Raw genomic sequence first — 144,179 nt, forward strand, 5'->3', positions numbered from 1 at the left:
CTGTTGAGTATTATAAATCAGCGACAATGAGAAATGTTGAAATTGCTGTCTATTTTGTGTAACTGGGGAATCAAAGACGGGAACATGAAAAGTTGCCATTTTTTTCAGTATTTGTCGAGTATTTATTTTTTTAACATTAGTATTAGTTTTGTTTACGTTTGACCCATACGCAACTTTATAAAATTACTCAAAACCTATCATAAAGTCAAAGTGAATCTTCATCGAAAATATTAAAAGTTGAACATCAACCATTAGTCACATAAAACCCCACAAAAAATAGGTGCATAATCATTTGAAAATCCATTAACTCAACCTAGTTAGTACTCATGTAAGTTCGAATACATCCGCTAGCAGTCTGAAATACTACTTACCCAAACTCACACTTCCGACATTCACAGAGAACATCTAAAGTGGCAAACTTTCTGGGATTCGTATGAATGTGTCATACATTTGAACCCTGCATTGACCGATGTCCAGACATTTAATTACCTTTAAGCACAATTAAAGAATGAAGCATTACAAACCATAGCCGGTTTCGCACTTACTAAAGCAATCTACGCAGACATCATTATTTTGTTGAAGGTGAGATTCGGACAAACAAAAATAATCATACAAGCAAGAAATCCTCTTGTCAGTTTAAAACAATTTCACGATCAAACGGAAAGTTAGTAAAGAGGGCTTGAATCTTTTTATCAATCACAAAATTCTTATGGAACATTACTGTATCTTAAAGTGTACTCGTATCCAAATGTTACTGTTTGAACATAATATATCTATTATATTATATTTTTCATACTGTACTGAAATATTTAAAACATTGTTGTGACGTCATTCTATTGTTTTACGTGTTCTTTATGTCAGTGATTGGACTATCATTTACCTATAAGAAACCATTATGTTACCTTTAGCTGTCCAATATTTTTCAGAATAGCCCTATTCTTTCTTAAAAATATTGGACAGCTAAAGGTAGCATAACTGATTCTAACAGGTGAATGATAGTTCAATCACTGAAATAGAAAAACTATTAATGACCCTAATTGTTTTCATCATGTAAAGAAAAATACAACCAAAGAACAAATGACAATTAAAAACAACATTTTATTAAAGTCAACTTCCAATACAATAATTTTGTCACTCATCAAAACAGTTTCTTGAGGAAAAAAATCACTTTCAAATTGTTTTTTAACACTACCAATACTTATATCACAATCATTTTTCTCATGTTTTTGGGTTGACTCTTTTTGCACTAATTCAATAAGTTGATTATGCTCGTTGTAAGTCTTGTTTTGGTTGCAAGTCTTGTTTTTGTTGCCTTTATGAATTTCTTTTTTCAAAAGATTTATTCTCGTCCTTCTGTAGGTAATCAAAATTGACCTCTGGTGTTGTTCTTATTCTTCCTAACATCATTTTCAACTACAATTAAAATGAAAAAGCAATAAAGTCATGCTTCTTAAATTTAATAGATCATGCCGCAATACAAGGGCCACCAACAACTTTAACCTTATCCTGTGTACAATATGCGAATTTGAACTTCATTCATGAACTAGGGAGCTATAATACTTTTTAGAATTTTCAGTTTTCGGCGTTGATTTACAAGTTGTTGATTTTTTAAGTGATTGTTTAAATATGAATATAATGCAACACTTCGCTTATGAATGACGATGAATATGGGAAGCAGAATAAAGGATGACATTACCGCATTTTATATGTCAACTAAACAATCGTGTGTCCGATTCGCACGTTGTTCGCAGTGACCATTTTATTAAAGGTTTTTTTCAAAAAAAAATCGAGACAAAACTACGTTTCGGTAACATTTAAAAACACAAGGGACTCAATACACAAATAAACGAAAAAAAGAGCGAAACGACCTTGCAGAAAGAAAAAAACCCAGAAAAACGAGGGGGTGGTATTCAGGTGGTACCGTTTGGGTAATTAATAACAGTCTCTTAAAAATTCCATCAAAAGAATATAACTGATTGCATGTTGTTAGCTCTTCGTTTGTTCATACTTATTATGTATTTGAAATAAAATCGAATGCGGTGCACTCGATATGGATTAACAAGAACCTGTCTTCATATTCTATTCTTTTTTTCCCTCATTAACCCTGTAAGGAATAAAACCCGAGACGAAACAAGAAACTTATAGGAGAGGACTACATTTTGAAATATAATATATTTATAAAACTTGCCATTATTAGCTGCTTTTTACTATATCCTCTTTGTAATCCACACTGAAATAATGTATCTGAATAGATTCTGAATACACATTCGATATTAATCCAAAGCTTGAAACAACACAATAACTAATAACGACATCTCTTTCTTCGTTTTTGAATTAAGAATATGATTTCATCACTATCCATTTTGAAACGCAAAACGCAGGCCATGTAAATGTATTCACGGAAACTATGAGCGGAAACTATGAGCTGTCTTTGCGCACGCAAAAATCATTATACGTATACTCTGTGTCTTATTCTTCATGTAGCAATACATGTTGTCTACCTTTAGCTGTACTTTCTTTATGTCTATTTTTTTAAGTTGAGCTACTGTTTATAGGGGCCAACATGTAGGATATATTTTAATGTAAAGTTTATTCACAAAACAATTTTCATACTTAATGAAAAGAAATCTTTGCTTGCTTTTCCTTTTGTTTTACCTGTTTGACGTGTTAAACAATGTTTGAAGTAAGATATAAGCCTCTCACAGTCCATTCTGTAAAATATTGAACAGGTCTTCGGCCTGCGGCCTCAGACCTGTCCAATATTTTACAGAATGGACTGTTATCGGCTTATATCCCTTACATAATTGCTGTCATCTTGAAATTTTGTATATTGTACTTATATGGAGAGGATTATCTTAAGTTGTTATAACTTGTATCCAATCCTATTGTATATTTAGACAATAAAATATGTTTAAACTAAACTTGTGTAAACTAACTTTATGTAAATTACCGGGAGAAATTGAATAACACTTCCCGTGAACATGGAACAGGATGCTGGTTGTAACGGGACCTTCGAAGGAGTATCTTTTATGAAATAAAAACATAATCGACGCAGGACAAGACATTTAAACTTCTAACAATATACCGAGTACGTCACAAGGACAAACTTGATAAAAACCCTACCAAATCAAGCTCGAGATACGAGACATACACACCAGAATTTGGGAACTAAACCTTGTGTATTCTGCTACGATATTCACACACCAGCACTTTGCACATAGGTATCTGATATAGAAACACGCATGAATATTGTAAAACGCGAATAGGTATGTTTCAACTGCTGGGGCAACCACTGCATACACAAATTTAGTTCAAAACATTTTTGTCGTATTTGCAACAAAATACACCACACAAGTCTGTGTACTGAACGCCCTCTTATCAAGAGCAATGAACATGATAATCTGCTATTATACAGTAAAGTAATTGGAACTGTTTTTTTTTTCTAAATTCTAAGATGCCCTTACTGCAGTGACGTCATTTAGAACTGTTCTACAATCCTGACTGATTTAGACAGTTCATCCGACAGTTCTACGGTTAGAACTGATTTGGACAATTCTACCTAGAACAGTTTTAGACAGTTCTACGCTAGAACTGATCCTGACAGTTCTACCTAGAAATGATTTTAGTCAGTTCTACCTAGAACAGATTCTGACAGTTCTACTTAGAACAGTTCTAGAACTGTTCTAGGTAGAACTGTTCTAGGTAGAACTGTTCTAGGACAGTTTAGAACAGTTCTAGGACAGTTTAAAACAGTTCTATGACAGATTATTCTGACAGTTCTAATGAAAGGTTAGAAGTGATCTCCACTGTATAATTGAGCGTTTATTGAAATACTTGAAAAATCAACATTGATCATTAATATGACGATAATTTTGGATATCATCTATAAACGATCAAAAATGGAAGATTACAACTAAATAAATATATACATTTGTAGTTGAATAAGTGTTTTTAATTTATTTTTCAGCAGTAACGGCACAAAATGGTCTTGAATGGGATGAATCGAGCAAAATACAAATGACAGCACACATACTATGAATTTTCATAAAAGGGATGAATTCACCATCTTTCAATCAGACTTCTGTACTACTACATCTTGTAAAGGAAATGAAGAAGAAAGAAGAAAGAAGAGGTCACTCTACTCTCATCGTCAGTTGAGGTACATGCAAATGTACTTTTAAAAAACTACCGTAGCACCCAAATGGTCAGATCACTTATGTAAAGATACACATAGGCTTTATGACGAGGGAATATAGTTATCAAAGGTACCAGGATTATATTTTAAAACGCTAGACGCGCGTTTCGTCTACATAAGACTCATCAGTGACGCCCAGATCAAAATAATTATAAAGCCAAACAAGTACACAGTTGAAGAGCGTTAGAGGACCCAAAATTCCAAAAAGTTGTGACAAATACGGTTGAAGTAATCTAGTCCTGGGATAAGAAAATCCGTAATTTTTCGAAAAATTTAAAGTTTTGTCAATAAGAAAATTTATTTAAATGACTATATAATTGATATTCATGTCAACACCGAAGTGTTGATCACTGGGCTGGTGATACCATCGGGGACGAAACGGCACAGATATCATATGTAACAGAGGATATAGCATTTCACAATCATCGTCATTTGGAAATAATGACAAAAACGTACAACATTTGAAAAAAAATCAACAGTTCAATTAAAAACAGACGCAGGACCAAGATTACCTGTAAAAGTTCTGATCGTACCTATGATTGCCGTACCATAACATAACAAGACCCGTCATGTTAACACAGGACTGAACTATTTACAGGGACTATAGCTAGCACATCCTGTCCTTCGAAAATCGTAGTAGACTTCTATAGGGATATAGTCGAGGATGAAGTAGAACGAGAAAATTGTCAAACCGGTGTGAAGTCAGAATTAGGCTACTTAATTTTCGATCAAATGAGAGACAAAAGAGAAAAATCATTGATAAGTACCAACATATTTAACATTCTTGTTTCGCACAAAAAAGAGGAGCATAATCTAGAAACGTCTCTAGACACAATGCACAAGATTACTCAACCTATACGAAAGATCGCGGGTCCGGAAGAAGATACAGAAGCGGACAGCTGATGAAGATGAATATGTTGAAGGAGACTGTTAACTGTTCGAAGACATTCATGGTTAATTTAAAATATTTGTTAGGGTGTACAAGAACTTCATAAATTAATTCAATTTAATTCATTTATCGAAAAAGAGACTTTTCAATATAATTTTCAACAGTTGGCGCTAATGAGTTGTTATTAAATGTTATGGCTGAAAAGACGTGTTTGTTTATATTAGCATAACTTGCCACTGTTTACAACCTCTACAACACCAACACATGTCTATACAATATATGACGCTCTCTATCTGTCATAGTTCAAAACAGGTGTTATCAAATTTATTAGAATCTGTAAATTTATTTGTAACAATACCAAATTCCCTAAATGACATAACATTAAACTCTTAATATAAGCAGCATTTTATTCAAAAATACATAAATAACATAGAAAACAAAATAATAACTAACATCAGACTCGGACTTCTCTTGGACTGAATTTTAATGTGCGTATTGTTATGCGTTTACTTTTCTACATTGGCTAGAGGTATAGGGGGAGGGTTGAGATCTCACAAACATGTTTAACCCCGCCGCATTTTTGCGCCTGTCCCAAGTCAGGAGCCTCTGGCCTTTGTTAGTCTTGTATTATTTTAATTTTAGTTTCGTGTGTACCATTTGGAAATTAGTATGGCGTTCATTATCACTGAACTAGTATATATTTGTTTAGGGGCCAGCTGAAGGACGCCTCCAGGTGCGGGAATTTCTCGCTACATTGAAGACCTGTTGGTGACCTTCTGCTGTTGTTTTTTTTTTTTTGTGGTCGGGTTGTTGTCTCTTTGGCACATTCCCCATTTCCATTCTCAATTTTAATAAGTTCAAGCAGAGAAAGGGGGAAATGAATGCATCCAGATACCATGGCTACCAACATTAAACCAAGCTCGACTACTTATATTGTGCGGTCATACACTTTAATGTCCATCGCTGTACATCACATCAGTTTCCTATTCCATTTTTTTCGTTTATATGAAAACTATAAATATTAATTTTGTTTTGTATTAAGGAATGACTGTAATATTTTTTCTGTCTATAGAGAAATAACATAACAAATTTGGTGCAAACTGAATAACGCGCGTAGCGGGTTATTTAACAGTGTGCACCACATTTTTTATGTTATTTCGAATAGACAGAAAAATATTACAGTCATTTCTTATAATTGAGTTCTAAATTCCATTTTGAACCGTAGAAAACCATGAAAAAACGTTGATGACGTCACGGTCACAAGACTAACTTATGTCTATGGGCTCATAACAAAATAACGTCAGCCAATCAGAAGACGCGTTACATCCAAAATTAAATTATAAAAGCATACGAAATATTGTTGTTAAATATTATCACTTTCACGGTACTACAATCTGCTGATACCTACAATTTGGCATTAAACAAGAATCTTGTTTTTCACTGACTGCTTAATGTATTTTTATATTTAATCGAATGGAAGGGTAAGGGATGTGTAATGATTGACATCTAAAGTCTTAGATATACTATGTTTTATAACATAGTTGTTATTGGCTTTAAACTAGCTACCAGTAACTTCAAGTGCTCTAAAACATGTGCTTTCTCTCATGTTTGTTGTTTAGGGTGTAATAATATTACTCTGACACATTCAGTCTGTGTTTATATAAGTTGTTTTCTTTTTTATTTGTATCGATCGGATGAGATGAGCATTTTTTTTTCAACCAACGTAATTTTATAGGTTGTTTTAATGATATTGTGTTACATCATTGTCCCAACTAAGAAGAGGTTTGGCGCCTCCAAACATGTTTAGCCCGCCATATTCTGTATTTCCCTGCCGTAAATCAAGAGCCTTTGGTTTAGTGGTTGTCGTTGGTTCATGTCGGTCTTATTAATTTTGGACATTGTTATAGAATATGCCGTTACTTTTCTCAACTGAATTTTCTTATTTTTCAAGTCGGGACATTTTGTCGTAATGTTGAAGGCCGTACAGTTGCATATAGATTCACTTCATTTGAATTGTGGTAATCAAATCTGAAGACCTTATAAGATGTAGGATTGATTGCTTAAAACTTGCACGGGAAAAAACCGTACACAGTCTCAAGTCAAAATTAAAAGGCAAACATATTGCACAGGATATTTACTAAAGGTGAATATATAAATTTATGGAAATATAGTACAGATTCGGTTCATGATTCAAAAGATTTTCTTTGAAGACTAAAATGTAAAACATGAAATTGAGAATTGAAATGGGGAATAGTCAAAGAGACAATAACTCGACCAAAGAGAGGAAAACAGCCGGTGGCCACCGATGGGTCTTCCGTACCCGGAGACATTCTTCAGCTGACACCTATAACGTCTATTATTTAAAGTTAATGGACCCTTATTTAGCATATTATTAACACAATATATGGTTTGAAACAAAATTTGAACACATTAGTTTTAGTTTAGCTCTATAAAAAATGTTTATCATTATGCAGCAATCTTCAAAAAATATTTGAGTTATGCAGTTTGTAGTCGGTATGAACAGTTGAGATGATACCTAGGACTGTTGTTGACAGTAAAGTAATATTTTTTTCAGATTAAGTTAGTTATACAATTTGAATCCAATCGAATTCATTGTAATTTTACATCATAATAAAACTAAATGGTTTGTGCTACATTGTTCAATGATCGAAGTTAAAATAAATGTACAGATTTAAAATTTACTTTGCAAAATGTAATTCTTAATTGTTGCTATTTTATTAATGAATCAAAGTTATAAGGAAATAGTGATTACAAAGAAGTTACCACTCCAGCTGTTTTGACTACTTTGACATCTGAACAATAACACTAAGTTCATAGTTATATATACAAACATACTATGTCATTAAACTTGATAACGAAATATGAAGATTGGTATCTGTAAAACGTAAAATTCGGAGATTATAGATCTATATTTTTACAATTAGTGCTTGTCAAAGAAGAAAACTTTCTTTATCTTATATAACTATACAGATTTATATATCATCTATGTCAATTGCGCGCCATGCCTTCTTTCCTTTCCCTTTTTGTTTCCGTTTTCTTTTTTCAGTATGAGGTCTGTATTCCAATTCTTCTAGTATATCTTCTTCAAAATTTTCAGTCTAAAAATGAAATTGATTGTGCAAATGAGAAATGAATAAATTTTTTTGATAATTAAAAGAAGAACGATAAAATAATCTACATGCTCCACAGAACCGGTATAAATTACAAATATATATGTTCATATTTTACAAGTCCAGTCAACCTATAATAACTTATTTAAACTATAATAACTGTTTCAATATCAATTGCATTGTATATGAATTCGGAAACGATGCATTAAATCACCAAAGATGTGTTCTAAATTGGTACATACTTAATTATTAAAATCAGTAATAATGACGACCCTGTACCATGGTGCCTGAAACATAACCATTTATTGGAATCAACTGTTTTTAAATTGCTACGAATGATCATTCTAACGGACCGAAGAATAATCTTTATTTGTCCCACAATTTATTCAAATAGAGGTATTGAATTATTTGCCTTTTCATCTAACTTTTTATTTGATCTGAATTTTGTTATTAAATTTACATGCATCAGATAAAAAAAGTGAAAAACAACCACCTTAAAATCCTGATAAAAGTAATAATTCCGTTTAGTGAATTGTTCAATTATTTTCTGCAGTATCCTGGTGAAATCTTAAAGTCCAAGCACAAGTTGTAGACTGTTGTTGTGAGTTTATTTCATCGAAGTATAGGAGCAGTATTTTAAAAATGAAACATTGATATAAAGGCATTATCTATATGCCTTTTCCAAGTTAGGGGCCTATAATTCAATGGTTGTCATTTATAACTGTATAGCATATTTGTTTTTCTTACATTATTTTGTACATAAATTTTGCCATTTGGTTTCTCGTTTAAATTGTATTGCATTTTAGACGACTTCCATTCAAGTAAGAGGTTAAGCTAGCTTTACAACCAGGTTTAATACACCATTTTCTACATATGAAAATGCCTGACCAAGTCAGGAAGATAACAGTTTTTGTCTTCGTTTGATGTTTTAGAGCTGTTGATTTTGCCATTTGATTAGGGACTTTCCGTTTTGAACTTTCCTCGGAATTCAGTAATTTTTTTCATTTTACTTTTCTGTATTTTGATTTTATACGACATGTTCTTAGTTTATATTATATCATGCATCATTATTGTTGTTCATTATTTAATCATTTACTTAGGAAATTAAGTATACATAATTACAAGCCGCTTTTCATATACAAATACATTTTCCCCCTATTAATATGAGTCTTTGTTCAATTTACACTTTTCAATTCATTTTGCAGAATTTATCTTATTTTCAAATTAAGAAATATTTGGCATGAGTAACGTTACATAGTTTCATTTCATTTACGAAAAAAAACACATTACTGCAAGTTCACCAATCAAATTTTCACCGCATTTCTTCTTGTTTACAAGCTTAAGTAACCATGTATCCTCACGTTTCCAAAATATTCTATATAGAAACACTGAATAAAAAAAAAATATGGTGTTTTGAAGCACCTAAGATATATGTTCATGACTCTGCAATGAAATTCAAGCTTCTATTTCTACATTAATATTTTACATTGGTAAAATCGAAGGGAATATTTGTTCGACACTTTTGTGTGTGAGGTTCTATGATTTAGTGGTATTACACCTATAATTGACATTTCTCTCTCATAGTTAAGGGTACTAAGTTTCTATTTTGTATTGATACTCATTTCATTGATGTTTGATTTTGTATAATTAGATATTTAGATAAAAACTTCTCTCAAACCTTTTTTTTTTATCAAAACTTTGTAGAATTATTACAAAACTATATCTGCTTAATCATGATATGCATAAGAACTACATGAACTAACGGAATGCAAAAACATGTTTTGTAATGAAAAAGTAATTTCAAATCAGCATATGAGTAATCTCAATATTTTAAAAACAAATTTGTAAGCAAAGGAACATGTGAAACTGCATGAGTATCGAAAAAGTGAATTTCACAACTTCACAATTTTGTGTATAAAGCAAATTTTCCGTAGAAAGGAGTACAATTATATAGAAAAAAGTAAAATAACATAGATATAGAACTTCAAGGAAAATTCAAAAATCAAAGCACACTAAACGAATGAAAAACAACTATCATATTCTTGACTTAATAAAGCCATATGCATATAATTAGAAAATGGTATACAATGCCCGTGAATATCGAAAAAAAAAGGAAAAAACTTGACTTTAAATTCCTCAAAAATGTGTTCTTTTTTTCCATTTAATTAGTATATTTTTGCCACTAACATTTCTGATTTATTGATATCAAAATTATAGTGATTCACTGAATTTCTTCGCTTTATTTGACTATTCTTACACCTAAAAGAAAAACAAAATCAAAAGAAAATACAAAAGAAAACCAGTTAGGCAACCCCTAAAAAGTTTAACATCAATGAAATGGAAATTGCAGTGGCAATAGCATATAATTTCTACTGTCACTGATGGTGGACGTTTCGTCCCCGAGAGTATCACCAGCCCAGGAGTCAATACTTCAGTGTTGACATGAATATCAATAATGTGGTAATTTTTATAAATTTCCTGTTTACAAAACTTTGAATTTTTCGAAAAACTAAGGATTTTCTCATCCCAGGCACAGATTACCTTAGCCGTATTTGGCACAACTTTTTTGGAATTTTGGATCCTAAATGCTCTTCAACTATGTACTTGTTTGGCTTATAAAATTTTTTAATATGAGCATCACTGATGAGTTTTATGTAGACGAAACGCGCGTCTTGCGTACTGAATTATAATCCTGGTACCTTTGATAACTATTTAAACCACTGGGTCGATGCCACTGCTGGTGGACGTTTCGTCCCCGAGGGTATCGCCAGTCCAGTAGTCAACACCGAAATGAATATCAATAATGTGGTCATTTTTATAAATTTCCTGTTTACAAAACTTTGAATTTTTCGATAAACTAAGGATTTTCTTATCCCAGGCACAAATTACCTTAGCCGTATTTGGCACAACTTTTGAGAATTTTGGATCCTCAATGCTCTTTAACTATGTACTTGTTTGGCATCATAAATATTTTGATATGAGCGTCACTGATGAGTCTTATGTAGACAAAACGCGCGTCTGGCGTACTTAATTATAATCCTTGTACCGTTGATAACTATTTTAAAAGAATATTGCTAGGACAGGATTTTGAAAAATTATAATCTTCAGGTGAAATTTTTGTACTTTTTGCAAATTTATGTGTATTCTATACATTTGTGCTACTAGTTTTCAGATATTTTATTTGCTATAACTCTGAAAGTATAAAAGTTTTTTTCCCCAGTGTTTATGTGAAGTTCCCCATGCTTTAGTTGCTTAACTTTAAAAAGTTCGTGATATCATCAATTTACGTACTTTTCACCTTAAAGATTGTCAAAAAATCATTGTTTGTGAAACAAATTGTGTATCCATGGAAACATTCTGCATTTATTTACCATAAAATATTGCAAAAAGGAGGGTAATAATATCAGATTATCATATACTTAGACTAAATAACATATGATTTTTTACTGGATGATAATAGCATTAATTTAACGTAAATTCCATATTTTTCGAATTGGTGCTTAGCGGGCTGATATGAAAAGTTTATCACATGCTTCAAGTGTTATCACATGCCATTCTGTAACGTTATCGCATGTGATTCCGGTGATACTCGGCAAATTCCCGAACATACACCTTAATGCTACGTTTTCACTGAAAGTAGTGTACAACACAAATATTTTGATACTGGAAAGTATATTTTGTAAAATAATAATAAAAAAAAAAACCCAACAATTAAATAATTAAATAAATGCATTTTTTCAAAAGTTTCAAACATAATTAAGAAAGTTACTTTGAAAAAAAGTTGACTTTTCCAAACAGTGTTGATTATGTATATTTTTGTCGTTCCGTCCTTATTAAAATGTTTTTCTTTCCTGTGAGGCATATGCTAGAAAGATTTCATATTGAATATACAACTGAAATTTGAAACTCGAGCCATGCGGCTCTTTGGCTGATATTGAACCTAGGGGTGATAATACATGCGATATGAAAAATGCCATGTAATAATCTGATATTATTGCATGGCATTTTTCATATCGCTGGTATTATCAGCACTAGGTTCAATATCGGCCCAAGAGCCGCAAGGCTCGAGGGCTGATATCGACCGAGGGATGATAAAACATGACATGCTATGATCCTTTTATCATATGCTTCAACATTGGAGAAAAATAACGGATTAATATGTTAATAGAAATAGAAAAATAGAAGTTCAAAGAGTAAAAGTTAACAGACGTCGGACCCAAAAGGTAGTACATCCAAAATGAAATCTTCCTATCAAATGCCTCAACAGAGAAGAAAAAACAAGAGTATGGTCTATTCTTATAATAATGATTTAAAAAAATAGTTCAATAATATACATCATTTTAAAGTAACTTTCTAAAATATGTTGGATATTTTTTTTTAAATGCGTTTATTTCATCATTTGTTAATCCGTTTGTTTGTTTGTTTGTTTGTTAGTTCTTATTGAATTTTACACGATACACTTTCCTGTATCCAAGTATTTTTTGGAAGCCTACTTTTTGCACCCTACTTTGTAATGTTTTTTCACTGAAAAGTACCATTGATATGTTTCTTCCGGAATTTGCCGGGTATCACCGGAATGCCATGCGATAACGTTACGGAAAGGCATGTGATAATATTTGAAGCATGTGATAAATATTTCATATCAGCTCGCTAAGCACCAATTTGAAAAATAGGAAATTTTCGTTAATTTTATGGTATTATCTTATGGGTAAAAATCATATGTTATTTAGTCTTAGTATTTGATATTGTCACATATTCCCCCTAAATTTGGTTCAAAACTAGAACTTCAATGCCTATGAGTGATATCTTTTCTGAAACTGTTAATCTAGCAGATGATCAATTTAAAATGGGTGTCCTTAACGTCATTTTTCGTAAAATGTAAACACTAAGTTCATGCGACAAAAAGTTGGGAAAAAACATAGCAATAGTTCCCGGACCAATGTTTGGTATTGATATGAAAATACGGTCTGTTATAAGGTAAACAGCTAATATTACATACATAACACAATCTTGATGTTTCTATAAATGCACTATCAAAGCTATTTAAATCTTCAGCTATCCAAAATGATTTTTATTTCACACTAGCTCTCATATTTGATAAATCCACAGGGGCCAAAATGCGAAAATACATACTTAACTGTTGAGTCCTCCCTAACATCGACAAAACTTAATGGTCAACAAACGTAGATGTAAATGAAAAAGTAGTAAGGCAAGCGTTTAAACGACACAAGAAAACAAATAATCTAGTAGTCCTTATTGTATTAACCGTTACTTTGTGAGTCTTTATTTGAATAACTTACAAATATTGTTATGCGATAGAATAAGCAAGACACGTTGAAATGCCTCTACTTCTCATTCGTTAGATGTGTCTGAGATTTTGTTTTGCCATTTGATAAGGGACTTTCTGTTGGAAAGTTTCTTGGAGTTCGGTATTTTTATTATTTCACTCTTTTTTATGTAATGGAATGTCACTAATTATTTCAACACGCAATTAGGGAGCAACAATTTAATTTCAAGGGGTGTATGTTTTTTTGTATGAATATGTTAATATCTTTTTTCAATAAGGTATAGACGATATACAAGTATTATTTCTTCCCATCGAAAGATGTGCCGACAAATAAAGATATATACCAAATAATATGCTACTTACTTTAAGCTTGATACTGGATAATTCTTTCACACTGTCTTCCAGTTCAGATTGAAGCCTTACCAGTTGTTGTGTGTTTTGCTTCACATGGGATATTTTCTCCCATTGTTTTGATCTTATCATATCGGCCATATCTTTGTCGCATTCTTCAAAACTTCTAAGCAGTTTGCTGATTCTGATTTCATCCTCCCCATACCTTTCACTTATATCGCTTGAAGATAAGTTGTATTTTGATATGAAATCACGAACTTTCTCTAAATCGGGTTTTATCATTTGCTTATAGTAAATATAAAAGTGCTGTATCTGTAGCATCTTTGTCATATGAGAAGGAGATTTAATGTGAACTTCGAATGATTGAGATGTTAATGGAGGTTGATCATCAGAGTTTGATGACAATGATCTAACAAATTCTTTATTTACCTCCGATTGAGATGAAACTGATCTATTTAACAAATAGTGAGTGGAACGACTTGGTTCGTCATCGGAAAACTGTTCATTCGGAATCCAGTATTGGGTTTTTGCTGGTTTTTCGTCTTGCATCCTTTCCTCTGACGTGGAAGACAACGACCTTGCTATGGATTTCAAATTTGTCGAATCCGATGTTAAATCTGTTGAAGGGCGTTTAGCAGCACTCTCAGTACTAATGTTTTCGACATCGTTTTCAACATCTTCGTCACCGACAACGTCATATCTTAAAGTAACGTCACAAACGTCACAGCTTGTTTCATTAACAGTAATTATACGACCAAAGACGGCATCCTCTAAAAATTCGATGTGCCCAACTTGTCTTTCAGAATGTTGATTTTCTAGAATCCTTACTTTAAGCAATAATGTTTCCTCATTTTGTTTCTTTCGACTCGATTCATGATCATCACACATTTTTCTTATCTCTTCCTCGTCAATTTTAATTACCTGATCTGTTTCAATTTCTTCTTTTATCTGTTCAGCAGGTAAAGTTGGATCTAATAAGATTCTGATTGTGAGTGGAAGAAAAAAGTTCTCTCTTTTATTGAATATATTCTCAATTTCTGCTTTTGTTATACATTTCTTTTGGTGATTCCATACACATTTTATCAAGGACTCTCCTCGTTTTTGTAACAGGTTGTTTAAACACTTGCATATATCTGCAATGCCAGTGGAACGCTGGATACCCTGTAAAACGTCTGAAATGTTTTGGGGGTATTTGTCGTATTGTCTTAAAACTGAAATTCCCTTTAGAAGAACTGATTCAAACTTGTAAGGCATGCTTTCGCCCATATTAATGATATAAATCATACATAAAGCGATCACGTCTTCTGCCATGTCAATAACTGGTAACAAAGATTTATCATCATCTTTCAGTATTGACTTGTGATTTGTTTTCAATTTTATACAATCATCTAGGCGTTTAAACACTATGCTAATAAGATTAATATTTCCTCTTCTTCCGATCATTATCTCAATAAATTTTTCTAAAAGATCCGATATATCATCACCTGTTGACTCAAAACTGAATTCACGAATCATGATTTCAGTTGTTTTACGGTTGGAATTAGGAATGCTTTTTTCTATGAAATCTAAAACAGTAAAATATGATGACGGAACTACAAAATAACAATGTTTCCCACTATTTCTCACATCAAACACTTTTGAATGTATACTGAAACCAACAAATATGAAATATTTGATCCATATCAAAAGCAATGATAGTTCTGGTATTGTCTCATCTGTTTGTGGTATTTTCATTCTGTCAATAAATTTACAGAACTTTAAGAAAGCCATATAAGGGTTATGAAAGATATTGAGACTATCAAGACTCTGACTGAATGAACGAACAACAGATATTACATATGGCGTTTTAATGCTGACATTTGGTATAAAACCACAACTAAATGCACCATGCCGATTTAAAATACCCTTTTTTAGCTCATCTAAAACCTTTTCTTCGAGGTTTGTATGATAGTTATTTACATTATGTTTCATACCGAACATTTTGTGAAAGGTCAATACTTCAAAACATCTAGCAACACTGTTCCCTCTCATTCTAGAAGATTTTCTAAATTTATGGAACTCCGAGTCAAAGTACATTTTCATTTGTTGACTTACATTCAAAAATTTGAGCAAATCTATTATTGGAGTTACTATACCTCTACGTTGTACTGCATAAACCAAGTCGTCTATTAATGTTCTGCATTTCGTAAATGCAGAATAACTGCGTTCAAACTCATCTAAAATAAGTTTTTGCTTTTCGTTAAGATCCAGGTCGGTATTACATTTATTCAAAACGTTTTCAAGTTTCACATTCTGAATGTCTAAACGAATGAGTTGCAAAAATGCATCATTGCTACTAGACAAATTTCCTCTCCTGAATAATGTAGACCTGCCTTCAGTATTTTGTGATTTTTCTATAAGTGTAATGGACGCCCACACTTTTTGCAATTGTTCATCAATAGCTTTTGTTACTTCAGAAAACCATTTTTTGCTTTTTACCAAAAGGTCTTTTACAATTATTTCTTTTGTAACATTGATGTCTTCAATAACAGTTTTAACAGTTTGATGTACCATTAAGCCTCTTTCGTTTTTAAAAACGTCAATAATTCGAGGTTTGTGGATACAGTTGTAATAATGAGTATTGATTTCAGTTTCTATTCCATAATCCCTCAAAAACTGGTCTCTTTCTGGTTGTTCCCTTTCTGTTGATAACTTAGTTAATGGGACTAAAATTGAAAAAATAGAATACAAATTCTCAACTCCTTTCACGATTTTCGATAGCTCTGAAGAATTTGATAGGTTGGAATGGTTGATCATCCAATTGAGACATTCTAATTTGCCTACTTCATTTGGATGCGGTTTTCTTTTTATAAAGCTATTGAATGCAAATCCTATAAATTCTTGTCGGCCGGTTAGCTTTCCAAGAAGAAGGTTTGATTGACCAAGCTCGTCTGCTATTTTTCCGTTATTACATTTTTTATCTTTATTTCTGTATCGGCATTTATTGAAGAAACCAATTGCTTGCTCTAACCGAACTCTGACTTCATCTACACTAGTACTTGGCGTACATATGGCACTACCGTCAGCTTTTAAAGTAATGTCCATTATAGATTGTAAAAGTAAACATTTACCAATCATATATGTTTCTTTGTCTTTCTTAAACAGCAGTATGGCTTCCTTTGTATAACCGTATTCAAAATATAGACTGCCTGCGTTTCGACTCTGTCCTAGAAGTAATGGAATGAAATTCTATTTGAACAACACACATATCCTAGCTATATATCAAATTAGAAACATTTGTGACTGTGATATAAATAATTGATAGGATGTTAATGTATTTATGATTTTGAGGGTACCTTAGTCATGCCTTAGTTTACATAATAGATACATTTATGAATATCTTAAAATCTGATTGATTTTTTTATTATAGAAGTAGATCAGACTGGAAAATGAATATATTTAAAGACATGTTTAAAAGAGAGTGTAATAGTTCATGATGCACTGTTACTCGAATCGTCAATAAGAGAATCTATGTGTTTTGATGACAAAAAGGTTTTCCGAAGGGAGTTTGCACATGTGTATCATTTGAGATAGCAAGTTCAATGAAAAGTTGTGACTACCCAACTCAATAAATGCCGACCGAAGATTTGATTATTTTTTATAAGTTTTCCAGTTTTTAATCGAATTAGAAAAATATCTATGTAAATAATATTTTTTTTATATAATTGTAAAGATAATTACAAAAACATATATACATGCATATTTTTATGAGTAAAAGTATGCTGTGTCAATAATAATCTATTCCATTAATATCAATCAAATTATATATGAATGTAAGTTAATGTTTTTTAGTTTATATTCGTGTGATTATATAATACAAGCGACGACACTAAAAGCTCATAATAATTAAACATGTATTATATTCTTCTTTGACGTGGAAAATGCATAAGATGATGAAATACAAAATAAATAAATATTTAAAAAAAAAACACATCTCCTTATTTTTGTCTTAAAAAGTGGAATTAGTTGCTAATAAAACTGTTCAAATGCAACCATAGTTTGTGTCTGCTCCAAGTCGGGCTATTTGAAGTTTGTGTACATTATTGTTTGTCTTCATTTGTGTATCTACTGTTTACCAGAAGTAGGTTGTTGCAATTGGTATATTATGTGGCACTGCCCATTAATTTTAGTAAATAAAGGCAACAGTAGTATACCGCTGTTCAAAAGTCATAAATCGATTGAACTCTTTTTATTCTTTTATGTAATACAATGACATTTGTTGTTGTCGACTTTTTAAAGATACTGTGCTCATATACAGACTACATTAAGACCAAAATATATAACCATACTAGCATGATGTTAAAAAAAAAGTCTGATGTAGAGAGTTATTTAGATATTTACCATTTTCTAAATAAATAGATGCCGCAAGCTTTATGTAATCATTGTTACCATCGAATCTTTCTTTCAAGAACTTCACTCTGAAATGGATATCATGAATTCTATTCAAGGCTTTCTTCATTTCGTCACGGTCTTTCTGTTTGTGATAATACACAGCAGCGTTTCTATTTATTTGGTCCACTGTTTGGTTATCACGTAATTTATGTAGCTTTGGTCGTTCTGGATGTGGATCATCCTGGAATATACGACAAAAGGTTGTTAGTGTGAATATATGAACAGATGACGAACTTTTAAAATTTATGGATTTATCATTAATTAAGCTAATAGTAGTCAACTAATGTAAAATCTAATTAGATAGAAATACTAGGTAACATATTAAAAACTGAGGGAATCACAACATTTTCAAAAGTTGCAAGACGAGGACGTGTCGGCTGAGTAAGCGTCTTGACCTATTCACATATCAATTACCATGGGTATTCACAATCAGTCAAAATGTAACAATCGGGTAAAGGAGAAGTAGATAAAATAAGATAATTGTGAATTTATCTTTAAACACAATTATGGACGGCTTGATGAAAAAAAATTTGTTATTTTATGCAATCAGGAGTTAAAGTAAATATTTCTTTTTATCAATTTTTTTATTTTTATTTTCACATTACTTTAGCGGTGTGAGAAAAATATTTCACCTCACTAGTGAAATATCTGTTCTCTGAAATTTTATTATGACGTAAATGATTTTGGTTTCTTCTGGATTTTCCTATGTGGCGTCAAATAAAAGGCGACAAAGCCTGGTGACGTCACATATAAAGAACACAACTTGTATGCAAATCTTTAAAAAGAAAGGATGAATAAGAGAAACAGTTTCAACCACTTTAACTCTTATATTACGATATTTTCCCACTCTCAACAGTTGATTTTTAATTATTTAAATAGGTCGGCAAACCTTGCGCTTTAAATATTAAAATTTAACTGCCTCGAGTGGAGAAATATCGTAACAGACTTGTTGCAGTGGTGATTTCTATATAAGTCTAAAATTTTGCACAACGGATCTACTATAAGATGGTATTATGCGAAAAGTTTTTCGGCTTAGCAAATAGCCTTCGTCAGTGTCAATCATTTTAACAATACTGATCATAGTTTGTGTTAAAAAAAAGCTCAGTAATACAGGTAAGTTTTGTTCTATTCATTTTAATCCATAATCTTGAACATCATAATATAAACAAAACTCATACTCAAATATACGTGACTGTATCTATTTACATCCCAAAATTAGTGAAAATCAAAACTGTTAGTATTTCTTATTGATGCCGTTTGGATGCTAAACATTTAGTTCATTTATACAAAAGCTTTCCAGAACCTGTCGCTGAGCATCACTCTAGTCAATGTTCTGCTGAATCACTAGGATTTTCATGCGGTTAGAGTCACTAAGTGTGTGACCCGACTGTCTGAAATGCTGAGAAACTGGGAGAAGTGGTTTCTTATAGATATCACTCCTATGGTCATTGAGGTGTTTGTGGAAAGTCTGCTTTGACTCACCAACATATTGAAGGCTACAAACCGAACATTCTAGAATGAAATAACATTCATACTTTTTCAGGTAACATTGGAAATTATCATATAGTTTTTTCGGTTGTCTTACTGTGAAAAGTTGACGAATGATGCATCTGTAGGCAGGATTTTCAGCGTTTTTCCTCACACTAACCACATTCATCCAGAAGTACCTATATTGTCAGACTACTGGGTTTCCTAAAAGCTACCAAAAGAGGCTCGGGAAAAATCTTAGATAGTTTGGAATTCTTTTCAACTGTTTTCCAATGCTCATGAATAACACAAAAACTGTTTTTTAAGGATGGGTGGTAAGTTAGAACACACGGTGTACCTTTGTTTTTGTTTTTATTCTAAAACAGTTTACTCCTTGGAATTGTTTCCGCTTACTGAAAACTTTTTTGATATTTTTGTGTTTGTAGCTCCTGTTCTTCAAGCGGGTTTCAAGTTGACGTAGTAAATTTTTAGTTGTGTCTGTTTTGGACCAAATTCGCTTGACTCTTAGTGCCTGACTGTACGGGATGATCTAAGTAAGATGAGCAGGATGGCAACTTTTAGAGGACAGATATTGGTGAGTGTCTGTAAGTTGTGAATATAGATCTGTGGATATGATGCCATCAGTGAGCGAGCTGGAAGTATCGAGAAAGGTGGTTAAGGATTTAGATTTCTCATTAGTAAATTTGATACTTGGATGTATGTTGTTGGCCTGAGTGATGCATGTATCTAAATCCTCGTCACTTTTATTCCATTTCATATCCACATCATCTATCAATCTAAACCAGGAATCGATGGAAGATTCAAGGAGTTGTTTTATATATATTATAATATATATATATACCAACTGTTGCAATGATATGAGGTCCACTTAAGATTCCACGGCAACACTGAACGACATAAGCTATTCAACTAAAGAATGCTGTTGAGTATGTGGCTAAAGGTTAACAAATTTATTATGCATAAGTTATATAACATATATTGATATTTTCCTCAATATCATGCAATCTTCTGATTTAAAATTTAAATAAGGACATACAAGTTTTTTTTCCATTATAGCGAAACCATACAAGCTCCTGCATAATGTCTCATTTGAACGTGATGCTGTTTGCATGCAAAGTGATTCCACATCATGCTACCTGTTTGATGTGTTCACATATGGCTTTAATTCACCACGTTTAATAGAGAAACTGGTGGCATGTGGTTTATTGAGGGATCCGTCCTTTGATCTAGAGTCCATGTTATTCGAATTACTAACTGGTGTATACAAAGAAATTAAACTTAACGTAATCATAGAAATCCGGGTCAAATTCGTGTTCGCCAGACGCGTGTTCCGTCTACAAAGATGCTTCAGTGACGTTCAATTAAAAAAATGTTAAAACCCCAAAACAAAAGAGGTGTCGATTTATTTTTTATAAACACTTAAATCAGTTGAACATTGCGATTGGTTCATATTGTCGAGACTGCATACTAGAAATCGTAATCAACTCATAAGAATGTTTAACGCAGGAATACATCAACGTGGCTTCTGGGGGGGGGGGGGTCTTTCAGTTATTACAACAACGGTACAGTTAGCCGGGATTTGAAAATGAACATAAACATGCAAGTCTATAGTTACATTACTACCTCAATGAAATTTCATTTAGAAACGAAATTTGTAAATGAGATTAACTACTGCAATTGAAACTCATTACCAAGTCGTAAAAGTAATGGCTGACAAATTCATACCAAAATGTTTCCAATATATAAAAAAATAGTGTTTAATCGATTTCAATAAAACAAATCTTTCCATATTTCTAAGAACACATTTTCGTTCATTCTTCAATCCACATATAATGATACTTTTTTACAGCCATTGACTTCTTTCTGTGGGACTTTCCTGATATAGATAAAATTGTAGATCTTTTAAATAAATTCTTTGGATATGAATATGGTAACAAATGCCTCTTAAAGAGCAGTTTGTTTACAAGGGATGGAAGTTTGAAATGGTCAACACAGCTACAAATACACATTGATTCAATGATTTTAAATAATATGTGATAACTATATATACCTTTTTCAATCTTTCATATCTGTTTAGTGCATGAATAGCGTTTTCAAATTGTTTGTGTTCAAGAAGTACATCGATGGCTTTCTCGAAATGACCAGCACGTTCGTAATATTGGCAACTTTCAAGTGGTTTCTTTGTTCTTCGATACATCTCAGCTGCTTTTTGGAACTTTTGAAATAATCAAACATACATACATTAACTTTATAACTGTTAGACATTATACTTCTGAGTCATTTATATATCAAATTAACAATTCTAGTTATTTCTTTTAATAATTTAATTTCTTTCTTTTTGTTTCGATACATTAAATTTTTGTCCGTTAGAGCCCGAATATCTAATTTGGAATCATATATTGCAGTGATGATTATGAACGATATATTAATATTTGTTATGGAACGCCACAGCTGTATTAAGTGGAACTCTGATATTACTTTATGTTGCTTTATTCTTACTTAATGATATTTTGTCTTTACTTAATATGGTTTTGACATTACATAATGATTTTTTAATATAACTCAATAAGGAATAGTCATTACTTAAAGATATTTCGATATTAAACTATATGGTTTTGTCATTACTCAATATGGTTTTGTCATTACTCGATGTGGTTTCACCATTATTTAATATGGTTGTGTCATAAGTCAATGTGGTTTTAACATTAATTGATGTGTATGTGACTTTACGTAATGTAGCTGTTTCATTACATGATGTGTTTTTTTAATTTCGTAATGATGATTTGTCTATTCTTTAACATTACGTAATAATGTTTCAAAATTTGACGATTTTACACTACTTGATGTGTTTGTTTCATTAATTGATGTGGTCTTGTGATTCTTTGATGTGGTCTTGTCATTCTTTGATGTGGTCCTGTCATTCTTTGATGTGGTTATAGTTATTAAAGGTACCAGGATGATAATTTAGTACGCCAGACGCGCGTTTCGTCTACATAAGACTCATCAGTGACGCTCATATCAAAATATTTATAAAGCCAAACAAGTACAAAGTTAAAGAGCATTGAGGATCCAAAATTCCAAAAGGTTGTGCCAAATACGGCTAAGGTAATCTATGCCTGGGATAAGAAAATTCTTAGTTTTTCGAAAATTCAAATTTTTGTAAACAGGAAATTTATAAAAATGACCACATTATTGATATTCATGTCAACACTGAAATGTTGACTACTGGGCTAGTGATACCCTCGGGGACGAAACGTCCACCAGCAGAGGCATCGACCCAGTGGTGTAAATAGTTATCAAAGGTACCAGGATTATAATTTAGTACGCCAGACGCGCGTTTCGTCTACATAAGACTCATCAGTGACGCTCATATCAAAATATTTTTAAAGCCAAACAAGTACAAAGTTAAAGAGCATGGAGGATCCAAAATTCCAAAAGGTTGTGCCAAATACGGCTAAGGTAATCTATGCCTGGGATAAGAAAATCCTTAGTTTTTCGAAAATTCAAAGTTTTGTAAACAGGAAATTTATGAAAATGACCACATTATGAGGTAAAACCACGTGACCAATTTGGAAAAACCTGTTCTATTTTTAGATAGATTTCCATGTTGTATGTGCCTTGAATGTGTGTGGCCATCCATCTAATTATTGTTCAAACTAAAGTTCGGGTTTATGTTTGAGTTAAACTTTGAGTAAGTTTTCGAATTCAAGTCATGCTTAAATTAAAGTTCTAGTTAGCATTGAGTTTCGAGTTGGACTTCGAGTTTGAGTCACATTTAAAGGCAGAGTTCTAGTTACAACTTTAAATTTGAGTCATTTCTTGAGATAGAGTTTGAGTAGGATTCGAATTTAAATCTCATTTAGATTATTAAGATTTCGAGTTGATATTCGAGCTATTTTATAAGTCTTTTTGAGTTCGTAATTAAATTTTCTATCGCGGAACAAGGGCTTTTGGTCGGGCTTCCGAAAAGAGGGTCCCAGGAGATGCATACTAAATAAACAATGTTGCAGTATACAAAAACGCAACATAGGAGTTGAAATAAAGTTAGATGTGGTGTGATGGCCAATGAGACAACTATCCACCAAAGTTTAAATGCAGTGGTTCTTATATAGGCAATCATACAGCCTTCAACACTCGTATAGTCAGCTACAAAAGGCCACCATGCACTATGTGAAAAAAAAATCAAACGAAAAAACTAACAGTCTATTTTACTAAAAACAAAAATATGACACATATGTATACAACGACAACAATTGAACTTCATGCTCCTGACTTGGAGCAGGTGCATAAAGAAAGTGCACGTGGCGGAGTTTAACATGTATGTGAACGATCATCGGACTGTAACAGTAGTGTAACAGCACAACACGAGAAAAAAATGTAAACTAGACAAAGTGATGCCCCTGCACGCTTATACCCCAAAAAGGACAAAGTTCAATTTTTCTCCCAAAAGAGGAAAAATAATAAAAAGAAAAAAACCTGACCACATGCACACCTTCAATACATGTACAAACAGCTAGCAGAGTGATAAATTCCTAGCATTCAAACTGTAGGAGGAGTTATCTGGAAACGCCCTACTTATGCAAGTAAATTTCCCAAAAATGACAAAGTTTCAACTTTCTCCCAAAAGAGCACATATTGATAAAAATTAAATCCTGACCACATGCAGCACACCTTCAATATATGTACAAACAGACAGTAAAGATAAAACTTCCTAGGATTCAAACTGTTGGAGGAGTTATGCGGAATAACTATATACCAATAATGAAAGACGGACGGACGGACAGACAGAGGTTAAACATTATGCCCCCAACTTTCAGTTTCGGTAAAGTTGCAGTGGCTTAAAAAAACAGTTTCAATTGGCTGACTCAACAGATCGGTATGACTGGGTAATTTAAATCCATCGGGGTGATCTCGGGTTCCCCAGAAAGGTAAGGAGATTCTGCTCAACGTGTTGCACCCGTCGAGTTATTCGCGAAATTACAAACCGAGTGATTTGGTTTTATTTGGAAGTTCAAATTCGAGTAAAAGATGAAAGTATTATGGTTACGACAACTGGAACATGTTCGTCGTCACATATGAAACAGATATTCCAAAAAGTGTATTTTTCAATTAGTGCGAGGTAGATCAGAGAATTCAATTGATTAAAAGTAAAAGATTGATATTCGTATATATGTTCAAATGATCATTAACGCTAAAAAAAAATCTGAGAATTCTTATTTTATAGTATTGATGCTTTGTCGCTTAGTCCGAGCCCCCCTCCCCGATTTTCCTGTGACTTAAGTGTGGGTTGATTTGAAATGTCTCATTTGTTAACAAAAAAGTATTAGTCTTTTGATCTGTGTCGAGCCTGCGACATCAATGTAGCGGCAGTGAGACACAACAAAAGTGGCGTCATTTCGGGACCTTTTATAGCTTACTATGGGGTATGGGTTTTGCTCATTGTTGAAAACCATACAGTTTTGTTTTAGTTAAATAAAACCGAATTAAACTGTTTTGACATGATCAATTTATTACCTCCATGAAGTGTTTTAAAACTTGGATAAGAGTTTTTCCTCAATATAAGGAAAAAGCATCTACAGAAAAACATTTTTTTAATTTTTTTTTACCAATGAATGTACAGCCGATCAAAATTACGCTTTTACACTGAAAGCAGCAATATCAGGCGAGACACAGCGTTCCGTGGACTATTTTACAAATTTATTATAATACTGCTTCTATTTGTGAACTTCGGATCAAATAACAGGACCAAGTGGTTTGGGGATATCCCAATTATGTCCGAAATACCGGAAATTGTTTGGGTTTTATTTTTTTATTATTGTCTGCCGTCCCCCTTTTTCTTATAAATAACTCTGAACAACCACTTGAACTTTAATTTGAACTTTACTTTTGGCGATACCCATCCAAAGCACATTAAACAAACGACATATTGAAATCTGAAAAAAAAACAGATTTTGTCACATAGTGCATGGTGGCCTTTTGAAGCTGACTATACGGAGTGTTGAAGGCTGTATGGTTGTCTATATATGATTTCTTACATCCACTGCATTAAAACTCTGGTGAATAGTTGTCTCATTGGCAATCACACCACATAAAACTTTATATCAACTCCTATGTTGCGTTTTGTATACTGCAACATTGTTTATTTAGTACGCATATCCCGGAGCCCTCTTTTCGGAAGCCCGAGCAAAAGCCCTTGTTCCGCGATACAAAATTTAATTACAAACTCAAAAAGACATAAAATAGCTCGAATTTCAACTCGAAATCTTAATTATCTAAATGAGACTTAAATTCGAATCTTACTCAAACTCTGTCTCAAGAAGTGACTCAAATTCAAAGTTGTAACTAGAACTTTAATTATAAGCATGAATTGAATTCGAAAACTAACTCAAAGTTTAACTCAAACAGTAACTCGAACTTTAATTTGAACACTAATTAGATGGATGGCCACACGCATTCAAGGCACATACAACATGGAAATCTATCTTAAAATAGAACAGGTTTTTCCGAATAGGTCACGTGGTTTTACCTCATAAAGTAATGGGATAACCACATCAAAGAATGACAAGACCCCATTAAATAATGAAAAAAACACATCAAGTAGTGTAAAATCGTCAAATTTTTAAACATCATTACGTAATGTTAAATTTATATAAAGAATAGACAAATCATCATTACGAAATAACAAAACCACATCATGTAATGAAACAACTACATTACGTTAAGTCACATACACATAAAGTAAAATTAAAACCACATTGACTAATGACATAACCATATTAAATAATGGTGAAACCACATCGAGTAATGACAAAACCATATTGAGTAATGACTAAACTATATCAAGTCAATACGAAACCATATAATGTAATATAGAAATGTAATTAAGTAATGACTATTACCTATTGTGTTATATTAAAACATCATTACGTAATGTCAAAACCATATTAAGTAAAGAAAAATATCATTAAGTAATAATAAAACAAAATAAAGTAATATCAGAGTTCCACGTAAGACAGCTGTGGCGTTCCATAATTTGTCATATTTCTCCTCTTGATTTGTACATGAAAAAAGGTACATTAGACTGAAACCTGTATATGCTAAATGGTTCTCGAAAAAAAAAAACGCTGAGAAAACGTTAGTTATTTGGAAGAAAGATTAGTTAAATGCCATGAAACTAAGTGAACTTCAGTTCAGAATAAAAAACAGAGAGTGTATATGATATATAGTGCCTGTTGGGGTTTGTGTTGTTTATTCTTTAGTTTTCTATGTTGTGTCATGTGTACTATTGTTTTTCTGTTTGTCTTTTTCATTTTTAGCCATGGCGTTGTCAGTTTGTTTTAGATTTATGAGTTTGACTGTCCCTTTGGTATCTTTCGTCCCCCCTTTTTTTGGCCATTCTCCTTATTTAACATAAACGAGAAATAAAACCATGTGACGTAAGGTAATAAAAAATAGCTTCAGAAATACAACAGAATTTACAATTAAAGCCTTTTCGTAACTCCGTAACTCCATATTTATTAGTGAGCCTATAAAAGACCTATATCTATTCTATGATTTATTAGGAAAACGCCATTTAAGTCATATGTCATAAATGATATAAAATTTAAAATATTTTAAATTAATATATGTAGCTCGCTAACCAATATATGAAGCTACCGAAATAATACAACATCATTGTAATGATAGTTGAATGCAGTGAGCAGCAGAAGTTTGGGACGCCACTGTCTGTTTCGTGTCAGAAAAACCAATGAGCAAATTAAACACGAACAAAGTGCACCATTTTGATATTTAAAAACAGAACTATGTGAAAACTAGTATACAGATATGTGAAAAACTTATTTTACTTCATAATGTGTGAACAAATTCGTTTATGAAACAAAAGGCTCTAAAGAGCCTGTATCTCTACCGGAAGTTTGGTTTATATGCATATCAAACAACGGACACTCTCCAACATTGGAGACGAGAATAATCTAAATCATATAAGTCATCACGGGGAAGAAAATTCTCTTTAAATATTAAAGGCTTTCATGATAATAGGCAAAAATGAAAAGAAAATGGTAAAATTTGTCATTTATTGGCAATAACTACTATACAAATTTGTCTAACAGTTTTGACGTATATGGACAATTGGTAGAGCTCATTATGCTGAACATTGTGCTCCTGTCAGAATTTCACAATTTGTTAAAAAAAATTAATAGACAAAACTTGCATTTGACCCCTATGTTCTATTTAAAGCCATGACATCCATGTGGGTTGGTAGGCGTGTTGATCATACACATTTTTAAAACTAGATACTCCCATGATGATTGTAGCCAAGTTTGGTTAAATTTGTAATATTATTTCAGGGGGAAAGATTTTGTAAAAGACTACAAACAATGACAAAAAATTGACAAGAAAGGGCAAAAACTCCTTAAGGGATCAATTGACCATTTTGGTCATATTCACTTATTTGTACATCATTTCTGATAACAGTTTATCTCAATCTATAATGATATTGAAGATAATTACCCAAAACTGGAAAATCTTATTAAAATTACCAATTCAGGGGCAGCATCCAAATAACGGGCTGTCTGATTTGTCTGCAATATAACCGCTTGTCATATTTGATCTTTATGCTTTGGTTTCAGAGATATACGCCAAAATCTACATTTTACCCCTATGTTCTATTTTTTGCAATGGCGGCCATCTTGGTTGGCGGACGGGATCAACGGACTCATTATCTTTTTGCAAATCCCAATGATGATTGTGGTAAAGTTTGGTTAAAATTTGCTCTGTGATTTCAGAGAAGAAGATTTTTGTAAAAGTTAACGACTAGGCTTTTAAGGTCAGGTGAGCCAAAAAAGAATAAATCCAAATACAATCATCTAGTTTGTATTCTTGTAAGTTACTTATTCAAGTATAATATGTCCTTTTCAAAATCTGCCCTGGTGTCACACTGAGACTCCTATATCAAACTAATTCGCAAGCTTCAAGTCGATTGCTCATATAGATTAAGAGTTTTACAAAGGTCGATATGGAAACAAGATAATAGTTATCAAAGGTACCAGGATTATAATTAAGTACGCCAGACGCGCAGTTATTATCTGTTTTCAAATGTAAAGGTGGAAAAATTGAACAATTATCAGACAAGTTGTAGGTATGTCCATTTCCTCCAGTGAAATATGTTTCATTATTACAAAACTCTACTTACATCTTTAAAAACCTAGTATGACAGATTGACAGCGCTATTGTTTTTTGATTCTTTAACAAATTCGTTGTCATTTTGACTTTGACAAAGTGAACATCGTCCTCGTCCGTCGATGTTTTAGAAAAAAAAAGACTATGATAATACTTTACTTTAACAACATCTGATAAATGATTAAGATATATTGTATGTTGTCATTTTTTCAAGGAGAATAACCCATCTTTTCCCGCGGCATATATCGCGTAAGCAAAATAACAGTTTGGGATTCTGCGCGTGAGTAAACTATCCGTGTGAAATTATGCGCTTAGTCAAAATAACTGTTCGAGAATAACTGCGTGGCAAAAATAACTGTTATGGAGCACATTTGCACGTCAAGATAATAAAAAGCGAGAGGCGTAATATCGCTTGTTTACATATAGAAAATATGGTGGCCGCCCTATCAGTAAATGATCATTCTCGGATCTATACATTGGAAGCATTTTGAGACACAAACACTAAAAACGCTACAAAACTACCAAGGTTACGTAAATGTGCTTACATGTGTATGCAATACGTACAAATCTATGAGAATATAAAAAAGAAGATGTGGTATGATTGCCAATGAGACAACTATCCACAAAAGACCAAAATGACACAGACATTAACAACTATAGGTCACCGTACGGCCTTCAACAATGAGCAAAGCCCATACCGCATAGTCAGCTATAAAAGGCCCCGATAAGACAATGTAAAACAATTCAAACGAGAAAACTAACGGCCTTATTTATGTAAAAAAAATGAACGAAAAACAACTATGTAACACATACACAAACGACAACCACTGAATTACAGGCTCCTGACTTGGGACAGGCACATACATTAATAATGTGGCGGGGCTAAACATGTTAGCGGGATCCCAAACCTCCCCCTAACCTGGGACAGTGGTATAACAGTACAACATAAGAACGAACTATAAAAATCAGTTGAAAAAGGCTCAACTCATCAGATGGACAAAAATACAAGTGAAGCCTTTATTTTTCTAGTTACAGCCGAGATATACTTTTACCTCAAAGTTTTATGTTCATTCAAGTGAAAATTACATTTTTGTGTTCAGTTTAGTATAATTTATAACCTTTACTTGATTTACCAATTTTGGGTATTAACCTACCATGAAAGCCAAAATTGTATATTACGTCATTTAATCGAAACAAAATAACTGGACCGGAATAGAAATTACCTGTTATTCCTCCCCCCCCCACTCCATCCCCACCCGCATCTCCCGGGCAAAAGTATTACTTAGTATACAGAACAATTTGTAGTTTTTTGGCTTTGAGCGTTCCTGATGAAGGTAAATCCAGAAAAATTATTAAACGTGTTGTTTTCAGTAATATATTATATACTATGTTTTTGTTACAAAACATATGATAAAATTCCATATACTAATGTTTTACTTACCTGTTGTCTTTTTTCGTATACGTTTGCAGCAAGATCAAAGTGTTTGGCTGTTTCAAGACATCTTGCGGCCTCCTTAGTTTTTCTTGCCTTCAAAAATTTTATAGTTGCGAGATAAAGTTCGTCTTTCTTTTTTGAACTATTTTGAGATTTGAGGGTGGCATTTCGGTAATATTCATATGCATGTGCGATGTCTTCTTTTCTTGTGTCACCTGCAGTATTGAAGCATTGTGCAGCCAGGATATATTTTTTCTTTTGCATGTATTTTTCTCCTTCAGCAATCCATTCTCTTGGTGTAGATTCACATAGGAAAGCTGAAATACAAATATTTGAATATTTTCCCCCATTGTAATTCATATCTATGAACTATATTTCTGAGCTTCTTTTTCGTAATTCTTTACATAGTAATAGTTCATTGTATTTCGATGATATGATTGCGAATCTCAAAACTACAAATCATCATAAAAAGTGTATGTCTAGAATTTCATACCTCAGGAATAAAGAGTAAACCCGTAACGAGAATCTGTGACTCTTGACTAAACCGGTGATTGTTGAAAACTGTTAGTTTAGTTAAAGTTTAATCAATTCTCAGCTGAGCAAATTTGTTCAAGACTGCATGTTAACCTTACACAGGAGTTCACTTGTTTTCGGCTCTGATTGCTAGTTAAGGTATACAAATAAAGGCAACAGTAGTATACCGCTGTTCAAAACTCATAAATCCATGGACAAAAAACAAAATCGGGATAACAAACTAAAACCGAGGGAAACGCATTAAATATAAGAGGAGAACAACGACATAACACTAAAATGTAACACATATAGACAAAATCCCACGAGAATAACAAATATAACATATATATATAACATCAAAACCAAATACATGAATTTGGGATAGACAAGTACCGTGACACGTCTTATCGCAATGTGAATTTACACTCAAAAATAAGAGAAAACAAACGACACAACGTTATAATGTAATACACACAGAAACGAACTATAATATAACAATGACCATATTCCTGACTTGGTACAGGGCATTTTTAAAGGAAAAAATGGTGGGTTGAACCTGGTTTTGTGGCATGCCAAACCTCGCACTTTTATGGCCATGTGAAATATAACATCAAAATGACAACACAGGACTACAATATAAATAAATTGGAGAACACAATTGACAAAGAATCACACGAACAACAGCCAACAAAAGGCAACAAGTTCAAAATTTTAATACGCCAGAAGTGTATTTTGTCCACACAAGACCTATGTGTGACGCACAGATACAAAAGTTTGAAAGCCGAAACGAGTACAAAGTTGAACAGCATCGAGGACCAAAAGATCAAAAAGGTTGTGCCAAAAACGGCAAGGGTTTTCTGTTAAGTTACCAGAAAATCCCTATAATTTAGAGTAATTTATACTTTTGCAAACAGTAAATTTAATAAAATGAATATTCAAAAGATGTACATGATAAAGCTGAAGTATTAACTAATTACAGGAAACAACTGAAATACATTTACATAACCAGACATTTGAAACACAAAAGTAGACACATCCGAATACGTTTAAACCTCTACGCCAAGTGACGTCCTATTTGAAACTGAAAAATGACGAAAAAATGACGTCATTTGAATTAGTAAAACAGAGCATCAAAAAATGAAAAATGACGTCACATAAGAATGAATAAGATAGAATTAGGATTACATGTACAACACATTTCCCTATATTTGAATACAACATGTATAACGCATTTTCCTATATTTGAAGCAGAAATAAGCTTTAATAATTCTAAAATACACAATTCTCCCCAAAAATATAGAAGAACAGTGTTCTAATGTCACACACCGATGCACATATTTGTCTTTCTGATGGCAATGGAATATGACTATTTGTTCCGTTTGTTGATAACGTCTCATGATGGATTTTGTCAGTTTTTATCGACTTCCCCTTTGTAAATTTACTTGGTAGATCGGTATTTTTATTACAACAGCGTTCGCCAATCAAAATGAGAAAAAAAACGCTGAATAGTCAGATATATAATGCCACGAAATGAAATAATGCAAACAATTCAAACGTTAAAAACTTGCTGTCTGATAAATGTACAAAAAATGAACGTAAAATCAATACGACAAACAGCAACAAATATGAACATCACTGAATTACAGTTTCCTGATTTGGAACAGGCACATGCAGAATGTTGATGAGTTTAATTAGTTTGTTTGCGTCATTATCGTGTATTATCGAACCCGTCCAAGACCTTAGTAATTAAAACTTTTGATGTAAATTTTTTAAATAATCTGACAAGAAAAGGAGGCTAGAGAGTGCTTACAATGCAATTTCCAATACATTATATTTTAAAGTGATTAAAACATAGGTAATTGAAACTGATGTTCAAACTCGTCCATTACATAACTGATATAAACTCTTGATATAAGTAGTATCAACATCGGGGAAAAAAATAGAAACAGGAGCCCTTACAAGGCAATTTGTAACAGGCGGCTATCAGTACTGGTTTTTTTTAACACTTTCGAGTAATGGGTAAAATTAATCTTCAATACAAATGCAAAGAAATGTTGCAAGAACTCTACAAAATAAATTGTTAAATACATAATTACACTTCACATCATCGCCTTCTGGAACAACATCAACAAGTTGAAGAGCCTTGAAATATTCAAACATCGGTCTTCTTTTCACCTTATCTTCATCAAATATCCAAACGTTTTGCCTGGCTCTTGTGATTGCCGTGTATAGCTGCTTTAGTTCTGAATTTAATACTTTATGTTGTTTTGGATCAAATGTCAAAGGTCGTGAACCTGAAATATTTTAAAACAGGATTCAGAAACACTAAAAGTACAAGAAACTTATATATATTTTTTTTATAATTCTTTAATAACACAATGTAATGGATATGCTCTCGATGACCATGATACAATACTGCGTAGGAATATTTAGAACTAAACAATCAAACAGCTTAACTATCGCAGTATATTTTTAACTTAAATGGTATGATAAGAACTGCTTGGTTTTTTTTGTAGTTTATGGGGCAAAGCTTTTTAATCGTTGAACTAATGTGATTTCATAGAATGAAATGCGGAAACAAATCATACTTTATGTGCTTTTGGCAACGATAAAACTTTTTAAAAGTCTTTTGATTCTAAATAAAGAGAAGAAGAGAGTTAATCACAACTCTTGTCGAAAAGACTAAAAAACATCATGACAATAACGAAAGACAACTAAAAAAAAAACTGTCCACAAAAAACTATCCAGACAACTAAAGACTACTTTCCACAAATATTAAATAGATATATAGCCTATAAATATTAATTTAAAAAAAAACGACACAAAATCCAAAAATTTCGAATTGCATCGGCTGATAATCATTTAAGTTCATGTGGTTCAAGTGTTACCTGCTGAAATTTGTAAAGCTCTTCTTGATTCTTTATTCGAGTCGTTCTTTGAAAGGTTTTCCAGAAACGATAAAACAACCCTCCATTCCTTTGTAGCCTATAAAATATTTAATGAGTTCAATTAAAAAAAGAAGAAAAAAAACTTTCAAATGTAAAGTTTGTAAATGAAATATATTGAAAAGTTAACGTCACAATTTTGTAAAATCAATAAAATAATTTGCTTATTTATGGCTTTGGATTTCCTAAAATTCTTTTTTTTTAATGAAAATATTAATACTGTAATAAATTCCGTATAGTAAAAGGAAATACGTGTTTAACGTAAAGCAGTGGTGATTTGATCAAATATGTTCGCTACCGCAGTCAGAAAAGTTAGGAACGAGTAGTGTGCTGTTGCGTATGATATTTATTTTCAATAAAGTTTATAGGTTGGTCGTTTGCAAACATGGTAAAAAATGTTTTCATTTTTAGAAAACAGCTTTAAACAGTTTATCTATAAGTTTTCAATATACACGTAAACATGATGTTGAACGGTATTATGTAAACGCCTATATATATTGGCTACTATGCATTCTCCCGTATTTACTTTTGTATACAAACTGATTAAAACAGATTATATATAACAAGATTTAATGAATAACTGTTAAAAACGACATTATATACCTCTGAATCGGTAAATAAGTTATATAACAGAACATCATCGAATTCCAATCCCTTTGCCTCGTATAATGTAAGCACTAAACCACTTTTCATTTCCTCTGGAATATTGTCACGTGACTTGTCATTTACCACTAAGATCACTTGATGTGCACCAAATTCAATTTTTGAAGTTTCTCGTTTGTTGTTACACAAAATGAGACTAAGCTGATCAGAAGAAACTGTCTCAAGGAGAACTGGATTTGGTCCTTCAAATAAACATTGATCACTTGGAAGACTGTCGAAGGAATCAGGAAACAAGTCTTTTAGAATATCAAGTACGCTTGTTGCCAGCGCTGTAATTCCTGAATGTGATCTATAGTTGTGCGGAAGTTCGTATATACGATGTGGTAGAACAGAAACGCCGACAGTGTTAAACTGAAAATATGAAAGCTCATATTAAAACGTTTATATTTGGTATAAATCCTAGAAAACTTCTGATGTTTGAAAAACAATCAATACTAGCAATAATTTGTTTGGTGTTACACAAAATATATAAATATTATCAATAAGGAAATTTATAAAGTTATACAATTCAATTCTTTTTCTTAAATTCAACAATAGCCTTCATTTCAATTTAGATATAGAAAATAATGCATTAGTATAACGCATCACGAATGAGAATAGAAAATAGCACGAGATAGAATCATAAGTAATGTATTCCATACTTTTACTTTATAATGCACGAACAGATCTTTCTGCAGACAATTACTAGTAGCATTTGCTGCTATTGAATTCGTTCTAATCAGGGCTGTTTATGAATTGAAAAAGATATATAATAAGTCAACACTTTCATCTCGATTCTGTAGAATATATATTATATATTATTTGCTGTCTAAAATTAAAAAAACAGATATAGGTTGTTGCATTTCAAAACTGAAAGTCACTGCAAAATGGCAAAATTTAAACGGAAAGTCGCTAATCAAATCAACAGCTCAAACAACTCAAAAGAATTGATAACAGCTGTAATTTTACTAAGTTGGTACAGGCATTTTCTTAAGTAGAAAATGATGGTTTTAACATAGTTTTATAGCTAGCTAAATCTCTCACTTGTCGCAGCAAAGAACAGACATCGGTAGTAGACATACATGATACAATAAATCGAATTAACATTTAAAATTATTCGACATACTAATGTTTTCAAAAGCTGAAATCATAGATGCCCTTTATCAGATTTGAAAGAATGTTTTTTACTTTTTTTATTATCAGCTGTTTGTTTATCGAGTGTCAATGCTGTGTCTTTTGAATAACAGTAGTAAGTCGTGCGTGCTTAATCTTTGGCATGAGATATATTATAGATGCATTTTATAAAATTGTGAATAAATGCAACAGAAACTATTCAAATGTGTGATCCTATTACATGATTAGAATACTACTGGCGTTCCCAATGTACCAATAAAGCAATATGGCCATGAAAGTAGGGAATGATTGGTTTATCGGAGCATCTTACATTATTTGATCATGTATTTAGTGTTGACTGATATTAACAGATGCGAAATTATCTCAACATCTACATTGATTTAAGTGCTGGTTCTTGTATGACTCATTTCATACCTTGTGCCGATGAATTTTCCTCGTCTTCTTTTCTATGATGTTAACTTATCCTATTCATAAATTTGCGTTTTTCTAAAAAGTATTTGGTACACTTAAACAGCACTGTTATATAAAAATATAATAGACTTCATACATGAGACGAATGATAATTTGATTTGTTCTTTTTCTATATGTATTGAAATTAAAAACTTACCGGTAAGTCCTTGCTGGCGTAACGAAAAAGACTGACTAAATCTTTAAAACGGAAGGATATTCCTTTCATTATACTTTGTGCTGTGTCACCAGTCACAAACATACCATGCGGACTTTCACAAAGTTTAATAAGTAGAAACAGTTCAGCCTGGGCAAAGTCTTGTGCTTCATCGACATATATTTCATGTACTTTCCATTTTGGAATGTTTTCTTTGCAAAATCTCTGAAACAAGTTTCGAACTAGATCTGTTTGATCGAACATATGTCTGTTTTGACGAATACTTTCATACTCGAGAAAAATATGATACAGTATTTCTCTGTCATCGACAAAAGCAGGTGCTTGCTTCTTTCCTATTTCAAAATATTTGATTTTATTCAAATACTTTCCGTCCGAGATTGCTTCATAAGACCCTTTGATAATAGACATTATTTCTGTCCAAACTAATGACGGATGATACTTTCTTTGATGTTTCTTAAATTTCCAAATAAGGCGAGGCCATATTATAGCTTCAAATACTTCATAGGTTACTTCTCGTCTAGGATCAATTTTGATCGTACGAGTTCTCTTGTTTTCATGGAGTGTAATATGTTGGTCCAATTCCTCTTCATCTTCGTCACTTTCGCTTTCATCACTATACTCGCTATCAAATTCATCATCTAGAATTGTTTGCATATCATCGATGTCCGTCCATCCTTGTATTTCAGACTTTAGACTCCCGTCAATATGTCTATCGAAATAGTATGGAGGTCCCAAGGTAGCATCAAGCATTAACCAAAAATGTTTAGCAGTAATAAACAATGGGTACTCATGTTCCGTAATATCCTGCAAACGATTTGGAAAATCTTCATCTCTCAGTTTGAACACCTTTGACGTCTTCTCATCACCATCGATAAAACTTTTGAAATTTTTCTGCACTTCCCTGCAAAGCATTCCATTTTTCGATATGAACATCTGGCGTAATTCCTCTGTATGTTCATCAAAGCTTCTTGATTTGTTTTCCTCTTCTTCAATTGACAGTAAAGTTAGTTTATCATTTTCTTGTGTTAAATATGCACTTTCATTGAAATTGGCTTCAATGCTATCTTCAGTGCTGTCATTTGTACTTGCTTCAACTTTGGTAGTAAGAGATTTTGCATCAAAGCAAGCTCCCCTTTCATTTAAATTATTCTCAGAGTTGATTTCGTTGTTATCCGAATTTAACTTTTCTGTTATGGCGCAGTCATTTATTGAAACTTGTTCTTTAGGATTACACGTTTCTGTTATTTCACCCTTCCCCTCTGGAAAAAAGAGCAACTTTTATCAAAGTCTTCCTCGATATAACGTTGCGACAAAGTTGAAGTCCAAATTATATTCATGCAAAATCGAAATTTGTGAAAAAAAAGTAAGGCAAGGATACAAAATGTCTTTTTTTTGTTAATCCATTGAAATACAGGCAGACATTTCTATATCAAACAAAAGAATGCAAAAAATAAATTAAGAGTATTATAACGCACTGTATAAACTTAAAATCTCGGATTTTTAGACTCTATATGAAAATTATTTATGATTTCTTTGGACGTTTTTTCTACAAAAAATAATTAGTGACACTAGAATAAAAAAAAGTTACAAAGGCCATATAAGGTACCAAGTTAAAAAGCATTGGAAGCCAAGATTCCAAGAGGTATTACAAATACAGATAATATGATCAATTCCTGGTGTAGAAAATCTTCAGTATTTCTAAAAATTAAAAGTGTCGTTAATTGTTAATTAACAATTATGACCTTACCAAGGATAGTTCATGTCAAAACTGAAGAACTGACTATTGGGATGATGATGGTCTCCGAGAGGGAACATCCACAAGCAGTTTCATTGACCAATAAAATTGATTTTAATAAACGCATCATAAATGCAAGGATTCAAATTTTGAACGTCAGACGCGCGTTTTGTCAATAAAAGACACATCAGTTACATTCGAATAAAAAAAGTGTAAAAAAAAACCAAATTAAAGATAAAGTTAATGTTTATTCAGAAACCAAAATATTCTACCAAATAAAACTAAAAAATGCTCTCCTTTCTGAATAGAGTTAGTTGGCTATTTGTATATTTTGGCAATAAGAATGTTACTATGTTACATTTGATAAATTTGTCAAGAAGACAATTAACATGATTAAAGAAACCATAAAGGAAACTGGTATTAATTCCAAAAAGAGCGAGACTGGATGCATCAACAGAGTAAGGATTTTTTGTAATGAGTGCATATCCCGCCATACGAATCCATTCTCAGTTAAAAATGTCACAATCGCAGTATCAACGACTGAGATAACAAGATGAATATAAACTTATTTTTAAAACCAACCAATACAACACGGTCATAAGAATATTGTTTTTATTGATGTAAATATTTGTTTTGTCAGCAGCCAATTAAAATCCTACTCAATATTATTTCATACACAACTGCACATTCACGGATCTACAATCTGTCGATACCTGTATATAAGCATTGCACAATATCATGTTTTTCTCTAAATGTAAATAATATATTTACACTGAATCCATAGAATGTTCGATGTATACTGATTAATATTTTAGTTTTAGACACATGATTTTTTATCAGTTGTGATTGGTGCTGAACGAGCTGTTGGTTTAACAATTTTAATCGTTTGCTCTTATGTTGACCTGTTACACTACTGTCCCAGATTGGGGGATGGTTCGGAAAACTATTAAACATTGCCACGTTCTGTATGTGCATGACCCAAGTCCAGTGCCTGTAGTTAAGTGGTTGTTGTTGGTTCGTGTTTGTCATATTTGTCATTCATTCAATTGTTCTCTTACAAATTCGACCGTTACCTTTCTCATTTGAATTGTTTCAAAATATTCAAGTCGGGCCGACTATATATTTTTTTTAATTGCCGAAAACTGCCTATACTTGCTTACAGCCAATTCATTTGAAATCTGGTGGATACTTCTCACATTGGCAACCGTACCACATCTCCTTATTTTTACACGCAACCGTTGATTCTTAAATACACAGTACAAGGAATCCTGTATGTGGTCAAAATCTTTTGTACCAATATAAATATATTGAATGATTTATTTTTTAACATATCTGGTATCGTATATTGAAATAACCATTAATTCAACAGATTGAGAAAAAAATAAAGGATTGAATACCTGTTGTCTTTAGACTCAATAAATCTCCAATATGAAAACCATGTTTATGCGAGTTAATCTGGCCAATATTTGTGACATAGGAATTTCAAACACTCATTAAAGGCTTTTTATATGAAATTGTGATCATTTGGTCAATTGTCAATGTGTGTCCGGAGAATTCTGCTAACGCGTGATGCCTAATTACTTGTTATGCAGTATAAACAACTGAAAAGGAGTAAGACAATGGGTGTTCGATGTAGTGCTGTAACTGCATCCGAGATAGCCCTGGTATATTGGTTGGGTGTGTTGCTCATTCTTTTAGTTTTCTATGTTATGTTTTATTAACTGCTGTATGTCTTGCCCTTTTTTCTTTTTTGCCATGGCGCTGTCAGTTTATTTTCGAACTATGGGCCCCATTTTATATCATTTGCCTCTCTATCGAACAAAAGTACAACTTGTTAGCCTTATAAGTCTAACTCAGAGGATAGAGTACACCTGTGTGTCCTCGATGTCATAGAATCCTGCTGACAGAAACAAAACATTATGTCAAAATAAAACTATATCATTTAAATTCGTATTACCATGTACTGATAAACAGCTAGAGTCATCTGTATTTTCGCTTTGTATTTCTTCTAGTGTTGCTTCGTCCATAATATTTCTATGCCAAAACTGTTGAAACCTGTACCAAAGGCGATAAACACAGCACGTTGTTTTGCCTGTCCCACTTCGACCAATCAAAACTATTGGAGCGTTGAATGGCAAATTTGTAATCTGGTATTCAACATCTGTGACTCGAAAAGGGAACTCTCCTTTCATTTGGTGCAAAACGTTTGATGCAACATTGGATGAAAATGTATAAAACTTAATAGTACTGTACTCAGTTTCCTTTGGACTTGCAGGAGGAAAAAAAGATATTTCACCACCGGACTTTTCTTTATCGTTACCTGACTCGACATAAATGTTTGGTAACTTTAAATTGCGGTTGTCACTATATTTGTTTTGGCGTTTATTTAAATCAATCAATGGTTCTTGCATACCACATATCTTAATTTTTTTCTGAATACGACATGTAGCTCCTTTTTCATGCGACTTCTTAATTGAACTAACAATTCTTTCCACAGCTTGATGGATGTTTTTATGTTCCATTACAACTTCCCATACTCTAATAATGTCTGTGTATATATTCTGAGGTTTTGTGCATTGCTTTGTAAGTCGAGGTGAAAATTGTTTACCTTCTTCCCATATCAGTCTACTTGCAGAAGATATTTTGGACTCGTATAGTTTAACACTTTCAGTACCTGTCATTAACTGCTTGAACAACTTTTTTGAGTAAATCCCGGAGGCCAGCGAATCGATTATCTTAACAATTCGTCGCTTAAACACTGGTAAAATACGATTACTTTGAAGACTTTTCAAAACACCCGATGTGCATTCAACTTCCCATGGTTTCCTTTCTAAAGTATCTTGAGTGAACTAAAAAACATTATTACGTTTTTTTCATAAGCTCAATAAATTTCAAATCATTTTTTGACTTTTCAACTATGAGCATGTCTTACTTTGATGGAATGACTTTGTAGAATAACAAAAATAAGCATGGGTCAGTTGTATCACATAAAACAATAACACTTGTCCTCTTTAAGAAGACAAATATAATAATGTTGTTTCCTCATAAGAAACGAATGCTGCACGAATTTTAAACATCCTGTGGTTTTACATAATCGACATTTTGTTTATTTTTTACACGTTTGTTTTTCGTTCATTTTTTGTACATAAGTTAAGGCCGTAAGTTTTCTCGTTTGAATTGTTTTACATCGTCATTTCGAGATCTTTTATAGCTGACTATATGGTATGGGCTTTGCTTTTTGTTGAAGGCCGTACGGTAACCTATATATGTTACTTTCTGTGTCATTTTGGTCTCATGTGGAGAGGTGTCTCTTTGGCAATCATACCACATCTACTTTTTGATATAGAACGTTTCTGACAAAGGAAAATTCAGAAAAGCGCTTTGGCCGCATTCAATCCAGAAAGGGGTGTTTTCATATTTATGTTAAAAGGCAAACGAAACTAAAATATACTCCAATTTCTTATTTTGTGAATGGAATTATTCCAAAGGTCTTCATTTGAAAAGTGTTTCATAACTTAAATATGCATTTTAGTCATAAATGACAAAACGAAATAGCATTTTCAGTGAAAATATTATATAGATACTATAAGTTTACACGGACCTGGTTTCTATATCATTCCACTTATTTCAACAACGATAACCTTTTAACATACCTCAAACTCCACCCTGTCCAATTCTGATTCTTCAATATCTTCACTTCCTATTATTCTTCCTGGCTAAAAATGAAAAATTCATTGAGTAAGTACAATCAGATATCTGGTATGAAAATTAGAGACACTGAAATTAACATTTCAGTTGGCTGATGATACCACTTGTTTTCTGAAAAGTGTATTTTCTGCGCAAATTTTATTGGATTCCTTCAAAGATTTTCAGAAGTGTTCAGCGTTTAGAGGTTTTTTTCTAAAACCGAAGCAACATACATTGGGAGAAATAAATTTAACAAAGAAGGTTCCCTTCCTATTAAGTGGACAGATAGTTTTAGAACCTTATTTTTGTAATTTAATGATGTTGAAGAAATGGTTAAATCTGATAGTTGTCCATTCGTTTGAAGCGTTACATCATTTGATTTTGCCATTTGATTAAGGAATTTCCGTTTTGAATTTTCCTCGGAGTTCAGTATTTTTATAATTTTACTTTTTAGACTTATTGTAGCATATTAATCTATTGCAATAAAAAATCATAATATCTTATTAAATTTGTAGATTTAGCTAACAAAGTCCTTATATTTGTATACAGTAACCTTCGAATGTAGTTTTGACGTTGAATAAGCTACAATTAAAATTTGCTTGCTAGTCCCTCTCTGAAATTACCATTAGATAACTCTGGTTCACAATCAATCTATCATCAAGGGAAGATAAATAATTCGATTTTCATTCATAGTCTTTTTCTAAAATGATGAACGGTTCTATGTATTGGTATGTTATCATTTTAAACGTTTCAAATTTATGAAATTATATTCGTACATCAATGTTTTTGATACACCAATAACAAAAACTGAAATATATTGAATTGATACATTTTGTAATTATTCAAATATATATCAGAAACCTAAACTTAATTATAAAAAAAATGAACCTGTTAAGGGGAGACAAAACTCGCATAACTTTTTCGAATTAGCTCGAGCCACTTGACTTACATAGCTCAAAACTAACGTTTTTACACAATATTTAAATAAAGTAGTTAAAGATTATTCGCTTCTCAAAGTGTAAGACGCAATAAAAATCGTATGCTTGCACCATCTAACCGAAATACGGATTTAATTAAGTCCTGAACATTGTGACATTTCTTCGTTTTTTTTTTATTATCAAAACCGGTTTTAAAAAAATCACAAGTACGAGTTAAGATCCGACTAAATACCTATTTCCCGATATGGTCAGGTAAATTTGCTACGTATTGGAATGAATACTAGTAATTAAAATGTGAAAGGTCAAAAACCTTTCCTTGATTTGTAAAATTGTATTTCATAAATCAATTGCAATATCGAAGCTTATTTATGTCATTTCATCTACTCATGTACCAAGATCTTATGTAATTAAAATACATCGTGATATCAACAGTTATCTATGGAATTGTGGTACTCCGGAAGTTAAATTGGAAGTTATTCAATAGTCTCCTAGCGAGGGGGGGGGGACTAAAAGCCTGAAGCTTTGAATTAAAGCTGTTATCATTTCGTATTATGTGGGTAAAACAATTTCTTTTAGAACTTGATTCCAAATGGAAACATACTTCCAAAGCATTCTTCCCTCTTTTTATCGGAATTATGTATAAGCAGAAGTGAATTTTAGTTTTTAGATTGAAAAGCACCTATTTTTTTTATAAAGAAGTGTTATCAACTTGGAAACGTTTCAATGGGATTATCAATCCGTCAGATGCTTTTCATTTTAGAAAATAATTTATTTGGTTTAAGTCTTTTATCAAAGATGACAGAACGAGTGTTTTTTTTTCAGATCTTGGTACAAGAAAGGCGCAAGAGGTTCATTGATGATATTGTAGATGATAATGGCGATTTTGTTTGTCTCATTGCGTTCTCAACCCAAAGTATAAAAGAGGGACGAAAGATACCAAAGGGACAGTCAAACTCGTAAATCTAAAACAAACTGACAATGACATGGCTAAAAATAAAAAAGACAAAAAAAAAAGCACACATGCCACAACATAGAAAACTAAAGAATAAACAATACGAACCCCCCCCCCCCCAAAAAAAAACTACCTGTAGACATTCTTTTCATTAAACTTGCTGCCACCAGCTCAGTAGTTCGTCGGTCTTTGTCTTGCTAGTCATGACAAAGTCAGTCTGTTTTCGACTTGTGTTACTTGTTGTGTCTCTTTTTTGTTAACTGTGAATACATTTGGATTGGAATTTTGAGTATTTTGTCTCTTTATTATTTGTTATTGGTTTTTCCTTCAGATCTACCTTGTCAATTTATTTCCAACAAATTTACAAGAGTAATACAACCAAATAATAGTCATTTCTGGTTGCAATGGAAAAGGGCCGAAAAATATCCCTTGAATTTGACAGTTGTCGGAAAGGAACCCTACGTTTACTTGCAGTAAATGATTTATGATTCTTAAACATATATTTTGGGTGTTTCTAAGCACAGTTATTTTGTTATATGTTTTTTTTATATAAATTTTGGAAACTTGAGGGTCCATGGGCTAAAGCCTGTTCACAGAAAAAAAATGATTGGTTAGTTTCCAGCGATGATTAATTTCTTTTATGCAGCGAAATATTTTGTGAAATTTTGTGTATAGTTCTGGACAGGAAAAAATTTAATCATGCAGAGTATTGTTTTATTTGAATCACAGATAAATTCTGCACGTTTGTTTGAAAACTGCAAATTTAACAAAGAATAACAGGGTCAATCAATTGTGGTATTACATCTTCCACAGTGTAACCGTCTGTTGAACTATATATATTACACCAATGTTTAGGGTTGAGTGCTTTCAAAAATCTTTTACCCCGTCTCATTTTTTTTATGACAAGGGTCTAATTTCAAGGTCTAATTTCAAGGTAGATGTCTGCTCTATATGTATATTGTTTTTATCTATTGTTCGTTTATAAATCCGGTAGTTGTTTTTTTCGTTTAAATTGTTTCATATTTTGTCATTTCGAAGAATTTTCAGCTCTGTTTTTTCTATCATTGTTGAAGACCATATGGTGACCTGAAATTGATGATATCCACGTTATTTTGACTCTGATTGATAGTTGTCTTATTTTTTTCATAACAAATCTGCTGTTTGAGTTATGATAGTGTATTAAATAGTTTGATAACGACAGAAAGAGAGTACTTATAAACAGAATAATGGTGAGGCTCTGCTAATCATTTTATCCTTTTCGTGTCGAATGATCAGAGACACATAACTGTACATCGGCAAAAAAGTCCCTTTCTAAAATTATTGTGATTATGAGAAGCTTATTTACTACTATGAGGAAATGATTTTCAACCCACCAATAATGAATAAAGCGGATTTTCGACCATTTACCTTTTCCTTTTACGGGTCTTTAGAATTCTTTTGTAAATACTTCTATTTAGGAGTTTTATTTCATTTAAAATATCAGTTCAAGTTTCATATAATCGGGTGAAGTTCTTAAGCTTATTTTAATATAAGTTCGTGAATGATGAAGTAACACATTATGAATGTATTGTGTTCTAAGCTCTTAACTGGGTATACCTTCATGAAACTAGGATTATATTTGTTGAAAGAGGAAGAACACCTTTTTCTACATGATTCACTCGTCAAATTATCTAGAAATCAAAACCCAGTAGTAAAAATTTGAAATGACAATATGAGTAGTATCACTTACATCTGTTTCTTTGCTTGGTTCCATACTCAACTGTTCCCATTTTGCAGTTTTCTGACTAATTGAACTTATTAGCTTTTCTATTTGTGAGAGATAAGATTCCTGTGTCTTCTCTGGTTGCTTTATAGTCGTGCATTCCAACGTGTTTTCTCTTTGCTTTACCTCCTCTTGAACACTAGGTATTTGAACTGTCTGTTGGTCGTTTAACTTTTTCAGTTCTACATAAGTTTGGATTTTACTTCTGTCGTATTCCATTGCTTTCTGGAGAATTTTATAGCGTGCATCACCCACCCTAAGATAATCAAGAGGAAACTTTCCGTCCTTGTTCTGTACTTTACATGGTACATGTTTCTGTTGTAAGATTTCAGCCATTTGCCTTTGCAGGTTGTTACATTTATCTTTGACAACTAAGTGAAAAAGTGTATCCCCATTTCTGTCCTGCTGTTTTGGATCCAAAGTCTTATATTGATCTGGATACTTTGAATACAATTCCATACATCTTTTAAAAATGCAGAAATTCCCTGTAAATAGAACACAGTTGATAAATAAATCACCAACGTTGACAATATACGAATTCGTAGTCAATGTAAGTTACTGTTCATATAACTTCCATAACTATCAAATAAATATATACATTGTTAAACGAACCTGGAGATCGTTGTTTTCTTAAATAAATACTAACCTGGGTCCTTGTGCAATCCCAGAATAAGTGCAGAATGAATTGGAGTACTACAGGAATCAATATTCAAGTATTGAGGATCGCAATGATGGTCACAGATCAGAGTTTTGAGCAGGCGATACCGTTGACTTGCAACAGCAGCTTTAATACAATGCTTGCCATCTACAAGTTAAAAAGGTAATAGTAAATAGTTATCAAGGCTTATAATTTGATATGTCAGACGCGCGTTTCGCCTACATGAGAATCATCAGTGACGCTCAGATCAAAATAGTTAGTAAACCAAAACAGATACATAGTTGAAGAGCAATGAGAACCCCAAATTTCAATGTTATCACTTAATAAACATACTGATCAGCAGTTATCACGATTTTTCTCGATCAGGGATATCGAACTAAAAATGATAGGCGACAAGGCAGCGTTCCAACCATGAGACCAAAATTGTAAAGCAATGATTATATCTGTAAGCATTGATTACCATTTATTTGTTCTATTCGTCAGCGCCACAATCTAGACCTATTTACTCTTTTCTGTCATTACTTAATGTGTTTTATAAACGAGCGTTCAAATATCATATGCAACACACCTACTTTTTGTCATGAGTGTCAAATATCCGAAACAGGTTTGTCAAATTATCGGAATAAAATTTTAATTACGTCACGATTCTCTTGCTGTTGGTATTATTTTTATATTGTTCCTTGAATTTCTCGGATTTATTAATCTTGACAGTATTTAAAAGCTTTTTTTTTTATAGAGATGAGTTCAAAATATCCAACATTTACGTGAATGTATTTGAAGACGAAGAATTATTGATATAGAACAGACTTCTGGCCAAATGCATTTATAAGTCGATCTTAATACTTTGGAATGGATTCAAAAATCTCTCTCATTGTTTCGATAAACGCCTTTTTTCACACTGATTTACCCACATTTATTGCAAGACAATAGCAAAAAATTACTTTTTGTTTAGTTGAATATCTAACTATGACTTTGAAATATAGGACAGATATGGAGTACCCATTTGATTTTTAACATTTTCATAAAGTTCATATTTTGGTCAAGCTTTTTGTAAAAGAGGAGCGAAAGACATCAGAAGGACATTCAAACCCACAGATGAAAAACAAGCTGATTAGATCGTTGGTTTTCCCGTTTAAATGGTTACTTTTTGTGCTAACATGAATTGTCATTGATATTGTTATATTTATAAATTTACTGTTTACAAATTTTTGAATTTTTGGAAATACTAAGGATTTTCTACCTCAGGCATAGATTACGTACTTTAGCTGTATTTGGCAAAACTTAAAGGAATTTTGGTCGTCAATGCTCTTCAACTTCGTACTTTATTTGGCCTTTTTAACTTTTTTGGATTCGAGCGTCACTGATGAGTCTTTTGTAGACGAAACGCGCGTCTGGCGTGTATACTAAATTTGGTCCTGGTATGTATGATGAGTTTATTAACATTAGTAATTTTGGGGCCCCTTATAACTTTTTTTTCGGTGTGAGCCAAGGCTCCGTGTTGACGGCCGTACATTGACCTATAATGGTTTACTTTTATAAATTGTTATTTTGATGGATAGTTGTCTCATTGGCACTCACACCACATCTTCCTATATCTATGAAACGCCATAGCTAAAACTACAATGACAAACAAACAAACAACAGTATACAAGACACAACATAGAAAACTATAGATTTATGTCCGTTGGAAACCTTGAGCTAAAGTGTTTTAAACACACGAAAATCCTAAATGACTCCCGTTTTAAAAAAGTGATATTCGTAAGGTGCATCGCTTCAAAACAAGCTAACATGCATAGTGCTGACATGCTTACGCTTGATATTTTGGAGGTGATTTCCAAAAATTATTAATATATGTATTCATCAAAGTTATATAAAAATCGAACATGTGAGAGTGTTGTTTTTGTTTATAGCTAACACGTGTTTGGTTATTTATAGTAAGGTCGGTTTGAATGGGGTTTATCGTTTCAAGCACGAGTAAATTTCATGTAGTTTAAAGTCATTCGAGCCATTGAAGTTAAAGTGACCAGTAGCACTTTTTTAAATGAATAATATAATAAATTTATATTATTTCTTTTCAGATTTGTTGACCATTAGTATGCGGTAACCAGTACCGGCTGAGAATGTTCGGTGTATTTACACAAAAACATTGATTTCATTATACATATACGAATAATAAAATGTGCATTTGTCTCTTTAAGTGGCGTCTCCCATGTGAGAGTCTGTGTTTATTTGATAAATATTTTATATTAGTTTGAGTTTACGAATTAGAATTTAAAGTAGGTAAACAACATATATGTATTATGAATCAAGTCGTGTAAAACAGTTTGAATAAAATTTTACATTAAGGTGGTATGGGTGTCTTCCTCCATCTTGGATTGTAAAAAACAGAGAACCAAAGGTCCCGATTTTCCATCAAGTTAGCAAAATTTAATGCAGGAATGCAGATATTTAATGTGAATTTTCATTTATAAGAACCAATTTATAAGAATATAACTTATAAATATCAATATTTTTGCAAATGTTAACTATTTTTGGATGTTTTTAGTTTTTTTTTTAAATTGGCATTTTAAGGGGAGGTAAGTCTAAAACATTGCATTTTCTGAAGGATTCTACATGGAATTTTCCTATTTTGTATTTTAGCCGAAAAAAACGTACGGTGACCCTATCTTTTCTTTTGATATTCTCAAAGCAGTGTCTGAAAGCTATCTTTTCCTGAAGTATTTAACAATTCTATCATTTTGTTTAGTTTCTAATCACAAAATTAGGTTTTTCCTGTATAATCCATACAAAATGTGTCATTTTGTCCCGTCCTGTAGCTTGAAAAAATGCGCGGTGACCTATCATTTTTATTATATTTTACGACATGTATCAATAGATACTACGTTTTGGCAAAGTATGAACAAATTCTATCATTTTTATTTTAGACTCCCATACCACCTTAAATGTATTTAATAAGTGTATAACCTTATAATCTTATACTACTAATTAAAACTTACATTGCATGCAATTACAACGTTTACAAACTTACCCTGGTCTACTATACCACCATTCCGGATAAAACAGTCTATAATCTCTTCAATAAGTTTTGCAAACTTGTCATTTGGAAAGTCTTGAATCAGCTGAGTAATGACTTTTCCCATATGGATTTCAGATGCAAATCTAGAAAGACTTTTCTTGCTGTTATTCACCATGTTATGCTTTTTAACCAATTTATATATTTGCAACCATTTTTCTCTTTCTTGTAAATCATGCATTATCTTCACAAACAGTTTTTGGGACATTCTGCATAACTCGTCAGGGATATCTGGAAACATTGAAAATAAAACAATTATTAGGAATCGAGATATAATGAAAATATAAGATTCACAGTTTTGATTTGTATTCCGAAAAACTATGATAATGATAAAGACACCAGTGTTTTACAGATGTTTAAATCTTGTGAATCGATTAGGAAGAGACAAGCCATAATACCAAACAATAATCATGGGTTTCGACTTCAATAGTATTTAGACAGGGTAAAGCTATGAGTAAACATCTCCTGCTTTACTTCAATCATCCATCATAGTTTTGTAAAGCAGATTTTGCTCTACTTTGACTCACAATTTTATTACCGTGTCTATAATTTAACCAATAAGTCACAAAAACGTTTCTGACCAATGAAACAAAAGCATCAATACATTTACAGGTAAAATTTTGGTAATAAACACTATTTTAACAAGGTCTGGTTAAACTATGTTTCAAATTAACAAAGAATTTTAAAAAATCTGCCATCAATAATTAAGTTCCAAAATTACCAAACTGAAATAAACAGGAACAGAAAACATGAAAAAATAGATATGAAATAAAAAGCAATAACGACAACTGATAGGTAGGTATATGAACGTGTAAAAATACGTTTTAGAGTTATTAACAAATAATTCGAAATCATCTTTAGAGCTTCTCAAACAACACAAGATGAGCCTTTGTTAAAATTGATTACATTTGGAACAGCACATGTTGTGGAAATATTATTATGTAAATTTTCCATTTAATATCATGTTAAATCTTGAAGATATGAAGTACAACAGAATCTAAATATATCCAAACTCATCTAAAGAACGAAGAGGGTTAGAACAGTATGCCCCTACATGGTTATTTTCTCGTGGGGCAGCTTTACCTCATTTTCTCTATTAAAGTAAAATGCATATATAGCCATATTGGTCTAAGATCATTACCTACATGTCTTGCTTTCCAGAAAATATCTAACAAATGTAATGGTTAAACAAGAGTAAATTTATAATATTCAGAAACTGGAACCGTATATACTGAAATGCAGTCGACTTTAGCGTTTGATAGTTCATTGATAACATTCTGGCGTATCACAAACAAACAACTTGTTACGTCTCATTTCATTGGCCGAAAGATTTAAATACAACAACAATGTAATAAGTGTGCACGTGAATTGACACAGGTGACCGACAACGGAATTTACTATGTTACTACGAACGTAAAAACAATGATTTGTATAGTTTACAAACCTTTGGTCAAAAGAAATAAATAAATGTTTTATTAACTTCAAAAAGTGGGGTCGAAATATTATACTGATAGTTATTAACTTCAAATAGTGGGGTCGAAATATTATACTGATAGTTTGTTTTAAGTAATATTCTAAGTTCTTTGCATGCAGCAACTCAATTATCTTGTACCCGGCATGATGAGAAATATAAGGATAAAATAAAATACATGTGCCGCTTTTATACGGATGAATATATGAACTACTTTTAATTTCTTTCATACTGACGATAGGTTAAAATCCTAACAATGTCGTAGTCACTTATAATAAGTATCTCATAATCTCATAATACTGATCCATTACAATCATTTATCAGTGGTTGCACTGACATTCCTCTTTTATTATTTTCATGCTATAAAACATACACACAGTACAAAAATGTAGCTATAAGCGTACCATAAACGGAGGAAATTGTCCCCCAAAGATAGAAACAGAATAACTTTAATCGTATCATTGGTGCACCTGAATGAATTCAGTGAAGGCATGTTGTTGTAATAAATTGAAATGTTACATCGGCAAAGATTATTTCTTATGCATGTTTGGAACTAAATAATAAATTAATACTTGTGAGAAATCGTAGTTTACAAGGAACAATTCTCTTGTTCGAATTCGGGGCCTTTTATAGCTGACTATGCGGTATGGGCTTTGCTCATTATTGAAAGCCGTAAAGTATCATTCATGTCCAGTGAGGGATGTTTATTCAATATTGTCGACATCGCGATATCTACAATGTTAACACGATATAGTGTCAACATTGTTTACATTGTTTGAACCCTTATATAATGTATACATGGTTGACATCGCGATGTATACAATGTTAAAACGATGTCGTGTCAACATCGTTTACATTGTTTGATCCCTTATATATTGTTTACATCGTTGACATCGTTAACATTGCGATGTATACAATGTAAACACGATGTCGTGTCAACATTGTTGACATTGTTTGAACTTTTATATATTGTTTACATCGTTGACATCGTTAACATCGTGATGTTTACAAGGACATCGTTAACATAGCGATGTATACATATAAGAAGATGCGGTATAAGTTCAAATGAGACAACTTTTTATTTAAGTTACATCTTTTATAAGTATACCCCTATAGGTTTGACATTAATACGGAGTTTTGGTTTTTATCGAGTAGCAAGCTATGAAAGGTACAAAAAACACTAGTGTAAAACTATTTGAACAGGAAAAATAAAGGTCTAATGTAAAAAAAACTTGAAACCAGAAACACGTATGAACAATTCAACCAACTACAAGTACTGAACGACAGATTCCTGACTAAGGACAGGTGCAAACAAATGCAGTTAGTTTAACGTTTATATACGTACCATAGACTCAATATAAAATATAAACACGATTTTGACACAATATTGTAAGCATTGTTATGTGAACAATTTAAACAGAAATGTATTTATAAAAAAAAGAAGTGGTATGATTGCAAATAAGTAAAATTTCCAGTACATACATACTAACTGGCACATCTATAGATAACCGTATGGCCTTTAACATTGGGCAAAGTTTATATGGCATAGTTAACAATAAGAGACGCCGACATGAAAAATGGAAAACAATTTTAACTATATAACTAACTGCTTAACCATGTTAACTTATTTAAAAAAAAAGAACGAAAAAAATGTATATACAACAACAACAAGATGTTGACACTATATTGTTAACATTACGGTGTATACGATGTGAACGATGTAAACAGAAAGGTGTAAACACTATATATACAATATAAACACGATGTTGACACAATATTGTCAACATCGCGATGTATACGATGTGAACGATGTAAACAGAAAGGTATAAACTTTATACATATAAATACAATATAAACACGATGTTGACACGATATTGTCAACATCGCGATGTATACGATGTGAACGATGTAAACAGAAAGGTATAGACTATATTTATACACGATGTTGACACAATATTGTCAACATCGCGATGTATACGATGTGAACGATGTAAACAGAAAGGTATAGACTTTATACATATAAATACAATATAAACACGATGTTGACACGATATTGTCAACATCGCGATGTATACGATGTGAACGATGTAAACAGAAAGGTATAGACTATATTTATACATATATATATATATATATATACAATGTAAACACGATGTTGATACAATATTGTCAACATCGCGATGTATACGATGTGAACGATGTTAACAGAAAGGTATAGTCTCTATATATACAATATAAATACGATGTTGACACAATATTGTCAACATCGCGAGGTATACGAGGTGAACAATGTAAACAGAAAGGTATAGACTATATATATACAATATAAATACGATGTGGACACAATATTGTCAACATCGCGATGTATACGATGTGAACGATGTAAACAGAAAGGTATAGACTTTATATATATAAATACAATATAAACACGATGTTGACACGATATTGTCAACATCGCGATGTATACGATGTAAACGATGTAAACAGAAAGTTATAGACTCTATATATACACGATGTTGACACAATATTGTCAACATCGCGATGTATACGATGTGAACGATGTAAACAGAAAGGTATAGACTTTATATATATATATATATATATATATATATACAATATAAACACGATGTTGACACGTTATTGTCAACATCGCGATGCATACGATGTGAACGATGTAAACAGAAAGCTATAGACTCTATATATATACAATATAAACACGATGTCGACACGATATTGTCAACATCCCGATGTATACGATGTAAACGATGTAAACAGAAAGGTATAGAACATATTGATAGGATACAATGTAAACACAATAACGACACTATAAAGTTGACATTGCGATGTTGACAATATCGACAAAACATCGTGCACTGGACATAGTTCTAAGGTATACTGTAAGAATAGAGCTGCATAACATTGTTGAACTTTCCGCTAAAGTATATGTAGTATGTATTCGTATTTTAAATGAAATACAAAACGTAAAGTGTATGATAAACTGATAAACAAAATATCAAGAAATAAAGGATAACTAAATGCATGCACACGAAGAAACTCACCTTTCTATCGATACATTTGAATGATTTAATGAAAAAACACTTTTTTAAAAACTGTTTGTGTCTATTTACATAGATATAGGAGGATGTGGTGTGAATGCCAATGAGACAACTATCCATTCAAATAACAATTTATAAAAGTAAACCATGATATGTCAATGTACGGCCTTCAACACGGAGCCACTGAACAACCAGCTATAAAGGTCCCCAAAATTACTAGTGTAAAACTATCTAAACGGGAAAACCAACGGTCTATAAATATTTACAATATATAATTTACGTTCGTTTTTCAACCGAGAATAGCAAAACCTAATGAAGTATATCGTTGGAGTTTATAAACTACATTTAATCATCCCCTGTGCCATGATTGGCCATTTCGTTTTTTCTTAACAAAGCATGGTTGGTTACATGTTATGAATTTACTTACAATTTCGGGATTTTTTTTTCTTCAAGTAAACGGAATCAGAAAAAAATCGCTATCCTATGTCGAATACATAAAACTTGGAAAAGAATATGAAGTGTTTTTAGAAAAGTACGGTTTCATTTTTCAAGTAAACGTTAATTCACCGAGTCCATTGAGTAAAAGAAAATGCAGGATAAGGAAGGGGGGAGGAATAAATGAAAAAAATATGTGAATTGAGTTTTTTTTTATCCTACATTGAACTTTTGATGTCGTCCCTTGATCTAGAGGGGACATTTAAATTGAATATTTACATGTGAAAACTGTTAAGATTTTAAAGTTTAAACTTTACTACCAATTGCAGAAAACTATAAAACCAATGAATTTCGCATGCACATTTATAAAAGCTAGAATTGTGATTGGAATCATGTATGGGAATATGTCGATGGAAGCTTTAAACGGCCTTGACCAGATACGTGAATATTAATCAGTCCATTATAGTATGTGTGTTCTATTTTCGAAGGTGTGAGGTCGAAGGTTTGAATTGACCAATGGAAACGATCGTTCCTTAGAGAGTTAATCTAATCAAGTTTGTTTGGCTGATTAAGTCGCACTACCTTTCGCTAAGCTAAGCCGCGTATGAGTGTATCAATTCTCCCAACCATGAGTTATGCAACCAAAAGACAAATGAGAATGTAAATTTTGAATTTATTGACAGAGCTATGTAAAAGTTATGACGTCATACCAATGTTTTTCTCACGTTTTCGTTCCGTTTATATCAATTGTTCGTTTAATGTAATCTCTGTTTGAAACATGATAAGAATATGTTCCTCGTTCGGGTATGATTTTGTAACATGATCAAATATAAATTATGATACGAGTTAACTTACCGAAATCTTCAGATTCAGCAAGGAAGTCCGAAATTAATAAAACTGACTCCTCTTCTATTTGTTTATGGCTAGGGTGTCTGTGTTTTAACTTTATTAGCTTCAACAGATCTTTAAATGCAACTTGCGGATTTTCTAAGATAATGTCTTTGCATTTATCAAACGTTTCCCGGCACGTGTGGCATTTCTTTTCATTACTATTTTGTTCTTCATCGTTTTGTTTTTGATTTTCCTTTGATTGCCGTAGCTTTAATGATGCCTTCAGATCTGACTTTATTTTTGTTGCTGGTGAACATTCTCTATCAAGTTGATTTTCCACATCTATGAACAAAATATGACATTTTGGGAAAATTCAATTAATAATGAAATTATGATAAAAAAAACCTGAGTAAATATTCGGTACTAAATACTAAAGTATTTATTTTAAATTAGTATATCTACATAATTTTAATTATTTTACCAAAATCTTCAATGATTTCGGTGATTGTTTTTGTATTCACATTTCTAAATATCTGGAAAATAAATTTGAATGAAAATAAACTTTTGAATGAAAATAAAATTTGAATAAAAGAATTAAGATCAAAGAATCAAAACAAAAATCCAGTCTACACAATCCGTTCTTTTTATATAGTTGTGTGTAGCAGTAGACATACGCCTTACACAAAGCATTAACAAGTCTTTTCACGTAAATTTACTCATTTCCGGCTTTAACGAATTGCTGGAAAATAATACTACATAAATCGCAAAATGGCCGCCTATAATTCTTACATCAAATAGTCTTAAGCATGATGTTAAACAATTTTCATAGAGAAAATGCGCAGAAAATGCTCAATTCATTAAAAAGCTGATTTGGCATTGCATGAACGACGAATCATTAGATTCCGTCATATGCTTATATTTTTTATAAAAACAAACCTTGTCGTATGAAAGCAACCAAAGATAATAAAATTATCAGCTTCTCTTAACAAATGTTATGTGAATAAAGGCAACAGTCGTACACCGGTGTTCAAAATTCATCAATCGATTAAAAGACATTAAATCGGGGTTTTGAACTAAAATGGAACAAAACATATTAATAATAAAATAACGAAATAACAGAAAAGCTGAACTCTTACATAATCAAACGCCATTTTACATAGAAACGGACTATATGATAACAATTGCATTTTTTTATGCAAACGATGAAACTTATTAAAGCAAACCCAGCACAGATTAACAGGTAAACTTATTGTTGAAAAATGATAAATATTTCAAATATATAAGTTCTATGCAATCTACGTCCACATATGACAATTTCATCTGTATGACGTATCAAAAATAATTTTACCCGGAATGACATTACATTCAATTCACTTGCAAAATTTCTGTCGAATTTTTGTGATAAAAGTGTTACTCTTAGATTCATTATTTGATTGAATATCATATATACATGGTATATGTTTTGATTTCGAAAATCTTTATGTATGAAAGTTGCATGTGTTTTTGAAAATTGATACGAAATGTAAGCAAGTGCCACCATAGTTTCAGCAAGACGCGCTCCTTCGCTTCATTCAAAATGCGATTGTCACTATTGTTAGTATGAATATCTTAAAAATGGAAAAAAAAGATAAATCACAAAACATTAGATATTTAAAAATATCACCAGGAATAAATTAGCTGTTTTAAGCAAAACCTTTCGGAACTTAGGGTCTCAATATTCTTTAACGTCGTACTTTATTTTGCATTAAAAACTTTTTTATTCGAGCGTCACTGACAATTCTTCTGTAGACAAAACGCGTATACCAAATTGAAATGCTGGTATCTATGATTAGTTTATTGCTATCATTTTGTATTAATTTATAAATTGGACAACAAAAATATCATGCCCTTTTATGATATACTTGAATTTAGAAACCTTACTTAGAGTCGATATCTATAACCAACCTTTAAATTCAGACATTATTTTCATATGCTTCTTGAGGACTTTCTTTGATCTTTTGTCTTCTTTGTGAAGAAGGTCAATAGCATACTTCCCATCTTTATTCTTTAGATTAGGGTTGATATGAGTTGTCATCAGAAGTTGAATAATTTCATGTCTTGCGATATCAGGTTTTTCTATTTTTTGAGCAGCAGCAATATGGAGACAAGAGTTTCCTTCGCGGTCTGTTATGTTGCTATGTTGTCCATCTCTCAAGCAATGACATAGAATTTTCAGCACTTCAGGAATTCCTTAAACAAATAAGATAAAAGACGTGTTATATAGGTAAGGAAAACGTTCAGAATAGGCATATTCATTAAAGTAAACTTTGAGGGAAATTGTGTGAGCTTTGATTAAGTAATTGCCCTATAATTTATTACAGGGTCTTAATAGTCCCGAAATCCATCGTTTTCATTGCCTCTATCATCATAATCATGAAAAGCACTATACTTTGATGAACAGTTGCGCGTTATTTAAAAAGTAAAAAGAAAGAAGTCTTCATGTTACAATAAAGTCAGCAATTCATAATAGAACCTCATTATTGAATAACCTAAAAAATATATATATCAAAAGTCACCTTATTAGTATCAAAGTACTTATATATTTTTCTTTAATAAAGCTTATAAAAATAAAGTTAATTCATAAAATACCGAACTCAAAGGAAAATTCCAAACGGAAAGTCCCTAATCAAATGGTAAAATCTAAAGCTCAGACACATCAAACGAATGGATAACAAATGTAATATTCCTGAAAATAATGGTATAATAATTTGGAGTGTTAAGAGGTTTTAGATAAGAACGTGTTTTAATGGTCCTGTTTATTCTGATGACAGTTATGATTTTTCTGCACTCTACACTACACGTCCACACAATCTTACAAGAAAAACTTTTCAATTTAATTAAATGTGCTTTTGAAAAATCCCTGTAATTTAAAAGTCAAGTATGCTAGATACACTTACTGGAAATGTGAAGATAGTATTAAAACTTTAATATTTCTCCTGGACAATAAATATACACGTATCGGTGATAAAATGTATCGACAGTTAGTAGGTATTCGTATGGGCACTAATTGAGAACTTACTTTAAATAAATCTAGCCTACACAGCAACAGCTGTCCTTTTCTAGATTTGGTCATTTCAAATTTTAAAGAGGAAATTCTTTCTAAAATTTACGACAAAACCTTTCAAAACAACTTATTAGTAAGGATGACAACGAGTACTCGAGTACAATTTTCGTTTGCCTGTTATAAATCTGAGATAATCTCCTCACATTGCCGCTGACTTTTGTTGAAATATCCCCTTCGTAATACTATTTTAAATTCATTAACAACGTTAAAATGTTTATTCTGACACATCCATTGGGTACTCCTTCCGGGAGGATGTTTTCATGTGCACTTCTTACAACAAAAATTAGAAAGACAAGCAGTCTTACACCTGAAATTGTTCACCAGATCATATTTCTAAACAAGAACAAAACCAAAGTTACCTGCGGTGATCCCTACTGATTAGAGACATTTTTAACGGTGTCTGTACACGGATCAATACTTTCATGGATTAATAACACATCACGGGTTGTAAACTTTCTTTTGTTTTTATAGTACTTCTATGAAAATAGTATTGGTATTAGATGTAAGTTTAAATAATTTAAATACTCTTTATTTGAAACTAAATCATTGTTTAATTACTAATTTAAAAAGAGGCGACATATACGAGCGACATTCAAACTCATAAGTCGAAAATAAACGGACAACGCCATGTCTAATAAATAAAGAAAAACACCAACAGGCAACCGATAGTCCAAAAAATTCAAAACACAGAAAACATAAGACTGAGCAACACAAACAAGCACATATTTCCATATAGATACTTTGTCTGTATATAACATTATACCTTTTTTATAAGGTTAAATAATAGCTCTCCTTCTGCCTGTCGATACTTTTTTTTGGCATGTCACAAGTCATGTCTCCTTTGAATGTCATTGACGTGAAAACACTAAATCCCTGGGATGTGTTTTTAGATTCATTTTTTTTTGTGGTTTATTTTGGCTTTAAACCAGCTTCCAAAATTTACAATCATTTCCAGAATCTATGACCATTTAATATTGTAATTATCAATTTCCCCCATCTGAGTAGCGATATACCAACTTCACCTGCATATGGGATATACATTTTCTATTCAAGAGCTTGCAGCTCCAACTCAGACTTTGTAAAATGGTGTCTGAGCAGAAAGTTGACCAATCAAGGGTTTGTCAAAGAACGTCTTATCCGTTTTCTAGAAAAGTTCAATTGAAAGGTATAAAGAACTTGTTAATAAGTATTCCGTATCAACTTCACAAATAACACGATAGTCTTGAAGTATAGATTCTGGGTACTGAAGTTGTTAATATTCTTAATAACGTGTTGTAGTATACTTTTGTTTCTCTTAAAATATATTACTTTTACTGTTTAGTATTTGTGCCTTGTCTATATGCCTTTTTGAGTTTCTTCGATACATATGACGTGGCTCTGGACGTCTACTTCCCGACATTGTGTGATTATGCTCTTGTAAATTTTTGTATTCTTGTCTTACTTGTTGCTAATGTGCTCTGTCGATATGCTTTTTTGTGCTTCTTTATTATATATTTGTTTTTGTTTTTATAGTGAATAAGATTATAATACAATGTTGACAGCTGTACCCTATTTTTTATATTTTTAATTATCATATCTGTTTGTTTTGTTCACACATCGTTGTCAATATAATGAAATTTGATGTGAATGTCATACAAGAGAGAGGATTAGCTAGCTATAAAACCATGTTCACATAGAAAATGCTTGTAATATGACAGTTGTTATCCATTCGTTTGATGTGTTTTATCTTTTAATTTTGCCATTTGATTTCCGCTTTGTCGTGTTGACCATGACTAGATTATTTCCCAATTAAAAGTGATGGTCTTTCTATTTTTCATAAAAATCCACAGTATTGGTGATTTACTTTAAATAAACAACAAACATTGAGTATACAGAAATTTGAATGTATAATACTACAGTTATGAAAATAATTCAAGAAGAAGCCTTTTTAACCGCTAAATCAATGATTAGTACATGCTAATGATATTTTTTCACACCTTCACTTTATGTAGTAATTTTCTAACTAATGTTGTCTATTTCAATTCCAACTGTACGATAGACATATAAGAAAAAAACACCTTTCAAGCAGAAATATCTTAATGAATTAAAGATATGAAAGGTACAAGAGTTGGTAAAACTTGATATTATTACTGTGTAAAATATTCAAACTAATTTGATAAGAGAAAGAGTAACCTTTTTAATTATTTAAAAAAAAGTGATATTGGACGTTTATTTTCAGAACATCTTACACAATCAAAACAATCAGTCAAATGCATTGGTGCTGTATTTGTGTATAATTGACAGTTATGATAAACAATTTAAGCCTTTGTATTATGTTGATAAGAGCATAAATCGACCACCTAAAGAAGTATATCGACCTCATGTATCGTCCTTAGTCAATATACATGTTTTTAGTCTATATATCTTCTTGTCGACCTCATTCAAAGGCTACAATTGTATGTGTACAAAGGTAAATGTATATTATTTCAATTTTTTTTTCAGTTTGACCAGTTCGTTTCCATATTCTAGAATGAATAAAAGACATTGTTTTAGATTAAACACATCTGAACGATTGGAAAATATATTAAACCTACTTTAAGTAAATAACATACTATGAATCTCAAATCTTGGTCTATTTTAACAAAACAACCTACCAGTATAAAATGTCATTCGTACAGCTGCGTTGATGAATGTGTCCCCTTCTTGCGTTGATAAAGCAGTATATATACAACCACATCTGATAAGGTAAGCAATAAAAAACATACATTCTGGAAACTTCTCTAACACTAGCATATCACAGAGAGGCTTGAGATTAAAATCCAATTTCTGATTATCAGGCTTTAATGTAGACATGAATTTGTCGATAAATTTCGCTGCCACCAGCTTTTTGTCCGATATAAAATCATATAAGACATGAACCCAGACTGCATATTCAACGGGAGCAGGAATTGCTGCTTGAATGTCAACTGGTCCTAAAAAATGTTGAAATTGAGATATATTGTTATCAGAAATAAATTCACTGTTATTCTAGTAGCTTAGTAGTATTATACGAAATTTAAGAATATTACTTCATGAGTAATGAATCAAAGAGGGACGAAAGATACCAAAGGGACAGTCAAACTCATAAATCTAAAACAAACTGACAACGCCATGGCTAAAAATGAAAAAGACAAACAGAAAAACAATAGTACACATGACACAACATAGAAAACTAAAGAATAAACAACACGAACCCCAACGTATCAACGTATATACCTCGTTTTATGAGAAGTTAATGCAAGTGAGCAACTTGGCCTCCGTGGTTCAACGCATTATAATAACATTAGACGTATGTTTCATTATGATACGTTATTCTGATTGGCTATCTGCACATCTAGCGTTATTCCTTAATCAACTTTATTACACAATAAGAGGAGTAGGTCCGGTTAGGGCCGAATTTGGCATCAAATTCAAGTTTCATCTGATGAAAGATTTTGGACACTTTTTAAACATTTAAGTGTCTACTTCAGTTGATTCAAATAGTTTATGTGAAAGATTTTAATTTAATTTATCATTATATACGCTCAAATGCAAACTTAAATATAAAAAATATATCAAGTACGTCATAATAGGTTATTTTTTGGATGTTTTTAGTAAAAAATGAATGTGGCCGTATCCGTGTTCACTCTCAACATTTATGTATGTTATCATAATATACAACTTACTTTTAAATATTAAGAATGAACACGAATGCGGCCACTTCCGTTTTAGACGGAAATCGTCTAAAATTTAACTCAAATGCTAATATCGTGAAGATTTCAGTAATTAAGCATGAGTTAATGATGCTAATACCCAATATATGTGCATTGTATTGACAAAAACAGCCCATATTTATGTAACAGAAAAATTCAACTTAAATAAAAATAGCTAAAAGTTTGCATTTAAACAATTTTGTGAAACTGCTATATTTTGGGACCAAAAAGAGGTCTTACTGAACCTACTCCTTTATCATTCATGATGACACAATAAAGTGCACAGGTAAATTAAATAAAAACTTGATAAAAGTCGTGTTTGCATGATCCTAGCTAAAAAATGTAATTATAAGTATTAAATGCATCTTTTTGTAACTTCATAGGTTGCAAAAGCGTTGACCGTGAGCATATTTTTAGAATGAAGCGCTTCCGCGCTTCATACAAAATGTACTTCGATCAACGCGTTTACACCCAAATGAAGATACAAAAAGAAGCATTCAATTCTTAAATGATAGAGCTAATGTTTTGTTGGCATTCTACCAAATCAATTTTTATTCAATATGCTTTCGGAGTTGTTTAAAAATTAAAATTCCTGGAGTTGCACTGGATTAAATAGTTACTCCCCCTTATTTTACTGGCAAACGAAGTCTTCATATTTGTCATCTTTATGCAGATCATTGTTTATCCTTTACTCGAACGAAATGTTTAGTTTGAAAGACTCTTCAAGATGAAATTCATGACAAAAAGCTATGAATTAAGTCGAAAAAAGCACTGATTGAAATTTTTAATATTTTAAAGAAGACTTCATTTTGAAATTGTTGAGACAACCGCGGAAGTAATGACTTTAGGTTTTACCAATTGTGTCAAGGGTTGATGTCAGTACGGTACGTACCCTTAGCACCCAAAATATATTATGAAGTAAATAGTAGGGTATGTTCTGCTTTCTATATTACAATAGTTGATATGGCCCCAACAAAAATAGACATGACTTCTAAAATATATTTAAGAAATAATTCATAAAAGCCGTAGATTCGTTTACTTTTAATCATGAGTTGGGTATTTATATTCGATTATTTACCCTGAGCGTTAGCGAGGGGTAAAATACGAATAGTAATGTCCAACCCATGGTTAAATGAAAACAAATCTACGGCTACCATGGATTATTTCGATTCTTATAGGACACATTCGATAAATTTGTTAACCGTGAAAACCCTATACATACGATACTGTTTTTTGCTGTTCCAGTTTACCCAATTTTGATAATATTAGTAATATTATATAATTCACTGATTGTTTTTTTTTTCAACCGCATTTTTCACTTATATATTTTCTTCCAATGTAATTTTATTCATTCTGAGGCGTACAAGAAGCTTTTAAACGCCCGGTATTTACATTTGATTTTTTCTTTACGGAAACATACGTGTGACGTCACCTTGCTTCGTTGCCATGCCAAGACACTAACATCATTTCGCGGAATTTTCGTTTTTGGATAAAAAATTAATTGAAATGGACTGATTTGTTTATTTTGCTGTGGAATAGAGATAAATTTATTGACTCTGAATCTTTACCTTCCTAAACTGGGGATTTTGATGTCGAAATTTGAGAATATCCGGCAGTTTGAATAAGTTGTTCTTTACGCGGAACAGCCCTTTTTGTGTACTACTGCGTTTGCGCTATATGGTAGATATATTGTGATTATACTTGTTGACGACAATAGGTCGTCATATTAGAATATGAAGTAAACGTTACACAGTAGTGTCATGTTCTGTTTTCTATATTACAAAAGTTGATATTTCCTCAACTAAAATCGTAGCCATGACTTCTAAATCTTCATTTGTCAATCAGAAAATATAATTTACTTTCGACTGTATAATTCTCTTGTCGATATTTTGTTGTTTTGGAGTCTATTTCTCATCACTTGATATGACCTTATTATGTGTTGTTCTAAGTCTAGAAGCCTAAGCTGCCTATGACATGTATTTAAAACTATAATCAACATTATAAAAAAGAATATGGTATGATTGCCAATGAGACAACTGTCCACAAGAGACTAAAATGACTCAGACATTAACAACTATTGGTCACCGTACGGTCTTCGACAATGAGCAAAGCCCATACGGCATAGTCAGCTATAAAAGACCCGATAAGACAATATAAAACAATTCAAACGAGAAAAATAACGGCCTTATTTATATAAAAAAATGAACGAAAAACAAATATGTAACACATAAACCAACAACAACCACTGAATTACAGGCTCCTCATTGCATACAAACATAATGTGGCGGGGTTGAATATGTTAGCGAGATCCCAACCCAATAATTTTACTGATGTTTTATTTTCATAAACCAAGTTAGAATACACATCGAAGTAACAAACAAATACTTTCCCAAGAACTTCATTAGAATATTGTAAAAAAAAATCATTTACGTGCAATAAAGTTTAAACTATTTTGTACATGTAATTTTAATGTAAATGATCCTAATAACAACAAATTTTTCTATAAACATTTCAATCAGCCTGACCATTCTATTGTTTCATTGAAAGTCCGGATTATAGAGAAAATATATCATCCAACTAATGACCCTATATTGAGTACACCATATCGTTTACAAAGAGAAGACTTTTGGATGAGAGAGTTGGGAACAGCCATTCCTATGGATGCAATGACAAAATTGATGGTGTAGGTATTTTGTCTAGTCCCAAGTGTAGTACCGTCAATACATTACAATTATTTAATACTTCTGCTCGACGAAATAGAAGTCATGGTCACAGAAAATATATACCACCTGCTGTACACACCGTGACAATTGATAGTCTATTAACGTCTGTTCAAAAACCTTTAGGAATTCATCATATTAAACCTAAATTATACTCCATTACAATGTCAAAACTTTCTTTACTATTTCAAGAAGCCCAAAATATTTCCGTTACTGATTCTCGTTCTGTTTTGTATAGATTAGTTGCACTAACCATGGACATTGCTAACCATAGACTATTCAAACCCGTATCGACTACATCGAATAGTGAGGAAAAACATTATTCTTTTAAGGTAGAATTCGCCAATAAAGGTTTAGATGCTGTAAATATTAGCAATATTTTCCATCAAAAATCTGTACAAAAAACTATACCTAATCACTTCAAAAATAAAGCTACACCTGTTATTTCTTATACTTATACCAAGTCTATTGCATCGAACATTTTCAACCACAAGAGTGTTTTAGAGGCTTTTAACCTCAAAGATACGAAATCCAAGCCTCTGGATTGCTCATGTGCATCGTCACAATACAATTATAGTCCAGCTGGTCATGTTTTTACTGGTGACCTCGGCATTGTTACCAATGAACAACTAAGAGAGTTGTTAGCCAAGGGATCAAAATATAGAACCCTCCAGCCCATCAACTGGAAAAAGAATTTCAAGTTACTGATGGATGCAGTTGATGACTATGTAAGAAAATGGGTAAAGCGCGAACCAGACGAACCAGAACTGGACACTTTGTCTGAATGGATCAAAGCTATTCGATCATGCATTCAGAGGCGCATACAAAAACTACGATGTAATATGAGTACAAGAGTTACTAACCCTTTCAAGAATCCGTATGTTGTGGATGCTTTATCCTCTTTGCATGAAAAATATGTCGTTGTTCCAGCAGATAAAGCCTCCAGTCTGTAATTCAGTGGTTGTCGTTTTTTTATGTGTTACATATTTGTTTTTCGTTCTTTTTTTACATAAATAAGGCCGTTAGTGTCCTCGTTTGAATTGTTTTACATTTTCTTATCGGGGCCTTTTATAGCGGACTATGCGGTATGGGCTTTGCTCATTGTTGAAGGCCGTACGGTGACCTATAGTTGTTTATGTCTGTGTCATTTTGGTCTTTTGTGGATAGTTGTCTCATTGGCAATAATACCACATCTTCTTTTTTATACATCCAATAATATTGTCTTCATATGTAAAAAAAACCCAACATTATTTGCAATGTCTTACAACAGAGCTTGGAATAAATAAAACTACTGGTAACCCTACATATTCTTGAACATCATTTACCAAGGACGAAATTTTACAAAATCATAAATCTGTCCTTCTTTCTTTTGGTATCAACATCAAAGAAAACGAAGAAAACTCACCTTCATTATACTGGATACTTAAATTACACAAAACTCCATATAAAGAACGATACATAGTTGGGTCTTCAAAATGTTCGACTAAACATCTTTCTAATGTACTGACTACTATTCTTTCTACAGTTAAAGATGGGCTTAAAAAATATTGTGATGAGATATATTCTACCAGTGGTGTTAACCAGATGTTGATTCTCAAAAATTCGAATGATCTACTGCTTAATCTTCGATCACAATCTTTGCAATTTTGCAGCAACATAAAAACTTTTGATTTTTCTACGCTATATACTACTATTCCCCATGCTCAGTTGAAAGATCGACTTCACCATCTCATAAAACAGAGCTTTTTCTATAAAAATGGGAATCGTAGATACAAATTTGTTGTTGTGGGTTACAATAATTCATATTTGTGAAGAATCACACTGAATCTTCCAGAAAGTATACTGAAGATGATATTATCAAAATGCTAGACTTTTTGATCGACAATATATTTGTTGAGTTTGGAGGATTTATATTTCAACAGACAGTCGGTGTTCCAATGGGTACTAATTGTGCACCCCTGCTGGCCGATTTGTTTTTGCACTCGTATGAAGCAGAATTCATTCAGAACCTTCTAAAAGACAAAAAGAAAAAGCACCTTGCGAAATTCTTTAATATTACTTTCCGATATATTGATGATGTTCTATCATTGAATAACCCATATTTCAGCCAATACTTAAATCTCATATATCCCAGTGAACTTGAAATTAAGGATACTACCGATACTAGAAGGACTGCTTCATACCTTGATCTTTTCTTCAATATTCACACGAAAATCCATGATAAACTGGACGATTGCAACTTCCGAATTATCAATTCCCCATTTCTCAGCAGTAACATACCCTCTGCCTCTTCGTATGGTGTTTACATATCACAATTGGTACGTTATTTTCGTGCTTGTTCACACTATACGGACTTCATATACAGGAGTGTGCTCTTTACGCAGAAACTGCTCCAACAAAGTTATGAGGAAGACAGATTAAAATTGACACTCCGTAAATTTTATGGACACCATCACTAATTGGTGGATCCATACGAGGTGTCTTTGACCAAACTAGCTAAGGACATTTTTACTACATGGTAGTTTGTGGTTTGTCATTACGTCGTCTAATCTTTAATTACCAAACGTGACCTTTTCCCGATTGTGACTGTTTTGCTGAGTGTGAATTCGGATTACCATAAGACGTGTTACTGTACTTATCTATCCCAAATTCATGTATTTAGTTTAAATGTTTAATGGTATATTTGTAATTCTCATCGGATTTTGTCAAATGTGTTGACGTCTTTTCTATTACATTCATGTTTTATGGTAAAGAAAATTAATCACCGCCTTCATTTTTTAGATTTGATTTTGTTCAACGTAATCTGTACAATGTTTTGAAGTTAGATTCAAAACAAACCGGACATTGCTATATAATACAGTTAATTGCTACCTTAGTTTGCTATTAATAAGTATTGAAATGTGCATTGTTATTAAATGTAATATCAGTATTTAGTTGTAATATAATCTTAAATCAATCCTAACTCTATCTTATTCATTCAAATGTGATGTAATTTTTCCTTTTTTGATGATCTGTTTTACTAATTCAAATGTGACGTCATATTTTGTCATTGTTTACAATTTCTAATATGACGTTACTTGGCGTTGAGGTTTAAACTTATTAGGATGTGTTGCATTTTGTCGGGTTATGTAATGTATTTCGGTTGTTTCCTGTAATTAGCTAATACTTCAGTTTTATCATTTACATCTTTTGTATAGGCATTTTGTAAAATTTACTGTTTGCAAAAGTATAAATTGTTCTAAATAATAGGGATGTTCTGGTACCTAACAGAAAACCCTGGCCGTTTCTGGCACGGCTTTTTTTAACTTTTGGTCCTCGATGCTGTTCAACTTTGTACTTGTTTCCGCTTTCAAACTTTTGTATCTAGGCGTCACTGATGAGTCTTGTGTGGACAAAATGCACTTCTGGCGTATTATTTTTTTTTTTAAACTTGTTGCCTTTTATTAAGCTGGGGTCACACATTCACGATTTTTACTGCCGTCCTTTACAGGACCATTCCCGATTAACATTTGTCAAAAGTCTGATCAAGATCCTGTGAATCGTAGATGGAAATCCGATTTGTATCTTTCGCCAGGTAAAATTCGACCGAGTCTGTCACGACTGCGTCCCGATTCTACCGAATGTAATCCGACAGAGATCAGATAGTGACAGTGAACCGACGCTGACGGAAGTTATCCGTTCGAAAACTGTCGGCATACTCGGGATGATCAGGTACTGTCGGTACGTAATCCTATCACGGTCCGCTCTATCGCATTGCAAACGACTTTGTCTGGTCTCAGTCGTATTGTATTCTGTTATTGTCGGGACTTCTCCAGATCATTCCCGTTCCACAGGACACCGTCCCGAATACACAGAACATTGTTAGGAATTCGATCCGATACAGCAGAATCTGTCACGACATAGGCACGATTGAAATCCGATTAGACAAAATCGGCTGAGTTTCCCCGAATGTTACGGGACGCACCTAACTGTCGGGGTGCTTTGCCGAACTATTCGGACCCTTCCCGACCAGTAGGAATCTGTTACGAACTAAAACGACTGCGTTCAGACAATAATAGGACATTCCAGATAATTGAGGATACTAATCCGACTTTTTCACTTATCGTGTCGTATCGCTGTTTGATCTCAAACGTGAGCAATAATCGGCAATGTGTGAACTCCGCATTAGCTATTATTCGTGTGTTTCTTTGTCAATTGTGTTCTATTTATTTATATTGTAGTCCTGTAATGTTGTGTTGTCATTTTAATGTTATATTTCACATGGCAATAAAAGAGGGAGGTTTAGCATGCCACAAAACCAGGTTCAACCCACCATTTTTTCCTTTAAAAATGTCCTGTACCAAGTCAGGAATATGTCCATTGTTATATTATAGTTCGTTTATGTGTGTGTTACATTTTAACGTTGTGTTTCCGTTGTGTCGTTTGTTTTCTCTTATTTTTGAGTGTGAATTCACTTTACTATAAGACGTGTCACGGTACTTATCTATCCCAAATCCATGTATTTGGTTTTGATGTTATATTTGTTATTCTCAAAGGATTTTGTCTAATGCTTAGTCTGTTTCTCTGTGTGTGTGTGTGTGTGTGTGTGTGTGTGTGTTTATTTTAATGTTGTATCGTTGTTCTCTTATATTTAATGCGTTTCCCTCAGTTTTAGTTTTTTACCCCTATTTTGTTATTTGTCCATAGACAGTTTTGAACAGCGGTATAGTACTGTTGCCTGCATTTCCCATAATATGATTTCATTTAATAATAATAACTTCATAAAGGTACAAAAATGTATTGAAAACATTTAATTTCTACTTCTCAGTAACTTCGCCTATTATGCTAAGAAACAGAAATTATGATAAAACAATATTCGAACTTAACTAAAAGTAAACATGATCCGGACGTGTCAGAAAACCCTTCAAACGCATGGCAACCGTCCTATAATGAACTGACAAATATAAAAAAAACCTGGATCATGGCTACATAAAAGCAACCTCCTTATTGATAGTAATGAAAAGTTTATGGCAACCTCCTTATTGATAGCAATAAAAAGTTTATGACGACCTCCTTATTGATAGCAATAAAAAAAATATATTTGCATTACTAAAATAATAAATATATTAAACATTATTACTTACTACTTTTTTTGTCCAAACGCATAAATGTAAGGCAAATTTTCTTTATAATTTCAACAATCATAGATATATCTGTAGTTGTACGGCTGTTGCAATGATGTATGAGTGTGTTTACAAATGCGGCAAATGCAGTTTCGTAACTTTTGTTCATTAGTAAGGCATTCGCTAACATATAGTGTGCCTGCAAAATTGATAAAAAAAAAACTTTTATAGAACTTCTTCAATCAATATCAATCAAACACGACACTCTTTTTTTTTTGCGCGAATAAAATCTTAATTCCCCCAATTAAAAAACATTTAACGTTATCGGATTAAGGTAGAAACGTTTCAATTAATTGCAAAAACATGGATATATATCTTTCATAAATATGTCAAAGAAACAACGATTGATTAAACATTAACAGAGCAGTTGAAATCAAACCTGTCAATGTTTCTCAAAGATATGATCCCTTTGAAAGTATGTTTTATCATTCGTTGGATATTCAAACTTACAACAGTTGCTGATTCATGATACTTACTTTATAACACGTTTTGTTGTATTTCACACTGTCACCTGCGGCATTTATGGCACCATTGATATTTCCTAGATGCAAATGACAATCGGACAGATTTCTCCACAGGCATGATAGTTCCGTGTTCACTGTGTTAGAGTTAAACATCAGGTCCAGATCAAATGTCGACAGGGCATTATACCCAATTTGCAGGGCAGTTTTGTAGTCTTTCTTAAACATTTCTTCTTCAATCTTTTTAATAAGTTGAGCATTTGTCTGTAAGCCACCATCACCACCTTAATGTTATCATATTATGATTGACATGTTTACGATATTCAGTATTTTATATGTAATAGCCAGTCTGCCATTAAACCATGCAAAACGAAAAATTCCTTCAAAATTTATAGTTACAACTATATGTATTTTCAAAAATTTTTGGTGTTCAGGAGATTTTTGGTTTTATTGCATTATTTTCCTTGAAATAGACTTATTTGCCTTTTCGTGAACTATTTCATTAACTGGCTACAAAATACACAGTATGAAGCTACTTTTAAAAGGTTTTGATAATGGATATATATCTCTGAAATAAAATATTCTTTTCAATATTTGTTTTTGAAAAACTTCATTTTATAACTAAAACAATAGGTTTGAGACTTGTTGACATATTTGCAGGTTGCCAGAAAGGTACATGCAACAGGTGTAATAGACATAGTACATGTACTCAATAGACGTTTTCTGTCAAGATCGTATTTTCTATTTATAACTTTTATAATATTTAGAAGGTGCATATCAGTTCTAAGGCATATACAAATGTTTAGCTTGGCAAATAAAGGAAAATTGATAAAAAAAAAATTAAAAAAATCTATAAAATAAAATATTTCTAATAATTTTTGTCCCTTGATATACAACTAAAATTGCTTAAAATAGATAGGACTTTGGCGAACATTTATTGATTTTATTTTCCGACAATGTTTCTGGCTAAATGCAAATTTACATGGTTAATTCAATAAAAAAGTATCCTAATTTCGATAGAAAAATGTTATAATAATATTCAAATTGTTACTTGTATTGCACAAAATTCGAGTTTCGACTTTTATTGTCTCTTCGGCGATGGTCACGGCCAAAATATATGAAAATCTGAAATCTTATACAATAACGAAAAGCTTATTAAACCAGAAAGCGACCTCATGTATTGCCTCTCTTTCAATAAATGAGAACAATCAAAGAGTGAATACATTCCTTATACATGTATTTATCTTATTTTCAGAATTTTGTTAAAGCTTCTTATAAATATAGTACGGCGGCTTTGTGAAAAATTGTGCACATCCTGCTACAAGCATGAAATTTGGCATAGACCTTCCTCAACTATTACTCTTTTATTTCAGATAGGGAGGCATTTGAAAAAAATGTCTCACTTCCGGTAAAATCCAAAATGGCGGACATCATACTTAAATCAGCCCAATATCGAAGGCTAGTGTGTAAAAATGTGTTATTATCATGCTACTATCATAATATTGGGTACAAACCTTTGTTTTTTACTACTTTTGGATAAATTAAATAGATTAGATGTCTGCAGAAACCCTACTTCCGGTTAAAATCCAACATGGCGGACATTGAACTTGAATAAGCCTTTTTTTAGGGAGGGTAATTGAAACGTGTTTTAACGTAGTGCTACTATCATTACATTGTGCAGAAACCTTTCTTTGATGCTTCTGATGGATACAATGTATGAGACATGTGTCTTTAAAAACCCTTACTTCCGGTAATAATAAACTGGCGGACATAGAAATATCAATTTATTATTCAAATTTTCAACTTTTTTTAAAATATAAAGAAAATGGGGTTTTTTTTGTGCTGGTCATTAAACTTTTGGCTTTAAGTTATCCCCAAAACCACTAATTCTATCATGTTGTAAATGTTTAAATATAAAGTTGACAATTCCGGAAAAAAATATGACGTAAATTTCAAAGATGAGTCCTCAATCCATTTCTTCGATGTAGAGTTTTGGATAGATTGATTAAAACAAAATAAAATCATTATAGTACTAAAATATTTTTAAAATTACTACTATTTGGCCAAGAATACACGTTATTCACAGTCACCACCACATGCACACAAAGCAGTGCACGGGAAACCCGATTTTCCACATTAAAAATGACCGCGGCAGCCTTTCTTATATCCACAATGTACAAGCTTCTGACAAAATGATGAGGCCTCAGAAAGAGTTTTTTTTAAAAGGGACTCCCAAGCTCGTCTCACTAAACACCTGCATTAGTATGTTGCACGTTTTACATGCTTAAAAGGCTAGACCAAGTTGTGGGAATAGCCTCACTTATAATTAGCCTTCCCTTTTGTGCAAAAAATGATTTTCTTGCTTCGTTAATCATGTTAACTCCATCTGATAAGTTTGTGCGATCTTATAGTAAAACCCCGGTGATTTAGGTTGATCAATCATCATTCTTTATGTTAAAATGTCACATCTTCAAATACCATAAATTATTATGTCTCGCACGCAGTTTTTTTTTCCTTTTCAAGCAAAGAGAGAACCGTATCACAACCGGTAAAGGTATGGGTCAGAAATAAGTGTGTGTAATTACTCATTGCCTAGTGCATTTGAAAGGTCATTGATAGATATTAATCCAAAGATTTTTGCCTCTCCAAACACAATCCATAGTTCGTCTGCCCCTATGTCACGAAATAGCGAAATAGTATTGACAGCATTATCAGTGACTGTTAATCATGACTCGTTTAAGTTCGCGTTTTACTGCATCAGACACATGCACCATGATTTTAGTGTCTGTCTCTTTATGTGAAAATGCTGCTACACTTGAAATGCATCTTTTAGTGGATAAGATAGAACATCCTGAGCATTTGTTGCTAGAACTACCATACTCATTAAAGACTTCATCCACTCTTGTTACAGTTTCAAGGTATTTTTATTAAGGTAAGGACATAATACCCAATCATCATACTCGTTAGGAAACACCTTGAAACTGTAACAACAGTGGATGGAGTGTCGGATGCGAACAATACTGGTAGTTTGAAAGCTGCTAAAAGAAGCAAGAGCAACATTTAGGGGAAAGGGAATACACAGACGAATCCAGGGTTAAAAACATCCTCAAAATTGGCAAAGTTTTCTGAGAGATGACGACAATAAGAAAGAACTTTTAAGTTTTCATTCACAGCAGCTTGCTTAATACAATTTTGATTACAAGGTAGTTGTAGCAACAAAATGCTCAGGATGTTCAGTGTTATCCACCACTTGATGATGTTTCAAGTTTAGCACCATGTTTACACGAAGAGACTGACACTAGAATCAAGATCGATGTGTCTGATGCAGTGAAACACAGACTTAACTGAGTCATGACTCGAACAGTCGATAATGATTTCATTACTGTTTCGCTATTCCGTGACATAGGGGCAGACAAACTTTGGTTTGCATTTGGAAGGGGAAAAAGCTTAAGATATATATCTATTCATGACCTTTAAAATGTACTAGGCATTAAAAGATAACACGTTTGCTGGAAAAAGAACTGCGTTGGTGACATTAATGGCGTTTGAAGATGTGACTTTAGCATTTAGAATGATGATTGACCAGCCAACATCACCATATGGATTTGATAAATATAATGTCATTGAAAACGATACCTAGTTTTTGTTGTAAGATCGAAAAAAACTTATCAGATTGGGTTAACAAAGCAAGAAAATATATGTTTTTGGAATTTATGGATGTGAGAAACAATACCACAGTCTTTGTAAATGTGGGAAATCAGCTCTCCGATTTGAATTGCGGCCTAACGAGTATGCTGATTGGGTATTATGTCCTTACCTTAATAAAATACCTTGAAACTGTAATACGAGTGGATGAAGTCTTGGATGCGTATGGTAGTTATAGCAACAAATGGTCAGGATATTCTATCTTATCCATCACGTGATGTATTTCAAGTTTAGCACCAAGTTCACATGTAGAGGCGGACACTAGAATCATGGTGCATGTGTCGTTAATGATGATGCTGTCACTAGTGTTTCGCTATTCCGTGACATAGGGGTAGACGAACTATGCATTGTGTTTGGGAAGGCAAATGACTTTGGATTAATATCTATCCATGGCCTTTCAAATGCACTAGGCAATGAGTGATCTGACACACTTATTGTTATCCATGCCTTTACCTGTTGTGTATGGCTCTCTCTTTGCTTGAAAGGGAAAAAAAAGACTATGTGGGAGATATTGATTGTATTTGAAGATGTGACTTTAACATAAAGAATGATGATTGATCAGACTAAATCACCGGGGTTTTACTGTAAGATGGCACAAACTTAACAGATGGGTATAACATGGTTAACGAAGCAAGAAAATAACTATTTTCGCAAAAGGGAAGGCTTTTTGAGGCTATTCCCTCAACTTAGTCTAGTCTTTTACAGCATATAAATCATGCAATATACTTAGGTAGGTGTTTAGGGAGACAAGCATGGGATTGACTCTTATGCTACCCACTCCAGGCGGTGTCAAAGAGGATAACTTAAAAAAAACTCTTTTTGAGGCCTCATCATTTTGTCCGAAGCTTATACATTGTGGATGTAAAAAGGATGCCGTGGTAATTTTTAACGTGGAAAATCGGGTCTCCCGTGCATTGCGATGTGTGCATGTCGTGATGATCGTTATTTTTGGCCGAAAATTGTAGTAAATTTAAATACGTTTTAGTACTATAGTAATTTTATTTTGTTTTAATCAATCTATCCAAAACTCTACATCGAAGAAATGGATTGAGGAGTCATCTTTGAAATTTACGTCATATTTTTACCGGAAGTGTCAACTTTATATTTAAACATTTACAACATGATAGAATTAGTGGATTTGGGGATAACTTAAAGCCAAAAGTTTAATGACCAGCACAAAAAAAAATCATTTTCTTTACATTTTAAAAAAAGTTGAAAATTTGAATAACATTTGATATTTCTATGTTCGCCATTTTGGATATTACCGGAAGTAAGGGTTTTAAGATATATGTCTATACATTGTATCCATCAGAAGCACGAACGAAAGGTTCTTGCACAATGTAATGATAGTAGCAATACGTTAAAACACATTTCAATTACCCTCCCTAAAAAATAAGCTTATTTAAGTACAATGTCCGCCATGTTGGATTTAACCAGAAGTAGGGTTTTTGAAGACAACTTATCTATAAAATATATCCAAAAGTAGTACATAACAAAGGCTTGTACCAAATATTATGATAGTAGCATGATAATAACACATTTTTACACACTAGCCTTCGATATTGGGCTGATTTAAGTATGACGTCCGCCATTTTGGATTTTACCGGAAGTGAGACATGTTTTGTCAAATGCCTCCCTATCTGAATTAAAAGAGTAATAGTTGAGGAAGGTCTTTGCCAAATTTCATGCTTGTAGCAGGATGTGCACAATTCGTCTGAAATATGCTTGTAGCCGCCGGACTAATAAGTAAATGCTTGTTCTTAACAGTAGCATTGTACTGGCTACTGAGAAGGTAATGCCGTCGATGACAAAATTTCTACCAGCAGAGATATCGACCCAGTGAGAGTTTTAACGAGACAAGAACCTTGCAGCATAGGGTTATGATAATCGGGAACAATTTATAAGCCTGGAATGATTGACCACTTAGTAAAGAACCGACAATTAATATTTCTAAATTTACAAATATATCTGGATCTTACTTATTTTCAGTAATTCCTGGTGTAACACACCAAATTTTTCTCTCAAGATGTAATCTATTGGCAAACAGCGTTCCTTATCTTTAAAACTGGCTGTGAAGTTTTTCTCAATCAGGATTAATACAACCTTCTTCATTAACTGGCAGTCTTTTGTATATCGATTTTTAGTAATGACATGGTAAGGCGACTCCTGGTTACCATTTAAATATTCATCTAAGAATCTAGTTCCCTGGATAGGCATCTGTTCTAGCAAACACACATCACCTGCATAACATGTGTAGATAAACAAACGATTATAAACTGACAAATGACAATCAAAAGTAATTTCACAACTTGAATAGACCGTGCAGAATCTCTGGCTTGTATGTTATTTTTTGTCATCATTTTATTTTGTGATGTATTTTAAACAATAAAAAAGTGCCAATTACGAATGCCATTTAATGCTTTTTTCTTTGATGTCGAAATTCGCAGCATGTGCACTTTGAGATATTGACAATTTTGTGATTAAACAAAATGTTTCTATAGAAGAGGGACGAAAGATACCAGAGGGACAGTCAAACTCATAAATCGACAATAAACTGACTGGTTAAAAATGAAAAAGACAAACAGACAAACAATAGTACAAATGACACAACATAGAAAACTAAAGAATAAACAACACGAACCCCACCAAAAACTAGAGGTGATCTCAGGTGCTCCGGAAGGGTAAGCAAATCCTACTCCACATATGGCACCCGTCGTGTTGCTTATTAGATAACAATACGGTAAATACTCTAATTTGTACGGTCACATTCATGAAAAGAAAGGGGGTGGTAGTTAAGATGTATAGCTTACTTGCCTTTCCTATCAAAGTATTAAAGTTTCCACTTTGATCTTGAATATTTTTATTTTATAATGAGAAAAAGTACGTATCATCGGCTTTCCTGCATTGTTTTAATGATCTACTTGCGTGACTTAAAATTTGATTAGCCAACAACAAAAATCTTTGCACAGTAGGAAGACAAAGAAACCTTGTTAGAGAGATTATAAACCTTAATTTCAACAGAATTACATAAAAGATATGACAATTAAGGATTAACGAGCATCAATTTATAGAAATTTAATAGAGACATTCAAAGTTTTACCATTTGTTATCAATAAAAAAAATCGATGAAATAAGTAAAATACATGTGATGGGGTTAAACATGAGCGGATATTAACCGTCTTGTTTTTATCCAGATCAATGTACTAAAAAAAGCCGTGTAAAGAAACATATTATAAGAACCAATACCTGAGGGAACAAGTGTTTAAAATAACAGTAAAATAAACAAGAAATTGACAAGATAAACAAAGATTGATAAATAATAGTAATGTTTCCCAGTTAATTAGAGTAAGATTAACGTATTTTTTCGTATTGATATGAAATTATGCCATTCTCTTCAAACCAAGTACAAAATCTTCATTAAAAGGATGTTGTTTCCATAGGAATTCTTGATCTACGGTGAGGATCACTCAATTTAAATTAGTGTCAGTCTACAAATATTTGGTCAACAAGAAGAAAACGCGAACTCAATTATCTACGACATTATCGCATAAAAATGTAATAATTTTTCTTCGAAATTTGCACGTATGTCAAAACAGTTGTGACTAGAATAATGTGCATACAAGTAAAAAAAGTATAACAAAAATACTGACCTCCATTGCAAATTCAAAAAGTAGAAGATCATATAGCATAATCAATCACTATCAATAAACGAAACAAGTGAAAAACAAGTGATGTATTCCTTATTTGAAATAATGAAATGGCGGATTTAACCTGATTGTTTATAGTTCCTTTGTGTGGACAAAATTGGATGAACAACTTAAACAGACCAAATAGGTTAATATAACACTTATTAGAATCCAGCAGTTAATTAAAAGCAACAGTGGTATACTATAGGAGAAAATATACTATTCAAACGAGAAAACCAACGGTCTATCTGTTTACAAAATACTGAACGAAAAACAAATGTGTAACATAGCAACAAACAAAAATCACTGAATTACAGGCTTCTGATTGGGGACAAGCACAAACATACAGAATGTGTTTATATTTCTTACCTGTAATGAGTGCATATTTTACAGCAGCATGGATACAAGTATCATTGGCATCTTGTCTAAAGTTCAGAAATATTTTTTTATGCCTGAATAAGAGAACCACTAATGTAGGGGTTAACCAATTCGTAACTGATTTGTCAGCTTTAGCTTCCTCTATAAATTGGAACACAGTGCTCAGATCAATATTACTGGTGTCACAGGAACTTGCAACTCCATAGCCTAAAACACGAATGATTAACATCAAGCATATCTTTCTTTTTCCGATATAATGATGTGTTTCTTCACAATCAATGCTCTTTTTATGCGAATACCTATATCTCGCATGTCGTTGAGAACTTGAAGGATACAATATACTTATTTATTATATTCTTAGTAGAAAAAATACAACAAAGCTTTAGGGATTATACTGTTGATTCGGGTTGATAGGGTGCGTGATATTAAAAAAGCCATATCATTTACACTATATCGTATACCTCATGGAAGTGAAAGACGTTATGTTTGTCCCAATCTAAATGAAGAAAGATCCATTTCTTTATTGCTTGCTTGACAATCTAAAGGAAAATAGACTTGTTCTACGATACCTAGCAAATTATCGTTGATTGTAAGGATACTTCTGTCATGTTGGTATCCAGCGCAATAAAGAAAGATCCCCTTTCTTCATTGTTCCATTGGACTTTTTTTTTTTAATTTTCAATTTGAACTTGTTTAATTCTATGGGGAACAAAATTAAAAATTCACCTATGTTGTCTTTTTGTTTTGCTTACACTTTGTTTTATAAGCTAGTTTAAACCCACAGTTTACTTCTATATAGACCAATAAGTGTTGTGGTCTATTATGGTAATAGTATGTTGATGGAGATGTACCTTAATATTGCCAGGGGATCTAAAAATTGTCTGAATTTGAAATTGTTTAATTCTAGGGGGGGGGGGGGGTAAAAATTCACCTATGTTGTCTTTTTGTATTGCTCTCACTTTGTTTTATAGACTATATAGGTAAAACCCACAGTTTTCTACATAGTGAAATATGTGTTTCAAGTCAGAAACTTTTTGACATTTGTAAAAGTACTTTCTATTTTGAATTTTCCTTAAAGTTTGAAATTTTTGTTTTGTTTTACTTTTTCTTCATTGAATTTGGGTATCGTTACTCGTAACGATCTAACGTTCTAGTGATAAGATCTTATATCTTGACATTTAATATATATATAGTTTTTATTCAGTAATATACATCTATATTTACCTGCATGATCTGTTGGAACTTCAGTACTCAATCCTAAAAGAAGATATCTGATCCCTTTCCATTTACACTCTTTTGATAATCGATTCAGTATTTTAGGCCAGAACTGGATAAAATAGTCTGAAAATAACTGGGTGTACATTGTGCCTTTACGATTTTCTGAAATAAACAAAATTGGCATTAAATTCGTGCATAATTTTTAGACGAAACATTCAATTAGCAAGCAAAAAAAGTATAAGAAAATACATGAACATGAAAATGACAAAAATGTATAACCGAAGATACATCATTAAGAAATCTAAGACATGGACTTCTATACAAGGCACCTGGTGTTTTAAGCGGAAAAAATAGAGCATTTCCATCAATATTTAATCTTTACATACTCAAAGTCTAATTAAGACACCGAATTTGCTGTCATAAATTAAAAAAAAAATCTTATGCTGTTGACGCGAGAAATTTAGTTTTTTCTGAGTAAATGCCCAATCACTAGTACTTAATAACTCGGCCATAAATAAAGATTTTTAGTGTTGCATGTTATACTACTTTTTATTTTGATTACGTCAATACATTTAATTGCTCTGTCACTATGAAAAACTCATACCTGGTACATTTGGAAAAGCAATCACTGCACCATATAGCAAATCAATAGTGTCATCACACATTTGATGAACTACTACACATCCAAGTAAGAAAGCATCAAATGATTCGTCGTATTTTTTCATAAGATAAAGTTCTCTTCCTTTCCTCCAGTGTGCCTGAATTAAAATTTTGACAAATAAGTTGATCCCATAATGCAATTGAAAATAAATCAGTCATGGAAAGAAACTAATTTCAAAACCTTTAATATTATTTTAGTCATCATTACATTTTGTGCATATAAATGTCGTCAGCTTAGATAGTACCTTTCATGCTATGTGAACATTTAAACACACCCGGCGAAGCAGGCAGATTTACACATCCATGGATGTGAACAAGTGTTAATTTACCCAAGTATAGATAAAGATTTCTTCTGTCAATATGAGATTCTTTCCAATATCTGAACATGCAGAGCACATGTGTAATCATTTTCTATTTGAAGTCCCATCATAGATAACCTACGTAATTAAAGAAGGCCAAATTATTGTCTTGCTAAAATACCGTCCTATGTGCCTTTCATAACGAAACACATTTTGCTGACTTGGCTCACAGCGAAAAAAAAGTTCATTTGAGTTTAAAATACTGAAAATAGGTCTAATATCTTTTTATGTTTTGCACATGTGTCTTTTGTTATGCAACTACAGAAGTCTTTAAAAGCTAGAGTGGAAATTAGTATGGCGTTCATTATCACTGAACTAGTATATATTTGTTTAGGGGCCAGCTGAAGGACGCCTCCGGGTGCGGGAATTTCTCGCTACATTGAAGACCTGTTGGTGACCTTCTGCTGTTGTTTTTTTATTTGGTCGGGTTGTTGTCTCTTTGACACATTCCCCATTTCCATTCTCAATTCTATTAAGAATTACATGTGAGGTTACACTATAACATAAATATAGATATACATAATGGCAACAGTAGAATGCAGCTGTCGGAAATTCATAAATCGATTAGGAAAAAACAAATCCGCGTTACAAACTAAAACTGAGGAAACACATCAAATAAAAGAGGAGAACAACGACACAATAGTAAAACAATCCGAAAAACAGCTCGAATGAGTTCTTTTTTTCTCTCTGTTTTGTCATAAAAATTTTGTATGTGGTAGTGCATTTTTATATTGAAGTTAAGTTTTATGAGTCTTATTATGAATCTTCATAAATCGTTAGTTGTGTCTGGTAACTTTGATATGAGTTGTTATGTATAAAACATTTTATAGTACATGAAAATTCATCCACTGTCAACAAATTTAAAAACACTTTTTCATGGTGCACATAAAGTTAATAGTATCGTCTCATGAAAACTTGTTGGAAAGAAAACTTTCAAAACAAAAAAAAAATATGTTGTATCCCCTTTATTGCAAAAAAAAGGGTCCATACCTTATGCCATGATGGATCAGATTGAATCGCACTTTCTGCATCTTTTAATGCCATGTCATGTTGCTGAAGCTTACTATACACGGTTGCCCTGTTTGTATAACACATTGATAATTCTTTTAAGTCTCCTTTATCTGAACAAACTGCTAATCCCTCTGTGTATATTTCGAGTGCCATTTCTAAGTTATCTGCCTTAAGGGCATCCTTCCCCATCTTTCGAATTCTCATTATACTTGTAACATCTTCTCTACCTACAGGATAAATCAAATGTATAAATGTTATACGAATTTCGATTTCATTAATTGATTTATCTTCTTAAAATGTAATTAATTTAGGCAAAACGAGTATCTTAGGAAACTTAGGTAACCAACAACCATTTTAACAATGTGTGAATATATTTCAGTTAAATAGTATTTACTTGGTACTCTTTCCGCAATATAAGCGGATAGAAGAAATGCTTGATATGACAACTGTTATCTATTCGCTTGATGTGTTTGAGTTTTTGATTTTGCCATTTGATAAGGGGATTACGTTTAAAATTTTCCTCAGAGTGCAGTATTTTCGTGATTTTACTTTTTGATACATTGTTTGTTACTACCGCAATCGTTCGATTCATATTTTCCTTTTTAGTTCAATGCTCGATACAATAACCTTCAATGAATAAATTCATACCCATTTCAACCAAAACTTTAAAAAAAAAATTAAGTTTTGTTGCCTCTTTTCCAGTCAGATGCTTTTAAGTAAAACAATAAACTGGTTCGAAATTTTTGGGTGTATGATTACATACCTTCCTACTTGTAAAATAACACATTCAAATTTTGACTAAGCATCAAATGAATTTAAAAAGAATTGTGTATATATGAAATTAGCCAGTTGTCATTTGCATATATTTTTTTTTGTTTCACTGGATGTTGATCATTGACTTATTAATTCAGAAATATCTTCAAATATGTATTTAACGAACAATGAAACAACAATCAATATTAATAATAAATAAGTGTGAATTTGAAAAAATGAAACTGATTGTTAAATGCAAAGTAGGGCGTCGCGTATACTTAAAAATATATCAGGGCGAATATTTCTTTACCTGTACTGCCGTTAGAAGCATTTTGTAATAATCTGAATATCTGGTCACCTTTACTTGTATATTCAACTGGTGTTTTGCCTGCACTGTCTTTAATATCTAACCGACAGCCATGATTAACTAAAAGACCAATAATTGTTTGACCAATAGTTGTTTTACGTATTTCTAAATCCTTCACAATAATATGTAATACAGTGTCTCCATTACATTGGGCATTTATCTTTGATGGTTCAATCATGAATGATGACAGTAAATATTTCAAAAACTCAGCACTGCCTGCAAGAAAAAAAAGGAAGTCACAACAATTATTATGTTCTAATTTTCTGCATTTTCTGTTTGTCTTTTTCGTTTCTTTCTTAATCAAAATTCTCACCCCAAGGGTGACTGGGGTATAAAAATATGGTCACTTGGTCTTCTCCCGACCGGCAGTAAAACGCTTGCCGAAGTGGGGCGTCCGTTTGGCTGTGCGGGATCTATCAAGTTCGCAGTCACGTCCGGTCAGAAGGGGGACGTTAAATCCGATGCCTCGTGTAAAGAGAGTGCCACGCTCTTTGCACGTTAAGAACCCTTGCAACAACTCTTTGAGGGGTCCGTAGGTGGCCTGTTGCAAGGCAAAATTTGTGTCCCTATCCAATATTTCCTCATTTTCCAGTGGCAGTCCAAATTCCCCCGACCATCATCCCAGATGGCCTCTATCGTATCCACCTACCTATTGTATTTTTTGTGAACTTGTTCTCGTCCTGAATATGCATGAAATATTTGCCACTGGACGTTAAGCAACCAACAATCAATCAATAATCAAAATTCTTTTTATAATATTTTTGACACATCGTTACTTTTGAAATGAATACTTGAATACAAAACGTCAGTTATATATGTAAGGCAATTGTTAATTTTGGGTAAAGATTGTATATATGTATTGATATGTTTTGTTCATTTAAACGCTTTTTTGTACGTAGGTAAAGATATTCAGTTCTTAAATGAAAAAGAAGGTTTTACTGAAAACATGATTATCTTCAAAAATATACTTGGAATGATGGACATGACCAGTAGAAGCAAACCAGTCATGTTAAAAGGAATATCACAAATAGATCTCTTTTAAACATCAATTCAAGAATTAAACAGTGTTATATAAACGAAAAGGAAAAAAAAACGCATCTGCTTCTGTTGTAACAATTGCAACCGTCGTATTTTTCATGAATTGTAACACATTGATGTTGAGTATCACCCGATAATGTCGAAAGGACGATATTACTGCCAAAACAAACAAACGATATCTGAGGAAATCGTGTTTTATTCCAAAATTGTGATTCGCAGTCGTTCAATCCTAAAACCAGAAACAATAATTCCGATACTGTTATTCATGTTATCACATATATCGTTTGGGTTCAAGGTTGATATGAAAAATTACAAATCACAATTCAAATGTTTATAGAGACATTAATTATCTAGTGCAGAAACATTGGTGCCGTAACTCATATCACAAAAACATAAACTTTATTGCACAAGAATTGCATTTCGACACTGAATATATCTTTGTTGATACATAGTCCAATCTGAAACCTACTAAAAACCTTGACGATCAGATCTCACCAAAACGGAGTAACAATAGAGCCAAACCGGACAATAAATCACAGCTATGCATCATGGAAATACATTCCTTAACGTCGAAGGATTTATGCCAGTAAATTTTAATGAAAAAAAAAATCTTATTTTCATGTCAATACTGTAGTACTATGCCTAATAGCTGGTGATACCTCTGGGAACCAACAGACCCTCAGCGGGTGAATTGACCCAGTGGTAGATGTTACACTCAGCGGTACTTTTTTTTTATCTACACCAGATGCACATTTGGCAAATAAAATTAGAACTATGATACGAACGTCGAAAACAGAAATGACCTAAAGGATCAAATTATTACCAAACCCTAACAAGAAAACCGTGTTATGTAAAATTGATTGATACCAATTCAATATACCTGTTTGTAAGGCAATCTTAACACCGAAGTGAATAACGTGTTCGTCCAATCCATTCTCAAATTCCTGAAACGAAGCACCATTCTGCAGTAGTTTGATTGCCAATTTGTTAGCCCATTCTCTTTTCTGTGTTCTTGAAGTCTCTTTAAACATCTTCAGAAGTGATAAACTAGAACAATTGCAGTTTGCGAAACTTCCTGCGAGTTTCGAGTCAGCACCGATAACATTACCGATTAGCAAATAGAAAATTGCTTTCCACTGACAGTTTGACGAATGTCGTTTAAGAATTAAATCCTTAACTTTTTCTGATTCTGGATTTTTTATGAATGAATCTATTTCTAATATATCTGGAAAAAAATACATATATTTAAGTAACTGTGATGCATAATATTTTACGAATATGATGGATAAAATGTATTTCAGTAAATATTCACAATCTATCTTGTTTTAAAGTTGCAAAAGCAAAAAACTAAATGCATCAACTCCCTCGGAATGTCGCTGGTTATGAAGTAATGAAAATTGTTCTATTAAAGCAATATAAAAAAAGAAGATGTGGTATGATTGCCAATGAGACAACTATCCACAAAAGACCAATATGACACAGACATTAACAACTATAGGTCACCGTACGGCCTTCAACAATGAGCAAAGCCCATACCGCATAGTCAGCTATAATAGGCCCTGATAAAACAATGTAAAACAATTCAAAGCAATGTACTGCTGGCATGTTCTATGGTTATTGTTGCTCATTACTATATTCTCAATGTGTAACATTTAATTTCTATTTTCGTCCTTTCTTCCATTTATTCATTCAAAACAGTTTACCCGTAAATCCATATATATATTTTAAACTGAATTTCTTATTTTTTTTCTATTAAAAATCTAATGACAAACGGAAATCTTTAAAAGATATGATAATATGATAATATATGATAAAGGAAACAATTTTTTTTTAAATTAATCGGACGCAATCGTCCTTATTAAAAAAAATGTAGTGGGTACTTGCCAGAGTTCATTGTTGACCCTTTTGATAGTTAAGTGGACAGATCATAACGCTTAAGATGTAAATCATGTGATTTTGATCCGGCTGCGTGAAGAAAGATTATATAGGCTAGACGTTTTTAAGGATGTTCGCTTGTTAGGTTTTGTACTTTGTCATATTTTCAGAATCTTCCAGTTTATGCATTTGAAACTTTAAAAAAATTGCCCATTGACCCTTATTTTTCTTTTATAATCTTTTACATGTATAGTTATAAGTCATCTGTAAAAGTCCTATAAAATCTTTATAAGACAGGGCTATGAATCAATCAAATTAAAGTCATCACTCAAGAAAGTTTACGGTCGCCATCATGAGCTGATTGGCCATTATGACAAAAGTGTGTCAGAAATCATATCTGATATTCTTCCTCAGTCATAATAACCTTCCATCATTACCGAACTGAACAAAGAAATAACACGACGGCTGCCGTATACGGTACAGGAAATGCTTACCCTTCCGGAGCACCGGATTTCACTTCCGGTTTTTAGTGGAGTTCGTGTTGTTTCTTTATTATTATTTATAACTGTTGATGTAAATGTCCTTTGGTTTTGTGAGTCTTCGTGCACAAAAGACTAAGTTTATGATATATTCACGCATTGGTTCAAAATTTGGATAAACATTATTTGTCAACAGTCACTCGTTTCATATGACTTTAAACCTGTCAATGATAAAGCTAAGAAAAAATCAAGAGAAAACACGTTCGTGCCAAAATTTCCATTGGCACATTGACCTATATACCAGTATAATGAAAAGCTTGTTATTTTGAAACTGAAAAGCGAACTTCCTTAAAAGTCTTTCATCAAAGGTAAAACCAAGTTTTCATCTTCAACGGTACGTGACACAACTTCCGGGATAAGTAAGTATTTTTAAGAAATTATTACTTTAACATAATTTCAAGTGAACGTTTTGTTTACCGCAACAACCAGTGTGATGTTTATACATTTTCATTCCAAAAAACTTAAAATTACCTCTTGGTGCGGACAAATTCGTATGTAGAAAATGATAAGGGGAACGTTTAGAAGAGTATATAAAAATAAGAAGATATAGTATTGTTGTCAATGAAATAACTCCCCACCAGAGACCAATTGACGTAGATGTAAGCAACACTTAATGTCACCGTACGGATTCAATAATAAGCAAAACCGCAAAGCAAGCTATAAAAGGCCAGGAAATGACAAATGTAAAACAATCAATCTTTTGTTTTGATACGTATGGTGTGTAATGCAGGCATATCAGGACAATATCCTGTTGATGCACCTATGCATGTGCCTTTGAGAGTTCAAGTTGATGTGAGTTACCTATATTTGCCTCTTCTTTACTCACCTTCAACTTCACAGAGCACATTTATAAGTTCTGTGTAGCATGCAACTATGTCTTGCGTATTCTGATTAGTTTCTTGACAATACTTAACAGCATTTGCAAAAAATCCAACAGCATGCACTGGTTCATTAAGACTTTTCAAGGCCAAACCTTGCCTATAATGCCCCTTCAATATAAAACAAAATGTTGGTGATTCAAGGAGGTGAATAACTTAACAAGTACGAAAATAAAAAAAAATGTATTGTCATCTTTATATATGATAATTGAGACACACGTATAAACCAAAGTTTTGTTTTTGACTGAGCGGAATGTATGTGATCTGTATAACTTAGCTACAAAATGACACTAAATAAACTCATCATAGATACCAGGACTAAATTTTGTATATACGCCAGACGCGTTTCGTCTACAAAAGACTCATCAGTGACGCTCGAATAAAAAAAAGTTAAATAGGTCAAAATAAAACGGTTCCAGATTAATAATTTTATTCTCGTTCTTGTCTGAAAACTTTAAAAAAATTGTTATTGTTTTTGTTTTCAGCCATCTTAAAAGCTCTAGTAATTTGTGTGTGGCCTTAGAGGAATATGATCATTCATTTAACTTGTCGAAGAACCAATTCTATCAAAACATTTTTCGTTTACCATGGATGTACAATAAATACACATTGCCGGAAAATATCATTTAAATAGGATGTTTGTTTTCAATATTGGTAAAAGTAAGGAAAACAATTATTAAATGCTAAATAAAAATATCTAGACAATGATCTTGGTTCTATTTTCACTAATTGCAAAAGCTTTACCATTTCTGGTTTTTTTTTGGTAACCAGAAATAACGATAAATATGTAAAAAACTTGGTTTTTTAAAAATATTGAAAGCATTGAGTTTTCAGAGATTTAACACTTCAAAAATTTAAAAACATGTTTCGAATACTTAAGCCGCTCACAAGAGGTTTCTCAACATCTTACGAACGGACGAAAATCGCCTTAACTTGGTGTAACTTGCCATAACGGGAAAAGAGGGAGCACTCATTTATTGAATGATTTTGGACTATCGGATGTGCAGTTCCTTTCATTAAGATATGCATGCACGGTTCTTTTGAACCATTTTGAGTTGTGGATATATATTATTATATTGAAAGCGAGTTCTCTCTGGTGTGTACATTTTTTGTTGAGATTGGAGGATCACAATTTTTATATGATTATAGTAAATTGTACTTACAACTCTATTTTGAGGGATCCTTAACCAGCGTATATTTTATTTGACATAGGCGGAATTAGGGGGTACAGGGGACCTAGCTCTTTTTTGAGAACAATTTGGTTGATTATTTAAGGAACCCATGAATCATGATTAGAACGGGCCCCTCTTAGACAGTCAGTGCCCCGTCCCCTACCCCTTTATGAAAATTCCTGGGTCCACAATTGTTTGACCCTATCTTCGTATTTTTGACTTCGTTAAAATTTCTCATATGTCAAAAACATAGATTTTTTAAATGGTGTATATAATGAGTTTAAACTACTAATAAAAATAAAAAAAGAAAAGTTGACATATTAAATTGTATTAAAGAGTATGAAAAATTAATACTGATTATCTACTAAATCAATTTGCTGATCACCGATTTCTTTAATTTAAAAGTACCCCATCGTACATATTTGCTCTATCGAGTTTTCATTTATACACATACAGTTGATTCGCACACGAGATTTTTAATCTGTAGTCAAATGTAAACGAACATCTTCATCAATGAAATATGTCCAATAAGGTTATTTTTTTATGCTAATAGTTTTTATTCTATAAGGTTTTCTGAAAGCCTACTAAAAAAGCCAACCAATTCATTCTGTACTATTGTATAAAAAAACCTACATCAAACAAATAGAAAATAACTGCCATATTCCATTTATAACTAGCTAAACCTCTCATTTGTATGACAGTTGCATAAAAATCCATTATATTGATATCAATGTGTGAATAAAACAAACAGACCAAAAATGTAAAAATGTAAAAAAAAAAATATGAGCACAACAGTAAACATAGTGTTATTCTTTGCTACATTGTCGAATGCATTGTTTTTTTTTCAAATGTCTTTTTATACAAAGAATGAACTCACATGCAGTTTATTTTCTGAAAGTGCATTGCCACAAAAAAGAAGGCGGGATAAACTATTACAAGTATCCAAGCAGTTATAAGATCTGTTATTCTTTAATAACAATGACAATAAAAAAAAATAAAAGAAACAGGTACTACGATCATATCTGAGATCATCATATGTTTAATATAAAATACGAAGCACGTGATAAGGCACATAAGAGTGCACATTTCTGTGGACGGTGGATATATTACCTTGTAAAATTGCGGATAAAAACCTGAGGCAGAAGTTGCATCTGCCAAACTGCTTCTGTAATCTTTTAAATTATAATAAACCAGTGATCTGTTGCATAACAACTTTCCAAATTCATCAGGAGGAATTGAAACTTGGTATGCCAAAAAAATGGCTTGGTTATAAGCAACAAGAGCTTGTGCATTGTCATTGTGTTTCAGTGCCTCCTTTGCGTTACATTTCAGTTGCTGAATCGTAGCCACAGCAACATTAACTGAAACAGAAATGAATTATTATTCTTATGCCTTAATTCAATATCTTCATTACTAACATAATAGGCAGTATAAAATGCAAATGAATTACTAGTATGAAATATGTGTTATTGATGTTTTAATTAATATTGGTAAAAATACATTAGCTACATCGATCTTTGTTTCCAAATTTTGATGACAAAATTATATGACGGAACAATGAAAACCTGCAGAATATTCGAAAAGCATTCTCTTTACACCATGTAAAGAATTTCCAAGATATACCCATTATATCAGTTACTGTTGTATATGGTCCTTTTAAAAGAATACAAATAGTCTGTTTCTATGTATGTTAGCGTTTGTTTTGTTGCAGTTAGGGTTTCTGTTGTTGCTTTGTTGTCCTCTTATAGTTGCTGTGGTTCTGTCGCTAAATCGATTTACGACTATTGAACAGCTGTATAATACTGTTTCCGTCATTTATGAATACATACCATTAGCTTGCAATAAGTTAAATCCAGGAGGTTGTGGAAAGTAAGCCATAATTGTTGACCTTCTATCTAATAGTTCCGCTTACATTTTTCATCTTTTCCAAAAATGTTTCCTTAAAAGTAAAATCACACAGCATCAGAAAAAAAGCCGATACGTAAGTTCCCTTAGGAAATATTATTAAACAACGTGAGGATTTAAAATTTGGAGAGAAGATTTACCTTAAATCTATGCTATTTTATATATAAATTAATTGAGTTGTAAAATGTATGCCAATTTGACAGCAAGGAAACAAAATACATTAAAAATGTAAGGGTAATAATACTGATGTATAACATGTCTAAATCGGTATATGCAGTTAGTAAAAAATAAAATTCATAGAGATACCATAACATTGACTTCGTAGGCTAGCTGAAACTAACATTATATCCCTATTTAAAGGTGTATAGTTTATATCATTCACGAGGGTATTACCAACCTGATATGTTAGGTTGATGCCGCTGATGGTGGACCTATCATTTGTAGGGATATCAATAGCATGGTAGTCGGTACTCTTATTTAAAAGTGTTGACATGAAATATCCTTTATACGTTTATTTTCTATAAATTTGTTTTTTTATAAAGTGTGGAATTATCCGAATCAGTAGGATGTTTCTAACTCCACATATGTGTAGCATATTTGGCACAGATTTTTCGAATATTTGGTTTTTAAGTTTTTTCGTTTTTTATTATGTTTTCTAACTGTTTTGATTCAGTGACGCTCGAATAAAAAAAAGTTAAAAAATCCAAATAAAGTACGAAGTTGAAGAGCATTGGGGACCAAAAATTCCTAAAAATTTTGCCAAATACAGCTAAGGTAATCTATTTCTGAGGTAGAAAAGCCTTAGTATTTCAAAAATTCAAAATTGTTGTGAACAGTTATATGGTCATTTTTATAAATTTTCTGTTTACAAAACTTTGAATTTTTCGAAAAACTAAGGATTTTCTTACCCCAGGAGTAGATTACCTTAGCCGTATTTGGCACAACTTTTTGGAATTTTGTGTCCTCAATGCTCTTCAACTTTGTATTTATTTGGCTTTTTTAACTATTTTGATCTGAGCGTCACTGATGAGTCTTATGTAGACGAAACGCGCGTCTGGCGTATAAAATTATAATCCTGGTACTTTTAATAACTATTAGTTCATAATAATGAACATATCAATGATAACTCAAGTCGACACAGAAGTGCTGACTACTGGGCTGGTGATACCCTCGGGGAAATAAATCTCCACCAGCAGTGGCATCGACCAAGTGATTGTAAATTAACTCATCATAGATACCAGGATGAAAATTCCATATTTACGTCAGACGCGCGTCTCATCTACAAAAGACTCATCAGTGACGCTCAAATAAAACAAATGTTTAAAAGGCCAAATAAAGTACGAAGTTGAAGAGCATTGGGGACAAAAAATCCTAAAAGTTTTGCCAAATACAGCTAAGATAATCTATTCCTGAGGAAGAAAAGCCTTAGTATTTCAAAAATTCAAATTTTTGTGAACAGTTAATTTATAATTGTGAACAAATCAATGATTACTCAAGTCAACACAGAAGTGCTGACTACTGGGCTGGTGATACCCTAGGGGAAATAAATCTCCACCAGCAGTGGCATCGACCCAGTGGCTGTAAATAAACTCATCATAAATACCAGGATTGAAATTTCAAATTTACGTTTCGTCCCCGAGGGCATCAACACCCCAGTAGTCAGCACTTCGGTGTTGACATAAATATCAATTATATGGTCATTTGTATAAATTTCCTGTTTAGAAAACTTTGAATTTTTCGAAATACTAAGGATTGTCTTATTCCAGGAATAGATTACCTTAGCCGTATTTGGCACAACGTTTTGGAATTTTGGATCCTCAATGCTCTTTAACTTTGTATTTGTTTTGCTTTATAACTATTTTGATATGAGCGTCACTGATGAGTCTTATGTAGACGAAACGCACGTCTGGCGTACTAAATTATAATCCTGGTACCTTTGATAACTATGTAGCTGACTATGCGGTATGGGCTAAGTTTATTTTTGAAGGCCGTACGATGACATATAGTTGTTGATTTCCGTGTCATTTGGTCTCTTTTGAAAAGTTGTCTACTTGTCAATCATACTACATCTTCTTTTTTTACATTAAAACTAAATAAGCACAGAGCTTACATTGTGTATGTCATTTAAATTAATTCAAATTATAACCGTACTTCGATAAATATATAAAAGAATAAATGGGTTACAAACTTACAGAGTACTAAGAATATGTCATTGTGCTTGACCGCAGAAAGCCTGGATAGATAAATATGTTTACTGCTCGATACAAATGTTCATAATGATAAAACACATCGAAGACCCTGTTTTTATTTACTTGTATCAGTTTCATAGCTCAGATTCATGGAAATGATATTTCACTTTTAATTTCTAACTGAAGTCGTTCTTTCCCCATTGGATAAGATAAAAAAAAACTGGGTCAGACATATCTCATCAATATACTTCTCAGTAATGATTTTATTATCTTTCACTGCATGATAACTTCAGATACTCGTTGTTTGTTTGGTTTTTTTTTTAGTTTATTTTTAATTTACAATTTTTATATAACCGTTAAATCATCATTTACAATGAAACTAATAGTCCGGCTTTCCTTTTTGTATTCATAAATAAATATTCAGTGTCATAAATATAATACAATTAAAATTACAAGGTATACAAACCAGCAAATTTTAGAATGAAAATTAAACTTAACAAATAGTAATAAATTTGATAAATTATGATTAAATTCATTGATATAGAAGACAAGATCCGCCCTCGTGTACACCAGTTTCTTATGTTTAAAATGAATGAATGCACGGAAATGTTCAGTTCAATACACAGGTAAATTATATCAATAAAAAAGAAGACCAGTTGAAAAGAAATTGAATTGACATACAAGACCTACATGAAAATAACTGTACTAGTATATCACGGGTGTCATTCGGTTTATCGAGAGAAATGATCGTGAAAGAATATCTAACGGCGGTCAAGTATTGAGAGACGATCGTGAAAGTGCTGGTAACGGATCGTGAAAGACATTTAATGTACATTCTAGTTCAGAATCTTTGAAAAAATCGCTTAATTATCAAAACGCGGAAAAAATCCGAACAAAAAAATATGTCTGTTAAAATGGTTTAACTTCCTCAACATAACTGTGAAAGAAGATAAAGAAAATATGAAGTACTTTTTGAAAAAACACAAAAGGCGCAATTCGTGTCTATGAAATTAATTACAAATAACACGCTTTTAGTACCTATAATGGTCATATTTCAGAATATCATGATATATTTGAAATTTGTTCTTTGGTGTATCTGATAGTACAGTAAAATTAAAGTATGTTCTTCCCTTAAAAGCGTTAATTTGTTTATGAAAACCTTGAATTTGTTGAATTTCCATCAAACTTGATCGTGAAAGATCAGGCAACGTATTATTTTGATCGTGCAAGAAAATGCTTGACCAGACTTAATACTAGTAATCAGAAATCAGTATTTCTTTAACCATTTGATAAACCTGCAACTGGTTGAAGCCTGTAACTATTTTGATTTGATAAGGATGAACATTAAAGATGTACAGATCTCTACAAATATCCCGTACACCAAATAAATGTGTTCCGATCCTTACAGTGCCTAAGAAACTGACAAATGTAAAAGTTATGCTTGGCCAATTAATTCGGAACATAAGGTCAAAAGTATATGAACCCTGACCGACAGCCAGACATAGACATCTTACTATCATTTTATATATCAAATACAATTGACATCACCATTGTCATATATGAAACATGCAGATAGACATGTATACCATACACGAAATACCTTGGCGCTATAGCATTCGGGTATATATCCAAAAGGACAAAACAACATAAAACAAACATTGCCGAATGATGCATGATAATGAGTTCGATGTTAGTTGAAACCTTGCAGAAGTCGAAAATGTACACCTTACAATCATAACAACAACACTGGATTGTTTTTTCGGCGTTTTGTCATCCATTGTCTTTTATTATTGCCGTACTGTTATTTCTTTTCATTTTCTGAAAATATTTATACTTTGAAATGCTTAAACCTATTGAGGATGTTGACCTATCTAGCTTCTCTCAATACCAATAACAAATATTAATTATCATATAATTGAAGAATAATTTGAACGTCTTCGTAGCATCAGATCTTTCACGATCCTTTTCACGATCTTCAAAAATGCGGTACGTCATCTTTCACGATCCGAAAAATCAATTTTGTGTAAATAGTTCTTTATTTACCAAGTTTCAGATTATATTTATAAAAAAATAACTATGAGAACCATTTGATTAATTCAAATAGAATGCCCTTACTCGGATAAAAGTAGTTTACCTAGTCGAATTTGTGAAAAAATCGTGTTTGTTTACATTTTTTATGTCATTGAAATGTCGAGAAGCAATCTGCCTTTTGTTGTTTTGTAAAAACTTTGTACTTTTGAAATTGGATATTCTTACATACTGATCATAATGTTAAACCATTTTGACAGACAGTTTTATTTTGTCGTAAATTTGTCTGTGTAATTAATTAAATTAGAATATTTACTGATCTTTTATATGTCCTCTCGATTAAATGTCTTTCACGATCCGTTACCAGAACTTTCACGATCGTCTCTCAATACTTGACCGCCGTTAGATATTCTTTCACGATCATTTCTCTCGATAAACCGAATGACACCCGTGTATATGGTTAAGGAAGAGAGAAGATAAAATGTTCATATTAACCCAAATCTTTGATAACTTAAACCTTCTACATTATCATTTGGGACTAGACAATATATAATACAACAGTATTTAAACCATAATTGATAGATTATTTACCATATTTAGTATACAATAATTTTATCAATAATTCAATAATAATGTTTTGAATTATAATGATTACATAGTCAACCCAGATCAATCAAGCGTAACACTTTGTACGAAAAAAAACATATCAACAAAAGGCATGATAATTAAAAGTCCTCGTTTGTTCTCGAGAAAAATAAATGTTATGAGCAAGAGGTCAATGTTCGTACTCAGTACTAATCAGCGATAATCGAGTACTCGAGTACTAGATGATATCCGTAGTTCGTGATCATTGTAATCAGCATGTGATTGTTTTCCTAGTGGATGATGATGAAACACATAGACGGACTTGACTGTACTTATATTTTCTGTTGCGGGTTCAGGAAAACAAAACTTTTAACTTTCACTTTCAAATTAAATACAAAACTAGTTTGGTTTTATCTTTTGATATACATGTATTATTGAAATATTAATGTCCTTGCATTGCAATATTTGTTATCATATGTTGTATTGTATTTCTCTGTAAAATCACGCATAAAACATTTTTGTTGAAAAAGTAGTACTAAGGGAACCAATTGAAATTATAAATTAAGTAGGACGGGAAACAACACGGTCATATACAGGCAAACAATAGTCTTCTATATCGAAAAGTAGAGATTGAGTAACATAAGCTCCACAAATTAAGGGTGAGAAATTGGGAAGTGTGTAAAGACAATAACAATCAAAACCAAGGAGTAAACAAAGACTCACAAAAACCAAAGGACATTTACATCAACAGTTACAAATAATAATTAAGAAACAACACGAACTCCACTAAAAACTGGGATTGAAATAAGGTGATCCGGAAGGGTAAGCATTTCCTGCACCGTATAAGGCACCCGTCGTGTTATTTCTTTGTTCAGTCCGGTAATGATGGAAGGTTATTATTACTAAGGAAGAATATCAGATAGGATTTCTGACACACTTTTGCCATAATGGCCAATCAGCTCATGATGGCGACCGTAAATTTCTTGAGTGATAACCTTAATTTGATTGATTCATAGCCCTGTTTTAGCAACTTTTGAGAAAGCAGTATTCCTCGTTAAACAAAATCAGCGTACTTTGAGCTAGCTCTAGAGTAACGTATCAATTGAGACACATATACTCCATACGCTGGTGCCGCTGTGATGTTGCTACACAGAAATGGAAAGTTAACTATAGTAAAATTAAAATCATCACGTTTGTCATAAATTTTGGTATTCAACCTACCGTCAGTAGTCATTTTGAGAAAAAAGTCTAAATACGAGGCAGATTTATCTGTGTCGGTAGTATCTTTAATTTCAAGTTCACTTGGATATATTAAACGTAAGTGATCACTGAATCTATTATTATTAAGAGACAGTACATCATCAATATACCGAAAGATGAAATTAAAAGACTGGACTAATTTTTTTTCTCCTTTCTGTACAAGCCCTGGGATAAATTCTGCTTCATAGGAATATAAAAAGTAGAGGAGCGCAATTGGTACCCATTGGGATTCCAATAGTCTGTTGGAAGACCAAACCTACAAATTCAACAAATATATTGTCAATTAAAAAGTCCAGTATGGCAGTGATATCCTCGTCAGTATATTTGTTCTTTGACCCTGTATGATTTTTCTTTGACCCTGTATGATTTTTCAAAGTAAGCTGAATTCCAGCCCAAAACTAGATATTTAAAACGTCTAGTGCCCTTTTCGTTAAAGAAACATAAGCTGACGAGTTCTTTCAGTCGAGCTTTAAGTTTAGTATGTGGAATAGTGGTATAAAGAGTTAAAAAAATCAAAGGTTTTAATGTTGGTACAATGTTTGAATGATTGAGATTGTAAATTCACCAATAACTCTTTTGAATTTTTCAGTATCCACATCTGATTAACACCACTTCTTGAATATGCCGTTTCGGAATATTTCTGAAGTCCTTCTTTGACTGCAGTGAGTATGGCAGTAAGAACTTTAGAAAGGGGTTTAGTGGAACACTTGGAAGAACCTGCAATATACCTTTCCTTATAATGATTCTTGTGAAGCTTAGGAATCCAATATAAGGATGGAAGATCCTGGTCTTCATCCTTTGGATTAACACCAAAGGAGATTAGAACCGATTTGTGGTTTTACAGGATCTCCTGCTTCGTAAGCGTACTTAGTGTATACGTAGGATTTCCAAGTGTGTTATTTATCCCCAAATTACAAAAATAGCGGTATTTTGGAAATAGGCACCCAAGTATAACCCCTTCAGAAGTCACGATCAATATGATTCTATTATAAAAAGATCAACATGGTACTTAATTTGAAAAATCAACTGTCTCTTATATCAGTTAGAAATGCTTGATTAACAACATGAAAATGAAAAATTATACTTTTACAAAACCAATTGTATAAGCGTCTCGTCGTCAGCATTTGGGGTAATACTATAAACAAAAACAACATATTTTTCACGAATTATGATTTTAATAAATACAAAAAGTGTATGTTGTACAGTGATAAGCTAACCACAGCTAACTATTTGGTTCATTATTCCACCTTGCTTAAATTTGAAGTAGACGAACATATAAATTTGTCTCCTCAATCACCAAAGGCTTGGTCCAGTGACGGGTCCAGAGGTTTCCATAAGAGGGCCCGCTGACTGCCTTAGAAAGGACCCGCGCCAACCATGCTTCGGTGACTCCCTATATAATCAAGCACATTTTTACCACAAATAGGGCGGACCACTTCCCCCCTAAATTCGCATCTGTGATCATATTTGAAGACTAAAGCCGATTCAAACATGGTTAAACGCATATTATGCTAGATAAAAGTATTGTTTGACTGCTGATATAGGCAGCATTGATGATTATACTATGCTTAAAAAATATGTAACCAACAAGAATAGAACGGTTGATAATCCAAAGCAATCAATTATATTACAAAGGGGACCTTAAAGGTCAACGAGGTACACAATTTCCGTGTTTAATGTTGTTGTTTTGGCAAATGTTTTATTTCACCTGCATGATCAAAGTTTCTTTTTCCTTCTTGTCCGTTTCTATTATTGAATGTTGGCATTGTTTTAAAGAAGACGCATTTATGTGCTAAAAAAATATTATGGTTCATCTTCGTCAACGAATATATAAAGGCAACAGTAGTATACCGCTGCAATTTAATTAAAATATACAACATACGTTATACTCATATTATATGTAGTATAACACAATCCGAGTTCTCTATTTTTATTAGATTGTATACCACTGTTTAAAATAATTTGATTAAGAAAAAACAAAACCGGATAGCAAACATAGACCGAAGGAAGTACATCAACTAAAAGAGGAAAACAACGGAACAACAGAAACCTTGAACTACAACAAAAACAAACGCCAACTTTTATAGAAATGAACTATTTTATAACAACTTCTATTTTCCTAACGTGGTACATGATATTTTAAGTAAAAATGGTGGATTGAACCTGGGTGCATGGATATCAAAACCTAGTTAAAGTGAGAGAAAAATGCCTTGACAGAGTTATTATGAAGTACAAATGTATATATTTTTTTTACTTAATAAATCCTTAATTTTGTTTTTTTTTTATGCAATTGGCTTCGAAAACTTTTGACATCGTATCGTCCGATCTTAAAATGGATATATATAGCATTCATTAATCCTATAAACCTTGGGTTTTCTAACTGTATATAGCTAAAAAAAAATCAGGAACATGTTATTCATATAATATATGTTACTTTGTTGATATCTAGTTTTAAGGTATTGATGCATTTCTTTCGTATACAGAGTTTCTGTATGAATTACATGATGTAACATTTAAGTTGACTTTTGTTTGATTATTATTGATAGTAAATATAATAAGACTCATAAGATACCAAGTGTATATGGTATAATCATGACGCGGGTTCCGTATACAAACAACTTAACCGTGAGACGCTCGAATTAGAAAAAAAAAGTTAAAAAGCCAAATAAAGTAAAAATCTATTGTGAATGGGAAATGCCCGTGTTTGTGTTCCTATTTTTGTCATGTGTAATCCATATTACATCATGCAGTAACTAAGATATAAATTTTATAATTTCTCTAATGTTTAAAAGCAAACAATTAATTCTCAATTACTATAGTTATTGAAACTACCTCTGGCTAAATTTTAGGAACAATTATTTGAATGGTCAAGGTCTATGGTAATCGATTAGGTACTTTACATCTTTTTCGTCATATTTAAAACAACCTACACGGCTTTGGTAATACATAATAGATTGTATTTCGGGTTTTTATTGGTATTACTTAATAACATTAACGGTACCAATTTTTCTGCACCAGATGCGCATTTCGACAAATAATGTCTCTTCAGTGATGCTCGTGGCCAAAATATGTAAAATCCAAAGCTTATATAAAAGATGTAGAGCTATAATCCAAAAGTTCCAAAAAAGTATTAACTTTAATTTTATATTTATCATTTATAATTATACACTACTTCACTTACTTGTAATTTACGTCGTATCTACGTTGCAATAATACAGTGTATACTTTAACACTTCCCTGTGTACAAGTATTATCATGGATTTTCTAGAAATATCCGTTTTTAAATATGATATACTATTTTTAACTACTGATTTCGAATTGTATAAGATATGCTACCTTTGATGGCAATGAGCCAGGAAGTTCATACATTTTTTATTCACAATCTATATACTACGAAAGACATATGATCGCCCTATTGTAAATACGTGTAAATATAGTAATAATCATTATTGATATAAATTGTATGTAAAACGCAATTATAATAGGCTTTGCACACTCATAATAGTAAAGTTTATTCACATTTATAAGCGTAAAAATATATGTTATAAATCCCATATTTGTTACAACAGAACCCTGCATACCGACATTGGTATAATCGAAGATACAGTTGATTCAAAAAATGGAATTTTAAATAAGAAACTGAGGCAACAGTCACAAACCAAAAATCGAAGAGAAATTACCATTGTAATGACAAACAGCAATCTTCATAAAAGGGGGACGAAAGATACCAGAGGGACAGTCAAACTCATAAATCGAAAATAAACTGAGAACGCCATGACTAAAAATGAAAAGGACAAACAGAAAAACACTAGTACACATGACACAACATAGAAAACTAAAAAATAAACAACACGAACCTCACCAAAAACTTGGGGTGATCTCAGGTGCTCCGGAAGGGTAAGCAGATCCTTCTCCACATATGCCACCCGTCGTGTTGCTTATGAGATAACAAATCCGGTTAATAGTCTAATTCGGTAGGTCACATTCATGAAAAGGAAGGGTATTATACTTACGACATGTACGACGTAATTAAGAAACATCAGATATCATTTGTGAAACGGTTATTTCATAACGGTCAACCAACTCGTGATGGCGTCCGTAAAATTAACGAAGAGATGATTTCAACTTTACCATTTGGAACTCTTGATTTAATAGCTTCCTTGTGAGCAACAACCCTCATTCAAGAAAATCATGATAGGAAATGCATAAAAATATACAAGAGATAAACACAACAGACCAGTCACCTTGTCAAAAACATGTAAGGAACAGATGCAGATCATGCTAGGATTTTGAAAAAGGGGGAGGATGCAGGTCTCCCAAAACAAGATAAAGTTTAGAGGGGGACGGTAAAAAGTCTAGATTAACCATAGATATTACTCCGTAAGAGGGGTCACATTCTAATCAATATCTGGGGACCTCAGTTGCTCCATATAAGGATAAGAAGTACTTGCATGCTCCACTGACGGAAAATTGTTACTGTTAGATTAATAGTAATATAGAGATTATATATTAGAATAGAACAGAAAATTTTCCAAAGTACTTGGTCCATAAACAGCATATATATCAAGTGCAATGATTGGAGTTATCTATTCAACAATAACACATTACTTCAAATATTATATCAATGCATTATTATAAGCCTCAGTCCGATTGGTAGAATCAGAGCCAAACAAATTTAAAATGACAAAAAAACACATTGATATCAAATGACAGTATCAATTAAGATAGGTCAAAAGAACTACCAGAATCACCATTTTTTCACAGAAAAGTAAAGTTTTCGTGTGTATATATCTAAACAAATTTGGAAGATTAACCTAAAATATTAATATAGATAGGCGAATGAGGCTGATGACAGAAACTGAATTTCACTAACCCTCTTTGGATTCGTAAGGGGTTAGCAGTGAACGGTATAATGGATTTGTCGAATACGAGACTTTTCCTGACGAGTTCTGTAGAAAAAAAATATCTACATTTAAAAGGTCATATTTGGCACACACATTTCATAAAAATAATGTAAGAATTTTATGATATGAGAATAGTAAAACAAAATTCGTTTTAATGTAAAAGTATCAAACAACCCTCTTTGTCAATCTTAAAATGAAAGTCACGATATGTCAGTCAGGCAGGATTAACTTTCAAAATGCAACATATAATCTCTAAAAAAAAAGACGAACTCACATACTATGGGATTATAAATCGCCATGACAACCACAATAGGAGTCAAATATTGTCTTTTGCAAAGTTCGTGCATTGGAGAGGTGAAAGGTAAAATTTTATAATTCTTTTTTTTTACAGAAATTAAAAAAAATTGGTGTTCAAATTTCAACAATTCTTTAAAGTAGATACAAAATATGTATAAAAAATATAGGATTTTTTCAATTATTAATGAAAATGAACTAGCAGTAAAATAATTATTCGTTTCAAGCAGACAGTTTTGTTTAATTTTGTCAAAATAAGCAAGAATTCTACATCTACATCTATACTATTGATCTGCAATGGAAATCCACAACGCAGATACTGCTGTGCAAACGTCAACCTACGTGCTCAGTATTTACAAGTGCAATTAAAATTGGATAAAAACAGATGGTTTCTGATTATAGCAGCAGTCTCCGAAGTTGCTCATTGAAGCATTGCAGAGAGGTAGATTGGAAGACTTCAAGTCAAGGGACAGGCTGTTCCAGTCGGTGATGGTGCGTGGTATGTAGTTGTGTTTGTAGGCATCTGTGGAGGTACTGATCTGATGTTATCTTTCTGGATGTTATTGTCTTGTTGAGGTAGATGGCATTCTCCCGTATGATGGTATGTTGACAGCCGACTTTCCATGTGTTGCTTTGTAAAACATGCTTAGTCTACTGGATTTCCGTCTAGATTCTAACGTTTGTCATTCTAGGGTATTTGTGATGTTTGTCACTGTCCCTGGTTCTCGACTGTATGTTGATGTCGCAAATCTGGTAGCTCTTATTTGGACCATTTCTAGGGAGTCGATATGATATTGTCGATACGGATCCCATACTGCAGAGGCGTACTCAAGATGTGGACCCACTAGTGATGTATAGGCCTGCGCTTTGATGTCTTGTTTTACACTTTCAGATATTACGTCTTAGGAATCCTAAGTACTCGGTTTGATTTTGTGATGACTTTCTTGATGTGTGGATCCCAACTGAAATCGTCTGACAATTCGACTCCGAGGTATGGATATTGGTGTACTTTGGTTAGTTAATTGTTGTCCCATCATTTCATACTCTCTTATTGTTGGATTTTCTTTCTTGTTACCCTGAGTGTGTAGCATTTACCAGGGTGGAATGTCATTTGCCTCCTCTCTGCCCATTTAGTCAGTTCTGTTAGATCTTGTTGTAGTTGTAAGCTGTCATCACTACCCTTGATGGATCGATATAGTAGCGAGTCGTCAGCAAATAGAAGTAGTGGTTGATTTTGATGAGATTGTGTCTCTCATATTGTTGATGTATATTAAGAAACAAAGTGGTCCTTTTTCTATGGTGTTGATGAGTTGGGTTTCACATGATCGGTTACGTCTGAATTTGTTTTGGAAGTCGGAAAGGACTTGATGTTCTTCAAGATGTTCAATGATGTGCTTGTAGATTATGTGTTCCATGATTTTACAACATATTGTGGTTAACGATACAGGGCGGTAGTTTACTGCTTAACTTCTGTCCCCCTTTTTGTAGATGGCTGAGATGTTTGCTTGTCATCAATCTTTAGGAACTTCTCCACTGTCATAGAACTGTTCAAAGATTTTTGTGAGGAACGGTGCAATTTCGCAGTGTGCTTCTTTCAAGATTCTAGTTGATATTTCATCTGGACCGCTTGCTTTTGTTGAGTCTAGGACTTTAAGCTGTAACTTCCTGATGTTTGGAGTAGTACTGGTTCCCATATTTGGTATGTTTTTGCTATCCTCTGTAGTGAAGACACTATCATATTGAGTGTTCAATATTTCTGATTTGCATTTGCTGTCAATAATATCCTCTCCAAGGTTGATCGTACCCCCATATATAATTATTTTAGTCGAATTTATCTTTTAAATTACGTGACGTTTTTATTGTATTCCGATGTTTGAATATCTTCTTCTTCTTCCCGGTACGAGTCGAACTCTATTAAAGCGTAATTGACTCGGGCGCATCTCAAACAGACAGGAGGCCACTCCTCTCTGGCCAAAAGTAAAAGTCCAGGAAAAACTGGATGGTATTTACAATAAAATATGCTAAATTACAACTATTTACACTGGTTCTCCTGCTGTCTATTTAAAAGATGTGGTTAGGTCCAGGGGATGGTGTTCACTCTGGCCCTGAAGTCCTCTTGTGATCTGGACTCCACTACTGATTATGGGAGTTTGTTCCACTCTCTAGTTGTTCTCGGGAAGAATGAGTGATAGTAGACGTCCCTCTTCACTCTTGTGTGTCTAAATTTGTGGTTGCCCCTGGTTCTACTGTTACCTGATGCATCGTACTTGGCTGGATCAATGGCAATCATCTGGTGTTGACTCTTGTAATACAGCACCAGACTCTGTTTTTATCGTCTGTGCTGCAGTGATTCCCTTTGAAGTTAGTCCAGAAGCTGTGTGACACATCCTTGTAGAGATTTCCAGGTAGTAACTGTAGACAAAGCGAGCTCCTCGTCTCTGTACCTGCTCTATGTCACGTATGATGGTAATTTGGTGGGGATCCCATCCATTGCTGGAGTACACCTACTCAGATTTCTCCGTAAGAATCCTAGTGTTTTGTAGGCTTTCCCTATGGTCTGGTTGATGTGATTTGACCAGGTGAGATCTTTGCTGATGGTGAGCCCAAGGTATTTCCCACTGTCTATTGTTTCTAATCTGTGTCCATGGAGTGAGTAGGACGTCTGATGTTGTTGACGTCGTCCAGAGACACGGATGACTGTTAATTTTTTTGGGTGGAAACACAATTTTGTCACTGTTTTTCCCATTCTTCCAGCGAGGAAAGATCTTTCTGCAGCAAGTCTACATCTTCTGGTTTCTTGATGCGTCAGAAGAGTAGAAAGTCATCGGCAAACAGTCTAGCTTGATGCTGTAGCTTCTGGGAGGTCATTGATGTATGCCAAAAAGAGTAAGGGACCCATCACAGTGCCCTGTGGAACTCCAGATACCACGTCAAGAGGGTCAGACTTGTGATTTTCAAGGATCACAGACTGGGTTCTGTTGGACAGGAACTTTCTTATCCATTCGAGTTGGACACCTCTTACTCCGTAGTAGTCCATGTTGTGGAGCAGTCGGTTATGTTGTACCTTATCAAAGACCTTGGCGAAGTCTAACAGGATGATATCTGTCTGATCGCCTTCCTCCATGTTCTTGGCTATTTCATGTATGGCTATAAACAGCTGGGATTCGCATGATCGTTTGGTTCTGAACTCATGTTGTTTGTCACACAATATGGAGTTTCGGTCAAAGTGGTCCATGATAGTACTGTGGAGTATGTGCTCTAGTAGCGTGCACGTGATTGATGTCAGGGATACTGCACGGTATAGTTTGCTGCTGTGTGTTTTTCGCCTTTTATAAAGACTGGGACTATGTTCATGATGTTGGCTGTCCTCCAATCTTCTGGTACTGACCTCTGATCCATTGAAAGCTGGTATAGTCTAGTCAGGTAAGGTGACAGGTGTTCGGCAGTGTTCTTTAGCATGAAGGCTGGTAAATCATCTGGGCTAAAAAAGGTATAATTCCTCTGATGAGTTTTAATAGTGACTCCATTCTGGCTTATGTATCTTATCCATTCTAAATTTGCTGATCCACAACTATAACAAACCTTACGGTATTTTAAATTTTTAAATACTTTTCAAATAAAGGCAACAGTAGTATACCGCTGTTTAAAACTAATAAATCCATGGACAAAAAAAAATCGGGGTAACAAACTAAAACTGAGGGAAACGCATTAAATATAAGTGAACAACGACACAACATTAAAATGTTACACACACACACACACACATAAACGGACTAAGCATTAGACAAAATCCTATGAGAATAACAAATATAAATTAAACATCAAAACCAAATACATGAATTTGGGATAGATAAGTACCGTGACACGTCTTATAGTAATGTGAGTTCACACTCAAAAATAAGAGAGAAAAAAACGACACAACGGAAACACAACGTTAAAATGTAACACACACAGAAACGAACTATAATATAACAATGTCCATATTCCTGACTTGGTACAGGACATTTTTAAAGGAACAAATGGTGGGTTGAACCTGGTTTGGCATGCCAAACCTCCCTCTTTTATGGCCATGTGAAATATAACATTAAAATGATAACACATCATTACAGGACTACAATATAAATAAATAGGAGAACACAATTGACAAAGAAACACACGAATAATAGCTCTAACAAAACGTTTCGTGAAATGGATATTTTCCCGGAATATTGTCGGACTTGTTCGGAATGTTATAAATAAAGTTTTGTCAAACTTCCCTCGATTGGCTGACATCATCCAATCATTTTCGTCGTTGATTCAGTTCACGTACAATTTTTCAAAATGGAGACCGTCGACACTACTACACCCGACAAAAAACTTAAAAATTTGTTGTCATCCTTCATTTCTAAACCCAAATATGAACAGAGTTCCAAAAGGTATCTTTCATCCCGAATGTTAAGCTAAACATACCTGAAAAATTGAATAGAATAACATTTATTGTTAATCACAGCGCACTTTCAGTTTCACATGTTTAAAAAAAAATTACGAATGGAAATTCGTGACTTAGTTTCAATTCACGGAAATAAAACTACAACTCAAATCAAGAATTTTGGTCAACTCTGTTCTGTACAAGCTCTTGCTACGAATACAGGAAAGACTTGACATGTTAGCTTTTCATCCTTTTTTTCTAGACCGAATTCATGTGTCCCTTTAATTATGCATATTCAGTCTAATAATTTACATTTGCTTTTTATTGCTTTTGCTATTTCTTTTTGTTTTTTTTTGTGCAATATAGAGACAGAAAGCAGTGCCCGTTCAAAACGGGAGATCACGGACAATTTGTTTGCGCTCATTTTTCGCATAATCTGTACCTCTCAGACATCCATTATTGTATACGCTTAGATAAACGCCTAAAACGTTTTTTTCTACATTTTCCTGTGCCTTGCTATGATCAACGACCTTTCTGAGTCCAAATAATCCACTTTTTTCAATATTCAATACATTTTGTACATTCTACTTTCATTCTCTGCAAGTTTGACATCTTGAAATATTTCGACCAGTCAACGTTGATTTCCCGGAACTCGGATCTGCTTCCTTCTGTATGAATAACACATGATACATGTATCTAATTATAACCTAATTTGTTATTAATATGCAAGAAGGTAGAAGATCCTAGTTACCGGAAATCAACGTCATGAACGTTGATTGGTCGAAATATTTCAAGATGTCACATTTTTCGATTATCAGGTACGTGCAAGTGGTTTTTACTGGTTTGTTTACAGTGCGTCATTACTGGTACCCATCATTTGTTGACAGTTCGTTTGTAATGTTAGCAAACATGATTTTTATTGCTATTACCATGATTACTGTTTCAAATATCAACTGTTAATGATTGCAATAAAAAGATTAAAGAACCGATATTAAATTACAGTGGGGCGTTCTAAAATATGATGTAAAAGGGGCATGACATCAGATTATTTGCCTAAAAAGGGAAGGGCGACAAGAACACCAGCAAGGCCCCATACCACACAGGAAACACTAATTAAAGGGACAATAGATATCTGTTAACAATAGGTCTTTTGAAATATACATTTGTATGTCACTGAGTGCACCATACCAAATGAAGCAAACAGTTTGTTAATTTTATATTCTTCTGCAGTGATCATGCGGATGAAAAAAGTGCACAAATATTCAGTTACATTGATTATTTTACTTTTTCAGAAAGCGATCTTTCACAGAAGAATTAACTGAGAGTAATGTTGCTGCTTCACATGATAAAGAAATTCAACAGCGTACATCATCTGGAGATAAAAGGAAGAATGTTGATTCCCAAGATGAAGAAGCTTTTTTCGAGAGGGTTGAATCATATGATGTATCCTTTTAGGCTTAACAATATGAAATAAGAATAAATGACATGAATAAAGTCCAAATGAAGCAGCTTTAGTCACTATATTTTACCATTGAAAAATGGGCAAAACTCATACCATTTAGTCAGATACATGAGATGAAATGCCCTACTTATAAATGTGAAATTTTATAAAATGAAAAGCACATACTGTAGCCTTAAATCATGAATCATGGCAATTAACAAAAAAAAATATGATACCAGGGATCTCCATGGATGAAAATTGAACGATAAAGGATACCTTTAAATAGACTTATTAAAAGGGGATATAGTTACGATACTGTTGTCAGGTCATTAAAGATTGCATATTTTGGCTTTAACATTGATTCACTGATAGGGTCTTTGCATCGGAACTAAACACATTTATTTCTAAAAAAACAGTTGTTGGCATGACACGGGTTATGTTCTTCTCATATATTTTATGATAGTATGATACTAAACCCCTAACGGGAGGGATTGTACCTGATATTCATATGATGAAGACATAATCTTTCAATCAGTTTAATTGAGGTCTGGAGCTGGCATGTCAGTTAACTGCTAGTAGTCTGTTGTTATTTATGTATTATTGTCATTTTATTTATTTTCTTTTGTTACATCTTTTGACATCAGACTCGGACTTCTCTTGAACTGAATTTTAATGTGCGTATTGTTATTCTTTTACTTTTCTACATTGGCTAGAGGTATAGGGGGAGGGTTGAGATCTCATAAACATGTTTAACCCCGCCGCAATTTTGCACCTGTCCCAAGTCAGGAGCGTCTGGCCTTTGTTAGTCTTGTATGATTTTTAAATTTTAGTTTCTTGTGTATAATTCGGAGTTTAGTATGACGTCCATTATCACTGTACTATTATGCATATTTTAGGGGCCAGCTGAAGGACACCTACGGGTGCGGGAATTCTCGCTACATTGAAGACCCATTGGTTGCCTTCGGCTGTTGTTTGCTCTATGGTCAGGTGGTTGTCGCTTTGACATATTCACCATTCCCTTTCTCAATTTTATTTCACCATCACAAACCGTGTCTACGCCGTACAGTGTAGCGTGATCGAAAATTTCATCCCTCCATGTAAGGAACGATGAACATGCTAATTCATAGCTTATTTAAATTATATTTTCATTATAGAAGTATCAATATTTTCATTAATTGCCGTTTGTAACCATGTTCAAATGCCAAGCCTTCATGCTCCCCCCTTAGTCGAGAATGACCAAAATCTGTCATGAAGGACCCTATGTAGTTTTCTTGCTATTTTTTTGGTAATTGTTATGGGAGTTAAAAATCATGCTTATTTTTCACGGACACTGTCAAATTCAGAAGTCATGAGCCCATTACTGGTATGGCTGATTTGCAGCAACAACAAAACGATTCGTACAGGTTATGTACAAGGTTGAAAAGATTTGTAATGCAAAGGTTGACAAATGAAAAGGTTTTTAATGACTTTATCTAGCAAATTGATGCTATGCAATATGCATCTTTCGAGTCTAAATATAAACCGGAAATGCAGATGGATCAATTTGATTGTAAACTACGAAATGAATTCAGACAGAATTACGATACGATATTTCTTCACAGTAAATATTTAAGTTTTTACTTTTTAACTTTAATCATAAACAGGCCATGGAGATCCCTGGAAACACAGCATTAAAAAAAACAATCACTGAATTACAGATTTTTGACTTAGAACAATCTCATATAGAATGTGAAGCAGTTTAATATGTTTGTGAGTGCTCAATTTTTTCTTAACCTGAGACATTATTGTAATAGCAAGACATAAGAATGCTTCTAAAATTTATAACTTTTGTCATTTTTAACACATAAACGTTATTATATTTCCATAGAGATTATTTGGCACTTACTAAATTTCTGTTTTTTTACTCCCTCTAATTATACAATATATACTGCATATATATATATCCTTTTTCAATATGATGTATGGCTACAAATTGTGTTGTGGAATTTCAAGACCAGTACATTTTCATGATTGAATTCTAATTTTATTAAAATGGATTTACATCTTTTGTTTGAATTAACTGATTAAGCCATTTCAATTGATATTTTATAGTATTCTCTATGTTGTGATGTTACACTTTTTTTCCAGATAAGGGTGACGGTTTGGTACCATTAAAACGTTTTTATATAAATTAGACCGTTGGTTTTCCCGTTAGAATGGTTTAATTTACACAAATAATTATGTGGGACCCTTTATACAATGGTTTTCATTTTATAATTGACTTAGATGGAGAGTTGTCTCATTTGCACTCATACCACATCTTCTTATATCTATTAATTACATATTTGTCTTAACTAATGTCAGATGATGTCATGGTTTGCCAAGCCATTAGACTTATCTCCCTTGATATGTTCAAGATATGGATGGAAGAATAAAGAAACAGACATGTTACAGTGTGTTGGATGTAAAGCAGTTCTGTGTGGTCAGCTACCAAAAAGAGCTAACAGTCTTATATGTAATTCATAATCATATTTTCAGTTGTATTATTAATGAATATACAAACAAGTATAATATTAAAGGCTTACTGTGGATTCATTTATTTATGGGTACCAATTTTTGCGGATGAAGGAAAACTTGAATGTTCATGGACATTTAATTTCGTGGTTTGCCGAAGTTTTTATAAAAACCTTTAGAAAATTTGCATTAGTTGAACATTTAATTTTGTGGTTCACCTATACCCACAAAATCCATGAAAATTGGTATCCAATGAAAAATAATGAATCCACAGTCTATTATAATCTTAAAACTAAACAGATCTTCAAAAGTTTACTGCATATGAATATTTTATAATTTTTGATAATTTCAAAAATTTTGATTAAAGGCGTAAATACTGAAAAGAATAGCTTAAGAAAAGTATCCTTTATAGCATGGATTTAAGCAATTATAGATTAATGTAATAATACATTTTCAAATCAAATTCTCCTTTGAAAGTTAACTGTGTGACCATATTGAAGGACCACATGCTACCAATAGGTAATTGTGTTATACAAGAAATTCGCACACATTTTGATAATGCCTGATTCATATGTACATGTACTGCATATCAAGTATCTTTTCATTGCCCTCATATTGCCTATGTATTGTATAGATCTCTTAAAAAATCTAACAACATCTCCTTCCAGATCATGAAAGCTGCATGAAACTAAAAGAAAGTCTTAGAACTGCACATCTGAAGTCTTGTTTTTGGCCAGCTTATCCAAGTCCAGGTATTTATAAGTTGAGAAATAAAAAAAAATAGCCAATTGAAAAATCTCACATTTGAGAAGTAATCATAATATTGACAGATTGTACAAGTATGTATGTTCTTAACCTCTGGAAACACCAGTTATTCAACTATATAATGAATTATTACAATGTTGTCAACTAATCAACTTGAAAATATACAAAAACTAACTTGTTTTGTAGGGGTAAACATTAGAATGCTGTCAGATATGAATAAATATTTCATGTGTTTGTATACTTTCTGTAAACATGGTAAACCACCTTTTTTTTTCGTGGATACTTTATTTCGTGTCCAGCCCTTTCTAGCCAACTTCGAGGCGATTTTATTTCACGATTTTCTAATTCATGTAATGTAATATGATAAGAAAATAAATGTTTGTGACGATTAATATTCACGTTATTTATCTACTCTCAAAAGTCGCGAAATTAAATTGCTCATGAAAATGAGTTGGTTTACAGTGTTATCTCTTGCAATATTCTTCAGTTTAAAACTTGATCAGTTCAACTAATACAACAAAAGTTTGAAGAGCCTTTGTGGCAGTAATAATAAACCTTTATATGTACTTTTCAGAAAGATATTCTTATATTCCAATCAAAGATAGAAGAAAACTTGTGGACTGTATAACTGAATACATAGATAGTCTACAAAAAGTTCAAAGTCGTCTACCTGAAATCTCACTGAAATCATTTGAAGAAAAGGTATGTTATTTTTTATAGAAGAAAACTGTTATCTTGCATTACCAAAAATAATTATCAAAAATTCTAAAAATATTGATCATATTTATCTTGGGAAATACTTAAACTAATCAGCTTCCAAAAAGGTTAAATAATGTTTCATAGGAGAATGTTTTACTATGTGGTACATGTTTTATATTCATTGATCATCAATTTCCTATTAACTAAATACTTAATTGGCCATGTATGTAATTTAATCACATTTGTCTAAGGAACTACAAATAAAATCTTTCTGAAAATCAGAATAAACTTACCTATGAGCATTCTTTGCCATATGAAGTCTATTTACATTCAATATGCATCAACTTCCTGTTGACCTGATAAATACTAAAAGTGCAATAGTTCACAATTCAACTTGTAAATTGCTAGAAACTATGTTAAAAACTCAGATTAAAAAAAAAAACTCTTAAGACAAAGACATCTCTTTTATGGGTACTTTCAAGCTGCTAAAATTTGTGGCTTTTACTGCACAAATTTACAAAAATGGAAACATGGTTATTTCTCTTCAGCTAATGAAATATTATAGTTTGCAATCAGTAAAATAGGACCATTTTAGCTCACATGACCCCATTGGTTCCATAGAATTAAGTGAGTTATTGTCACAATTTTTCTGTTATCCCTTCATCTGTCTTTAGACATTGCACATTTGTATCAGCTCATTTGAAACCACCAGTCTAGCTTGAATCAAACTAGACTGAAATTATATATGAAGGTCATTCATTTGAAAGTGATCATTTTGTTCTTGTCTACTGACATAACATATCCTCCAGTGGTAATTCTACAAGAAAAAAAAGTATAGAAGACTGATAAATTTCAAGATGCTCTTCAAATAGTTTTCATTTGATATATATTAGGTTTCAAACTTGATAGAATTTGTGGTATATAATTTATATTTGAACCTTTACATAACACCAAGGAAACTAAGAACCCCACAAATAATAACTAATCCATGGTATTTACATTTTGAACTTACAAATATAATCATTTTCTCCTGTAGGATTTATCAGCAAATCATTTAGAAGAAATGAAGTGTGCTGCTGAGAAACATTTAGAGAACCATAATTTAGACAACATTGATCTAGGAACATTTAGTATGGCCATCACTGGATGGAAAGTTAGGTAAGTCACAGTTCTCGGAATATGCTTTCTGGACGAACAAAAATAAATGAAATAAACATATAACCTTCAAGAGTAGTACCTCAAGATGCAAACTGGTTATGTGGACTTGGTAGATTTATTCAAATGGTTTATTTATTATTTTTTAAAGGGAAGATTAACAGACTATCAATTGCTGTGTTAGACAAATAGACAGTTTACCTGGTAACCAATAGGTACACAATTAGGTCAACATTCTAGGTTTCCTAAATTCCTTAAAAAATATTTCAGAGATAAATTTCAACAATTAAGGACACTCTGAAAAGCTCATTGTGATATAACAGGTTGGGGTGAAAAATCCCAAGATGCTCTGAAAGTTCAGTTCTTTGCAAATAGTCACTAAAGATATATAGCTTTATTCAATTGTCATCTGTTCTTTAAAACAGCACAACTAAGTTCAATAAATGACCTTTTACACACGAGGCAAGTGATTTTAAACAAGTGTTTGATTCATGTTTGATATTAATCATTTGTTTGTTTTGTCACTTTATTTTAGTTAGTCATTTAACATTTATTCCTTGTTTTATGTAAATAAAAACATTAATAATGAAGCCATATATTAACTGTTGAAAATGTTACTTCTGTGTAAAAACATGTATCATGTACCAAGTTCTGTTTTGAATATTATATGACCATTAAGTATGACATTTGTATGACCATTTCATGTATTTTGACTTTATTTTTTATTATGCATAAACATGATAAATTTGATTATTTTTAAAATATGTTTCTTAATCTGAAATTTCTCTTTGCAAGGAATGATGATGGGACAATTATTTTGAACAGAAAAGATTCTCACATTTTTTTCAATTGATAATCCTTTTTTAAACAATTATCTAATTATATACCAGTAATTTTTTTCTTCTTTTCAGTGATCCAAAGACAGGACTCATAGTTTGTCATTTTTGTAGACGAAAAGTAGGTTTATGGAATTACGCATGTAAAAATGTGGAAGACAGCTATATAGATGATTCAGTTTCTAGTGAGGAGTCTGAATCAGAAGCACAAAATTCTTCAAAGACTAATGGAGTTGAAATTGACAAAATATCTTCTCAAACAGCCAGCAAATCTCAATCAGATGAAGAAGAAGCTACTGGATCAAATGGAAATTCAGCTGACGACAAACCAATTGTTAGTCAACAGGATGACCAGCAATCACTGGAGAGTGGATTTAATTTTTCACAGCCTAATTTTTTGGACCCTTTGGCTAGTTCTGAATTACCTCCATCTTTATTTGAAGACAATCAGTTTATTTTTTCACAGCCAAGCTGTGTTATTAAAAATCTTAATCCTGTTAATGAGATGGATACGCCTGAAACAGGTCATGGTGATACACATGATAAGTGCAATAGTGATAATAAGGAAAGCCCGGTGAAAACAGACTTGGGAAGTCCTGCAAAGGCAGACAGTATAGAAACAATTAGTCATGAAAAAGTTAATAGGGATAGTGAAAAACGCAAAGACTCAAATTCAGTTGATGATGCACTAACGTTAAAATCGGCATCTCAAACAAATCAAGACTCAGTTAGTCTGATAAACAATATATCTGCCCAGAATGGTAGTCAACGGCTAGGACAGGACACAGAAAGTCAGCCTAGAAGAAAGAAATTAAAAGTGGTAGGTTGAGCGTTTACAAATTATGTACATTAATGAATGAAATGAAGAATATGTACAATTGTGTACCTAAAAACCTATGGTATTCTATAAAAATATATAAAGAAATATATGTACAAGACAACATTTATCACTAGTTGACAAAAATGCGATATTCTTAGAACTTTAATTAATTGCTAAGAAACACTTGACAAAAACAATTTATGAAAACAACTTCATTTGAAAGTGTTGCCATTTCTTCTACTTAGATATGTAAGTTTATGATTTTATTTTTACCTCAAACAGGCCAAAATCAAAACTTGAATATCAATTAATTCAGTTATGAATGTACATGTATATAGCTGTTTATTCTTTGCATATTGTTTGTCCAAATTAAAAATTTTAAAGAAAAATCAACAAGTGATCTTTTCTGTAGTCTGTATCCCTAAGTGACTTTCCCTTTTCCCAAAAAAAAATTTAAACAAACCATAAAAAACAAAGTATATATTTCATAGTGTAGCAAGCAATGCTGATCAGTAACATGAGTAAGGTCATAGGATTTTGTAGGTATGAGAACGTCATTTATTATTGATTTTAATCAGTTGTGGACAATTCAAGAAGCTTATGTTATTTTCAGGTGAAGAAGGATCATTTCAACCCATTGGAAGAACACAGATATTGGTGTCCTTGGATTAACAAATTACCAGAACAAATAAGTTACTCACCACAGAAGATCTCAGAAATGTCCCAAAGTGAAAGGGGAAAATCAAGTTATCCATGGGAACATGTCTTACAAGTTATATGTCCATCCTTTTTTGATGTGCCTCAGGAAGATTCCATGTCTGAACATTTCAAGCAAGTAAGTTACATGTAACAATGGTAATTGATTATTTTGCCAATTAAGGTGGTACCTAACACTACAGGGAGATAACTCTTTAAAGTCAGCTAAACGTTTTAATTACGTTGTGTTGTAAAAGGAATATTAAGCTTCTCAATGATCAAAATTGGTGTTTGTCAAATTACTATATAACCAGTGTAATTTTTCTGACAAAACGGTTGGTTCAAAAAATTTTTAATTTTTATATTTTTGTCAAAGGGTCAAAGTAAATACTTTGTCAAAATTTTATGAAAATTAAACGAGCCAAATTAATTTTAGTGAAAGTGTTGGGTACTACCTTAAGAAATAATGAAATCATCAAAAAATAAGCTTCAGATTGGAATCAGTTTATATAGATTAGACCATTGGTATTCCCGTTTGAATTATTAATAAAACAGATTGTACTTGCTTTAAAATGTCATCAGTCTTATTTCCTGTAAATTCCCCAAATTCAACAAATTGCAAATAATCAAAAAGATGTTTAAATAAGGCTTCATATAGGTTAAGGCTATCAAAATGGGGAAAATATGTAGGACTCGGAGGTGCGATGGGGACGCTGAAGTGCGATGGGGACGCTGAAGTGCGATGGTCACGCTGAAGTGCGATGGTCCAAGCCGAAGTACGATGGTCCTTTCGCTGAAGTGCGATGGTTTGGCTTGACGTTCAAATATTGTGACGTTTTATAATATAACGTTTTTAAAAATACAACATTGATTTGCAAGCAGGATGATATGATTTTGTAGATGAAGGTTTCATGCTCACAAAGGAAATGAAAGGAAAAAGAAAAAAACGAACGATTTAAGTCCCAAACTGATTTGAGCATAACATGTCGATGTTACAAAAATATTTTTAACCATGCCAGGCAGCAAAATAAGTTGAGCAACGGGGCTGAAAGATGAATTTGGTCAGCGTATGGGTTATCCTATGTTCGGAATAATGTTGCACGATAATGATTCAACTGAAATAAAGTATACTGATATAATTTTAAATATTGATGTTAAATTATCATTAAGTAACAAAGCTTCACGTGATTTTATGTGGACAATTTAATAAAAAAAAAAAAATAATTGAGAGTATTAGCAATGTTTTTGTTAATGTTGTTTAATCTCGAGATAAATCCTGATTTGTAAAAACACCGTCGCTCTAGCAGGGCTCACACTACTTCAGAATTATAGGGAGAAGTGACTTCTCTTTTTGAAACTGATAGGGAGAAGTGGTGAGATTTGAAAGAGAAGTGCTCATTCGTGCGGTGCGCTACAATGTTTGGATTTTACTATAGTATAAAGGGTCATATGTAAATAATGTTCTTTTTATATTATTCAATTCATATCTGAGTATACAATTAAAGTAACATTTCAAATTAAAAGTTATTTAAGTTTAACTAAGGTTTTGAGAAACTACAATCTAAATATTTATATCTAGCACTAAAAAAATTTTTTTTTATTTTAAAAAATGTAAAGAAATTATAATATATCAATTACAATTTAATTCAAATCTATCTTGTGTATGAAATTCAGTGTTTCTCATAAAAAAATATAAAAGTTATTAAGCTGGGCCATAATATAATTAATAGTCTCAGAGTTGAGCAACTTTGAAACAATCCATAAAAAATATAGGGAATTATATACACCAATCAATGAGATGTAACCAAAAGTCTCTTAATGCGTGTGGAATACGTAATTTTTCCCTTTGGATCAATATTCTTCTGTCAGCTGTTCCATATTCCATCCGTGCGTCCGTAGTAATTATTGTAAAAGTACGGATTTCGGTCACAGCTGGTCCGGTTCAGATCCGTAGTTTAGAAATCGGTCAATGGCGGACGAATGCAAGAAAATTTACAAAAATAAACGATGTTTGACAAGTTATTTGGAAAGGAACATGACGTTTTTAATGCAATAAATGGATTGAACATTTACTGGAGGCAACTTTTATCACGTTTAAATGAAGTAACAAACTTATTTTGCCGCCGAAATTTAGGTTGATGTACGTTTTCGAGTAACAACCACCGGAACTTGCGGAAATGCACGAAGTGATTTAAAGTTGTATTTTTATCAAATAACCTGCTACACACTGCAAAAACAATGCTTCAGTCTCTTTTCTTAAGATGATCAATCGTTTAGGTCTAAAGGAGTAGGGGCTATAACAGCCTAAAATGGCCCCAGATTTTCAAAAAAATAAAAAGTTATATTTTGCCGATTTTTTGCGATAATTTACTAAAACATGATTCATAGAGTTGAGAAGTGTTGTTGCAGTAAAAAAAAACATGTTGATGACGTCATAATGGTGGGTGTTAATGACGTCAAATTATAGAAATGTACAAAAAATAACAAAAATACTATGTTCTTTCTCTATTTTGACCAACGCACCATGCTTGCACCAAAGAAAAAAATTAATATGTTGTTAAGCATGTACTTTTGAAACATCCCCTAAAAATTCTTTTTGGTGCAAGATTGGTGCGATACTTTAATTTAACTTTTTCATTTTCAAGCAGTGCAATACTAGCCTAGGATAGTGGCTTTACAGTGAGATTCTTCTACCAAAACCCGATTTGTGCATTCCTATTTCTTGAATATTCTTAACTTTTAATTACCAAAAAATAAAAACATGTCTGGAAACATTAAGAATTTATTCAAATTATTTATTGAGACTTAGTACGTAAAAAAATCTTACTGAAAAACAACGAATTTGTACGGTTACTTCTAGATTGTAGACTGCGATAACGGATAAGCCCGGATTAAAAAAAAAGCCAATTTTGCCAACAATAACTTTGCTTATCTTATTGGGTTATAGTGCCTCAATCTTGATAATAATTTGTAGTAGATCGTTGTACTAAGATCTATAATGATACAAAATACAGTCATTCAAGTCTAGAGGTTTCGGAACTCCGTTTTAAACTTTCCGCACTTGTGGTTCGATCATGATTATCATGATTATGCGGATCTGCAAAGTGGTGACATAAATACTGTAACAACAAATCTGAAATATCGGTATGATTACGTTTATTGTAAGCAGAAAGGTGAAGAATATGGTGCTGTTTGACTTAATTGGAGGTAAATATGAGAAATATAAAAAAAAAATGTTAGAAATAGTTAAAGAATTGAAGTCAGAATCGATCAATGAAGCGAACATGAATTTAAAACAAAATGAACACAACGCTATACTTTTTTTTACATTCCAGTGAGAAACTTCATTCAAAAGTATTTGTCTCGATCTTTACAAAATCAAAGCGAAAGAAACCGGCAAATAAAAAACTAAGAAAAACTGGGGGAAAAAAAGAAAACTCGTCGGTCTCTGTGTGTTTGTAGTAACAGACCAAGGTTTTTGCAATAAATGTTAAATCATATAATTTTTGAGCAAATATAATTCTAAAGAAGTGTATAAAAGAAATCAGACATGTAGTTTACACAGTATTAATAAAAACAAGTTTACGCTTGCAGACGTCAAACTTATAACGCGATAGATTTCCACCAGTTTTAAATAGTAATATTTACTGAAATATATTGTGTCAGTTTTCATAGCTGCGATCGTTAGGTCGTGGCGTTTGGAGATTGCCGTCTGAGTTCGTATCTCACACATACCGAATTTTTTTCTTTTTTGTTTTTTTCTTTCAAAAGAAACAGAGTTGTATAATTTATGTTACATGACAACATTAAATAATGTTTTTTAACGAACTCAATTATTTTCACTTTGTTGATTGAACTCTTTATAGACTATCTGTAATAAAATCCGATGTTGTCATACTCTGGTATCAGAACGAAAATTAACAGCTTCTTTAAATGAGATTGTTTTTATACTATACTAAAAAAAACTATATTTTGTTTCAGACTCTTTTTTTTATGAAGAAGATAGAAGAAACATATTAATCTACCAATATTAATAGACAAGGTATGTGTGATAATACGCCTATATCTAAAGTAATCATTATACTGCAATACGAAGATTCATTATACCACATCTATTCTTTGTGCATGCTTTAAACAGTGTACATCAGAGCATACTAGTTGCACATACAATGTCAATGGTGCATCTCAAAGGATAGGACAATTTACAGCGATTCGCATACGTCTACTAATATATAAATAATAATAACTGTTTATGGTTCTCTTTTCGTTTTATTTTTTTTTCAAATCGCATTCTCTATTAAAAATAGTATAACAGATTTGAGCTCTACGAGTAGTTGAAGCAGATAAATCACAGAATAAAATATAAAATAAAATAGAATAGATATGATTAAATACGAATACTAACATTCACGTTTTCTTTTATTATTTAAATGTAACAATTCGTAATTCATTGTCTCGTTTAGTTGTAGTGTGTTGTTAGTTTGCTGTCTACTCCATGATTTCTTCATATTTGAACGGGTTTAATTTTAAGCTGAATTTAAAACAGTACACGCACAGTTTCAAAATAGAAAAAAATATTAATGATTTACTTGTAATTGAAATTGAATTTCTTTGTTAATTCCAATAATATTCTATTTCATCTTTCAGGATATGTCTAAAGTAGCACGATTTACGTGTGTTCTCTGTACTAAGAGGACAAAAAATCATGATAGACGGTTTCTTGGTGGAGAAGGTAATAAAGGACTACGCAAATACTTGTACAAATATTTTTTCCTTAATGTTGATAGTTGTGATGTTATATGTGGAGCATGTAGACGTAAATATTACAGACAATATGATGACAAGTCAATTACCAATGCTAAACCAGACAAACAGGTACTACCAGCAGCAAGCACATCACAACAGACACTTGTTTCGCCTAAAACTATAACGTTGTCGCTGTCTTCAATAGGTGGAAGCCACTCAACCTGCTTCGTTTGCAGGAAACGAGGTCCTAAACTAATTGTTGTTTCTTCCTCAACAAGGCTAACTACATTTGTACAAAATAATATTATAATACCTGCAGGAGCGAGATGTTGCCCTGGTCATATTTCTGATGAGAATTTCAGTGAACAAGCCATTGAATGTTTATCTGACTTAAGAAAAACAACAGATTTTAACCGAAGTGATATTTTGGACCTTCTTCAAAAAATAAGAAACCTACTCCTAAAAAATGAAGACAAAAGATTGAATTTTGATAAAGACTCCACATTAAGTGATGCAGAGTACATCAGTTTAACAGGCATTGATAAAACATCATTCAGTGATTTAGCATCACATCTCGTTTCAATTAGAGATACGAAGGTGCGTAGTTCAAGAACATGCTTAGGCATTTTTTTGACAAAAATGCGGTCAGGTATGTCCAACAAACTTATGGCAACTATTTTTAACGTAGGAAAAGATTCGATCCGCCGAGCAGTTACAACAGTCAGAAAAAATCTTATGCAGACATTCGTACCAAAGCACTTAGGATTCAACCATATTTCTAGAGAGAACTTAATTGAAAACCATACTAGACCTCTTGCCCAGACATTATTTGGCAATGAATTCAATCCTGCAATTCTTGTAATTGACGGAACATACATATATATCCAGAAAAGCGGTCAATTTCAGTTTCAACGCCGTACATTCAGCATGCATAAGCATCGGCCTCTTGTCAAACCCATGGTTTTCGTAACCACTACAGGTTATTTTGTCAGCGTTATGGGTCCATACCTGGCAGATAGTAAAAATAATGACGCCAATATACTTAAGCATATAATTGCCTCAGACAATGAGCAGATTAAAAGTTGGTTGCAGAAAGATGATGTTTTCATTGTTGACCGTGGATTTCGGGACTCAATTGATCTGCTTGAGGAATTAGGAATACAAACAGAAATGCCTTCGTTCTTAAAGAAAGGCCAGGCACAGTTTACTACAGAAGAAAGCAATACTTCAAGATTAATAACAAAGATTCGCTGGGTAGTTGAATCCGCAAATGGCAGAATTAAGACATGGGTGTTCTTTAACCATGTGATGCCTAACTCACAAATACCGTATATTGGAGATTACCTACGCATTGTATGCTCAATATGCAACAAGTATTTCAAACCACTTAGTTCTGGTGATCCAGAGGAAGACCAATTACTTGGATGTAAAATGATTTATCTTTCTAAGCAAAATAATCTCCTTAAAGAAAAAATTGAGTCGGAAAATCTTGACCGCATTAGATCTAATTCTACTACTTGGTGTAAGATTGATGCTGCGTCTATTGCATTTCCTTCTATTACTGAAGAAGATCTCAGAAACCTTACCTTAGGCGTTTACCAGATAAAATTGGCTAAATCATACGTAGCTGAACATGTTACTGAAAACAGTGACTTTGAGGTACTAGTACATAAACAGGAAAACAATTTGATATGTGCAAAAATCCAAAGTAGACATGTTTCATCTAAAGCTCATTTGTTATGGATTCAATACGATGAAGTGACTGTTCTTGGCTGGTTCTGCAAATGTCGTGCTGGAGCAAGAGTAGTTGGTATGTGTGCACACGTTTCGGCAGTTATCTGGTATTTAGGGTATGCTCGCTGTTTGGACATACCCTATTGTTCTGGTGACGATTGGACAAAATATCTCATAGATGCACGTAATATGCCAGAACCCGAAATTATTGATGAAAGTGATGAAAGTGACTGCGTTGAAGAATGATTGTGTAGCTCATGTCAACTTTTATGTTATGTGCTAAAATATTTTTATATCATGATGTTAGCAATCTATCATATTAAATCTTTCTTTGTTGAGAGTTATGACAACAAAAAGGTTACACATGTCAACCCCTTTCACGATTTCAAGAGTATGATATCTTACATAGAAGAAATCTTCGATAAATATGTTGAATTGGGCCTTATACTAGTGCATTTTATTCGTCTTTGAGTTTGACTGTTCATTTGGTATCTATTGTCCCGCTTTTTTTAACATCTTGATATTGTAATTAAAGTTTTTAATGTTATAGTCATATTTAAAATATTAATGTATATATATGTAGTATGTCTGTATTACTGAAAACCATCTGTTCATTTACATAACTTAGAATTTAATCACTTTTAAAGGGTTTCATTCCATAAAAAGTTCTATTGAATAAATAAATAGTACTTGTTAAATAGTGGTTTACACAGACATTCTTTTCACCACAACAAACATAAGTTACAGCAGCCATCAGTAATTGTGGTGGGCATTTGAGGCATTTTCGCTCCTTCAAATTACAATTTTAACATATTGATGTTGTTGATAGGTAGCGGTTACTGTGGAAATACAAAATGCTATGTGTTTTAACTCTGTTGAACAGTTTCTAATTAAACTATTTGCAGTTGTTCTTGTTCAAAATGACATATGCATACTCACAGCCGGACACACAGAAAAAATTACAGATATACTAGATGAAATAATATAAACATATTCTACAAATTCTTTACGTTTCAAGACTATTGGTTAATTTGTGGTTAAATATACATGAACTAATGTCATTTTCAAAAAGCATCGACCAAACTGTCTGCTATTTCAGAAACAACAATTAAAAAAAGACTTTTGATTTTTTAAGATGAAACAAAATTTCCACACACGGTAAAAAAAGGGTAAGATTTTGTATCGTCATATTTTTGAAACCATGGTAACATATACTATGGTAAATACAAATAATCGAGACCACAAAAGAGAAAGTATCTAACTATTTATTCTTATAACGTCTTTTTGTGTGTTTTGTATATAATAAGGTATCTTTGTTTTGATTTTTTAACTCAAATACGTGCAATAATAACAACACTAGTTTCAAAATTGATTAAAAATTCGTTTTTGGTATTAATAAAGGGGTTCACTTTGATGACGTCATACACAGTGATTTCAAGTAATATATACAAAATATATATATTTTTGGAAAGCAGACACCTATAGGATATTTTGAGAAAAAAATTGTCTACTTTTGAAGTGGGGCCGATTTTGACCCTTAAAGCCCCTACTCCTTTCTTTATTATCAAAAAAATATAATGTTTCATCAACTTGGTAAAAATTGAAAATGTCCGATGACGGAAGCGACTGAAAGCGAGTATCGTCAAGAACAGGGCGACTTGTTTTCGCTTTTGGGGGTCAGGGAAAGCGAAGTGACGATCGGGAAAGCGACTTCTTTGCCCAAGTCGCCTGGTAGCGTGAGCCCTGCGCTCTAGTCTTTTTTGTTACCGTTACAGTGATTATTGCCTGAAACAAAGTAGGCCGAAATTACCCTGACTGCTCCCTACGTGTACTTCCTAAAATAACAAATAGGAATAATTGTTGTTATCAATTTCTAAATTTTGTCATAACATAAACCCTGCTTACTGTTACCGTATAGACAAACACGCTCATTTTTTTTTTGTTCAGTTCACCCTTGAGCATCTTAATCTGACTCTATATTCCTGCGTGATAATCGGAAAATTGGCAAATTTAAAATTACATTAACAAAAATCAAAATTAAAATCTTTCGTTTGACTTGAACGGAAATTAAAAGATCTTCCAAACGCGAAGCTACATTGTAGCAGCTATTTTTGTAAAATCTAATTTTAAAATTTGATTTCATTTTACATGTTCGTAATTAAACTTTTATTTTTTACTTAATGTGACAGGTAGACCATCGCACTATAGCGTAACCACCACCGCACTTCAGCGTAGATATCAACAAGTTAACGTCATAATGTCACCATCGCACTTCAGCGTGTTAACCATCGCACTTCAGCGTATACCATCGCACTTCAGCGTGACCATCGCAGTTCGGAGTACCATCGCGGTTCCGAGTCCTACAAATATATTAAATTTGACACATATGAGTTGGGGAAACAGTAGTTTGATGTTTGTTGTTAGTATTAAACATTTTTTTTGTATTTCAGAGGAAAGGAACTAACAAAAACTTTTATGTCTTTCTAAATAGTCAAATAATCAATAACCAAATCTGGTGATATTTTTTAAGTAACATTTCATTTATTATTTTACAGCATTCTCCAGTGGCAGGATTGAGGCAGCTTAGAAAGTTGATGAAAGACTGGTCAAATTGATTAAACAGGAAAGACATCTACTACCGGTGCAGTTTAGATCTTTTGAAGAATCTGATTTTCAATTGTGCATCGACTGCTTTAAAAAAAAAAAATTTAGGCATAATACTTATAATGTACAATTTACAACAACAAAAATATCTTGTACACTAACAATTTACACTTTTTTAGCTGAGAATTTATTGTAAATCAGCATGTTTCAAATTTTTTTTGTGTCATATGTGTATTTTCATACTTTAGTGCTATTTTTCAAATCATCTCAACTTCATCTTATGACTTTGTTATTTAAAAGCTCTCTAGTATTTTATTGTTTCTAGATTTTGTAATCAGGAGCAAAAATTGCAATATTTTTGTAAGTCAGGAATATTACATTTGCTTTTCATTTGTTCGATTTTATTTTGCCATTTTCTAGTAGGGAAGGGAATTTCTGATTAGAATTTTCCTAGGAGTTCAGTATTTTTTTTATTTTGCTTTTTTGTAAGTCAGAGGCAAATTACATTTTAAATACTGCCAATCATCATCATTCATCGAATACCAATTTTTTTTGGATATAGGTAAACCACAAGTATAAATATTGAAAGGCGTATATATTTCTGAAGACCTGTAATTGTAAACAAACTTTTGCACATTCTCAAAATCAATTATCCACGAAATACAAGTTTGACTTTATTTTCAAAAGTTGGTATCCATAAAAATAAACAAATCCATGGTATGTTGAAATAATAATGTGCCATCAGCTCCATTCATCATCATGTTTACTTTTATACCCCGATTAACCCATAGCTTACAAAATTCATTGAAGCCCGTTCCATTATTGTATAACATAAGTTAACCTATGTACATCTAAGGTCATTGTAAATAATTAGGATTTTAATCTCTGATGAAGAAAAAAATAAGTCATGGTCGCAACCTAGGGTTTTGTAGTTAACCCTGAGTCTAACATGTCTAAATATAGAACTTTTTTGAATAACAACACATTGCTTGGATATATTGATGAAAGATGGTGTAACTTTAATACACCTTTCAAGGTCATGACTCATGAGTTACGATTACAGGTCAGATCACACAAACATAATTCTATATCTTCACAGTTTCATGTTACTTGTGAGGCACTAAAAGATTTGTGGAATATATAACCATTCATTATTTCTTATTGGTTGTATTTTAGATAAGGGAAGATTTAGGTATAGTACTGGACAGGGTTGCAAAAGTCCAAGTGGCTGTTCTTAACTTATTAGATAAGACTGTCATTGCCCTATCACTTACTTTTTGGACCTTTTGGATTATAGCTCTTCATCTTTTATATAAGCTTTGGATTTCAAATATTTTGGCCACGAGCATCACTGAAGAGACATGTATTGTCGAAATGCGCATCTGGTGCAAGAAAATTGGTACCATTAATTTTATTACTGTTGTTTTTTTCTGTGAAAGAAATTTGCAATTTTGTAATATGTTTCATAGACATGATAGATGTCATATAAAATATACAGTAGATAATATAAGGGGGAAACATTAAAGATTCTTATACCGTTAGTTATGGGTTATGTTTTATGTTGGGGTTAGGGCTATAGCCATAGCTATGAATAGGGTTAAGGGTTAAAGTAGATGTCAAAAACTAAGGAGTAGTATTGAGTCCAATACAAAAACACTGAAGTATATAAATGATTGTATATTTTTTTACAATTTGTGTAGAAATTTGACTGTAGGAGAAATGTATTTAAATATCTGCAATGAATTTTTATGCCCCACCTACGATAGTAGAGGGGCATTATGTTTTCTGGTCTGTGCCTCCGTTCATCCGTGCGTCCGTTCGTCCATCTGCTTCAGGTTAAAGTTTTTGGTCAAGGTAGTTTTTGAAGAAGTTGAAGTCTAATCAACTTGAAACTTACTACACATGTTCCCTATGATATGATCTTTCTAATTTTAATGCCAAATTAAAGTTTTGACCCCAATTTCACGGTCCACTGAACATAGAAAATGATAGTGCGAGTGGGGCATCTGTGTACTTGGGACACATTCTTGTTATTCTGTACTTTTCAGTAAATTATTACATTCTTACCATAATGATGATATAGAATATATGTAAGTTGTTTGCATTTAAACTTTCTCAAATTGACAGAAATAGCATTCTCTAAGATATGTTCATGATGTAAGGAGTGTTAAATTGTAATATTATCCTGTAAAACATTATGGGAATATAAAAACTTTTTATAGGAAATTGCAGAATATTAAGCCATCCATGGCAATATTTTTAACATGTTTGAATACTATCTTGAAACACCCAGTTAGTGCAAAAGATGATGTATTGTGGGGAACATATAAAACTGATTGTATGTCCAAACCGTCCATCTGTAGTCTGTCTGTCCAGTCTTGTAAGCCGTTTCACACATACAGTTCTTGTCAGATTTTTATTAAACTTTTATCAGAGGTTTATATTGGACAAGTTCGAAAGTCAATGCCCATCAATTATTTTTAGCAGAGGTTTGCCATGAAGAAATAAAAATTATAAGGAAAATTGGATTTTTAGTGTTCTTATATGTACAATTGGTGGTTGTTAGATTTTTATATGGAAAAGAACATTGTAAGTGCTTTCAAGCATACCTTTCCTAGAGATATTTCTGAAAAATGGAACTTAATTTTTTTGTTTAGATGTGTGAAGCGGGGGACATTGGAACTCTGTTTGATGATATATGTAGTTTAACTAAAATCTATTGTGAGACAATCTGAGAACTATAGCCTATTTTGAGCATCTATTTATGCATGTATTGTAGAACAATATCTTCTTCTGTATAAGTGGATAAGTACATGTGTGCTTATTTGTCTGCTGTAAGTATCAAACTTAAACAATGCAATAAATTTATAACATCTGTGAATGTGTTCTAATTTTTTTTATTAACTAGTTGATAATTTAAGTCTGTTTGCATGGTCAATATCAATTCTAATATAAACATGAGGATTTTTAGGTTCTGTTTGAAGCTGTTGCTCATTTATATCTGGAAGGTAATTAAATCTTGTAGTACTACAGCTTTTTTATGCCAATTTATGGGCATTATGTTTTCTGGTCTGTGTCCGTTCATTTGTCCATCTGTCTGTCCCGCTTCAGGTTAAAGTATTTGGTTAAAGTTTTTGGTCGAGGTAGTTTTTCATGAAGATGAAAAGTCCAATTACCTTGAAACTTAGTACACAGGTTCCCTATGATATGATCTTCTAATCTTCTATTTAAATGCCTAATTAGAGTTTATACCCCAATTTCCAACCCATGACGAAGGAGGGGCTTCAACCATATGTCATCATTGAAAGGCATTGATTGCACCCATCCCCCCTTTTTTCGTGTGGAAATTTGGTTGGTTATATAGGGAATCACTGAAGCAACAACTCCCAGAACTGCCACATGATTCAAGTCTAAGTAGTTTATCTACGATCATTACTAACCTGTTGACACTGAGTTTTTGAGGTGCACTCAACTTCTGTTTTGATTGAATGGGATTGCCATTTTTTTTTATAAAGTCGGTGGTTTCTAGGGGTACCCCCAACTTTATCTATGATTAAAACTTGCTGCTACCATATAACTAATAAGAATTCTGAAAGTGTCATTAACACCAACCATCAATCTGATTCATTATCTTGCCTTTACAATAAACACAACCCTTGTTTATTACTTTTCTTGCAGTCATGAGGGCCATTACAACTGCAAATATGATATTTAGACCCAACTTTCAGCTTGAGAAACCAAAATGTGTATTGAGTTTGTTTTGGAGGATTCCATGTAAATTAGAAATTGTCGTAATAGATAAACAAAGTATATATCACAAAATCACACAATAGCAAGGGAATAGTGCTTTTAATGTTGTTCTTCATCTCAAAGTCACAGTGTGGCCTTCAACACAAAACAACAAAAAGAAGTCACTCCACTACAAGTTTTAGATGGAACCTAGCACTGGTTTAAGGTAGCACAATACAAAGATTTTTCATCCCTAATCAGACATCTTTAAACTGATGTAATTCCACTCATCTTTCTTTAAATTTTATAAATGAGGTACCAAAAGAAAGAAGAAGGATTAATCTTTCAAATTGTGATAATTTCATTATGACATAATTATTACATAACTAATTATTATGTAATTAATTGCCATATTGTGATGTCTATACTTGAATGAATTTAGCTTCTTTGTTATTCATAGCATCCCAAAATACTTTATAGATTCTTGCACATGACAGTTTGACCTCCAAAACTGTGTCTCAGATTTTTCCTATTGTATTGCATTCTCTCATAAATCTTCAATGAAGTTTGCAACATCAATTCATAAGAGACCACTAAATTCAATTGGGTATTAAATGTGTGCTATTGATGATTTTAGAAATCTGAGACACAGTTTTGGAGGTCAAACTGTGTTGTACAAAAATTTATAAAATATTTTGGGATGCTATGAAGAACAACGACGCTAAATTCATGTAAGTGTGGACATCACAATATAACAACTAATTACATAATAAATAATCATGTAATAATTATGTCATAATGAAATTATCACAATTTGAAAGATTAATCTTTCTTCCTTCTTTTGGTACCTCATTTATAAAATATAAAGAAGGATGAAATGAATTACATCAGTCTAAAGTTGTCTGATTGGGAGTGCAAAAATCTTTGTATTGTGCTACCTTAAGTGGAATTCTTTTTAAAATGATTCAGATAGACTTTGTAAGATGCATCACCACCAGATGTGGCCTGTTTGGAAAAAAACATACTGGAAAGTAGTAAAAGAGTTCCTATAGGTAGGTGTAAATATAAAACTATAAGGAATATATTTTAGTTACAGGTATTAAGGTATCAAATAAAAGGTGTCTACCTTGAACTTATGTACACTCAGTTATATAGTCTGGTTAAGTTTTAAGGAAAAAATGTGTTGCTTAGTTATCCCACATGATAAACAACATTTGTGAGTTGAAACTTTGAAATGGGTACCTGATATATAAGCAGCATACATTGTGGTCAAACTCTTAGATTAGGCTTTGGTTTTCAGGTTTTAAGTTTGTTACTCACTTATCAAACAATTTCGTGTATGTGAACTTGTTATTACTAGTATATAATTGAAAAACAAAGGATATAGGGAATCCATCTATGAAACAAAATCAGTACATGAACAAACCAAACACAAACAAAAAACAAAGGATATAGGGAATCCATCCATGACATGAACAAACCAAACACAAACAAAAAACAAAGGATATAGGGTATCCATCCATGACACAAAATCAGTACATGAACAAACAAAAAGCAAAGGAACAACACTTTTATTGTTTTTCTTCATGTCAAAGTCACAGAAAGGCCTTCAGAAGGAGGTATGATGGGTTCCACATTATCTTTAACTCATTTCTTCATGTCAAAGTCACAGTAAGGCCTTCAGAAGGAGGTATGATGGGTTCCACATTATCTCTAACTCATTTCTTCATTTAATGGTGCAGATGCTTTTTCTCTGTACTATTTTCTTTTGCTTTTGTTGTATATTGGACATTGGTAAGTCTTTAGGTCTCCTATGGTTATAATAAATTCTTTGAAGTGTAACATTATGATTTTTTTCTACTTTTTTTCCAAACAAGACATGCAGTTGAACTCCTTAAGACTTGCTGAATCTACACCATGAACATAGTATAATCTTATGTCGGGTTGTGGCCATCATGGAATTCAGAATGACACATAAACAACAAACTTTATGACTGATTCTAATATATTTCAAATTCAGATTTTTTTATATATCTTTTTCCCCATTGATTGGACATTTAAACTAATAATATGTTCCATTCACTATGGTGGCCATCTTGAATTTCAGATTGACACCAAGCTTATTGTGTTTAGAGGGACAGTTAAACCATCTTTCATGCATGATAGAATATCACTTCATTATAAGAATATTTTTTTTAAGAAAAGGGTTATTTGTCAATGTTTTACAGGTGTTGCTAAGAGAGGTGTGGCATCCTTTTTTGTCCAAGTTGTTTAGGATTTGTTGCTCTTCAACTTTCGCAAGTTCAGACTGTTAAGCAACCTGAAATTAGTTTTGAAATGTCCATATAGAATCGCATAATACATTTGCCATTTGGTGTTACTCTTTCTTTTATTAACTTAGTCCATGTAACTGCATGTTGACTGTGAGCACCCCCACGAGTTGATTGATTGTTATTGAATATCTGTCACAGATTACCATGAATATGTTTCTGTTGTCGTAAACACAGTCATGTCCTCTTTTCTTGAATCATGACATCACTTGAATTATGGCATAACCTATGAGACTTATCACCGAATTCGTACTTGCCATGCATGAGCAGAACGACTATTGCCACATATGGAAAAGTATATTCTCTCCTTCCGGAGAATTCAAGATCATACTCGGGTCTGCTGGGGATCGTGTTCAGTGTCCTCGGCTTTTGATATATTTTTGTCCCTTTGCCTTTGGCACCGTATGCCTCTTTTTAAAATCAGATGATGAGTACAAGTGGATTCATAACTTGATATCGTCTGTCTAACCCACCTTATCAGATTTAGACCTAGGTAGCACAACTGAATTTGATACTTTGAAATGGGAAAACACGAAAACATAAAAAATGAAAAAGAAACACAAATTCAATGGAGAGAAACAATACATAAACTGACTTATATGCAACACAGAAAGCCAACACAAACCCATTCGAATACAAGTTGGTGAACTAGTAAGATACTTTATAAGAGGATAGGCAGTTGTTCCCCTAGTGAAAATTTAACATAAATGTATAACTGAATGCTGTATTTTTTTTAATTGAGATACGAGATGAGAACCCATTTGCATGTAGCCCGAAACTCTCAAAATGTTATTGTCGCTTGCTTCGGCAGAAATTGTCTCGTGGAAAGTAAGCAGTATCAGAAAGTTGGTAAACAAAAATCTTGGAATTCGATTATAAAAGAGTATGTGAACTATAAAAGGTCATAAAAGATATATATATATATATAATTATTTTCTGTGACTGTATATTACATTAATTTGTAGGATCCTTTACTATAGATAATTTAGCTGATCTGTAACAATAACATCTTCATGCCTTATATATCATGTACTGTAGTACGCCGCTAGATTAAAACTGACGAGGAAAGGTAACACACGGCCAGCGAAAACTGTTTTTTTGAGAGCCCAGGTGGTCGTGTGGTCTAGCGGGACGGCTGCAGTGCAGGCGATTTGGTGTCACGATATCACAGTAGCATGGGTTCGAATCCCGGCGAGGGAAGAGCCAAAAATTTGCGAAAGCAAATTTACAGATCTAACATTGTTGGGTTGATGTTTAGACGAGTTGTATATATATATATTTATATATACATTTAAAAAAAAAAATTGATTAACAATTCAAACGAGAAACGGCACACGGTCTGATATATTTAAAAAAAAAAATGATATACAGTAAGAAACAGCAACCACTGATTTACAGACTCTTGACTTTGTACATGCACACAAACAGCATATGTGGCAGGGTTTAACATATTTTCGGTCGCTCAACCCTTAAGCCGTAACATGTACAGTGATGTAGTAGCATAGCATAAGAACAAACTATATATATCAGGTGAAAAGGAATTGACTCTTGATATCAATACAAACAACTAATAAAAATGTTGCTGATAAAATCTCAAACAGTCATGATTTTTCGTTGTTTTTAGCCATCTTTATCACGCAGGTATTCATAATCTCACCATGTGTTCCGGGAGCCATGATATGCCGCCAAATTGTTGCCAAACCTTCAAGAATGACTTCGATGTGAAATAAATTCACTGGAAATTGATCTTGGTTACCTCTTTTAGGTACGAAGCATAGTGAAAACCAGAGACATATAAAAGGCAAATCCTCAAAATAAACATCAATAAAAATAAATTAAATGTGAATACAGAAGAAGATAAATCATGAGTAAATTTTGGTAGCTTTTTTTGTACTTTTAATAAGTTAATCAGGAGGGACTCATATAGCTAAGAAAAGGTCAACACGGAAGATGTTAAAACTTAAAAGAAGTGTGAAAAATATTAATTTACACTCTGTTCTAAAAGACTAAAAACGCCCCACTCGTTTCGGTAAGTATTTTAAGTGAAATAGGATAATTAAATTATAAAATCAATCAGAGACATGTATGGTATTTTTGAAACTATATCTACTTGTATATGAAATAAATTATTGTTGCGAATATGAAAAATTACAAATCTGAACTGGTGCGGACATATAAGTCCCATATAATATGTATATATATCTGCTTTGATGTAATAGTTTAAGAAACGGCTTACATATAATCTTTTCAGTCCCGTTTTAAAAATAGTTCTATGACCATTGAATTTCATTTTAAATGAATATATAATCGATAATTTTCATAAGTTTTGTGTTCTATCAGCCATGTGTTTATATGTTTATAAAATAAATTATCGATCGCAAAATAATACACATTGTTTGTTTACATCGAACAGCTGATCGCCATAACCTCGTGGTAATGTTGTCACGTGATAAATGTCAAACAAAATAATGACCTATGACCTTTGGGATTTCACGGTTCCTGAAGAAATAAAGACAATCGAAGTTCTTTACAGCAATTTTTACAATACAATTTTATGATTTAAGTAAATTGATAGATACAGTAATTGATATGAAGTGTGAATAACAAAAATAACTATCTAATACGGGCGGAGTTAAGATGACCATGTGACCTATCGTCATGCATAGATTTCCACATCCGCCATCATTGTTGTTTTTGTTTTGAGGACAGATTGCAGACGAATAAAACTTTCCTGAAAATAAGTTATATTGAACGAAATGTCTTCACCAAGCCCAGGAAAGAGAAGAATGGATACTGATGTTGTGAAGCTGTATCCTTAGATATTCATTGTTTCGGTCGATGTGTATATTTTTCAAGATATTTCCGCTGTATGAAGTCGCCAACAACTGGCCAGGGTTTGGTTTCGTTGAGGACATTTCATCACTTACCTTTTATAGTCATATCAATTTTGCAAACTGTTAATCAATCTTTTCTCAAAATAAAAGAATCAGTTTTATTTTTTTAGTAGATTTATAAGGCACAATATGCTACAAAGAATTCAATAACCTGCCTTGGCATGCATTGTACACACGTTTACACAAAATTTATTTTTATGTAAACCAGGTAAACAAATATTGTTTACAAGTGCTGGGTGTGTGACTCTCAAAGTTCTTCAATTTTTGTTATCAAAGATATTAAAAACTCAATGTGTTATAACAAGTATTATATGTTTTTAAGTATACTCAAAATAGACTTAGAAAACATAAATTTGCCATTACAAGTCTGTCTTTTAAATTGAAGTCCACTTATATGATTTAAGATCTTTGATAAAAGAAAAGGAGCTTAATTTTACGCTAAGATTACATTTTATAAACATAATTGAATTTTTTGTTTTCATGTAAATAGATGACATGCAGTTTCAGTGGTGCATGCACCAAAATGAATCTAACATGTTTATACTGGGCGGCATTATCCTTAGTATCTGCCATCAACACCACAATCCCCCCCCTTTTTGGGAGAAAATCTTGGTTGGTTATATAGGGAATCACTGAAGCATGACTGGAGCAGCTCCCCTTTTAAAAGGTTCTGGATCTGCCACTGATATCTGACTTTGGAAAACACATGATGAATGAACATATCATACTGGATTTAACTTTTTTTTAACACTGAACCCTCCCCCTTTTTACTGAAAGTAATACTGTAAAGGAATTTGTTGTATGATTGGATATATAAATGGAGTCTAACTGGTTGAAATAGGGAAGATTTTCTTAGACTCAGTCAGTCAAAGCACTGTCTTTAGATTCTGAGATGGAGGGTTTGATCATGCTGGTACACCATTCATCACGATGATGTACATGTATTTTTGCAATACAGTAATGGAACAACAAGCATGTACTATGGACATATATGTAATAGTTTGCAAGGACCTGTGATCAGTTTCATAAAAAGTCTTGACCAAAGTTGATCATACTGAATTGTTCATGACTTAAGATCAATTTTAGTTGTTCTATTTTTTGTGAAACTGAATACTGGCAGTTAACTAGATTGGGCCATGAGGTATGAGCATGTCATTAGGGATGACCTGTAAGTAACTAGCAAGACGGTTTTCCAGTGGGATGCTCTAGGTTTGTCCTTTTGTGAACCTGTAAGCTGTTCGGATGAATGGAACACAGGTTGGAAAAAGTAATGAGGGATAGATTTGAACAATTGGAAATAAACATAGTTGCAGTTATAACTGAACAAAAGCTCAAAGTACTAAAAAGACTCAGACTGTTAAGAAAGTGACTTAGTCACACTCAGATGTCTTGACAGCTTAACTTTGAAGTTGATTTCCTACCCAAGCACCATGAACAGTATAGGAAGAAATAGCTTTGTTCAAATAAAAAAGGTTAACTGTTATGGAAATCTGTATTCCAAATCACTCCGTTATTAATGTTTCTTTGCTTATTGTATGTAAATGTCAGATATATTTTGATAAAACTGGACATCTATGTTCTTCAATACACTGATATAGCATTAACAACTTCTGAACAATGAATTTTGCACAACTCTGGTGCAAGAAGTCATTGTGAAATAGCAGTGAATGGCCAATGAGATGTGAGCGTTTGCTCTGTTGTGAAGGCCTCATTGTGTATTTTTGATATATTTTGTGTCGTGATTTAGTACATCGAGAGTAGACTGCACTTTTGATCTTCCATTACTAAATAATAAAAATTACAGAAGAAAAGGGCTCAAATTAAAGAATAGAGAATATTGTGAATAAATTTTTAAGAAACAAAATGGCTTGAAAAATTAAAAAACCTTCCCACACTTTCCACATGATATATCATTAATGTAAATGTATTGAAGAAACCATTGTTAACCCTTAAAGTGGCAAATTATGCCTTCATTCTAAAAGGACAGATGGGTGGCTGTTTAATGTTCAGTGGCAAATAGTAACATGGTGCTACATGTACAAAATGTATATACAGAAGTGGAGTGAGAGGGTTTTTCAAGGGGCCCACCACCCTTTGTGGGAAACATTTGGTTGATTAAATAGGGAATCACTGAAGCATGACTGGAGCTGGCCCCCTCTCAGGCAGTCAGTGGGCCCCCACTTATGAAAATTTCTGGATCTGATACTGATATATATATAATTAAATTTGAAAAATAGAATGTATTATAAAAGTGTTGGTTAATTTTAGAAGAAAGTCCTTTTTGAAATCCGATCATGTTATTTAAATAAATTGGGGAGATTTCCGGAGAATGCTATATAGGTAAAGTAATATAGCAGTATCCTCACTTGAAATGTCATATACCATCTAATTTGTAAACAAGAATATGTGGATATTGATTTTTTTTTAAATTAACTATATAATATATCACATCCATAACAATTTCTAAAAAAAAGCTTTTGTTTTTGCAGCACATTTTAAAATACAGCACCACATTACCATGATTGTAATAGGCCTGTGGGAAAACTTTTTTTTTTTGGGAGGATAAAGTGATGTTATCTTTTTATTAAACAAATTGTTGTAATACACCAGTTAGAACAACAAAGTATGCATTAACCCAATTAGATTGAATTTAATGCAGTCCTTTGAGACTTTAACTTGTGTTTTTCTAAAGCATCGTGGATGATCAATGAAACATAATCAAACAATGATCAGGGAATTTTTTATCACTAAAAATAATTTGATAAATCTGTGATGAATCCCAGAAGGGGGTGGGGTCCAAGGGTTGAATGATTTGAGTAATTCATATGAAAGTGGATATGGTTGGAACCCCCCACCCCCTTTTTATCCTGGCTTGGAAACACCCCCCTTTTTTATCCTGAGTTGGGGACCCCCTTTTTAAAATGGTTGGATACACCCCTGTCATTAGACAGTAGTACATGTCTACTGAAATGTTCATGTCTTTAGAGTGTTTTTTCTCTCTCTCAAAAGATTTTTAGTTGTAGTGTCATGTCCAAAACTATTGATAGCTCGGTACTTCCCTTTATTATCTATACAGAATTTTGACCAATCTCTCTATAGCTATGAAATCTTTTTACTACTGATAATTTAATCAGTATTGCATTGTAGTAATTTTCCTTAACACCATCAGTATTGAAAGCAAGCATGAGGTAACGATACTAGGAGGATTGAACGAGTTCATTGTCAAGTTTTATGGACCTAGTGGTAGTGAGTATAAAATGAAGCTCAATATATATTTTTAGTCAATGTCATTATCAGCTGAGTCAGCATTTATTTGAAGAGGTTAAATGAAGTAAGATTTTTACATATCCTCATTTGAGTATTTAAAGCAGCATACATATGTATCAGATATCATAATGGGAGTTCTTTTTATAATGTGATACTCACCCAGTTAGAGCTAATTTCCTAATGCATGTTGAGCAACACTTTGGTATCATTGCTTGCTTTGTTTGTATAATGTACAGTTAATTGGGATAACTTTGAATCAACATTAGATAAAATATATAAATATTATATATAAAGGTTTAACTAAAAATGTATCATGACTATGCATATATTATGGCTATATATATATATATATATATATATTGTTTGAAGACATCAATCTTAATTACAAAGCTTGAGTCAACATTCATAAAAACAAAGCAAGCAGGCCAACCAAAGTTTTACTATACAAGACATATTAAGAAATTAGCTCTTAAATGGTAAGTTTCCAAACTTTTATGGATGACCAATTTTTGAATGAATAATGTATTTATAGCCTTTGGAATTTTGAAACAGCTGGTGCGTTTTTGTTGTCCCCACTATTACAGTAATTGGATAGTTTGTATATGATATTCCTAGACACATAAACTGTTGAGTGTTGTTTAAAATTTTAATTTTGGATTTCTTCTTTAAATGTAACTTTCTTCAAATTTTTCTGAAAAGTCACACCCTTGTTAAGGGAGGGATTACCCACATACATGTAACGTAATAATATTACCTTACAAACACTGGAATGAAAGGTCTACATCAGTACTTAATTGGCATATGATTTTGGTTGCATTTGTTTAAATTTTCTTCTTAACATGGATCTTATAAAATTAGTTATGAAAAGGTAAAAAGATTTTTCCAGTTTATTACCAACCACATATATATGTTGTCTGCTCTATGGTCGGGTTGTTGTCGCTTTGACACATTCCCCATTTCTTTTCTCAATTTTATCAACATACACATATTTGGGGAAGTGAATAGATGAGTTCATTTTTTTTTCAGGATTAATAAAAACAAAATTATGATAATTATACGAATAGAATAATGATCTTTGTCTTTTTTTCAAAAAAATCTTTAAATTTCAGAACCTTTGTGAGAAATACATTATTTCAAATCTGAAGGTTATCATAACCTATAAATTAAGTGTTTAAAATTGTGTTTCGTTTTTTTCTGAAATATATTCATTTGACAGTTTCAATTTACAAATAGTTTAAAAGTAAAAAATTTATTGACAAAAGTGTAAACATTGATTGAGTTTGTCATCTTTTGTGAACAATGAAAAAAACATTTAAAATAGATAGTTTTGCATATTTGAATTCATCAATAAGAATTTGCCTATTGATAAACAGAAGAACAGATTTTCCATATTGATATTATTAATAAAATTAAGTTATTTTATATAATGATCTGTGTCATTTTAAATTACCTTAACTAAAAAATACACAGATGGTAAATTCATTTGTCAATAAATGTGCAGATTGATTGATTGATCACTAAACCATGGAAATATTAAAACAAACTAGTTTATTAATATATTGAAGATAGATTTAAAGATTAAATACATTTCAATTGACATTCCAAGAAAAAAATGTGTATCATATTAAAGTTTATTAGATTATTAAAGTTATATATATATAATATAATATATCAAGATTACACTAATTCATTCATACAACAATGTACATCTGATTGCAAACATATCATGTTTCCAATTGCTTGTGCAGAAGGACCTTATTTCACTGTTCTACTTTTAAGAAAATCTCAGGTTTTGTCTTAATTAAAACGCTTTCAAAATTTTAGAAGGAGACATTTTATTGGTTAACATTTTTTTCAGAACAGAAAGTTCAGTGAAGCATTGTCTTATCCATGAAATATAGCAATTGAATACAAGATCGGTTTTAAGAAAATTGCATTGCAAACTTTTTTTAAAGTAAAAATATGGATTAGTATATAGTAAACAAACAATTGAAGCATTTAAAAATCGAAAAAAAAAACACATTTATAGATTATCTTTGATCATCTCAACAAGATTGATTTTCTCGCTTGAGTTGGTAGGGCGAAAGTGAGAAAAGCAATCGAGTTGAGATGACCAATGAAAATTTGTTTATCACTATTTTACCTATGATGACTGTGTCAATTTCATTAGCAAGGGCACATGCCCCCTTAGTTTCTAGCGATAATTTTCATATATTATCACTCAACTCCTCTGAGAAAAGAAATTATCAGTCAGCCAAATCAAAGGAAAATTTTGTAAAATAGGGATAAAATAGGATATTAATGTTTTATTTGAAGAAATTGTTTATTTGTATTTGTAGCTCCATATGATGGGGGAGTTTGGAAAGTGAGAGTAGATTTACCAGAGAAATATCCTTTTAAGTCTCCCTCTATTGGTAAGCATGATCTGATATTACACTATAACTCATACACATGTTAGCATTAAGTGGTCAAATTGATTTGATTTCATGTAGTACTTTTTATGGATTTGTTATATACAATTGTATTGTAAATAAGCATGTTATAATACATGTACATGTAGTCACCAAGATAAAAAAAAAAGCTTGCTTCAAGTTGCAATAATTACTCTGTAATTTTTTTTTTTTATGTATATCAAGATTATAACCTAGAGGTATATTATGAATTTTGATTTCATCTCCTCTTGATCAAATCCAGTTTTGTCCAGTTTTATCATCTTTTAAGAAATGTTATTCTTTATAAATGATTTATTTATTTGATTTAATTGACCCTGAAACAATAAACATAAACAATAGGAAGCCTACATAATTTATTCTTATTAGTTTGACATATTTTTAACCTATTAAGTAACATCTAAAAATAGACATAAAAGCTGTACATATTACATGTTACATATATATATGTTTGTAGGTTAAAACTTCCTGATTTTAAATTTAATAAAATCTTTACATATACATGATATAACAATGTATTTGATTTTGACATCATATACATTTTTTATGGGATTGCTATTAGATAACATATGTATGTTTTATATATCATGATATAATGTACTGAGACATCAATTCATTTGCATACATACATCACTGCTTTATTGGTGCATATTTTATGCCTACATAAGTCATAATGTTAAAAGTCTGCACTTTAAGATTGGAGACATAAATAATTTTTTGGCTGTGACATATTCATAAAGATTGAAATGTTTATAATATTTATTAACTTACTCATGGATTATCATAAAATTTACACTATGTTATTTTTATTTACTAGTACTAGTACTGAGACCATTTTCAAGGTGTTCTTTTCATTTTCTAGCACTTTAATCTGTTAGTACCCCAAGGTTTCATCATCTCAAAAGTCAAAGATTTGATACATGATTTATCACATCCCTTTCTTAATTTCTCTTGTTGATTAATTTAGATAACTATTTTTTATTGATAAAAGAAGTAAGTTTCCAAAACCTTTTGGCTTATTTTTAGTTGACCTTAATTGTTTCCTCCTTAATGACGCCTTTTGACGCCACCCCTTTACTCCATAATGACGCCTTTCGACGCCTGTGTAGTACATCAGTTGAAACCCTATGGCTATTAAATGTCTATCAGACTTAATCAAATTTGTATCCAATATGGAAATTGATATTCACAAAAATATTTGACTTTAAATTTTTTTGATGAAAAAATATTTTTTGCAATTCTTTTTAATATGTTAGAGTTCACCATTTTATTGAAAAATCTTATGCCAATCAAGTACGCAAAAAAATATTTCCATTGAGGAAAGGGTTAAAGGCAGATTTGGTTATTCTTTTCAAGTTTTTTAAAAGAATTAAAAGTTTTCTCGTATAGCTCCTTAAGTTGTCAACCTTTTATACATACATGTAAATTTTTTTTTTAAATTTTGGTTTGAGCATTCCTGGTAAATCCAGAAAAGTACCAAATTTATCAATGTTTTTCATTGAATTGAGTGAGACCTGAGATTTTATGTTTGGAGCTCATTAGGCTTATAAACAATATCTATATTTGTTGAAAGTCTTTGAACTTTTTGCATTTCAGAAATGCCGTTATTTGGTGATTTTAGCTTAGAGATTTAACTAAATATTTTCAACAGTTTGACCTAAATAAAATATATTTTTACATTCACGATGATACTTATATATATTGTTAAGATAAAAACTTATGAGAAATAAATTTTTAATCAAAGTTAATATTTTTCAGGTTTTATGAACAGGATATTTCATCCCAATATAGATGAAGTGTAAGTTTAATTGAAGATCTGGCACATTTTGCGAACCACCTCTGACCTCACTCATATTCTATCCAATGAAACATGCATACTATATAAAAAAGAAGATGTGGTGTGAGTGCCAAATAGACAACTCTCCATTCAAGTCACAATTTATAAAATGTTAACAATTCTAGCTTAAAGTACGACCTTCAACACAGAGCCTTTGCTCACACTAAACAGCAAGCTATAAAGGGCCCCAAAATGTAGTTTACAGTGGATTCATTATATTATTTGTTGGATACCAATTTTCGTGGATTTCAATGGTACAGGTAAACCATGAAATTAAATGTTTAACGAATGACAAATTTTCTATAAGCTTGTATGCAGACCTCGTCAAAACCAAGAAATTAAATATCAACGAACATACAAGTTTTGCTTTATCCACGAAAATAAATGCATCAACATTACTTGATTAATTTTGTAATTAGGTAGTTCAAAGGGGAATCATTTACAATAAGTCATTGATATGTGGAATGCAGCTGTATAATTGACACATTCCAAGAGTTTTTTAGCTCAACCCTACTGGCCTCAGTCATGTTTCTTGACCTTGAAAGATTTGCATTGTTAGCATTTTAAAGTTTTGCCATTAAAATTTCAATTTTTTCATGATATACAATAAAAATAAAGCTAAAAGCAAGACATTAGTTTATTATTACTAGTGTTATATACAAGACCAGATGCATAGTTATAATAAAACAGAGTTGTGGGTTCAAAGTTCAAACTGGAAAAGTGTGATATAGTCGTGTCATTTCATTTTAGATCATTATTTTATATTATAGATCTGGTTCTGTATGCTTAGATGTTATAAACCAGGCATGGACAGCTTTATATGGTAAGATAAGATAATGATAAAAATCTTATACTTTACAAATTTTCATTCATTATCATGGTTTTGACACTATAGGGAGTTCTCTAACTGACACCATGTGAAACAGGCCCAGACACAGTCACAGAAAAGAAAGGAGTTGAATGATGTTCATTTCAACTCTTTTTTTGAATTTATCTTATCTGAAATTTCACAGACTGGTGACTAGCTTGTTGTACTGAAAAGTCTGCTGAATATATGATAGGTTTTTAAAAAGACAGGTTGGGAAGGAGAATGTTTATTATTTCTAAACATTATCTCTGACAGATTATTCAGTAAATACTTTTATGTTATTCTGGAAGATCTAAAGCAAAAAGGAATATTAATAAATTTGTTATTAGTTATCAAGTACATCTTCGGCCAGGTAGAAGATCTCTTGGACTCACATTTTTTATTTGAAAAATAATTATCATTATAGCTGTTAATCTTGGTGAAGGAATGATTTATTTTTGACTAGGTTTTTATAAGGCAAATAACTTTATGAAAGTTATGTATATATAACAGAATTAAAAAAACAAAGATTGGCATATACATGTAAATATTAGGAAAATCACAAAAAAAAGGAAAAAAAAAGATGAGAAACATTTGTACTCAGGTTTTGTTAACTTTTATATTTGTCTTTTCAGATCTGTCCAATATCTTTGAGTCTTTTCTGCCACAGTTGTTAACTTACCCTAACCCTACCGATCCACTTAATGGTGATGCTGCCTCAATGTATTTACATAAACCAGAAGAATACAAGAAGAAGGTTGCAGGTTTGTAGAAAATTGTTATTTGTTTTAATTTTGTCTGTCAGTTGCTATAGTTTTCTTGTGTAAATGATGGCTACTGTAAAATAAAGTCAATTAGCAATGTAGGAATTTTAAAAAGAATTTTGAAGGTAGAGCAATTGAGAGGGGAAAAAAATGGCCAAGTATAATAAAGTAAGGAGGGATAACAAAAAAATGATGACCCTGCCATAGCGAGGGGGCATTAAGTTTTACCTTTGTCCATCTGTACCTCCATCTGTAAGTACATCCAAAAAGTTGGTTTTAAATTTTCAAACTTCCTCAACCCAATGCTATGAAACTTATACAAAATGCTTATTACTACAGAACACAGATCTGTGTGGGTGGTTGTGGCATTAATTTTACTGTCCTAGAGTTATGCCCCTTTACAAATGGAAGAATTGGTGAAATTTTTGTTTCCATTCTCTTACTTTAGTTTAACTCAAACAAATGTTATGAACTTATGCACAATGCACAGATCAAGTTGAAACTTTTATGACATCACTTTTACCGTTCTAGAGTTATGTCCCTTCACAAATGGAAATAAAATGCTGAAAACTTTGTTTCTATTCTCTAAACATCACAAAAGTCAGATCAAGTACCAATTTTGGTAACATTGCTTTTACTGTTCTGTAGTTAAGTCCCTTTATAATGTTCTATGCAAGTTGGGGCGTCATCTGTGTCCCATGGACACATTCCCCTTTAATATAGATATTTGTTAATATTGTCTTTCAGAATATTTATTTTATGGTAAATAACTCTTGTCTATTTTCAGAATATGTAAAGAAATATGCAACGGAAGAAGCATTAAGAGAACATGAACACCAGTCATCATCTAGTGAAAGTTCTATGAGTGATTTCTCAGAAGATGAAGCTCAAGACATGGAACTGTAACCATAGCTTTGTCATAAGATTTCATCATCCCATATTGCATCAGTTCTAAATTTAACACCATGTGAAAGTGAAAATGCTGTTTATTGCTTGTACCCCTTGTTGCTTCATATAATATGTTGTTTGTTGTTGTTTTAGATGGTGACTTTATTGATAGATGGACAAATTATTATCAGCTGTAATTATGACAATTTGTGTATAATATTTTTAAACATCTTATTGGAGCAGGCTTCTTCAAATTCAGATTTGTTTGTACACTTACAAGTATTTTTTTCCATTCCATCGCAATATTGTTATAGGAAATTTTTCATTTTTTGCTTTTCACTAAAGAAAAATTAAGGTTTTTGTGAACGGTTAACAGTATATTTATTTCTCTTTTATAATAAATACCACCATTCTTCTTACTTGAGAAATAAAGCAAATTTTTGAGACACTAGGGTATTTATTAACAATATTTACCTTTATAAAAAGTCCTGAACAGGTAAGCTCTTTTTAAAAAATCGAAACTTCGGTAAATGCAAAAAATCACATATTTTTTTTTTGGCTGATGAAACTTAACTAAAAAATTCCCTATTGTTTTAATCCATCAATTTAAGACACTCGTATCATTTTTGATAATGAACAAGGGGATGTTATCTGGTGTTATTTTTAGAACATGTTAACCTGGGAAATTGTTATGCAGGCCTTCAGGAAGTGTTTTTGAATGAAGTATAATTGTAAAACAAAATGTAAGATTCTGACTCCTTTTAATATTCTTATATTTTAGTTCATATCTAACAAAAAAATCTGGAAAATTGAGTTCTCTTATTGCAATCTAGTAAACAGTTTCTTCTTTTCTTTCGTTAAACGTTTTTCTGTGAATTTCAAATTCTGAGCACACTTAGCTACAAGTTTGTGCCACTTGACATCGAAGTTGTAGGAAAACATATGGATAACTTGTGCTATCTTTTGTCATCCTCATCCAGGTCACACTTTGGGAAATTCCCATGACAAAAAATTATAAACTGGGTCATTTTTGTGTTTTCCACACATTTTTTTCATTCAAACACTATATGTTATGTGTGGCCTATGTACGCTTTGATGGATAGTATTAAATTTCTTCATTTGATAAAATTGTATGCTGTGATAAATGTTTTGACTTAGTGCTTTAAAATGTCCCCCAGAACTTAAAAAAGTTTGATATCTTTAGTCTTTCGACTTTGTACATGTTCAATTGCAAAATAAAGTTTTTCATTACTGAAATAAAACATTATGGTGTTGAAAATAATAGAAAGTAAGTGAGACTTAAATATTTTCTTATTTGATATAAACAGAAAGTTTATCTAAAACTGGATGTTTTATTTATAGTTACTACTTTACTTTTAGTTTTAATGAAATGAATTTTTATGTAGATTTTTGTTTAAATTTTGATGCATAAGACAACAAGAGAAACTATTGAATGAAATAAACATTTCATAGTGATGTATTGGATAGGGCTAATATTACTTATTTTATTTTGAACCAATACTTTAAGATAAATTTTCAGATAAAGTTTGATATCATTTAAAAAAAACTCTGTTTTTCCTTATTTTTTTTAGTTAGATATTAGAAAAGATTATTAATTGATTTAATTTTATAATGCCCTAACAGATCTCTTTACCTTACAGATTAAATCACTCAAATTTGGCAGAGTTAGGATTTTACAGCACAAATAAAGTTTGACATTAAAGTAGAAGAAATGAAAACATTTGAATTGTGAATTTGGTTTGTTACAATATTGATTCCCAGGTTTCTTTTTCATTAAATCAATTTACAGAAGGCTGTTCTGACTAATTGTTAAAATTCTCAGTCTCTATTTGCTATTAATAGCAATTTCTAAGTAAAAAAATAGTGAAAAGGGTTTACTAAGTTAAATAGATTTGGAAATAGTTAAATATTTTAAGACTTTTCCAGAACTTTTATTTAAGTGGAGGTTTGAAAC

General features: G+C 32.3%; 5 protein-coding genes and 1 long non-coding RNA gene across 6 annotated transcripts; 3 read left to right on the plus strand and 3 right to left on the minus strand.

Moving 5' to 3' along the window:
* Nucleotides 1–7,801: 7,801 nt before the first annotated feature.
* On the minus strand, nucleotides 7,802–49,273 carry LOC143075525 (TPR and ankyrin repeat-containing protein 1-like). The gene is made up of 14 exons (XM_076250966.1): nucleotides 49,004–49,273; nucleotides 45,964–46,122; nucleotides 45,285–45,802; nucleotides 41,632–41,694; nucleotides 39,936–40,827; nucleotides 36,226–37,502; nucleotides 34,446–34,856; nucleotides 33,786–33,882; nucleotides 32,994–33,191; nucleotides 30,391–30,701; nucleotides 21,823–21,987; nucleotides 18,234–18,465; nucleotides 13,866–17,059; nucleotides 7,802–8,203 (listed from the first exon to the last, which is right to left on the minus strand). The coding sequence occupies exons 1-14, from the start codon at nucleotides 49,254–49,256 to the stop codon at nucleotides 8,078–8,080; spliced, it is 7,896 nt and encodes a 2,631-aa protein (XP_076107081.1). The 5' UTR covers nucleotides 49,257–49,273; the 3' UTR covers nucleotides 7,802–8,077.
* Nucleotides 49,274–54,871: 5,598 nt separating this feature from the next.
* On the minus strand, nucleotides 54,872–60,895 carry LOC143075533 (uncharacterized). Its single transcript, XR_012978339.1, has 3 exons — nucleotides 60,578–60,895; nucleotides 56,786–57,070; nucleotides 54,872–55,183 (listed from the first exon to the last, which is right to left on the minus strand). It is a non-coding gene; the product is annotated as an uncharacterized LOC143075533 (long non-coding RNA).
* A 9,087-nt stretch (nucleotides 60,896–69,982) lies between these two features.
* Nucleotides 69,983–98,894, minus strand: LOC143061081 (uncharacterized). Its single transcript, XM_076233674.1, has 12 exons — nucleotides 98,785–98,894; nucleotides 89,466–89,575; nucleotides 88,747–88,997; nucleotides 86,413–86,575; nucleotides 84,053–84,397; nucleotides 82,078–82,350; nucleotides 80,994–81,241; nucleotides 79,589–79,742; nucleotides 78,991–79,146; nucleotides 77,758–77,973; nucleotides 75,682–75,942; nucleotides 69,983–70,281 (listed from the first exon to the last, which is right to left on the minus strand). Exons 2-12 carry the CDS (start codon nucleotides 89,512–89,514, stop codon nucleotides 69,983–69,985), a joined length of 2,415 nt encoding a protein of 804 aa, XP_076089789.1. The 5' UTR covers nucleotides 89,515–89,575; nucleotides 98,785–98,894.
* A 6,198-nt stretch (nucleotides 98,895–105,092) lies between these two features.
* On the plus strand, nucleotides 105,093–123,214 carry LOC143075547 (uncharacterized). The gene is made up of 9 exons (XM_076250997.1): nucleotides 105,093–105,216; nucleotides 106,502–106,652; nucleotides 108,994–109,144; nucleotides 109,812–109,895; nucleotides 110,483–110,610; nucleotides 111,644–111,765; nucleotides 112,674–113,418; nucleotides 114,032–114,253; nucleotides 123,150–123,214. Exons 1-9 carry the CDS (start codon nucleotides 105,122–105,124, stop codon nucleotides 123,207–123,209), a joined length of 1,758 nt encoding a protein of 585 aa, XP_076107112.1. The 5' UTR covers nucleotides 105,093–105,121; the 3' UTR covers nucleotides 123,210–123,214.
* On the plus strand, nucleotides 116,972–121,292 carry LOC143075538 (uncharacterized). The gene is made up of 3 exons (XM_076250984.1): nucleotides 116,972–117,321; nucleotides 118,096–118,156; nucleotides 118,762–121,292. The coding sequence occupies exon 3, from the start codon at nucleotides 118,765–118,767 to the stop codon at nucleotides 120,838–120,840; it is 2,076 nt and encodes a 691-aa protein (XP_076107099.1). The 5' UTR covers nucleotides 116,972–117,321; nucleotides 118,096–118,156; nucleotides 118,762–118,764; the 3' UTR covers nucleotides 120,841–121,292.
* Nucleotides 123,215–131,906: 8,692 nt separating the features above from the next.
* On the plus strand, nucleotides 131,907–142,946 carry LOC143075548 (ubiquitin-conjugating enzyme E2 H). Its single transcript, XM_076251012.1, has 7 exons — nucleotides 131,907–132,066; nucleotides 135,321–135,397; nucleotides 137,758–137,832; nucleotides 139,627–139,666; nucleotides 140,476–140,528; nucleotides 141,188–141,316; nucleotides 142,104–142,946. The coding sequence occupies exons 1-7, from the start codon at nucleotides 132,014–132,016 to the stop codon at nucleotides 142,220–142,222; spliced, it is 546 nt and encodes a 181-aa protein (XP_076107127.1). The 5' UTR covers nucleotides 131,907–132,013; the 3' UTR covers nucleotides 142,223–142,946.
* Nucleotides 142,947–144,179: the final 1,233 nt, after the last annotated feature.

The sequence above is a fragment of the Mytilus galloprovincialis genome, chromosome 1 (genome assembly GCF_965363235.1).
Source record: "Mytilus galloprovincialis chromosome 1, xbMytGall1.hap1.1, whole genome shotgun sequence".
Taxonomy (NCBI): Eukaryota; Metazoa; Mollusca; class Bivalvia; order Mytilida; family Mytilidae; genus Mytilus; species Mytilus galloprovincialis.

Coding starts and splice junctions, on each gene's coding strand:
- LOC143075525 (XM_076250966.1), bottom strand. CDS start 49,256: ATGTCCCAAAAACTGTTTGTGAAGATAATGCATGATTTACAAGAAAGA. Junction 34,857..36,225: donor ACGCCAGCAAGGACTTACCG/GTAAGTTTTTAA, acceptor TCATATTTTCAG/TTTAACACTGTCGGCGTTTC. Junction 17,060..18,233: donor ATCTATTTATTTAGAAAATG/GTAAATATCTAA, acceptor CATTACTTCTAG/GACAGAGTCGAAACGCAGGC.
- LOC143061081 (XM_076233674.1), bottom strand. CDS start 89,514: ATGGCTTACTTTCCACAACCTCCTGGATTTAACTTATTGCAAGCTAAT. Junction 88,998..89,465: donor TAACTTATTGCAAGCTAATG/GTATGTATTCAT, acceptor TTTCTGTTTCAG/TTAATGTTGCTGTGGCTACG. Junction 75,943..77,757: donor AAAATATGCACTCATTACAG/GTAAGAAATATA, acceptor CATGTTATGCAG/GTGATGTGTGTTTGCTAGAA.
- LOC143075547 (XM_076250997.1), top strand. CDS start 105,122: ATGGAGACCGTCGACACTACTACACCCGACAAAAAACTTAAAAATTTG. Junction 109,896..110,482: donor GCCAGCTTATCCAAGTCCAG/GTATTTATAAGT, acceptor TGTACTTTTCAG/AAAGATATTCTTATATTCCA. Junction 114,254..123,149: donor TGTCTGAACATTTCAAGCAA/GTAAGTTACATG, acceptor ATTATTTTACAG/CATTCTCCAGTGGCAGGATT.
- LOC143075538 (XM_076250984.1), top strand. CDS start 118,765: ATGTCTAAAGTAGCACGATTTACGTGTGTTCTCTGTACTAAGAGGACA.
- LOC143075548 (XM_076251012.1), top strand. CDS start 132,014: ATGTCTTCACCAAGCCCAGGAAAGAGAAGAATGGATACTGATGTTGTG. Junction 135,398..137,757: donor GTTTTATGGACCTAGTGGTA/GTGAGTATAAAA, acceptor TTGTATTTGTAG/CTCCATATGATGGGGGAGTT. Junction 139,667..140,475: donor CATCCCAATATAGATGAAGT/GTAAGTTTAATT, acceptor TTTATATTATAG/ATCTGGTTCTGTATGCTTAG.